At 39.1% G+C, this 144179-nt stretch overlaps 1 protein-coding gene across 1 annotated transcript; it reads right to left on the bottom strand.

Moving 5' to 3' along the window:
* Positions 1-26049: 26049 nt before the first annotated feature.
* On the bottom strand, positions 26050-82395 carry LOC119726993 (iduronate 2-sulfatase-like). Its single transcript, XM_038198855.1, has 3 exons — positions 82209-82395; positions 55958-56094; positions 26050-26483 (listed from the first exon to the last, which is right to left on the bottom strand). The coding sequence occupies exons 1-3, from the start codon at positions 82306-82308 to the stop codon at positions 26247-26249; spliced, it is 474 nt and encodes a 157-aa protein (XP_038054783.1). The 5' UTR covers positions 82309-82395; the 3' UTR covers positions 26050-26246.
* Between the last annotated feature and the right edge of the window lie 61784 nt (positions 82396-144179).

Consider the following 144179-nt stretch of genomic DNA (forward strand, 5'->3'; position numbering starts at 1 on the left):
ATCACATGACGTCACATGCCCTGCGATGACGTCATCTTGAAAACCCTTCTCAATGCACATTTTGTCATTGTGGTCTAGGTTTGAACCAAGTTTACAGTCAATCCGATGAAAGGAAGTGTGCAATTTTGGAAGCAGAATAAAATTATGAATATTAAAAAAATCATAAAAAATCAACCGATGACGTCATCGTGGCGTCACTTTTGTCTTTGCATACTAGTACTATTATCTACCTACCCACCAAGTTTCATGACGATTGGACCTTTCCTTATATGTATTTTGAAATATCGCAGTTTTGATGACGTCATAATGAAGTCATACACTTTTCAAAATTTTGTGCAAATACCTATTACCTTTTGCATGATGCATTCGTGAGATATGGCTAAAAGGTCCAAAAATTCAAATATTCATTTAAAATTGCATGATGACGTCATGATGACGTCACCTCATTTTTTACCTATAACACATCCCGGTCTACCCACATACCAAGTTTCAACCCAATCGGACTTACAGTTCTGTAGATATGGGACTTCAAAATATGCACATTTGTGATGACGTCACGTGACCCATGATGAGGTAATCATGACGTCACTCTTCGGGACACAACTTTGCATAAGCTTAATTTGAATGATGTACGACAAAGTTCAATGCCAAAAGTGGCGTGTACTAAAATCGTGTACAAAGTCTATGGGATTCTGCATGGAACAAAAAGAAGAAAGTATTAAAAAAAAAAAAAAATCAGAACAAAAACAAAGGCTTTTTTGCAAATTTGCGAAAAAGCCAAATAAAAAAACCTATAGCTGTATGTTTATTTGAAAACAGAACACAGCCCAGCTAACACATCACGTTGCCACAACGTTGTGCAAAGTTGTGAAAATGTTGTCATTTGGTAACGTGTCACGATGACATTCAAGCAACGTTGACACAACGTTTGACTGTATAATTATTGGTTGTAAAAATGTTGTATATCGGTAATTTGTACAAATTTGTACGAAAGTCATCATATGACATTGTATTTACGTTGTATGGTGGTCGTTTCACAATCGTTGTAATAAAGTAATAAATATGACTATTCATAAGATGGAATTTTGCATCGGGGTAATGTAAATTAAATTAGGTTTTGCCTTTCACTGACGTATAAACACTGTATACTTAGTTTGTTACCTAAGTGAAAGTTGAAAAAGTCACTCGGGTGGGACTCGAACCCACGACCTACTGCTAACGGAGCTAACGGTGAAGGGCAAAACCTAATTTCATTTACATCACCCCGACGCAAAATTCCATCTTATGAATAGTTAATGCGGTACCCGCTGCTATGTTCATCAGATTCGAACCAGCCAACCGATCCCGTTAGCTCGGTGGTCGAGTGGTAAGACATCTGCACTAGAAAGCAGGAGGTCGTGGGTTCGAGTCCCACCCGAGTGACTTTTTCCAACTTTCACTCGGGAGGTAACACACTGAGTATACAGTGTTTATACGTCGGTGAAGGGCAAACCCTAATTTCATTTAATAAATATTACGTTGTATGTAGGTGTTTTCATGACGTTGTTTTTAAGTTGTAAATGTTACGTTGTCAGGACGTTGTAATTTAGAATGTTTACAACATTGCTGTGAGGTTATAATCATGATGTTGAGATATCGTTCCATCTAGGTTATTTTATAACGTTGTTTTCAGTTGTGAAAATCACGTTGTCACGACATTGTAGTTTGGTATTTCAAAACGTTGCTGTGATGTAAAAATCATGACGTTGCTGTAAGATTGTATGTGGGTACTTTCACAACGTTGTTGGTATGTTGTTAATCTCATGTTGTCATAACGTTGTAGATGAGAATTTACACCACGTTGCTGTGATGTTCCATTCATGACGTTATGATGACGTTGCATAAAAGTCTCATCATAATGTTGTTGTTAAGTTGTAAATATCATGTTGTCGTGACATTGCAGTTTGGTATTTTCACAGCGTTGCTATTATGTTGTGAACCTCACGTTGCTGTAACGTTTTATACAGGTGTTTTGACACTGAATTTAAGTTGCAATTATGCTGTGCGTTACGATCCATGCTGTTGTGGTATTGACAAAAACATTGTGATTACGATGTACTGAATGTAAAGTGAACATAATGTTTTAATCAATGATGTTTTAAGCGATAATAATTAACATTTGGGTGCTGCCTTGCATTATTAATGTAACTCATGACATTTCGAACATCATCATGTTTGTTTTGTCGTAGTAGGAATATAATGTTTCCAGATATTTTTCTAATGGTCTAAGATGGATGAGATCGTGGTCAAAGCGTGACTGTTTCCCACTCATATTCATTGTTGTATATTCAATGTATACCTCAATGCACACACCAACGTAACTAGAAATATGATTCCCGTTCTCAAAGAAAATATTACCATGGCGCATGCGCATCAGCAGAAATTCCACGTCCAGACCACGCGATAGCTCATTTGAATTGCTCTGCTCAGTCGAGTCAGCGATCTAGCAGCAGCTAGCAGCTCACTATAACGGTCGCCGACTCGCCGTCCATTATGTGAATTAGTCATGGTCGCCAAGCAAGTTATTTTCACTACAGCATTTCTTAGAAGGCAGGAATGAAATTTTCTGTATCTTGACCTCATTCTTATGTCGAACACATTTTCTAAAAATCTGATGAAAGGATCAAATTAAAGTAAAACAACTTTTCGAACAAAGTCGCTGTCACAAAATGAAAATTTTCCTATGCCTATCTTCTTTGCTTTTTTATAAATGTTGAAAATGTTCTTCAGACTTGATCAGAATAAATGTAGATTAAGAGTGAAAATCTGTGTCTCAATTGAGATTGGAGGCTCGTCAATGCGAACAGTTTTGGAGGATCATACACTGAAACAAACGTTCAAGTCATTTGGTTTTTAATTTAATAATAAAATCTTGGTATTCTTTTCCAAGGAATTGATATACATGTGGATCAGATTTACTCAAATTCATGTGAGACATGTTAGACCTTTTTAACAATGTTATAGGTTGGAAAGTTATTTGTTCGATAGTTATAATTTTAGATATAACAGATATTGTTTTAGCAAATGGCAAAATGTTGGAAGTGTATACATTATATCGAGAAGACTTTTGATTTGTGTACTGTAGGCCAGTAGGCCTATGTTTTTTTTTTTTTTTTTCAATTTGATGAATTAATCAAAATGTTACAATATTGTATTGAAATACCCACGATACCAGAGCCAACAACCGTAAAATTGTTACCTGGGGTATCTCTTAATTTATAGATGCAAGTTGATTTTCTCTCAACTAAAACTAGCGCAAATTTGAGCATAAATAATTACTGCTTGATAATTACTGCTTGTCCGTTATAAAATTCCCGCTTAAAGTCACAGTGTACGGTTGTAATAGCAGCGTGCATTAGCATTTCAGTCTCAAGGGTCAGGCCTAAAGTTCACGTACCAGGACCGTACACATATAAACGGCCATCTGGCTTTCGTTGGCTTGTACATAACAAGTATACAATTTCAATCCGGGCTTTTCGGCTAGCTCCCAGGGTTTGGCGTGATTTATGGGAGTTTGACCAAAGTGTATGGAGTAGGTCAGCACTGTTACAAGATCAATGAAAAATACGCGAACTATAATAGCCTTTTCTAAAAAGAATCATTTGTAGACTAGTTTTTCGTGAAAATAAGACATACATATGTGGGTTGAAGAGCACGCGGGGACATCATATTTATACTGTGTTCAAACTCGATTAGTTTTACATATTTCTCATCCTTAAAAAACATCGTTAATTACTTTGCCCAGGTAGGCAGTACACAGGTATGCTATACCTGATTGCACTGGCTGCAGGATGTGGCATGTTTAAACTTTTAACTTCATCAGTCTTCGAGGGAAGAAGTTTCTAATTATTTTGAAAACCACCCCATACATCTCTTCAAGGTTGTTGCTGTAAGTAATTCAACATACACTGACTTTTTACACATGTATCTCTGTAAGATGGTGAAATTAACTTTTAAAATGTGTTAAAACTACACCTTGGTCGAAATGTGTTAAGTGATTACCCGACGTTCACCAGACACCTATATTCATTCAATTTATGTATTCATGAAATTTATGTATACTGTAAAATTCAAGACCCTGAACCCAATGCATGCATAGCCAAATCCATCCAACTCAAAATTTTATTTCACACTACCACGTCCGCCTTAACAAAGTAATTCTTGTCGAGTCATGGGCCAGAAAAGATGCGTGCCTAATGCTCTCTTAAAAAATAACCCCCAAAAAACCACAAATTTGTGTGAACCTCCCTGGCGAGAGCCGATTAATTTTCTAGCAGGTATTAACTTGAATGTTGTGAAGAAATAATTCAATGAAGTTTATAATTTTTATCGTTAGATGTCTCATTCAAAAATAAATAACTTGTATTTTGCAGGGAAATAGCAATTGAAAAAAGTAAAACTTTCGGGGTGAAACTCGAAAGTAGCGTGGGCAACGGATCTTTAATCAAAATAATTATGAATCAAATTAAGTTTTGCCCTTTACCGACGTATACACACTGTGTACCCAGTGTGTATTCGCATAAAATAATTATGCGAATATCAAAACTGCTACTGGACGGTTCTTCTTTACATTTAATGAAATTGTTTCGTGTGAAATTTAAGTTACTAAAAAAAATGCTTGAGCTCTTTGGTAATCAAATATTTTCTGTACTATATTCAGGTGCCTGCATGACATCGCATGAACTTTTAGAAATGACAGCCGATTGTGCTTGGTAATCCAGAAGGGCCAAGATTCAAGGTACGTGTATTAAGAAACTAACCATCGCAGTCACTAAATTGATTGGTCCAAAGGTATCAGCGACAAACACCTTAAATACACTTCTGAAACGAGCATCATAGACCTAATGCAATGCCGAATTCCAGGACCATAAACTTGCAGAAGAACCAACATTTTGTTCGTTACGTACATACATTTGAACATATGAAGTTGTTTAAACATAAAAATGCGTAAAACAGGCTGGCGCTTTAACTCTCTACCAGGGTTTTTGGTTACCCTTTAAATTTTAGAAATATTCTTGAATCCTTGACTTCTGGGTCAACTTGAAACAAGAGGTTCATTTATTTTATCCCTGTCTCTCATGGGTTAAAGGTTGTAGAAACACAGGCACAGCTCTGCTTGAAGTATTAATAAGAAGACAGACACTATCTGGATAGTTTTAAATTTCCCATCTGGTGAGCCAGCGGGACACGCAGTGAGTGTTTTAAGCGTAAGGCAGCAAACATTAAATAGTTCATAATGTTTAATTAATTGATACATTGTTTTTTTGTTTTCCTTATTTTCTTGTCAGATTCGTGTCATTGGAGAAGTGCCATATTGACAACCTTGCTGATCAAGGAATCCACTTACTTCTACGTCTGGATAATCTGCTGTTACAGGTTCCATTAGATGAATGTTACTCTAAAACATAGGCCAAGTTCGCGCAAGGACTATAGTTGACCAATGGTTAACTAACGTTTGCCCGAACTCTGTCTAGTCAACGATGGTTGACTACGCTAGTCGACTATTTGGAACCAGCCTACTGGGGTTGGTTGCTTCGCTGGTAACCAATAGCCGCGCGCATTCAAAAGGCTAGCAGAGAGCCAGGATCCAGAAGTTTTGCGATGACATTTTGACCAGCGTTTGACTAGAGACGTTCGCACGTTGCTACCAGTGCGCAGGTGTAAGGTACGTCACAAATCAACCACTAGTCGACTAATGGTCCTTGCCTGAACTTGGCCATTGATTGGGCAAATATCCAATCTGCATGGAGGTAATAAGAAAATCATGTTGTAATGTCAATATTTTAAAATGCAGGTTTTTTTTGCGAGTTCCCTGCATACAGATATATCTTCACGAAGAAACTCTATTCAAGTATCCCTTTCAAGTGTTATTCTTTTTCATAGACTTTGTAGCTACATAAAAAAAAAATTCCTTTGAGTTTTCTTTTGATATCCATGGGAGAGAAAGAAAATAAAGGATCTAGAGGACAGATTTAAAAAGCATGTGATTCAGTAGATTAAAAGTTGTCGGATCTATTTTATTTGTTCGATGTAAAAGTCGCCTTCCTATACTTTATATCTCATCACGGACAGTGGAAAATACTAATGTTCAAATACTGTTTGAAACCATATTTTTGCTTGAATGTACATTACGTATATCACTGTGTATTTTGTATGGAACGAATTTTGTCAACATACGTGCCGACTCTTCATGAATTGATCCAATACATTGAAATGGTATTCTCTAGTGTGGGTAACAGTGTGATATGGAGCCCTTTTAATTTCGAGTCAAATGGTTTCGCTGTCAACATTTCAAAATTTGCTTTCACTTGAAGTATGAACCAATCGTTAGAGCTCAGCCCAGTCACTAAGGCGTGAATTCCGTTCTTTAAATGTAAATTCAAGTAAAAGACTCTGATTTTATACCATTCACGAAATGGACACTGTAGTAATACACATGTATGTGCATATTGATGTGTCCAAATAATCGCAGTGAGCATTAATTACACTTACCGTTTTAGTGATTGCATTTTAGTAATGTTTGTACATGCTACTGTTTCTGCTGAACACTCTTTGCAATAAAATTAGAGAAAAATTAATTACATGTATGTTTAATTGTTTTTCAGAAACATTTCTCCATACATGCCCAGTAGGTTGCAGTAAGGTGACCACCATGTTGCAGCAACATGTCCATTAAGTTGTAGTAACGTGTCCACAAAGTTACACAGCAACGTGCCTTTAAAGTTGCAGAAATGTCCCATTAAGTTGCAATAACGTGCCCACAAAGTTGCAGTAACGTCCTCATAAAGTTGCAGTAACGTGCCCATAAAGTTGCTTAAATGTGTCCAATACGTTGCTTTAACGTATCCAATAAGTTGCATTAACGTGTCCAGTAAGTTGCATTGACGTTCCCATGAAGTTGCAGTGACGTGTCAACAAAGTTGCAATAAGGTTTGTAAAGGAGAAAGGTCCCCAATTAGGTGGCAGTAACGTGCTAATCAAGTTGTAATCATGTCGCCACAAGGTTGTAGAAACGTGCGTAGAGGTTGCTGTTATGTGTCAATTCGGTCGCAAACAATGTGGCGTCAAGGTGGTGATCATGTACAAATCACATCCAAAAAAAAGTTGTGATGTATGTTGCTTTTATGTTGTGGTAACGTCATTGTAACGTTCTGTGATACCGTTGTGGCAATGCGCACGCGAGCCGACATTTTTACGTTGCCGCAACGTCATTTCCTCACGTTGCAGCAACGAAAACCTGACCTTCTGGCAATGTTGTCACAACATGAATGTGTTAGCTGGGAGGGCTTTTTCGCATTTTATAAATGCTATGTTTGTCCTTTGCTGTCACTTTTTAGAGTGTTTAATACAGTTAAAGGTTGTTCACAATGCTTAGGATAATTCCAAAATTAAAGCTTTATCACATGACGTCACATGCCCTGCGATGACGTCATCTTGAAAACCCTTCTCAATGCACATTTTGTCATTGTGGTCTAGGTTTGAACCAAGTTTACAGTCAATCCGATGAAAGGAAGTGTGCAATTTTGGAAGCAGAATAAAATTATAAATATGAAAGAAATCATAAAAAATCTACCAATGACGTCATCAAGATGTCACTTCGGACTTTGCATACTAGTACCATTATCTACCTACCCACCAAGTTTCATGCCAATCAGACATTTCATTATGTGTTTTGAAAAACTGCATTTTTGATGACGTCATGATGACGTCATACACTTTTCAAAATCATGTGCAAATACCTATTACCTAACGAACCAAATACCAAAAGAATTTTGAATTTTGCATGTTGCATTCGTGAGATATGGCTTCAAGGTCCAAAAATTCAAATATTATAAATCGCATGATGACGTCATCACAACGTCACCTCATTTTTTTACCTATAACAGATCCCGGTCTACCCGCATACCAAGTTTCAACCCGATGAAAGGAAGTGTGCAATTTTTGAAGCAGAATAAAATTATAAATATTTAAAAAATCATAAAAAATCAAACGATTTTGCATACTAGTTCCATTATCTACCTAAACACCAAGTTTCATGACAAACAGACCTTGCCTTATAATATGTGTTTTGAAAAATCACATTTTTGATGACATCATGATGACGTCATACACTTTTCAAAATCATGTGCAAATACCTATTACCTAGTGAACCGAATGCAAGAAGAATTTTGAATTTTGCGTTCTTAAGATATGGTTAAAAGGTCCAAAAATTCAAACATTCATATAAAATCGCATGATGACGTCATCATGACGTCACCTTATTTTTTTACCTAGAACACATTCCGGTCTACCCACATACCAAGTTTCAACACAATTGGACTTGCAGTTCTGTAGATATAGGACTTCAAAATATGCACGTTTGTGATGACGGCACGTGACCCCTGATGACGTAATCATGACGTCACTCTTCGGGACACAACTTTGCTATAACGACAATGCATGCTTAATTTGAATGATGTACATGTATGACAAAGATAAATGCCAAAAGTGGCGTGTACTAAAATCGTGTACAGAGTCTATGAGATTTTGCATGGAACAAAAAGAAGAAAGTAGGGAGAAAAAAAAATCAGAAAAAAAAAAACTTTAACGAAAACAAAGGCTGTTTCGGCTGGTTGCCGAAACAGCCAAAAATACAGACAATAGAAAGGTTACTACTCATGCTAGAGGTTATGATATGAAAAGGTGTTAGGGAATTGTTTTGTGAAGACATGAAAGACAAATTGTTTTGTTTTAACGTGTCGGAAGCATCAGCAATCAGGGTTGCAGACCGACGTAAAAAAAATAGGGTTGGCCGGGTTACCGCAAGCACTCCCAAAGCAGAAGTATATATGTATGGCGTTATTGCTTGGCCTATATACAAGCTGCTTTTATGGGTTTTTTTTTTTGAAACTTAACTTTGAGAATGCAATTTTGTTATTAAAAATGTTTTTTCCACCTTTTTATTTCATTGCATTTCACCTCCTAATTTTCGAATTCGAAAATAAATATTCAAATATTCGATAATCGATCGAATATTCGGCACAGCCCTAATCTCCTCCAAATAACAAAGACGAGGATGGACTGGAATATAGGTGACAACAATTTGACTTTTTTTCTTAAGAAGCAAACTTGGAGGATTTTTGGCCCCCCTCAAACCCCTCCCCCACCCCCAAACTTGGGAGCAACTTAAGAGTTTGTAAGGTTTTAATTTTCATTTCTCTGAAAGATTTTTTTCCTAAGGAGAAAACTTGTAGATTTGTTGGCTATTCCTAATTTCAATTGGGAACAGCTTTTTGTTTTCGTTATTTTTTTCCTTTTTATTGGCTTCTTCGCAAATATGCTTTTGTTTTTGTTCTGATTTTTTATGCTTTTCCACTTAAAAGCAGAAAAGCTTTGTTTTTGTTCTGATTTTCTTTACTTTTCGGCTTAAAAAACGGAAAAGCATTGTTTTTGTTCAGGCTTTTTTTTTTCTTTCTTCTTCTTTTTGTTCCATGCAAAATCCAAAAGACTTTGTACACAATTTTTCTACATGCCACTTTGGCATTAATCTTTGTCATACATCATCACAAATGTGCATATTTTGAAGTCCTATATCTACAGAACTGTGAGTCCGATGGGGTTGAAACAGGGGCATAGCACGATCATTTTTATTGGGGGGGGGGGGTAAAATTTTTGAAAAAGTTAAAAGGCACTTGCATATCCATTGTTAAATGTAGACAGGTTTTTTCTCCGGACACTTGGCCTCCGTAAAATCTCAAAAAGATGGGGGCGCTGTTCAAAACCAACAATTATGCACACACACAAAGGGCAAATATATGGTGCTTTTCAGGGCGATACATGTGCGAAATTCTGAAAAAGCACCCAAAACGGCCGATGCCACAAAAAAGGGCACCACTTCTTTTTTGAAAAGGGCACTTGTTCAGAAAAAAAGGGCACTCTTTACAAATTATTTGGGGGGGTAAGCCCGTTGAAAGAAGGGCATTTGAATGGAAAAAGGCAGTCTTTACAAAATATTGGGGGGGGGGGGTAAATACCCCCCTTAACCCCCCGCTGGCTACGCCTATGTGAAACTCGGTATGTGGGTGAACGGGATGTGTTATGGGTGAAGATTGAGGTGATGTCATGATGACGTCATCGTGCAATTTTATATGAATTTTTTGAATTTTTGGACCTTTAATCCATATCTCACAGGTAACAGGTATATGCACACACAAAATTTAAAATGTGTGATATCATCAAAAATGTGATTTTGAAAACACATACAAGAGAAAGTCTGATAGTTATGAAACTACATGTATGTGGATAGCGAGATAATGGTACTAGTATGCAAAATCCGAAATGACATCACCATGACGTCATCAGTTGATTTTTTACGATTTTTTAAATATTTACAATTTCATTCCGCTTCCAAAATTTTACAATTCCTTTCATCGGATTGACTTCTAACTTGGTACAAACCAAGACCACAATGCAAAAATTTGCATGTGCATGTGACGTCATTATAAATATGCATTTTTCAAAATCTCATATTGAGAAAATGTTGTGTCTACATGCATTTGTGATATAGCGCCCTCCAAGGTTGGAAATGTAAAAGGTGGTTGCGTGGAACGTGAAGAATACAAGTTGTATGTTACTGCAAAGTTGTGTCGTTTTCTTACGATTATGTGATACAATTTACGGGGAATATACCACAGAAAACCATCAGTCCGAATGGGTATGAATCTAGTCCGATACATTTATCATTTAAATAAATGATCAAATGCATTATTTTCAGAATATCTCAGTTGGTGTTTTAATTTACTCATGTGTGAAACAATGCCTAAGAAATTGCCACAGACTCACACTTGTATATCACGCATCAAATTAATTGACTGCTGTGTACACAGTTCACAATAAGAGATTAGCTGTGGTACACACAATTTACTTAGGACTTTTTGCTATTGAATTCCCATTGTAGAATTCCACTACAGTGGAACGCCGCTATAGTGAACATCGCCGGAGCCACATAAATTGCTCGGTATAGCGGTCGTTCGTTATAGTGATTTTCAGCCGCCAGAACTTTGGTGGCCATTTTGTAAACAGCGCCCTCTTTTGTTTATTTACGTGTATATGATCTGTATTTCCCGTTTTTGACGTTGGACATGCCCTACTCTTTCCTTAACTTTAATTTGACTTCAAGTAAATGTATAAAGTTTATTTCAGTTAAAATTGCTTACTTTTAGGTTTTATTTAGAGTCATTTTGTATTAATTTTATTTTAAAGTAATTTTATACTGGAGTAATTTTGTGAAGAAATTGTTGTTAAGTTTATTTTAAAAGCTGTTAATATATTTTGTAAAAGAAATAAACTATTAAAAAACAAAAATAAAAGCAACACAATAAATGAAAACACCAATGAGAAGACGAGTCAGGAAGGGGAGAAGGTGGCTTGGACACAGGTATGTATTTTTTTTTCTTTCTTTTTTTGAGCATGTGGTGGTTCTGAAAAGAACTGTTGGGTTTTAAGTTGATGGGGTGGTTCTGAAAAGAACCGTTGGGTTTAAAGGGAATGTACATCATTGGCTTTTGCTTTAATTTTCAGAAATGAACTATTTGAGGGGTTAGTATAATAGATCAAATTATTGTTTACTTGAAAATGACTTCACACCAGGTGCCATAATTTTACAGGATGCTTTAGACTGTCATTTACCAACATCCTGTAAGGTATTTCGTAAAAACTTGGTCGTTTTATTTTTCGATGCTTGCAAATGTTGTAATTTCCCTTTAAGTTGATTGAACCAGCTCACACCTTGAAGAAGTCTGTCAGTTTTTTCTGCTTCATCGTCTCATCTCGTTTCCGTCAGATGACGTTCTTGATGTGCTGCACATTGATGATTTGTCATTGGATAAATGTTTTCCTGAGCTTCCAAGAAGCGCAGAATAACATCCGCACCTTTCAGGGCTTCAGCAGCAAGTGGGGGGGGGGGGGGGGGGGGCTCTGGTTCGTCGTCATCATCCTCAATGATGGGATCTGCCGCTGGAATGGGCTCTCCTGTCACGGCCTGCACAATCCCGTCGTCAGTCCACACCATCTCAATATCTGTTGGCAGGTTGTCATCGTAAGCCTCCCATGCCGCGATGACTGCTGGTTCACCCACTCCATCAACCCTCCGTCTTTCTCCAAGTTGCCGGGCAAGCTGTGCAAGGGGGGCCTTCTTCATCATCGGCATCCTCCGTCGTATTGTTGCCTTGAACTGTAGCGCCAGGCATCGTGGGTGGATTTGGGCTTGACTGCGTTCCATACATCCCAAATCATGTAGCAGACGTCCTTGAGAGTGACGGGCTTCAAAATTGAAGTCAGGTCAATGCCCACGTTCTCGTCATCCAAGACCCGGCGGAGGAGGAGCTTCCAGTAGACTTTCTTCATGGCCTGCATCACACCACAATCCATCAGTTGCATTTTCGATGTAGTGTTCGGAGGAAGGAATTTGCATTAAATTCCCCCACAGCGGCTCACAAGGGGATTCTTGGGCATGTGTCCAGAGCAGTTGTCAAGCAGTAAAACTGCTTTATGTGGCAGATTCTTCTTTGTCATGAAATGCTTCACTTGTGGCACAAAGTCTTGAAAGAACCACTCCTTGAAGAGTTCTGAGTCAATCCATGCATTTGCCTAGCTCTTGTAGCCTATGGGCAAGATCTTGTGGTTGACATAGTTGCCAACCATCGCGATTTCTAGCTTGTGGTCGCCGGTTTCATTTGCACAGCAAAGCAGCGTGACCCATTCCTTTGCCTGCTTGTGGCCCGGTGTGTGGCTCTCACTGCTATGGGCAAGAGTGTTGTTTGGTAGCAGTCTCCAGTACAGACCAGTCTCGTCAGCATTGTAGCACTGCTCCGGCAACAGTTCTTTTTCATGCCGGTGGTGATGGTACGAGTTACAGAACGCGGACATGGAATCCTCACTCGGTGCCAACAAGCACTTCCCGGACACGGTAAGCTCGCGTATCCCGTGCCTATCCTTATATCTCTTCAACCAGCCTGTTGAAGCTCCAAACGTGCTTTCGTCACCGCTGATTTGTTGTCGAACAGGACAGCTTTCTCAGCAAGGACGGGCCCTGAAATCATGGCTCCTTTACTGCGCTGAGCCCTAAACCAAGTGAAAACGGCATTCTCAACCGCCTCGCTGTCAGCCTTCCGCATTTTCTTCCCCATCATGCCAACAGGGCTGTCAATCTGGGTTCCCAGAAATTCCTTGATTTTTTTCCGCTGTAATTTGTAGATCTCATTGACTGTTGAGTGGCCAATCCCGTATTCTCGTGCGATGGCTGCTTGTGAGGCAACACCATCAATTTTCTTGACGATGTCCTGCTAATCAGAAAGGGTCACAATCTTTCTCTTTCACATGGCAAACTTGAAAAAGTCTTCCGGAAACATAGCTTAAAAACCGATGAACTTAGATGTGTACTCGAGCACTGTAACCAGCAGAGTGGGAAGATTGCAAGTTGTTACTCTTTAGTTTTCAAAATAAAAAGCTACCGCTAAATCGATATCCATTTAAAAAAAAAAAGGCACTACTGCGACTGCTGACTGCCTGCGGTTTTCACATATCAGCGGCGCCCTCTTTTGACTATTTTTAGTGTAGTGGTATTTCTCGCTCCCAGTACGTACCCGCACGTACGTAAAATGGTTGATACTCAAAGACGACTTTGAAGACATGCCGACTTGTTTACATGTACCCAGTTTCTCTGATCACAATTCTTTGTTCTCTCGTACTCAAGTTTTTGAGTTTGAAAGTGTACTTTCAAAATGCTCATATTTTACTATTTTAACCAGAGTTAATTTCCTGGGCTGAAATTCGGAATTAACATCCTTACATAAAATACTTCAATTTGCAACACATCAACACACCTTGGAAATTCCTAGCTTTTGAGTAAAATCCATTATCTACTTCGTGATAAACTTTCGTGGAGATGTATTCACTATAGAAATTGCTTTGTGGAGACGTATACAATCTTTTGTTCCCTATTGTGCACATGTCTCCATCAGAGGGTACCGTGTACCAGATCGGGAGGGGGCGATACACATGCTAAACATGCCACAATGCTTGATTATGTATAAGCGCCTCGGAAAATTCCCTAGTAAATAACCCCAATGGCCAGACTCGACACGAGTTATGAAAGTCTTTTCATCGTCTTTTCATTCTTAGATACGGCTGATGAGACTGGCGCAGTGGGCCAGAATGCAGTCAAAGTGTGCCAAAATTAAATACTCATTAAAAAAGCTTGATGAAGTTAAAATTAGACGTGCATAAGGGGTTTGCAGACTTCAAAGGGCAGTATTTTCAAATCAGTATGACATCATCAAAATACCGTTTTCTGATTGGATGAGGCAAATTATCTTTGTAACACCAAGACAGATTTATATTATATTGATTCTGTTAGTGTTATTCTAGAAGCGTTAAATTTTGGAAGCGGAATGAAACTGTAAATATTTTTAAAAATCATAAAAAAGTCATGCGATGACGTCATGGTGACATCAATTCAAATTTTGCATACTAGTACCAATCTACAACTTTGTTGTAGATAATGATCTAGCTATCCACCAAGTTTCATGACGATCGGACTTTCCCTTATATTTGTTATGTCACGCATTTTTGATGATGTCATGATGACGTCACACATTTTTCAAAATTTTGTATATATACCTATTACCTTAGAAACAAAATACAAAAAGAATTTGGAATTTTGCATGTTGTGTTCCTGAGATATGGCTTAAAGGTCCAAAAATTCAAAAAAATCATATAAAATCGCACAATGACGTCATCATGCGTCACCTAAATGTTCACCTATAACACATCCCGGTCTATCTACCGTAATTTTCAGAATATAAGCCGCGCGGCATATAAGCCGCAGCACGCAAAAATCTGCAAATTAAGATTTGAATTCGGCATATAAGCCGCACCGGCGTATAAGCCGCACCGACGGCAGAGGTTTCAATTTTGTAAGGCCTCCAAATTCTAGCCAAAATGCTCTGAACCAGTTCCATTTACACTACAGAAGCTATAAAAAGGGCCACAAAAGTTGTATCAAATCATTTACAATCGATACTCTCACAAACAAATGTGGAAATTGATGATGAGAAATAAACACCGGGAATTGCTGCCCGCTGCCCCGTCCGGTCCCCGGCCGTAAAAGTTAATACATCGCCGCGCCAGCCTATGACAACATTTTCCTGCAGCACGTGAGAGAGTATGCAAGTGATTTTCCCCCATTGCGTGTGTTGTCTGACTGGAGCGCTACGTACAATCTTGCTTTGTGGCAACAGATGCTGATTTGTTTTGTCCTAAAAATATACAGGTCCGTTTTTATCTCAAAACTTATCAAATTTTGGTGATTACTAACGAGCAGTATTCAAGTTTCGATCGTAACTTTCTTCGAAAATAGTCAAAACGATGCTGCCATTTTCATGGACGAGTCCATTAATTTTGTAAGGGGTGATGTAGTCCCTGTTTTGAGGTTTACATCGTTTCTTGAATACATTTCAAGTACAAAAATTATATTGTGACGTTGAACAACTGATTATCGAATAAAGAAATGTTTTTGACACCATAAAAAGTATTAGTCGTCTTTTTTCTTTTTTTAAACAGCGGAAATGTTTTTTCCAAGATAGTACACCCCTACGGTATATTACCTCAAATGGTGTGGTCCGCTGGGGAAAGCATGCTGCATGCAGCAGCACTAGAATTTGCAAGCGTCGATCGAAGACAGCTTTCACTGTACTTTTTACCACTCGGCACCTTCACGTGGCACGTGATTTCGGTTCGTTAATGACTTTCTTAATTGATAATTCATTTCAGCAACATATCTCTTCTTATACCAGTACATTAAATACACATGTGAATTTCATTTTTATTCTTCAAGGCTCGGCGTATAAGCCGCCCTGTGTATAAGCCGCAGTAAACATTTTCATGGGCAAAATCAACGTATAAGCCGCGGCTTATATTCCGAAAATTACGGTATATATCAAGTATCATCCCAATCGGACTAACAGTTCTGTAGATATAGGACTTCAAAATATGCACGTTTGTGATGACGTCACGTGACCCATAGTGACGTCATGATTTCGGGACACAACTTTGCTATAAGGACTATGACTATGCTTACTTTGAATGATGTATGACAAAGATTAATGCCAAAAGTGGCACTGAGAAAAAACGTGTACAAAATCTATGGGGTTTAGGCGACAAAAAGAAGGAAACTAGAGATCTATGTCTGTTTGAAAGGCTTTTTCGCAAATTTGCGAAAAAGCCCCCCCCCAAAAAAAAATGAGAACAAAAACAAAGGCTTTTCTGCAACTATGCGGAAAAGCCAAAAACCAGAAATGTGTTTGTGGACAAACACTGAGCTGTTTCGACCGTTTCAGCAATATACTACTGTAAAGGAGTTTCATCCAATTTGAATGAACATGTACATGAGTATTCTATACATAGTGGTCTAAGTATCGATCCGATGTAAAAAAAAAACATTTTTCATGACGTCATGGTGACGTCACATATTTTCTAATTTTTCTGTATCTATCTCTGACCTAACAAACCTTTTGCCAAGAGAATTTGGAATTTACCACGTTCCGTTGATGAGATATGAGTAAAAGGTCCAAAAATTGAATAATTCATACAAAATCACATGATGACGTCATTGTGACGTCACTGCAATTTTTGTCTATAACACGTCCCGGAATACTGGCATACAGAGTTTGAACCCGATCGGACCTCCAGTTCTGTAGATATAGGGACTTTAAACTATGCAATTTTAGGGTTGACATCATTTGACACGTGATGATGTCATGATGACGTCATGATTCGGCCTGAATCTTCCGATGGTAGTGGAAGTGTGTGCCAAGTTTGAAGTTGATCAAACCGTTTTTTTAATGTATTTTTTGCTAATTAGAAGAAAATATTAAAATTAAAAAAATTAATAGAAAATCAGATGACGTAATGATGAAGTCCCTTCAGATTTTGAATGCTTTTATCAATACCTACCTACCCACCAAGTTTCAAAACAATCGGACATACCCTTACATGTGAATAAAAAAAATCTCGTTTTTGATGACGTCATGATGACGTCACACATATTACGAAATTTTGTGCAACTATCTATGACATAACAAACCTTTTACAAAAAGAATTTTGAATTTACCACATTTCGTTCATGAGATATGACTAAAAGGTCCAAAAATTGATGATTTATATAAAGTCACATGATGACATCATCACGCTAATCGGACTTCTGGTTCTGTAGATATAGGGCCCTAAAATATGCACTTTTCAGATGAAGTCACGTGACATGTGATAACGTCACGATGACGTCATGATTCGGCCTGAATCTTCAGATGGTGGTCTAAGTGTGTGCCAGGTTGAAGTCGATCGGATGTGAAAAAAGTCCCAAAGTCCGGTGTAGAACGAAAACACGTGTTATCCTATGGGAAAAAAGTGGAAGAAAACAACAAAAAAAAGAGAAAAAAAAAGAAGAAAAAAAAAGAGCTGTTTTGGTGTGTTCACCGAAACAGCTAAATAAAACCTAGAAATGTGTTTGTGGACAAACACTGATCTGTTTCGACCATTTTAGCAACAACTGCACTAAGGAGTTTTATCCAAGTGGAATGTACATGTACTGGTAAATGAGTATTCTATAGATGGTGGTCGATCCGATGTAAAAAAAAAAGTCCCAAAGTGGGGTGTTGAACGAAAACATGTGATATCCTTTGAAAAATGAAGTCCATGTAGTGAAAATTAGCGCGACATATATGTAGCCTGGAAAGGAGACTAGCAGAATTTGGGGAATTTCCTTTGTGAGAAGTGATGTCACGTGACACGTGATGACGTCATGATTCGGCATGAATCTTCACTGAGTGCACTTTACTATGGTATATATTAAAGGGAATGTACATCATTGGCTTTTGCTGTAATTGTCAAAAATGAACTATTTGAAGGGGGAGTATAATAGATCAAATTTTGTTACACTGACATGTTTGAAGTTTTTTTGTTCGAAAATGCTGAAAAAAACAAGAAAAACAAAAATGTTCAAGTAGTCTGGTTCCCTGACTCCACTAAAGATAAAATGGATCAATTTCCAGATGCCGGAAAATTGTAAGGTAAGGGAACAAGACTAGCTGGCCTGCACCCGTTCATGAATATGTAACCAATAGCAAACAAAATTTGAACTGAATAAAAAATGGTAAATTTGGAGCAATACGTGTAGTTGCAAAATAGTTAGGTTTTTCCAACGGTGGTCGGTCGACCACCGCTGGAAACGTACATACAAAAATACCATTTTCTTGAAAATGACTTCACACCAGGTGCCATAACTTTACAGGATGCTTTTGACTGTCATTTACCAACATCCTAGTAAGGAATTTCGTAAAAACTTGGTAGTTTTATTTTTCGATGTTTGCAAATGTTGTATATTCCCTTTAATAATACCTACCTACCCACCTAGTTTCATAACAATCAGACATACCCTTATATGTGAATAAAAAAATCCTGTTTTTGACAGGGTTGGCTGATTTAAATCACGTTGATTTAAATCACTGATTTAAATCGTGATTTAAATCAAATGATTTTTTTTATAAAAATCACTGATTTAAATCACTTTTTGTAAAATCTGAATTTGGCCAAAACAATGTATTGTGGGTAATTTTTATCATTTAAATCAACTGATTCCACCTAATTACATAGTGTAAGATGTTGTTAACACATTCAAACCCCCACGTACTTTATCAGCATCGACTCAACTTACCATGCATACATGTAGGTTTTGCATAATTTTGCAAAATCATTGTATTGATTAAAGTCAAGATCTGAGTTTCAAGGTTTTGTTCAAAGTTTGAGTTTTAAAGACAGCATACTCACTCTAATCATTCCTTGATTTGTTTACAGCAATGTAGTGAATCAACTGTGCTGGTAAAGGCTTACCTGAACCATCTAAAGGTGTAGTCCCAATTGATCAATATTATTCCTAACGTTGATAAAAATTTACATTGAGATTTATATAATATCTTTTAAAGATCTATGCAAGGCCTGATTTCTATATTCGACCTTGTTTGAAGGACCATCAATCAAACACTATAAGTTACACAAGGATCAGTGCTACCAGTTTTGAAATTAGAAGCATTTTTATGAAATATACATGCCCATGGAGAACTGTACTTTTTTTGTACATGTCATACCATACATTGTACATGTAAATCACGTTTTTCATTCATACCCACACACAATGAACATGTATCTCAGCTGTATGCTATCACTTCTAAAGTGTCTTCAGTACATACCATTGAACCAATGAAGTAGACTACATGTACACATGTAGATGAAATCATGTGATTTTTTACCACTGATTCCATACATTTTCTCCAAAAATACTTATCAATTTATGGAGTTTTGTGGGTGATGGGTATTATAGGGACCTGTAAACTCATTAGTGATGGGTGTAAGGGTGCATTGGGAGATTTAGACACATTTTTAGACATATCAATATTTTGAAAGTTAAAAAAAACAAATAAAACTGACTTGACTAAAATAAAAAAAATCTGATTTAAATCAAATAAATCTGATTTTTTAAATATTTGTTTTTAAAAATCAAAAAAATTGCCAACCCTGGTTTTTGATGACTTCATGATGACGTCACACGTTTTACAAACTTTTGTACATGTATGTACATCTATCTATCTATCTATCTATACCCTAACAAACCATTTACAAAAACAGTTTCGAATTTACCACATTCCGCTGATAAATATGACTAAAAGGTCAAAAAATTCAATAATTCATACAAAATCACATAATGACGTCATCGTAAAGTCACTGCAATTTTTGTCTATAACACGTCCCGGAATACCTGCATACTGAGGTTGAACCCAATCGGACTTCTGGTTCTGTAGAAATAGGGCCTTAAAATATGCACTTTTAGGATGACGTCACGTGACACGTGATGACGTCATGATTATGTCATGATTCGGCCTGAAATCTTCAGATGGTGGTCTAAGTGTGTGCCAGGTTCCAAGTCAATCGGGTCGTATTTTATGTAATTTTCAGTAATTAGAAGAAAATACTAAAATTTAAAAAATTTAATTAAAACTAGAGCTTTGCATTTGTTGTTACAAACGCAGAGTGGTCGGGTAGACAACTATTTTATGAAACACTGTCCAGTTAAGTTATGCATTTTTCTTTTTATGTAAGAACATGTACAAAGGATAACGGAATTAAAACTGTCTGATAAAATTAATCATTTTGTTTAAAAATGTTTCTTTTAGGTAGTGATCAATGTCAGTATGTATTTATTTTTGTTTAAACGTAGAAAAAGTGAATATGGGTAGTGAATACTGATGTTATTCGGAGAGGATGCATGTTCATTGATTTGCACGTATTCAGGTGTCCGATCATAACTGGAGCCATTTTAAATGGTAAGCTGTTTTCAGCATGAACTCCCAATACCATTTGCCCGAAGAAAAAAAACCCCGAAATAATACTTACTATCCGAAGGTAAATTTATAAACAGAAACAAACATTTATATTCGCCAAATCGCCGCTCAGAGTTCGTACGAGGTTGCCTTTCCGGGCCACGCCACGAACAGCGTAAGTGCACACATTCTACTTTCCGAATCACAGTGTGCATGCAGTGTACAAGCTTAACCCCGGCTATGACACATTAACTGCGCATGCGAAGACGCGCGCAGTGATCTATTTTAGTTGTACACGCGTGACAACAGTACTTCTCCTCAGACTTTCTCAGGGTCTACGTACTAATAACTGGACATGCACATGTACATGTACGCCCACGAAAAGCAAACGAAAAGCCAGGCTACGTTCAGTGGGCGTGCGCGCCCTATGCCGTGGCCAAATGGCGACGCGCTATGCTTTCATTGAATTTTTGAGCGACGGACTACTATAAGGGTATTTTTGTCGGCGGCGGGTCACGTGTGTGAACAATTAGACAAGCCACGAACCTGGCACAATTGATGCCAATGTTTAAGCTGTCATTCAATGGACAATTCACGATTATATCCCTCAGGATTGATTTATTTTTGAAGAATAGAAGTCTGTTCGTTGTAACTTCCGGTCTGATGACGTCATCAACTTCAAACTTCACACATGTGTTGTTTGCATGAAGGTCATTATATATACCAGTTTTCAGGCGATTACAAAACACTTCGCCACAGACATCTATTCAAAATGCATTTTGGACATTCTTAAACCTGCCGCTAGAGGGCGGTCGAGAATTTCATGACGTCATCGGTACAAGTTTTGAAGAATATTGTCTGGCCAGAGACTAACACCGTTGAAAGCAAGTTCATATCTATTTCCAATTTTAAATAATAAGCCAATAATAAGCCACTTCCGGTTTCGACCGGAAGCAAGGGTCATGTGATTTTACGTACACGTTAAAAAATAAAGACCTTAATTTACTCTATCACTTGCCGCAAACAGCAAGACGACAGATCTCATTATTGATTTTCTATAGATTTTAAAGATAAAAAATATCAAAGTTTAATTGCTCGTCACGTGACACCTGATGACGTCATCGTGCCATCATTGTTCTGGCACAATCTTAGCATTAAGGTCTTTGCTTGGTGTTACTTTGATGAAGATGCCCCATTGAAAAGTGGCCAAAAAGGTCCCTTGAAAAAAAAGGGCACAAAGTGGAAAAACTGTGTAAAAAAGTCAATGGGCTTAAATAAATATTCAAAATTTCATAATAAATCACATGATGACGTCATCATTGCGTCCATCTTCGCCAACGACCTTTGCTATATGTTCTTTGACTATGTTAAGTTTCAATGTCATAATGAGTGTGCTTTATGACTAAAATGCTGACGAGAAAAATCGTGCACAAAGTCTATGGGATTTGTTATAGAAGACCAAGCGTCTCGAGCACAAGACTACGCGCCACGTGTTTGGCCCCATTCCAACAAGCATGACGATGAAGAAATAATGGATCTGCACTGAATGCATGTACAAGTACAATGTCCTGTACATGCAGTGTATTCACGCACACCCAGCTCTACGCTTTCATTGAATTTTTGAGCGACGGACTACCGTTAGGGTATTTTTGTCGGCGGCGGGTCACGTGTGTGAACAATTTGACAAGCCACGCGCCTGGCACAATTGACGCCAATGTTTAATCTATCATTTAATGGACAATTTAAGATTATATCTCTCACGTTTGATTTTTTAGCGATTTTTGAAGAATAAAAAGTCTTTTCGTTGTAAGGCCAAAAAGAAAAATAAGTCGGTCTCTGGTCAGCGCGCGCGTCGATTTTAATCATGCGCGTCAATCTTCTTTTTTCTAAAATGTTCCGCGGTAGCTCCAACAGCGCCCTCTATTGCCGCACCTCCTCAATTTTTTTTTACCAAAGAGCACCAAAGGAATGGGAAATTGCACCAAGGCAAATGATCGAGAGCACCAAGGCAAATTATGGCGGACACCAATGTACATGAGGACACCAAAAAAGCAAAATAGTACCCCACCTTGTATGTACAATCCAAGCTTGAAGAAGAAAAAAAAAGGCAAAAAAAAAAAAAATGCCGCGTCGCCGCGTCAATTCCGGAACTTTGGTCTGACCAGAGACCGAATATTTATTTTTTTTTGCCTAACTTCCGGTCTGATGACGTCATCGGCTTCAAACTTCACACGTGTTGTTTGCATGAAGGTCATCATATATACCAATTTTCAAAAGATTACAGCAAACTTCACCACAGACATCTATTCAAAATGCATTTTGGACATTTTTCAACCTGCCGCTAGAGGGCGCTCTAATATTTCATGACGTCATTGGTTACAGTTTTGAAAAGTCGTTGAAAGCACGTTCATATCTTTTACCATTTTTAAATTATAGGGCACTTCCGGGTTCGACTGGTTTCGACCAGAAGTAAGGGTCGTATGATTTGACACCAACGAAGTAAATTGAAGACCCAGTATTATTCTATTGACTGCCGTTAAAAACAAGTTCCGGTCTCTCACGGTTGATTTTATATCGATTTGTAATGATTAATAAATAGAAACACTAAATTGCTTGTAATTTGATACCTGATGACGTCATCATGACGTCAGGACAATATGCACTACTCGGGATCAGGGTCGATATGTGTTCGAAGTTACAAGTTTATATCTTCAACGGTTTAGGAGTAAACCCGCGGAGAAGTATTGTCCGGAAAAAAAAAAGAAAGAAAGAAAGAAAGAAAGATTAATCGGAACAATTCTAGACAGTGGTCAGATTGTGCCCGACCACTCAATCAGACTAGAAGTTCGCGTTTGTTGAGTTACAACGCAGAGTGGTCGGGCAGGCAATTTTTTATTAAACACTGCCAAGATAAGTAATGAATATGTTTATGTAAGAACAAAGGATCACGAAATTAAATCCTTTCCAGTACAATCAATTATTTTGTTTAAAAAATGCATCTTTAACAGTATGATAAATTTCAGTAAACATTTTATGTACACATACAAGTTATTTCTGGCTTGATAACGTCATTAGTCAAAAACGGGAAGTGAATACTGATTTAGTTCGGAGTGGATAAATGTTCATTGTGAAGTTAAATAACGTCACAGTATTTGGAAGCCAATGGTGAACATTATAATGGTATCGTTATTTGGGCTACAAAGATATAAATGACATGGAACAAATGAAAGAATTAAATTTAAAATATGATCTTTTTCAAATTCTCATAGAATAACTTCCGGTCTGATGTCGTCATGAATTTGAAACCTTGCCAAGTTATCTGTGGTTAATCAAAGAATATCAAGGGGCGATTTGATAAAATTTGAACAGATGGTTTTCAAAATAAAGAAAACAAACACTACTTTATGTGCCGCTAGGGGGCGCCCTTTCTGATGATGACGTCATCACACTGTTTTTTGTGTCTACCATTCCTCACTTAACACTTTCATAATATATGTCTGTAGTAAAATGCTTCCGCTTTTGAGTTATATTCGGTTTTTAATGTACTTCCGGTAACACCGGAAGTAAAGGTCAAGCCGTTTTGTGTCCGGGAACACAAACTGTTTCTTACGGCATAGTCTACAACCTCACAAAAAAACGAACACGATTTTGAAAATCACCAATATCGGTTAAAGACGAATTGACAGGATCAGTAGCTTTCCATCTGCAAGATCTATAAAAATGTCGAAGTCGGCTGTTGTAGATGGTCTCCGACTCTGTGCCGCAAATGTGGCAGCTTCTGCCGAAAGGCTCGCTGATTGGAACAATCGTTGGACATGTTCAGCACGTCAGGTGAAGATCCTGTGGTGCTGGGTGAATCATGTTCAAATTGGGTTGGACCAGGATGTCTGGACGCTGTGGTAGGATTAGTGAGCTGTGAACCAACAGCTTGATCAATCTGAGGAACCATGGCTGCCAGGGCCAGAATGGGGCCACAAGGAGGATTCTGCAGTGTTCCCGTTCTATCTTTGTGAGTACCCGTGCAATCAGGGATATTGGAGGAAAGGCGTATTGGGGGAAAGGCATTTTCATCGTAAACATTCCCGTCCATGGAATCAACAGAGCATCGGTGTGCCATGCTTGTGGATCGGGGTATCTTGAGCAAAAAAAAAGTCGCTGGTCGTTTGCTCTTGTTGCAAACAGATCTATGTGTAGGCGATCGATATTCAAGAAGATCTGATCGACGACTTGAGGCTGTAGCGTCCATTCCGTTGGCCGAATCCTTCCTCTGGAGAGGGCGTCGGCTACAGTGTTGTCCGTGCCTGGACGAAAATACGTACTTACGGAGATCGAAAATCAGACAAATGAAGATACACAAATTGAAGACAAACTCCACTTTATTAAATTCAAAGAAATAAACTCAAGCGGACGTAGGATGGTGAAGAAAACCACCAATATGATGGGTTTTGGACCAATAGCTAGTTGTAGTGGAGTACCGGTACTTTTTTTCCCGAGTACCGAGTACTTAGGTTGCCGAGTACAAACTGGTACGAGTACTTGTACTTTTGAGTATGAGTACGAGTACCCGGTACTTGTATACAGACATCATATTTCGTGATTTTCGTCACGAACAAGTTACAACTTGGGCACAAAAGTGCCACAAATTCTTCACAGACCGACAATTTTTGACAAGTGAATGTGGAACGTACAACGTGGCAGATTCGTGGTAACGTATGTGTACTACGCATACAGGCCTGTGTTTATGTCGGTTTAGGCCCAGTCAGACCGACATACAGACCCACTCATGGCTAGCTGTTAATTGTGTTTGTCCAGACGTGGGCACAGGAAAGTCAGGAAACTTCGACTTCTCTGCAAGCCAATCAACCATTTCAAACTGAAAGTATTGATAAAATTAACGGCCGTGGTAAGTCAAGCTACCGTATACCATTTTTTTTTTTCGAGTACTGCTATTCGAGTGCAAGTACTTTGATGATTGAGTACAATTTCGACATGTCGAGTACGAGAACTTGCTGCCCGAGTACGAGTACCGTCATTACGAGTACGAGTACTTTGACATTCGAGTACGAGTACTCTAAACAAAAAGTACTAGAGTACTAGAACACTGCCAATAGCTTATTATGAATTAAATGAGCTTTCTTCAAACATGTAGAAACAGATTTTTAAAAAGCTTATTTATGAATTAAATGAGCTTTCTTCAAACATGTAGAAACAGATTTTAGGCTGACACAGATATTAATGAAATTGATGAATTTGGGGGGGGGGGGGGTAGGATTTTATGGCAAATATTGTTACACTGACTTGTTTGAAGTTTTGTGTTCATTGATACTGGAAAAACCAAGAAAAACAATCAGGTGTTAGTAGTCTGGTTCCTTGACCCTACTTATAATCAAACAGAGCAATTTATAGATGTCGGAGAATTGTAAGGTCGGGGAACCAGTCTAGCTGGCTGGTACCCATTCATAGGTGTGTAATCAATTGCAAATAAAATGTTGACTGACTAAATATCGTAAATTGGGGGCAGAATTTGAAAAAAAACCAGTTTTTTCCAATGCTGGTCAGCCGACCTGTGTTGGAAATTGATACAGAAATACCACTTTCGTGAAAATGTCAGCACACCAGACGGTCATTCTTTAATAGTCCAGTAAAGTATTTCATAATAATTTGGTAGTTTTGTATTTTTTGACACAATTTGCAAATTATGTATATTCCTTTTAAGCTTTTGTTCTCAAACAGGTATTAAGCTTTAATTTTTTGTAATGTTTTATTATTATTATTGGAGCCTCATATGGTTTTGAATGTTCAAGTTAACTTGTGAGCTACGCATATTTCTTTATTAAATATCTTCATATACCTACCATGATGGAAAACTTTGCCAGCTGACAAAGTGTAATATCCACTTTCTTTGAAGTGTTGTGGTAATGTGGTGTAATTTCCAGCTGCCTGCCGCCAGTAGCTTGACGTGAAGTCCCACAGTAAGGTAGAATCTGGGCGTCTCCCAGTAAGGAAAGAGATACGGCTTGGAGCACACACAGCTTGCTAAAAGTGGACAGTGATTTAAAACAAAACACAAGAAAAGTAGTGTTAAAAACAAATGCCCCGCAACTGTGACTGTTCCAGTAGTGGGCCAGACTTGGGGGGGCAAGGAAATATTTTTAGGGGCAGTCAAAATAAAGTCTAAAGCCTGTGTATGCAACTTGGAAGTGTAGTCGTTTCTATGAATGAGAAATGTATCAAACTGCAGAATGGTGTATAACAAATGTACAACAAATGTACAAAGATGTTGGCTGCACACTATCTAAAGCTATATAAATGCATGTGTGGCGTGTTTTGTCTACCAAAGTACCAATGTTTATAATGCTTTAACTGGCCCAAAATGTGTCCACATTTTATGAATCTTAACAGCAAAGAAAACAAACATAATTAATCTATTTGTTGGTAAGTGTTGCGAAAAAACTGTTGGGGGAGGGGGAGGTGGGACAGGGAAAAACTTGGAGGGTGGGCAAATTCCCTCCCATGGCCCACCCCATAAGCCGCCACTTGACTGTTCCCATAGCATGACACCACCATTTTAACATCAACTTACATGGGTCACATGGAATGTTCATTTACATCATTATTGTTTTCTTTAGGTTATTTACGAACTGAATTGATGCCTATGATCCCTGAATAAAATTGTCTGTTGCTTTTCTGTTGGGAAGACATTGTATGTGATTTAAATGAGTGAGTGAACATGAATAGATACTGTACAAGAAAAAACATGTAAAAGTAGACATGTGTTTGTGGACAAACTCTGAGCTGTTTCGATTGTTTTAGCAACAACTGCCATGAAGGAGTTTCATCCATGGGTGGCTTGTGCATAAAGCGCTCGCCTCTAACCAAGGTGACCACGGTTCGAATCCTGGCCACGGATCCTGGCCTGGCCGTGGATCACTGGTGAGTAGAGTTGTGCGTTGGTTCTCTCCTGTGCCACGAGGGTTTTTCTCCGGGCCCTCCGGTTTTCCTCCCTCCGGAAAAAATCGAACACTTTCGATCTCAGGCTTTGCTCCGTGGTCATATATGGGTTGATGTGGCTGGCAGCCATAGGCGCCTTTACGTGCCAGCGGCCCGACCACGTTGTAGCCGCGTCCTTCGCAATTCAGCATACCCCCAAATTATTATGTACACTATGTACATGAGTATTCTACAGATGGTGATGTAAGTGTCGATTCGGTGTAAACAAAAAAAACAAAGTGGGGTGTTGTACGAAAACGTGTGTCATCCTATGAAAAGCAGAGTGCACGTAGTGAAATTTTGTGCAACATACATGTAGCCTGGTTAGGAGACTACCAGAATTTACAAAATGTAGGAAATTAATGACGTCATTCATTGAAAATGATGGCTCTTGGTCTGTGCCTACTTTGAAGTCAATCTGACCGTATTTTATGTAATTACAAGAAAATATTAAAATGTTAAATATTAATACAAAAAATCAGTTAATGACATCATCATAGTTATAGTGCACACATTCAAACAACAGAATAAAGGCTTGCTGGTCCCATTTGCACAATGTACATCATTTGAAAACGACCGCGTAACACCAGGGAATTTCCAAAACAGTTTGCACATCGGCAAACTCCAGCACAGCCGTTCGTGTGTGAACACGTCTCTTGATCAGTTTACGTGATATTATAATGTGTTCGTAAACGTAAGCACAAAATGTTTACCGCTGTTTTGTGTCTAGTACAGGACGTAAATAATGAATATTCATGTTGTCCCAGCACATCACGGATCTGGTTGAACTGGCCAAAAAATACTCATTCACAATAAAATTCGGGCTTCGTCTGCAGAATGGCTTAACGTGCATATACACTGGTGGTAGGTGCATGTTGCGTTAGGCCATAAAGAAAAATACTGCAGGTGAGACTTGCGCAATCCCCCTGACATGCTTGCATTTTTTTTTTAAGTCAGTGTCCCTAACCAAAATGGAACATTTCTATTGTTTTAGCAATTTCTATTGTTTTAGCAATTTCTATTGTTTTAGCAATTTTTATTGTTTTAGCAATTTCTATTGTTTTAGCAATTTCTATTGTTTTAGCAATTTCTATTGTTTTAGCAATTTCTATTGTTTTAGCAATTTCTATTGTTTTAGCAATTTCTATTGTTTTAGCAATTTCTATTGTTTTAGCAATTTCTATTGTTTTAGCAATTTCTATTGTTTTAGCAATTTCTATTGTTTAAGCAATAGTGACATTGACCTTAGACCTGTCGGTCCCAAAAGCAACAGGCTTCTTAAGACTATCAAGAGCAACCCACAAACCAAATTCTGAAGTTCCTTCGCTCATAATTCCAAACAACCACCGAAATCACCACAGAAATCAACAACAATTCAAGCTTAACTGTGCAATTCAATTATTCAATAGAGAAATCAACTTAATCAATCACAATCATCCCACTTCTGACACCATTTGTGGCGGGAACCCCTCGGGCCAAGCTAAGTCTGTTAGGATAAGTCTGACTCTTAGTGGAAAGAAGACAATCTTCCCAAACCAAGGCTCTTCCCTAGACGAGAGATCACTCAGAGCGACCTTCAAGGCTAAGGGTGCAGGTCCGTTTTGGTGGAAATCTACTGCCCGATTGTGAATGAGTGTTAATTATTTATCTCTGTTAATTAATTGCACAATAAACCTGTAAACATAAACACCTGAAGCAGAATTGTTGGTAATCTCAAACAACAATAATCATAATTTATTCAACAATAATCAGGTACATTAATTAGGATGTGATTCGGTGGGTTGTTTTTATTAACAGGGTCTTTTTTTAATTACTGGAGATAGCCCGCTGCTCGCCTTTGCAACAACGCACACAGCATTAAGCACTAGACAACAATGGCAGCAATGAGCAACTATGCACAGCGCCAGTAATGAATCGCTAAGTTAGCAATAACACAGCGTCACAAGCACACAACAGCCGCTTAGCAATGTATACAGTCCTATAGCAGGGTACCCGCTACACCATGTGCGTAAGCCAGAATTCAGCTACACACACCACCGCAACCCCAGTACAGCTACACAGACTTTGTACAAATCGCCTAAGCAATTACACATAAGCAGAGTACAAGTAATTCACCTACTTCTCTGCTCGCTGTCGCAGCTACACCCTAGCCCGCTATCTCCAGACACCCGGCACTCAACACCTGAAACAGCTGAGCCCCAAAACTAGACACTCAACCAGCTAGTATCTCACCTAACAACAATCACCTAAACCACAACTGTAACAATCAGTCCAAAACTTGATCCCAAACCAGAGCGCCTCTGCGCCGCCCAGGCACGCACTTATATACCAGGTACGTGTAGACGCTAAGTCATATTTACGAGCCATGTGCATGTACTAACCCTATGGCACGCTAAACCTATGGGAATTATCAACCAATCACATATGTCCAGCAACTCACGGACATGGGCGTCGTGAGGGGGGGCCCCTGGAAAAGCAAAAAAAAAACAAAACAATAAGAGGAAGAAAAAAAAAAGAGAAAAAAAGAAAAGAAAAAGAGGCGCGAGGTCATAGTGGTGTAAATTTAATGAGTTGGGGGGGGGGGCAAAATGTCCCTGCCCCCCTCTAAAACTGAAAAATCGAGAATTTGTTGAGAAATACAAGAATTTTGTGGTAAAAATATGTTTTGCCCCCTCTAACAAAATCCTAGCGACGCCCATGTTCACGGAGCTCGTAAGCTCTGCCCAGTCAATAACACACAGTGATTAAGCGTTAGTGCTATGGTATGACGTCACAAATAAACACTTTCTGCCACATTACTTTGAACTGCGATCATTTAATGACATGTTTACCGTATTTCAGTAAAGGGCTGAGATTTAAGTGGAAAACATTTGACTGTTTTTCATGAACATCATATTACGTGATATGTTTTGTACTTGATGTTTAAAAGGGAAAACAAACAAACAAAATGGGGGCGAATGTAGTTATTAGATAATAAACCATTCAAGCATGTCGTGCTGGTCTGGCACTTCCACAGGTGTGCCAGCCACGAGGCAGTCTTGTGAGTAACTTTAACCAGTCTACACGTGTCTCTTTATCAAGTCCTTGTACTGCGGTGCTGAGCTACCCACCCAAGACTCAACCTATCCAATACTAGGCGCCAATACTACAATACTCAAAACGAGCAATCATCTACGTGGCAGAAAATGAATTCCAATGACCACAAACAGAAGTGACCACTCTGAAGGGATCACAAGGTTTCCACCAGTTCCAGGTTGTTGCCAAGTATCAGCTTAAAATCAGACGTCTACTATGCTTTTGTCCAAGTGTCTAGATTGCAATGTGGAAATGTGGAAAAATACAGATTACACTGGGGATTTCAAGGTGAAGCATCTGATTCTGCAGGGGATGAAAAAGGAGAGCCAAAATTCAACTGGTGAGTGAGCCGGCATGATATAACTTTCAAAACTGATTCGATCATAATAATGCTCAGTAAATAAATTTTGCTACATTAACTTCTACCACATTTTTTGAAATGGTCAAAATTTTCTTCCACCTCCCCTGGCATACTTTTAACAAACCAATGGGTCACTTGACCAATACTGACCCAAGTAACAGCATGGCTCAGAGAATGCATGTTTCCATAGGAGGCTTTTAATTGACTTTTTTTGTGCAATTAGTTTTATCTGATGAACATGATAATCCAAAGAAAATTGAGCCCAGCGACTTCATCGCAGTGAAACATACTTCACAAGCTGCCAGCAACATGCGACTGGTTTTTGGCTAAGGTAAAACGTCACATATTATTAATGCTAGCGTCATTAAGTTATAGATTAGTTACATTTTACATGTTTTATTCATTGAACTCATGCCTGTTTTTATTGCAAGTGGTGACTGCTACAGATGAGTCAATCCGTATGTCATACCTTACCAAGTCAGGGTCGTACTGCGTATGCTCAGACAAAGACGAGGAGTCTTTTCAGAGCATATCCGACTATCTCTGTCATGTGAAGTCAGAGTGGGCTGTAACTGATAGTCGCGTCAAGAAAATCCAAGATTTCTCCAACGCTGGTCGGCCGACCAGCGTTGGAAAAATACAAAATTTTCTTGAAAATGTCAGGACACCAGGAGACACGATTTTACAGGACACTTTAGACTGTCATTCCCTAACAATCCAGTAAGGTTTATCGTGATAATTTGATCATTTCGTTTTTTGATGTTTGCAAATATTGTATTTTCCCTTTAAAGGCACTTTTAAAAAAAAATAATACTTTCCCCACTTTTCCAAATTTAGTTATTTTACATTTTGTTTGCAATCGGTTACACATCCATGAACAGAGATGCAAGCATTTTCTGAGCTGACAATTCGCCTGTTGTTTCGTCTTTGTGGGGTCAAAGTACCGTTCAAGACTACAAGAACCTTTCCCCAAGCATCCATTAAAACAAAACGTTAACCAGTTCGTGCCGGATGACTTGTATACACGCAAACGTTTTGCGTTATTCGCATACGGATGACGGACAAACCGGAAATATCTGTCGGCGACCCGCTCACAAAAAGCAAGGCCGGAAATATGAGTGTGCTGCCCGAGGGTCATGGCTTCAACCTGCCTGGCTTGAAGTCGAGTGGAAAGTATTCCCGTGCCTCGTTCTGTTCTTGTCAAAATAATCCCAGCGTGTACTGGTTAAAATAAGCCAGTGTAACAATAGACCTATTTAGTATAAAATCCTAATAGTCCGGTCAATTTAGAACAAAACAGGGCCTGACCTAGAACAAATCGCAATAGAGTTTATTCTAATGCTATCACACTCAGATAATATCACTATTTAACATACTAAAAATCTAATGTCATCAAAGGAGTTGAAAAGTGTTTTTATTCACTTTTTCGCTACTACTTTTTCATCGTACGTAAACAGCCGTGGAGAACGTCATGTTTTCTTTTGCGTCCGTTACTCGTCAGAAAATCTGTTCACATCACGTATGAGAATTCGCGAGACACGACTGATCACAGCAGACGATTTTTCCATGTCCATCAATTATTAAAATATATGGTACATGTAATACACTGCCGCACAATACTATAGGATATTTTCTTGAAAAAAATCAAGAAGTTTGAGATGTTTTTGCTGCCCGAAATATTTATGGGTTAAAACAAATCACCTTTTGTCCAATAAACCATTGTTATACGGAAAATCTTTGCATAAACAGGTCTACTTGAAAAAAAGGGCGGGAAATGATATGACAAAGAGATCCATTTGAATGTAAATTTCAGGTGTCTACACCAATAGGCCGGGAGTCCAATTTTAAATATGAGGGAAAATATCCGAAATCCGAGAATCATGTGTTCCTTTTGTGATGAATTTAGGTCATTGTATAACTGATAAATAACATAAATTGTCAAAAAAATGAACGTTTACTCAAAAAACCTTAATAAAGACAAATTAATGGGATTAGGCCTACAATCTTGCAGTGAAATTTTAGCTGAATTCTGGGCTTTACAAAAAAAGAAATACAGGCATATATATGTGACAAGTGTATAAGGGTGTTTACATAAATGTGGAGGCCAGTGTGTGACATTAGGGTCAAATTTTCAAAATAACCAAATTAAATTCAGCTTCACATGGTTTTGCAGTCTAGGGTCTATATTTTGTCAAAAACAAAACCATTTTTCTGTAACATGACCCTTTTTAGAGTAGCAACATGATAAACTAGCATATGGGACACAAATTTCACCTGTAACAGTGACACCAAATTGTTAATTAGCTGTTCCCGATTTCAATTGGGAACAGCTCTTGTTTTCGTTAAAGTTTTTTTTTTTCCTTTTTTTAGCTGTTCCCAATTTCAATTGGGAACAGCTATTGTTTTCGTTAAAGTTTTTTTTTTTTTTTTTTTTTTTAGCTGTTCCCAATTTCAATTGGGAACAGCTCTTGTTTTCGTTAAAGTTTTTTTTTTTTCATTTTTTTTTTCTTCTTTTTCTTTTTCCACTTTTCCCCATAGGTTTTGTACACGTTTTTATTCTACAAGCCACTTTGGCAATTATTTTAAATCCGAACAACTTTAAACTCAGCATAGTTATTAACCATCATCTGAGGATGTATGCCGAAACTTTTCGTCATGCTGACGTCATCACGTGATTTATTATAGAATTTTGAATATTTAATTTTTCCCATAGACTTTGTACACAGAATTTTTTTAAAATGTCGATTTTCAGAGAGCATTTTCAACTCTTTGCCAGTAATTCATTTACACCAACCTTTGTCCAAGCAAAGACCCTAATTCAAACAACATTGTGTAATGATGACGTCATGATGACGTCATCCGGTGTTTATTTATAGGCAATTAAATTGTTACACTTTTAATATTTAAAAATGTATAAGAAATCAACCGTACGCGTCCGCAGCATTCTGTTGCCGGCAAGTGGTAGAGTAGGTTGAGGTCTTTATTTCATTCAGTGTGCGTGAAATCACGTGACCCTTGCTTCCGGTCGAAAAAGGCCCAAACCGGAAGTGGCTTATTATTTGAAAGTGGTAATAGATATGAACTTGCTTTCAACGGTGTTAGTCTTTTGGCTGATAGTATTCTTCAAATCATTTACCGATGAAGTCATGCAATCTTCGAGCGCCCTCTAGCGACAGGTTGAAAATTTTCAAAAATGTATTTTGAATAGATGTCTGCGGCGAAGTTTGTCGGAATCGCCTTAATATTGGTGTACATGATGACCTTGACCCACTTAAGATGTGTGCGAAGTTTAAGGTGTATGACGTCATCAGACCGGAAGTTATAATGAAAAGACCCTTTTTCTTTAGAAAATTCCTGAAAAATTAATCCGTACAGATATAATCTTGAATTGCCCATTAAATGATAGCATAAACATTTGCCTCAACAGTGCCAAGTTCCCAGTTTGTCAAATTGTTCACACAGTTGACGTGACGTCGGCAAAAAATGCCCTTGCCCAAGTTGCGGTAGAGAGCTTTAAACCATGCACAGGACCTCACAATGTGTATAGCATGTATACGTGGCTTTGAAACGTCGTTCAATGTACATTACGTCCCTTCATTCTCGCCAAAAGAGGGCAGTACATTTTTGTACGGGCTGTGCCAGGCAGCGTAACGAGCGGCACAGTGCCTCATCTAATTAACACTTTTACGGGGTCAAAAGGATAGCGCGTTACAAAAAAAATATAACGGCACACCGTATAAAGTGAATGGCCCCCCATTCGCCAATCAGAAACTTTAACGGTTGTACGGGTGCACAGACTAAGCTATGCAAGGCAACGTAACGAGCGGCACAGGCCTGATCTGAACACTTTTACGGGATCAAAATAAGAACAGCTGCGCTCACCAAAAAAATATAACGGCACACCGTATAAAGTGAATGGCGCCCCCATTCGCCAATCAGTAGACTTGTGTCAGTGATTTTTGTTCTGCTTTAGGGGAAGTTGGACACTTATGCAATTGCAATAAAAATATAACACGTTTTTATTCTACAAGCCACTTTGGGAACTATTTTAAATCCGATCAACTTTAAACTCAGCATAGTCATTAACAATCATCTGAAGATGTATGCCGAAACTTTTTGTCATCGTGACGTCATCAGGGGTCACGTGACATCTATTTATAGATTCAGTTTTTACAGCCTTATAACTATAGAACTATTTGATCAATTGATCTCAAATTTGGTAGGTTATACAGACAGGGAAGTGTTATAGATGACAATTGATATGTCAAGGTCACGAGACCTTCACTTCTGGTTTTACCGGAAGTGGTAATTTTAGGCCCCGATATCATATTTCATGAATTATTAATCTGATCAGGTTGAAACTTCACATTAATACAAAGCTATGACAGATAATTATATTGCATTATTATTACTGTGCACATAAATATTGTCATGTTATGACGTCATGAATATTTAATGAGAAAATATTTACAGTCTTATAACTATGGAACTATTTGACCGATTGATCTCAAATTTAGTAGGTATACAGACAGGGATGTGTTATAGATGAACATTGATATTTCAAGGTCATGTGACCTTCACTTTTAGTTTTACCGGAAGTGGTAATTTTAGGCCCCTATATCATATTTCATGAATTATTAATCTGATTAGGTTGAAACTTCACATTAATACTAAGCTATATTGACAGATAATTTTCTTGCATTATTATTAATGTGCACATAATTATTGTCATGTCATGACGTCATGAATATTTAATGAGACAATCTTTACAGTCCTATAACTATAGAACTATTTGACCGATTGATCTCAAACCTGGCAGGTATACGGACAGGGAAGTGTTTTAGATAAAAATTGACATGTCAAGGTCATGTGACCTTCACTCCCGGTTTTACCGGAAGTGGTAATTGTAGACCCTTATATCATATTTCATGAATTATTAATCTGATCAGGTTGAAACTTCACATTAATACAAAGCAATATTGACAGATAATTATATTGAATTATTATTACTGTGCACATAATTATTGTTATGCTATGACTTCATGAATATTTAAAAGGTTGTACCGGAAGTGCAATCTTTAAAAGTAATAATTTCAATTTATTAATTTCATTTTTTGTTAATCATTAAATCATTTTGTTTACGGTCCAATAGAGAATCAAAACTGGGAACAGCTCTGTGGTTGTTCACAACCACAACCTCTAGTTAGCTGTTCCCAATTTCAATTGGGAACAGCTATTGTTTTCGTTAAAGTTTTTTTGTTTTCCTTTTTTTTTAGCTGTTCCCAATTTCAATTGGGAACAGCTATTGTTTTCGTTAAAGTTTTTTTTTTCCTTTTTTTTTTCTTTCTTTTTTTTTCTTTTTCCACTTTTCCCCATAGGTTTTGTACACGTTTTTATTCTACAAGCCACTTTGGCAATTATTTTAAATCCGATCAACTTTAAACTCAGCGTAGTTCTTAACCATCATCTGAGGATGTATGCCGAAACTTTTCGTCATGCTGACGTCATCACGTGATTTATTATAGGATTTTGAATATTTAATTTTTCCCATAGACTTTGTACACGGAAATTTACAAAAAAATGTCGATTTTCAGAGAGCATTTTCAACTCTTTGCCAGTAATTCATTTACACCAATCTTTGTCCAAGCAAAGACCCTAATTCAAACAACATTGTGTGATGATGACGTCATGATGACGTCATCCGGTGTTTATTTATAGGCAATTAAATTGTGACACTTTGAATATTTAAAAATGTATAAGAAATCAACCGTACGCGTCCGCAGCATTCTGTTGCCGGCAATTGGTAGAGTAGTTTGAGGTCTTATTTCATTCAGTGTGCGTGAAATCACGTGACCTTTGCTTCCGGTCGAAAAAGGCCAAAACCGGAAGTGGCTTATTATTTAAAAGTGGTAATAGATATGAACTTGCTTTCAACGGTGTTAGTCTCTTGACTGATAGTATTCTTCAAATCATCTACCGATGACGTCATGCAATCTTCGAGCGCCCTCTAGCGACAGGTTGAAAATTTTCAAAAATGTATTTTGAATAGATGTCTGTGGCGAAGTTTGTCAGAATCCCCTAAATATTGGTGTATATGATGACCTTGACCCACTTAAGACGTGTGCAAAGTTTTAGGCGTATGACGTCATCAGACCGGAAGTTATAATGAAAAGACCTTTTTTCCTTAGAAAATTCCTGAAAAATCAATCCGTACAGATATAATCTTGAATCGCCCATTAAATGATAGCATAAACATTTGCCTCAACAGTGCCAAGTTCCCAGCTTGTCAAATTGTTCACACAGTTGACGCGACGTCGGCAAAAAATACCCTTGCCCAAGTTGCGGTAGAGAGCTTTAAAACATGCGCAGGACTTCCACAATGTGTATAGCACGTACACGTGGCTTTGAAACGTCGTTCAATGTACATTACGTCCCTTCATTCTCGCCAAAAGAGGGCAGTACATAACTTTAACGGTTGAACTTAAGGCACAGAGCCTTAAGTTTTATGGGATCAAAATAAGGACAGCTGCGCGTCACCAAAAAAATATAACGGCACACCATATAAAGTGAATGGCGCCCCTTTCGCCTATCAGTAGACTTGTCTCAGTGATTTTTGTTCTGCTTTAGGGGAAGTTGGACACATGCATTTTCAAATATATATCACACGTTTTTATGCTACAAGCCACTTTGGGAACTATTTTAAATCTGATCAACTTTAAACTCAGCATAGTCATTAACCATCATCTGAAGATGTATGCCGAAACTTTTCGTCATCGTGACGTCATCAGGGGTCACGTGACATCTATTTATAGATTCAATTTTTACAGCCTTATAACTATAGAACTATTTGACCAATTGATCTCAAATTTGGTAGTTACACAGACAGGGAAGTGTTATAAATGAAAATTGATATGTCAAGGTCACGTGACCTTCACTTCCGGTTTTACCGGAAGTGGTTATTTTAGACCCCTATATCATATCTCATGAATTATTAATCTGATTGGGTTGAAACTTCACATTGATACAAAGCTATATTGACAGATAATTATATTGCATTATTATTTATACTCTGCACTTAATTATTGTCATGTTATGACGTCATGAATATTTAATGAGGCAATCTTTACAGTCCAATAACTATAGAACCATTTGACCGATTGATCTCAAACCTGGCAGGTATACAGACTGGGAAGTGTTACAGATAAATATTGGTATATCCGGGTCATGTGACCTCTACTTCCGGTGTTACCGGAAGTGTTAAATTAAGACCCTAATTATCATATCTAATGAATTAGAAATTTAATTGGGTTGACACCTTATATTAGTATTAAGCAACATTAAAGGATAAATATGTAGCATTATTATTAATGGGCAGTTTAATGTTTTCATGTTATGACGTCATGAATATTTAATGAGGCAATCTTTATAGTCCTTTAACTATAAAACTATTCGACCGATTGATCTCAAACTTGGTAAATATATAGACAGGGAAGAGTTATAAATGAAAATGTATATGTCAAGGTCTCGTGACCTTTACTTCCGGTTTTTACCGGAAGTGCAATTATGTAAGATAATAATTTCAATTTAAAAAGTTAGAGATTTTTGCAAAAATCATTACATTATTTTCTATTATCCAATAGACAATCAAAAACAAGTTGGGAACAGCTCTGTGGTTGTTCAGTTACAACCACATCTAGTTTTTTCTTTTTTTTCTTTTTTTTTCTTTTTCCACTTTTCCCTATAGGTTTTGTACACGTTTTTATTCTACAAGCCACTTTGGCAATTATTTTAAATCCGATCAACTTTAAACTCAGCATAGTTCTTAACCATCATCTGAGGATGTATGCCGAAACTTTTCGTCATGCTGACGTCATCACGTGATTTACTATAGAATTTTGAATATTTAATTTTTCCCATAGACTTTGTACACGGAAATTTAAAAAAAAATGTTGATTTTCAGAGGGCATTTTCAACTCTTTGCCAGTAATTCATTTACACCAATCTTTGTCCAAGCAAAGCCCCTTATTCAAACAACATTGTGTAATGATTACGTCATGATGACGTCATCCCGTGTTTATTTATAGGCAATTAAATTGTTACACTTTTAATATTTAAAAATGCATAAGAAATCAACCGTACGCGTCCGCAGCATTCTGTTGCCAGCAAGTGGTAGAGTAGGTTGAGGTCTTTATTTCATTCAGTGTGTGTGAAATCACGTGACCCTTGCTTCTGGTCGAAAAAGGCCAAAACCGGAAGTGGCTTATTATTTGAAAGTGGTAATAGATATGAACTTGCTTTCAATGGTGTTAGTCTCTTGGCTGATAGTATTATTCAAATCATCTACCGATGACGTCATGTTATCTTCGAGCGCCCTCTAGCGACAGGTTGAAAATTTTCAAAAATGTATTTTGAATAGATGTCTGTGGCGAAGTTTGTCGGAATCGCCTAAATATTGGTGTATATGATGACCTTGACCCACTTAAGACGTGTGCGAAGTTTAAGGTGTATGACGTCATCAGACCGGAAGTTATAATGAAAATACCTTTTTTCCTTAATAAATTCCTGAAAAATCAACCATGGCAGTTTTGATATTAGTTTTTACTTTAATTGTCTATTTAAGGGTAGGTCTAAAACATTTCAAAGCTTCGAGGCAATAAGCAAACTTGGACATGCCCTGCGCACGCTTAAAACTTCAGGTTGACAATACCTCTGCTTTAAAACATGCACAGGACGTCCACAATGTGCATGTATATGTACATGCACGTACATTGTACGTTGTACATATCGTATGTCAGTCAGCCCGCGTGCAGTGCACGTGTTGCCGAGGTCAAATCCTGTCCACAGTGACCGTTTTAGCCGATTTCCGGCTAACTTTGACAGATTTTATGTTCATGCATAGTGATAGTCAGGGACGTATTATTGATAAAAACAAATCATAATGCGGAAAGCCCTATCTTCTGTTGCAAACAGACATAGATCTCTACTTATGTCTATGGGTCCAACAGATAATCAATATTGGGAACAGCTCTGTGGTTGTTCACAACCACAATTTCTAGTTTTTTTTTTTTTTCTTTTTCCACTTTTCCCCATAGGTTTTGTACACGTTTTTATTCTACAAGCCACTTTGGCAATTTTTTTAAATCCGATCAACTTTAAACTCAGCTTAGTTATTAACCATCATCTGAGGATGTATGCCGAAACTTTTCGTCATGCTGACGTCATCACGTGATTTATTATAGAATTTTGAATATTTAATTTTTCCCATAGACTTTGTACACAGAAATTTAAAAAAAAATGTCGATTTTCAGAGGGCATTTTGGACTCTTTGCCAGTAATTCATTTACACCAATCTTTGTCCAAGCAAAGACCCTAATTTTAACAACATTGTGTAATGATGACGTCATGATGACGTCACCCGGTGTTTATTTATAGGCAATTAAATTGTCACACTTTTAATATTTAAAAATGTATAAGAAATCAACCGTACGCGTCCGCAGCATTCTGTTGCCGGCAAATGGTAGAGTAGGTTCAGGTCTTTATTTCATTCAGTGTGCCTGAAATCACGTGACCCTTGCTTCCGGTCGAAAAAGGCCCAAACCGGAAGTGGCTTATTATTTGAAAGTGGTAATAGATATGAACTTGCTTTCAACGGTGTTAGTCTCTTGGCCGATAGTATTTTTCAAATCATCTACCGATGACGTCATGCAATCTTCGAGCGCCCTCTAGCGACAGTTTGAACATTTTCAAAAATGTATTTTGAATAGATGTCTGTGGCGAAGTTTGTCGGAATCGCCTAAATATTGGTGTATATGATGACCTTGACCCACTTAAGACGTGTGCGAAGTTTAAGGTGTATGACGTCATCAGACCGGAAGTCATGAATATTTAATGAGACACTCTTTACAGTCTTATAACTATGGAACTATTTGACCGATTGATCTCAAATTTAGTAGGTATACAGACAGGGATGTGTTATAGATGAAAATTGATATGTCAAGGTCATGTGACCTTCACTTCTTGTTTTACCGGAAGTGGTAATTTTAGACCCCTAAATCATATTTCATGAATTATTAATCTGATTAGGTTGAAACTTCACATTAATACAAAGCTATATTGACAGATAATTTTCTTGCATTATTATTAATGTGCACATAATTATTGTCATGTCATGACGTCATGAATATTTAATGAGACAATCTTTACAGTCCTATAACTATAGAACTATTTGACCGATTGATCTCAAACCTGGCAGGTATACAGACAGGGAAGTGTTATAGATAAAAATTGACATGTCAAGGTCATGTGACCTTCACCTCCGGTTTTACCGGAAGTGGTAATTTTAGACCCTTATATCATATTTCATGAATTATTAATCTGATCAGGTTGAAATTTCACATTAATACAAAGCTATATTGACAGATAATTAAATTGAATTATTATTACTGTGCACATAATTATTGTTATGCTATGACGTCATGAATATTTAAAAGGTTGTACCGGAAGTGGAATCTTTAAAAGTAATAATTTCAATTGATTACTTTCATTTTTTTGTTAATCATTAAATCATTTTGTTTATGGTCCAATAGAGAATCAAAACTGGAACAGCTCTGTGGTTGTTCACAACCACAACCTCTAGTTTTTTTTTCTTTTTTTTTCTTTTTCCACTTTCCCCATAGGTTTTGTACACGTTTTTATTCTACAAGCCACTTTGGCAATTATTTTACATCCGATCAACTTTAAACTCAGCATAGTTATTAACCATCATCTGAGGATGTATGCCGAAACTTTTCGTCATGCTGACGTCATCACGTGATTTTTTATAGAATTTTGAATATTTAATTTTTCCCATAGACTTTGTACACAGAATTTTTTTTTAAAATGTTGATTTTCAGAGGGCATTTTCAACTCTTCACCAGTAGTTCATTTACACCAATCTTTGTCCAAGCAAAGACCCTAATTCAAACAACATTGTGTAATGATGACGTCATGATGACGTCATCCGGTGTTTATTAATAGGCAATTAAATTGTGACACTTTTAATATTTAAAAATGCATAAGAAATCAACCGTAAGCGTCCGCAGCATTCTGTTGCCGGCAAGTGGTAGAGTAGGTTCAGGTCTTTATTTCATTCAGTGTGCGTGAAATCACGTGACCCTTGCTTCTGGTCGAAAAAGGCCAAAACCGGAAGTGGCTTATTATTTAAAAGTGGTAATAGATATGAACTTGCTTTCAACGGTGATAGTCTCTTGGCCGATAGTATTCTTCAAATCATCTACCAATGACGTCATGCAATCTTCGAGCGCCCTCTAGCGACAGTTTGAAAATTTTCAAAAATGTATTTTGAATAGATGTCTGTGGCGAAGTTTGTCGGAATCGCCTAAATATTGGTGTATATGATGACCTTGACCCACTTAAGACGTGTGCGAAGTTTAAGGTGTATGACGTCATCAGACCGGAAGTTATGATGAAAAGACACTTTTTCCTTAGAAAATTCCTGAAAAATCAACCATGGCAGTTTTTATATTAGTTTTTACTTTAATTGTCTATTTAAGGGTAAGTCTTAAACATTTCAAAGCTGCGAGGCAATAAGCAAACTCGGACATGCCCTGCGCACGCTTAAAACTTCAGGTTGACAAAACCTCTGCTTTAAAACATGCACAGGACTTCCACAAAGTACATGTACATGATGTACATGCACGTACGTTGTACATATCGTATGTCAGTCAGCCCGCGCACAGCGCACGTGTTGCTGAGGTCAAATCCTGTCCACAGTGACCGTTTTAGCCGATTTCCGGCTAACTTTGACAGATTTTATGTTCATGCATAGTCAGGGACGTACATGTATTATTGATAAAAACAAATCATAATGCAGAAAAGCCCTATCTTCTGTTGCAAACAGACATAGATCTCTACTTTCTATGGGTCCAACAGATAATCAATATTGGAACAGCTCTGTGGTTGTTCACAACCACAATTTCTAGTTTCTTTTAGAGCTCTCACCAGGTTATTGTTCAGGTATGGTAAAGACATGTTGCTTTTTAAGCAATTATTTGCAACACATATAAGTTAAAAAAAACTTTAACACTATCCTTGTTCAACATTTGTTGTAAATCAAATATCAAGTTTTAGGAAATTTGACATATTATGAGGATTACAAAAATGTAGCTCTCACTTGACATAAAATTATATTATTTTAAGACAAACACTCACTTGTTCTCTAAAAGCAAGTTTGACAGCCAAAACTGCAACTATGAAGAGCAATGAAGATTTACAAACACCACTAGAAAGCATGTTATTGTAAGTAAAGCCTGGTGTTAACCAGCATTTCACCTGTAACGCTGACACCAAATAGTCACTGTTACAGAGTGACAATCCTACAACTAACTAATAATAATATTAATAAATGGTATCAAACCAATTAAACCTTTCTATTTAGTGATAAGCTTGATGGTTTCTACATCAGATACTTGTTTCTGAGACTGGAAGTTTAGTTTGTTATAATAATAATTTCACCTGTAACGCTGACACCAACACCAAAAACACTTTTATCACTTTTCTTCACTGTAGTTCTACTTTAACCTGTCCTATGCCAAAGTTTTCATTGTATTAATAAACTTAGTCATTATTTTAGCTAAAAACTCAATCATCAATCAAACAGGTGCTTTTGCTTCATGATTGTTTCAGCTGAAAAGAGGTATTTCACCCGTAACGGAGTCAGTGTTGACACCAAACCTTTATTGCCTCTTATTTCAAATTCTAAGAGAAGGATTCAAAATGTAATGACATCTATATTCCAAGCCAATCTCCAGGATATATTTTTAGTTAAACTTGTTGACAAATACAGTTTGACAAATTCAGAGTGCAACTGCAAAGTATCACACTGTAACGTTTTTTGATGACACCAAATTGATCTGCCAATATTTAAAATTGATATATTTCTTGTACTTCTTTGAATTTCACTTTTGGTCTTCTTTAGTCTCTTTATTTAATAAAAGACTTCAATAATCACTTAAAATTTAGAATAGTTGACAGTTTCTACAAATATTATAATCAATGGTAAAGTTCACTCTGTAACAGGATTTGCTGACACCAAATGTTACAGAGTGATGGTATTTTTAGCGGGCATGTCAAAATGATACAAAGTTGCCGATGCACGAACATTGTGTTTATTATTAAGTTTTGGGTTATCATCAATCATTTAGAATTAAAAAGGACCAAATTTATCAATTGAAAGAATGAAAACTGTGCACCATTGGACAAGCTGTAAAAATGTCACGCAATTTTACCAAAAAATGTCATAATTCTGGCTAATTTTTGATCAAAATTATACAAATGCATTGTGGTGATTTAATTTTTTTTATTTCAGTGGGTACATAGTGATATGGGCAATAAAGTAAAAACACAAATATTAGCAAGCTGGTTATTTTAACATGGAAATGCCCCATGAAAGGAAAGAACATGTGCATTATACCACTGGCCTCCACATTTATGTAAACACCCACAACCTCTACAAATAATGGGAGAGGGCGCTGCACAGTGGCGACCACTCGTGTTTTGCACTGTCCGCTCTAAGTTTTATCTTTTTATCATTTTATCACATTTTTTGGATTTCTTTGGTGTTTGTGGTTGAGCTGTGTGAAGCATTATGGCTTCAAGCTCAAGTTGTCTGTGGCAGTTATTCGTTTTGATGTTAGTCTGTGGTGTTTTTAAGGACATTTATGCACAACCATATGACTGGATTGGCAGTCTCACGTATACACGGACAGTACCCATTGTGTACAAGCGGGACACATTGTTAGAACTCAGAAGGTCACAGGTCACATCGCCATTTTGTGATCTTCCAGAGGACTGTAACTGCTTAAAACGGCGCAAACGAGGCAAGAAAGGAGGCTTAAGGGTGCGACTCAGATGTCGGAAATACAATCCACCATTACCATTGATTGTCACAGGTAACTGTCGGTTGCTAAGAAATAAAATTGATGAATTACAGGCATGTTCAAAATTCCAATTTGAGTATCGAGAAAGCAGTATGATGTGCTTTAGCGAAACGTGGTTCAGAGACACAGATACTCCAAATTCCACTGATATTGATGGGTTCACATGTGAGAGAATGGACAGAACTGCAGAATCGGGTAAATCATGCGGCGGTGGAGTGTACATTTACATAAACAATCGGTGGTGTAACAATGTAACAGTGAAACATCGTTATTGCTCGGAAGATATCGAACTTATATGTGTTAGTCTGCGCCCATACTATCTACCAAGGGAGTTCAACCAGCTTTTTGTTACCGTCGTGTATATTCAGCCCATGGCGAATGTGGCCAAGGCAACTGACAAAATCTATGAGATTACGCAACAACTTGAATCACAGTCACCCGACTCGGTAAAATTAATTACTAGAGATTTCAACAGATGTGATCTAAAAACAGTGCTTCCGCACTACTATCAATATATAGATATTCCAACAAGAGGAAATTGAACACTGGATAAATGCTATGGAAACATTAAAAACGCCTATAAAGCTCACTCAAAAGCTGGGCTTGGTGCATCAGATCACGATATGGTTCATTTAATTCCAGCCTACAAGCAGAAACTGAAGCAGGAGAAACCACAAGTTATGCAGGTTAGAGAGTGGTCGAATGATGGTGCAGAAACTCTACGTGCATGCTTCGAATGTACTGACTGGAACATCCTAACTGAATCGTCCACGATTGACATGGCTACGGAGGTCGTCACTGACTACATCAAGTTTTGCGTAGACATGATCATACCGCAAAAGGAAATCAAAATTGTCCCCAACAGTAAACCATGGGTAAATAGGGACATCCGTGAACTCCTAGAAAGGAAACAACGTGCTTTCAAGACCGGAGACTTTGTGGAAAAAAAGACAATCCAGAAGGAGCTTTCTCGTCATATTCGACAGAGGAAGTAAGGAATACGGCAAAAAGGTGGAGGGGAAATTTCGTCAGGGTGATCCTAAAAGTGCATGGCAGGGACTGAAAACAATCACGGGATGTGGGAAGCGAAACAACCTAGTGGTTCCTTGTGGAGACACTGCAACATTCCTGAATGATCTGAATACCTTTTATGCCAGATTTGACACTAATGACTTTACTAGTCTTCATCACGACCTAAGGGAAACTGTGAAAAAAGATGTTACTACTGATGAGAAAATAAATATTGATATTAACGTTGTTGAAAAATCACTGAAAGGATTGAAGACTGGCAAGTCTGCAGGCCCGGACAGACTCAGTGGCAAGGTTTTGAAATCTTGTTTTAAAGAACTTGCTCCAGTCTTCAAGGACCTTTTTCAGTGGTCTCTAGACACTTTTACAATTCCTCAGTTATGGAAAACTGCTGTTGTCATTCCTGTTGCAAAAAATTCCAAACCCACCGTGTTTAATGATTACAGGCCTGTGGCTCTAACTGCCATTGTCATGAAGTGTTTTGAACGAATTGTGAAAGATTTGATTGTAAATCAAACAAAACCTTTTAACGATCCCCTGCAGTTTGCCTACAGAACGGGACGTAGCGTCGGAGATGCCATCTTAACATTGTTGCATGGCATCTACAGCCACCTCAATCGGCCCAAGGCATATGTTAGGACCCTTTTTGTGGATTTCTCTTCGGCATTTAACTTGCTCCAGCCCCATGTTCTGTTAGGCAAGCTGAGGGGGATGAATGTAAACCCATACTTGATCTTATGGATTAACGAATTCTTGACAAATAGGCCACAGAGAGTAAGACTGATGCAGTCTGAGTCTGATACTGTCTATACCAATACCGGGGCCCCACAGGGCTGTGTTTTATCCCCAGTTCTTTTCACAATTTATACAAGTGATTTGAGATGTAGCAATGATATGTGCTCTATGGTTAAGTACGCTGATGATACGTCATTAACAGGATTCATTAGTCATGATAATGAGACTGGGTATAGAGATGAAGTTGCCAAGTTTGTGCAGTGGTGTAAGGAAAACTTCCTGGTTTTGAACTCACAGAAAACTAAGGAAATTGTGTTTGATTTCCGGAAAAACCGAAATGAGATCGTACCCGTCAACATAAATGGTGTTGATATTGAAATTGTCACCGAGCATAAGTACCTGGGAACGTATATTGATGATCACTTGAATTGGAATGTCAACACTCAAAAATTATGTTCTAAGGCTAATCAGCGAATTTATTTTCTGAGGAAATTGAGGTTATTTAATATCGACCAGGAGATAATCACTATGTTTTATCAAAGTGTCATCCAGTCTGTGATCATGTTTTGTTGTATTGCATGGGTAAACGGTCTGACAGTAGATAATTTGAATAAGCTTAATAGGATCACCAAATCAGCCAGTAAAATCATCGGTAATACTGTCCGAGACGTGAGATCTATCTACGAGTCAGCTGTGCCGGCAAAACTAAAAGCAATACTGCTTGACAATACCCATCCGCTGCATACTTTGTTAGTTTTTAACAAGTCTGGCAGACTACGACAACTTAAATCCAAGACAAACCGTCATCGCCTGTCCTTTGTACCAAGTGCAGTTTCTCGCTTCAATAACGATTTTAGCAGATAATTAGCCTTGACCAAGGCTATCAGTGTTCCCATATGAGCTTGTTCCCGCTACCGCACACCGCGCGCGCAGCGACACAATGTTGTACTCATTGATCTCCATATACACAGTCTGTGTATATGGAGATCAATGGTTGTACTATACCGTTAGCCCCAACGACCCTTGCGTGTGCTTTGTGTGCATGTACATGTTGTACTTACGCCCCACACACACTTCCGCAAACAGCCGTACAGTAAGTCGAGGCGGCTTGTTCCCATATGGGTACACACCGGTAAATCGATCCGCCAAGCTCATGAATAAAAGTTATACCCTCAAAATATTCTATATTAGAGAGTTCTGAGCGCCGTAAAATTGGGGAATTGAAGAGATATGGTAGTGAACCTCTGGCCCGGACTTGGGGCTTCCAATTCTGAGCATTTTGAATGCTATTGGGCTCGAAAGTGGCGCTATTTTGCCATGTTGTGGAGGGATCGTTTTTCAAGATGGCTACTTTTCCGCTTTGGGGAAAATAGGGGTCGTCTTCTTTGCGTGAAAATATCTCGAAAAGTCAATGGTCAACCCACCATAAATTGAAAAGAAATTGAAAGATGACACATTGATCATCATTTTTCTGTGCAGCTTGAATACCTGTGAGAGTTTTGAGTATTTTTAAAAGAATTTTGAAGTACGGGCATTTAGCACTAGTGTCTATGGGAGTTTATTTGCAGGTATGCACCCATATGAGCTTGTTCCCGCTACCGCACACCGCGCGCGCAGCGACACAATGTTGTACTATACCGTTAGCCCCAACGACCCTTGCGTGTGCTTTGTGTGCATGTACATGTTGTACTTACACCCCACACACACTTCCGCAAACAGCCGTACAGTAAGTCGAGGCGGAAGATAGCCTTGACGCAACCGTGTATGCCGAATATGATAATTAGTACGCGCTATGGTAAATAGTCTTCTCTTATTGGATAACGGCTGACAAAAAAATGAATATTTATTGCATTACATAATACGACCAAAGGTTTATAAACCAGACGGCCTGTGGTAACAATAATTATTGTAAACACCCCCTTAAAATCTTAAATAATAGTAGAATAATATTTATAAAGTTACACATAGTTTGGGTCGAAAATGAAATGAAAAAGGATGAAAAATTAGACCTTCCAAAAACGGCAAACGGTACAAAACCGCACGCCGGCAAAAACGATGTCACCATGCACAGAGGCCACGTTGGGGCCGTCCACTGTAGGCACCGGCCCGGCTGGCGCCATGCAGTAAGACACGCTGCGCTTTCACGTTCAGCGGCAAAAAAAGTGCTCACACTATTGAGTATTGTTGATGTACCCTAACGTGGCGCGGCCCCTAACGTGGCGCACTTTTATTTTTCGCCTGTAGCGCCTAGCTAGAGCAAAAGTTTTAACTGAAATTTCACAGAAAGTGAAATTTCATCAAGTTCTAAAACTCCCGTTCATAAATCGCGAGTTTATTTACCCGTTACAAAGTTAAAAGAAAAAATTATTTTGGCGTGATTTTCCGATTTTATTTTCAAGTGCAAAGTGAACCCTTTGAAAATGCCCCGAAAAATAAGAAAATAATTTTCTGACAAACATCTGGCTGGGTTTGTAAGTAAAGATAGTAATGATTTATCAGAATTTATCAAGTTTACAGAAATTCTTAAATGTTAATTTGGAATTTTCTGAGATTTATTCAAGTGCGCCACGTTAGGGAACACTCCGCTAATTTGTGCCCAATTTCCGGACGCGACCGTTTTTGCATTTCGGATCAAATTTTATGAAACCGAAATTGTTCACAGAGGTTAAATAGCAAGCATTGATAAGGTAAAAGTACCAGCATTTCACTGCATGAATTTGAGGTTTATCAACAAAGAGGTTTGGCGACACTACACGAGGAAAGTTGGGTAAGCTTCGAAGTGCGCCACGTTAGGGAACACGACTATATATCTACCGCTGACTTTTTGGGGGGGGGGTATTTCTTCTAAGCTGTCAAGGGGATATGGGAAAAAAATATCTCTCCTTCAGCAAACTTATTCTGTAAGACTGATTTTAACTTGTATGAACAACTTATAAGTTATATGTCGTATGTACGACTAATATATCGACAGGGTACGACATATTTCGACAGGGTACGACTAATATCATCGACAGGGTACGACATATATGTCGACAGAGTATGACATATCAAACATGTGACATAATGTCGACAGGTGCCGGTACAGCATATATGTCGTGCATAAGTCGAGTCAACAGGGTACGATATAATTTTGTTGCATACGACAAAGTCGTATATAAGTACGACTTAATATCTCGTGTGTACAAAATATGAATTGTAACTCGTATGTTTGACTTGTTTGTCGATTATGTCGTACATGCAACATATCTTGTGAGAACGACTTGTTTCTTGTGCGATTTACATCTACGACTTACATGTCGTACGTATGTCGTAGGTACGACATATACGATTCATATGTACGCGTTAAAATACATGTGTGTACGTATGAGATGTAATTTGCACATGGTACGTATTCAGGGAGAGTTTTGTTTTCACCATGTACCTGACAGTTTCGTATATTTCCATCCCAAAGTCAATAGCTCGTTTCTTGCAGTTAATTCATACGGGTGCTTATAGATACGAGTTAACCTGCATTCGATTAAATGGGTATGATTTGACCTGGGTCCGAGTTGACCTGTTCCCTACATTCGCTGTCAGAATAGCACGGGCAGGTAGCGGCGTGATAATGTACGCTGTTGCACCGACAAAACGTCGGCGGACTGTCTTGAACTGTCCAATTCGCAATACATTGGAAATAGTATCATTTTGAACAAATTGTTCACTCATATAGCGGCATGTTTCATTTGTTTGTAATAAAACTGGAGAAATGGTTTAAAATGGGATTGAAATACCTGGACATACCATGGTTTGAGCATGGAGGAAGGAATTCCTTCCTCCATGGTTTGAGTGAACATACATGTACATGTACATGTACGTGGTGTATACAGTAATTTGTGGGTCATGAATATGTATGTCGCAGGTCAAAGTTTACGGGCTTTGATTGGATATCGTGTAATATATGCGCATCAGAAATTTTCGGCCGATTTCGGTCGAAACTATAAAGAAACACATAAGGAATTCGCCACGGTTGCGTCAAGGCTATCTTGCGCTTCGACTTATTGTACGGCTGTTTGCGGAAGTGTGTGTGGGGCGTACGTACAGTACATGCACACAAAGCACACGCAAGGGTCGTTGAGGCTAACGGTATAGTACAACTAGTGATTGTGTCGCGGCGCGCGCGGTGTGCGGTAGCGGGAACCAGCTCGTATGAGAACAAGCTGATAGCCTTGGTCAAGGCTAGCAGATAATGTGTTTTTAAAGAACATGTACATGTATTATAGTTTTAAGCCTGTCATTACACAGTGTTTTCATTTCCAGTTGCCTTCCTTGCCATTCCCCCCCCCCCTTTATTTTCCTTTCCCTCTTATCTATCCATTCACTTCCACCCCCTCCTTACTCGTACCCTTCATTGTTCCTTCCGTTATCAACCCCTTCTTTCTCCATGTCCCTTTGTGTTCGTGTTTGCAAGTCTTTTTTTCTTTCCTCCTTGCTATTTATCCCTATTTTTCCTCCAGCATACCTTTCCTTGTCCCATAGGCAGCCTGTTCAATGTGGTCCATGTGTGTGTTTTTAGGGTTTTACAGTGTTTTTGAGAAACACGTATATTATTTAATTTATTGCCTTTTCATTAAATGTTTTAACGTGTATATTGTATGTTTATATATTTAATTTTCTGTATTGTAGGTATTTGAAATTTTATGTGCAAAGCGAGAAGGAAAGTTTCATGCTGGCATGACGAATAAATAAATTGAATTGAATTGAATAATAAACGTGGCCTCAGATAAAAGCCTTGGGGGGGGGGGAGGGGGCGTGCCAATGAGATAATTTTTTTAAAAGTAATTACAACGCGAGGTCTGTTCCATCCAAAGAATCATTTTGTCGGGACTCAAGTATGCTTTTCTGGAGTAGTTCATTTCACTCTTGACTGTACAAGCAGATGTCTCAATCAATGATTATACCGCGTTCAGGATCTTCTCAATTTAGCTGTTTAAAATTATGAAAAATGTGTGAGGTGCATGGAAAGCTCATGTACAGAACTACACAATGTACATCTGTTTCTCATCAACCTCGCCCATAAACATTTTTTTCTTTGTGATCCAAGTGTTTTGAGATGTTTTGTTTCATATTCACTGTAAGCATCACAAGGAGCCCAGTATTTCCTGAATTTTCGTAACCAATTCCAACACATCATTTTCAGGCGCTCAACTTCAATAATCTTTAAAGGGAATATACATCATTTGCTTTTGCTGTAATTTTCAGAAATGGATGGAATTGGGGGGTTGGAAATATAGAGCAAATATAGTTACACTGACTTTTTTGAGGTTTTGGGTTCAAAAATGCTATAAAAACCAAGAAAAACAATCATTTTCCTGTAGTCTGGTTCCCTGACTCCATTTAAGAAGAAACAGAGCAGTTTACATACATTGGGGAATTGTAAGGTCAGGGAACCAGTCTAGCTGGCTTGTACCCGTTCATAGGTGTGTAATCGATTGCAAACAAGTGCGATGGTCAATTGGGGCCAGTATTTGAAAAAAAGCCAGTTTTTTTCCAACGCTGGTCGGCCAATCAGCGTTGGAAATTGATACAAAAATACCACTTTTCTTGAAAATAACAGTATACCAGGTGCCATGATTTTACAGGATGCTTTACACTGTCATTGACTAACAGTCCAGCAAGGTATTTCAAAATGATTTGGTAGTTTTATTTTTTGATGTTTGCAAATGTTGTATTTTCCCTTTAATAAAGATTTTTCGCTTTACTTTCAAAACGGTCCATGCGTGCACTGTCCAACAGTTTTCCATCTGTGTATGACGAAAATGATGTTTAGACAAAAAAGACAGATCACGTTCTGTTAATCAAATTGCATAATTTTTTTCTCTGTCTATTTTCGTTTGGCAGCTGGGACCAAGTTCACTTTGGACCGAGTTGGTTTCGGACTGAGTTGACTCGAAACCATAGACGGGTTTCGAGTCTTTTTGGTCCCAAACCAACTCGGTCCCCAGTCAACGGTCCCAGGTCAACTGGGTCCCATGTCAACTCGGTCCCATGTCAACTCAGTCCCATGTCAACTCGATCCCAAGTTAACTTGGTCCTAAATCAACTTAATGGGGAGAAAATGCTCTAGCAAGGCACTATAGGGGCAAACATCAAATTGCGCCATGCTAGGGGCCATGCCATTTAGGGTACACCAACAATACGCGTTATTAGTGGTTATGTCATACACCGCTGATGTCACGCCTTGCCGAGGTCACACGTTCCACACAAACCTGGCCTTATGTAGCTATAGCACTGTGCCCACATTTTCATAATTTTTTTTATCCGTTGCAAAATTAAAAAAAAATTGGCATCCGTTATTTTGTGGGCACCGCTTCATATATAAAGCCAGGTTTGTGTGGAACGCGTGACCTCAGCAGTGTATGACGTACCCACTGTAACGCGTATTGTTGATGTACCCTTACATGGCACGGCCACTAACATGGCGCAGTTTGATTTTCGCTCCCAATACCTTGCTACAGCATTTTGTTCTCCAGCAAATTGATGTGGGACTGAGTTGACATGAGACAGAGTTAACCTGGTACCGATTTGACTTAGGACTAAGTTTGCTCAAACTGACTTGGTTTGGGACCGAGTTGACTCGAAACCAACTCAAACGGGGTCAACTCGGTCCCAAGTAATGCTGCAACTGATCCTCAAAGTTCAATTCGGTTCGGTGGTGGTTTGATTTTTTTCTCTCCAAACTTCGGCTCGGTTCGGCTTCGGAAGTGCATACATAATGTACATGTCCATGGTACAGTGTGTAGGGCTATGTATGAAAAGCATAGGCAGTTCCCCTGTTTGAACAAACACGTGTGTACCGCGCACGTCTGACGGAAATAGGCACCGCAATTTCCACATGCTATACAACACAAGTTGAAGGAGGAATCTCATTTTTGTTGTTTAAATAACAAATAATTGTAATAATGTGAGTTTATGATGTTGCGAAATGAAAATCGTAAATTGATAAATGTTACCTATCGCGACCCGCGGCCCTCAGGCTATCCCGGCCCGGTGATCTACATGTATGATCAAAATTTTCCCACACGTGCTGACTTGTTTTCCCGACGAGTTCCGTCTGAGCATGCCCTGAGCACTAAAAACTTGCTTCATGGCAATAATATGCTGATTAGTTTTGTTCTAAGAACAAACAGGTCCTGTTACTGTACTAAACTTATGAAATCATAATTATTTTTAGTAACAATTAAGCTGACAAATAGCTACCATAAAAAATATCAACTTTTCAATTCGTGACTTTCATCAAATTCTCATTCACGATTAAGAACTTATTCTGAACAAGGGAAAGGTTTCTGACTCCATAAAAAGTATTATTTGTAATTTTGACACGGTAAAAAAAACCCTGAAAATGCTGGTAAATTGTGCAGAGGAAAGCACACCCTTCACCGCAAATGGTTTGGTCCACACGAATTACGTCACGCTAGAACACGGCGAGATATCAGCCGCGCTGCCAAAGAGCACGCTTTTCATTGAGAGAATTGCAGGTGCGTACAAATTTTTCAAAGCGTATATACTATTGTTTGCCTGGCTAAAACATCGCAAGTAATGAAGATGAATGCGGTGACTTGTAAAAACGGTAAATTTAATCATCCGTGCTCTTTAATTTTTCCCTCTCATTGCAAGCTTTAGCATTCCTAGCACTATCAACAAAAAATTGCCGAACTCTTGCGAACCGGTTCGGTTCGGTTCGGCTTTATTCGGTTTGGTTCGGTTTAGCGGTTCGGCTGCAGCACTAGTCCCAAGTCAACTCGGTCCCTGGTGCCAAACAAAAATAGATGGAGAAAACGTCTGCAATTTGATTCACAAATCACAGAACGTGATCGTCTTTTTTGTGTATGTATTTTCAGTGGTTAACCTTTTGATGTACATATTTGGTTTAATCATTTTTTTCGACGTTGTACCGGATGTACCGGTTGTACCACTCTTTGAAGCAGCGTGTTTCACCGAAACTTCCTGCAGCAACAAGTGGCTCGTATCCCGCAATACACTGTTATTCCCATTAATACCTTTTTAACGAAATAAACAGTTAAAATGCTCCAATTTTGTGACTTTTCTTTTGGCGATATTTCCAGACTTCTTTATGTTCATGTTCATGGGCTATATTTTAGCTTATGCGTGGTACCCTGTCTCTTCAATATGCGTTCTTATATACCACCATAGACGGACCCAGGCTGCGTTAGACGACGTCTTCATCGTTTAAAACAACGTCCAGGCTATGAACTTCTGCTGCCGTAGATGGAGGAAGCTGAAATTTCGTTTACATATTCCTTGTGTCCAGAATTACCAGTACAGAGATGCTTGGTTTAGGAAAGGTAAATATGTCGGTGGGCGAAGTGTTTAAAGAAAATAAATTGCAGATCTACGCTTTCGTCGTAAACATCCTCAGTATACTGCTGTACAATGTCGTTTGAAAACTTCCTTACGCGCGCGCACCCATAGCAACTGTGTTGTGTACGCGCGCGTAAGTCTCACGCGAAGGTGGTTGAGCGCATGTGCAGTGCTGTATTGTTACAAGCTGCCGTAGGACTGTTGTAAATTTGGCCAATCATTGTCTTGCATGGGGCTGGATCAATGCTGGTTCAGCTAGGGGCCATTTTTTCGCTTGTTCTTTGAAGCTGGTCTTTATATCACCGTTAATACACCCCCACGTGATCAAGTCTCGACCAATCAGAAGCCACCGACTCTCCAAGGTATTTATTAATTTGAGCTAAACAGAGTTTCAAGATATCCGACTTTGAGGTAAGGTGAGTTTACTGTATGTAAGGCCATGTGTGTTTATGCATATGGTATAAATTGAGGACACACATGTGAAACATCCTTTCTAATAGAGGACAGGACGTCCTCGAACGGAAAAAGCGTACAAAACCAAAGGGAGTTGTTACAAAAAAGTTTACGTACGAATAATAGAACAAAAAAAGCAAGCCTGACCGCATACAGAGCTGCCAACTCTCCCTGATTCTGCAGAAAGTTCCCTAAATAAACCAGTCTTTTTATGTTCTGATGGAAAAAAAACCTTTTCCCTATTATGTTGAATGTAATTATAAAACTCTCCCTGATTATTGTACAAAATCTTCCTGATTTATGCAAATGTTGGCAGCTCTACATGCATGATCTTGTTATCCTTTACGACCGAGAACTTGGGACAACAGGGGATTTGCAATAACAATAACCCAGAGGACTTGAGCAAAGTCCTCTCCTGATTTTGATCTTCATTTGAGATGTTGTGTACAAACCTCATTTGAGATGTTGAGAAAAATTTAGAGTACAAAGAATAGGAACAAATGAAGGGAACAATACCGTAGGAAGTCCTCAGTCCTTAGCACAAATGTGCATCAAAGGCTCCATTTGCTTACCTGTGCACGCGCATCTGTGAACCTAATTGACTGGGCAGCTAGTTGGTCTAAATTAGGTGTCTTCACTTTCTCCCCATAACTTCCAAGGGCTGGTCGGAAATCATCAACTACCAGGAACAGAACATTTGGTTTAAAACCTGAGGACCAAAAAATATAAATAAATCTTAACACTGTACACATTATAAACTAATGTCCGAAGTTTCCCCGTTTTATAAAATCAAAAGTCTGTTTTCTTAAAATTGAAAAGTCCGTTTTCTTCAGGTTTCTTAAAAAACAAACACTACGATCACACACAACACTTGAAGTTTTGCTCTAGATGTCAACGCACACACGCACCGCGGGTCATACAGAAATTGTGCATAATACGTACATGTATACATGTCCATATCCATAGCATACAATGGAATGTCGTTCTGTGACGGCTTGCCCATGCACCAATCTGAGCACTGAGCACGCTGTGAGAGATGAGTAGGTTGCGTACAAATTGTAATATAATGCAGGCAATGTGGTAGTCTTGGTTTCAAGACGTTCTTTGCGGTTTTCAAGACGTTCTTTGCGGTCATTCTGCATGTTGAATTGCATGCTACCGTTCGTACACACGCTGCACGGACCGCACTGCAATTTGGAAGACTAGCAATCTGCATTTTGACACAAACTCAGCTGGTTCCCAATGAAATACAAATCCCTGCAGTACTGCCATATTACCAGTGATGCTGATGTCGCTGCACATTGTGCATATGCACATATATATGGTGGCATGGGTGGCTTGTGCGTAAAGCGCTCGCCTCTCACCAAGGTGACCACGGTTCGAATCCTGGCCGCGGATCGCATGTGAGTAGAGTTGTGCGTTGGTTCTCTCCTGTGCCACGTGGGTTTTTCTCCGGGCCCTCCGGTTTTCCTCCCTCTGGAAAAATCAAACACTTTCGATCTCAGGCTGTACTCCATGGTCATATATGGGTCGATGTGGCCGGCAGCCATAGGCGCCTTTACGTGCCAGCGGCCCGACCACGTTGTAGCCGTGTCCTTCGCAATTCAGCATACCAGCTGCGAGTAAGGATGATTAGCCTCCCAAATTATTATTATTATTATTATTATCTACTAGCGTGCGTTTGGCCAGCGATCGCTTCAGTACCAGTACGACGTGCATATTTGGTACCGGTATGATGTGCATATTTGTTTTCGTAGTGTTGTCTTCATTCTTTCTTAAAGAAAGAAATGAAGACAACTTATTTGGTTCTGTTCAAATTTTCATGCACTTTTTGGGCAGTTATAAGCGCGAGAGATACATGTAATTAAGATTTTTTATTCAAATAGCACAGTTAACTTAGTAGGCTTGGGCGAATCCAGCATTTTTGGAATTGATTCCGATTCTGTCTGGGAATCGCAATTCCACTCGGAATCGATTCCATAATTTTTTGCCCCCCCCCCCAAAAAAATTGGTTTATTATTTACAACTACATTTGCGATCGATTGCCAAGTACCAGCCACCTCATGCCATTCATAAAAACACAATTTTCTACTACGCAGTTCTAATTAACGTACGGACCCTGGAAACATTTGATGTTGATGCGACTCAACTTTGCCACTCTTGGACTTTTGGATGTAGCTTCAGAAGTTGGGACATTGCCAATGAATCTCTATACATGCATGTCCAGGTCCAGAAATTTACATGAATATTTTGAATTTTTGGCTTTTCCACAAAGTGGCGGAAAAGCCTTTGTTTTTGTTCTGATTTTTGGCTGTTTCGGCACTTTTGCCGAAACAGCCTTTGTTTTCGTTAAGATTTTTATTTTTGGCTGTTTCGGCACCTTGCCGAAACAGCCTTTGTTTTCGTTAAGATTTTTTTTTTTTTTTTTTTGGGCTGTTTCGGCACTTTTGCCGAAACAGCCTTTGTTTTCGTAAAGATTTTTTTGGGGGCTTTTTCGCAATTGTGCGAAAAAGCCTTTGTTTTTGTTCTCATTTTTTTTTTGGTTTTTCCGCAAAGTTGCGGAAAAGCCTTTGTTTTTGTTCTGGTTTTTTTTGGCTTTTCCGCAAAGTTGCGGAAAAGCCTTTCTTTTAGTTCTCATTTTTGGCTTTTCCGCAAAAAAGCGGAAAAGCCTTTCTTTTTTGTTCTCATTTTTGGCTTTTCCGCAAAAAAGCGGAAAAGCCTTTCTTTTTGTTCTCATTTTTGGCTTTTCTGCAAAAAAGCGGAAAAGCCTTTCTTTTTGTTTTCATTTTTGGCTTTTTCGCAATTTTGCGAAAAAGCCTTTGTTTTTGTTCTCATTTTTTTATTTGGCTTTTTCGCAATTTTGCGAAAAAGCCTTTCTTTCTGTTCTCATTTTTTTTTTTTTCATCTTCTTTCTTCTTTTTGTCGCCTAAACCCCATAGACTTTGTGCACGTTTTTTCTGGCCTCCACTTTTGGCATTAATCTTTGTCATACATCATTCTAAGTTTGCATAAGCATAGTCCCTATAGCAAAGATGTGTCCCGAAGATTGACGTCATGGTGACGTCATCGACTGATTTATTATAGATTTTTGAATATTTAATTTTTCCCATAGACTTTGTACACAGAAATTTAGAAAAAATTGTCGATTTTCAAAGGGCATTTTTGACTCTTTGCCAGTAATTCATTTGCACCAATCTTTGTCCAAGCAAAGACCCTATTTCAAACAACATTGTGTAATGATGACGTCATGATGACGTCATCCGGTGTGTATTTATAGGCAATTAAATTGTGACACTTTTAATATTTAAAAATGCATAAGAAATGAACCGTACGCGTCCGCAGCATTCTGTTACCGGCAAGTGGTAGAGTAGGTTAAGGTCTTTATTTCTTTCAGTGTGCGTGAAATCACGTGACCCTTGCTTCCAGTCGAAAAAGGCCAAAACCGGAAGTGGCTTATTATTTGAAAATGATAATAGATATGAACTTGCTTTCAATGGTGTTAGTCTCTTGGCTAAAAGTATTCTTCAAATCATCTACCAATGACGTCATGCAATCTTCGAGCGCCCTCTAGCGACAGGTTGAAAATTTGCAAAAATGTATTTTGAATAGATGTCTGTGGCGAAGTTTGTCGGAATCGCCTAAATATTGGTGTATATGATGACCTTGACCCACTTAAGACATGTGCGAAGTTTTAGGTAAATGACGTCATCAGACCGGAAGTTATAATAAAAAGACCCTTTTTCATTTGAAAATTCCTGAAAAATCAACCATGGCAGTTTTTATGTTAGTTTTTGCTTTAATTGTCGATTTAAGGGTAGGTCTAAAACATATCAAAGCTTCGAGGCAATAAGCGAACTCGGACATGCCCTGCGCACGCTTAAAACTTCAGGTTGACAATACCTCTGCTCTAAAACATGCACAGAACGTCTATATGTACATGTACATACATGTACGTTACGCACATACATCGTTTGTCAGTCAGCCTGCAGAGCACGTGTTGATGAGGTCAAATCCTGTCCACATCACAGTGACTGTTTTAGCCGATTTTCGGCTAACCTTGACAGATTTTATGTTTATGCATGCGCATAGTCAGGGGCGTATAATAAAAAAAATCATAATGCCGAAAAGCCCTATGTTACGTATTTAAAGGTGCAGTTTTTCTGCAGTGGGATTTTCCACAAGTCTTTTAGCCATATCTCAATACAACACTGATATCTTACTGAGTAGTTCTGAACTTCAGCCGAGAATTACTATGAGAAGGAAAGAGAAATCGTATTTTTTTTCGGTCTGTCATTCGATTGAACATATTCCTAAGGGTCAGAATATCAAGTAATATTTCATAAAAATGTTTCAGTTCAAAGGCAAATTACAAATTTAAAGGTGCAATTTTTCTGCAGTGGGATTTTGTTTAGCCCGTTAACTTTGTACACGTGTTAGCCCATTGACTTTGTACACGTTTTCAAGCCACCATTTCTATAACTTGGCGATCTGGAATCGTCATCAATGTTACAGCCAAGGAAGACCCTCATACAAAAATTATGCCAAGACTATGACGTCATGATGACGTCATCACCCAATTTTTTTTTATTGATTTTTGAAAATTTACGTGCATATTATGTTGTCCTATATCTACAGAACTGTAAGTCTGATTGGGTTGAAACTTGGTATGTGGCTAGACCGGGATGTGTTATAGGTAAAAAAACAAACAATTAGGTGACGCCATGATGACGTCATCCGGAGATTTTATATGAATATTTGAAGTTTTTGACCTTTTAGCCATATCTCATGAACGTAACATGCAAAATTCAAAATTCTTTGTGTATTTGGTCTGTTAGGTCAAAGGTATTTGTACAACATTTTGAACAAAATATCTGACATCATTATGACGTCATAAAAATGCGATTTTTCAAAACACATATAAGGAAAGGTCCGTCTGTCATGAAACTTAATGGGTAGGTAAATAATGTTACTAGTATACAAAGTTTAAAGTGACGTCACGATGACGTCATCGTTTGGTTTTTATAATTTTTAGATATTTTAAATTTTATTGTGCTTCCACAAATTGCACACTTTCTTTCATCGGATTGACATTAAACTTAATCGGTTCAAACCAAAATCACAATGACAAAATGTGCATTGAGAAGGGTCTTAAGGATGACGTCATTACAGGGCAAGTGACATCATTTGATGAAATTATACTTTAGGAATTATTCTATGCGTTTTGAACAACCTTTAACTGCATAAAGCATTCTGAAAAGTGACTGCAAAAGGACAAACGAAAAAAATATTTGTAAAATGCGAAAAAGCCCTGTGTTCTGTTTGCAAACAGACATACAGCTCTAGTTTTTATTTCTTTTTGTCGACAAAATCCCATAGACTTTGTGCACGTTTTTTCTTGCCACCACTTTTGGCATTAATCTTTGTCATACATCATTCAAAGTTAGCATAAGCATAGTCCCTATAGCAAAGATGTGTCCCGAAGATTGACGTCATGGTGACGTCATCGACTAATTTATTATGGATTTTTGAATATTTAATTTTTCCCATAGACTTTGTACACAGAAATTAAGAAAAAAATGTCGATTTTCAAAGGGCATTTTTGACTGTTTGCCAGTAATTCATTTGCACCACTATTTGTCCAAGCAAAGACCCTAATTCAAACAGCATTGTTTAATGATGACGTCATGATGACGTCATCAGGTGTTCATTTAGGCAATTAAATTGTGACACTTTTAATATTTAAAAATGCATAAGAAATCAACCGTACACGTCCGCAGCATTCTGTTGCCGGCAAGGGGTAGAGTAGGTTTAGGTCTTTATTTCATTCAGTGTGCGTGAAATCACGTGACCCTTGCTTCCGGTCGAAAAAGGCCAAAACTGGAAGTGGCTTATTATTTGAAAATGGTAATAGATATGAACTTGCTTTCAACGGTGTTAGTCTCTTGGCTAATAGTATTCTTCAAATCATCTACCAATGACGTCATGCAATCTTCGAGCGCCCTCTAGCGACAGGTTGAAAATTTGCAAAAATGTATTTTGAATAGATGTCTGTGGCGAAGTTTGTCGGAATCGCCTAAATATTGATGTATATGATGACCTTGACCCACTTAAGACGTGTGCGAAGTTTTAGGCGAATGACGTCATCAGACCGGAAGTTATAATAAAAAGACCCTTTTTCATTTGAAAATTCCTGAAAAATCAACCCTGGCAGTTTTTATGTTAGTTTTTACTTTAATTGTCGATTTAAGGGTAGGTCTAAAACATTTCAAAGCTTCGAGGCAATAAGCGAACTCGGACATGCCCTGCGCACGCTTAAAACTTCAGGTTGACAATACCTCTGCTCTAAAACATGCACAGAACGTCTATATGTACTGTACATACACGTACATTACGCACATACGTCGTATGTCAGTCAGCCTGCAGAGCACGTGTTGCCGAGGTCAAACCCTGTGCACATCACAGTGACCGTTTTAGCCGATTTTCGGCTAACTTTGACAGATTTTATGTTCATGCATGCGCATAGTCAGGGACGTATAATAAAAAAATCATAATGCCGAAGAGCCCTATGTTACGTATTTAAAGGTGCAGTTTTTCTGCAGTGGGATTTTCCACAAGTCTTTTCCTATACAACACTGATATCTTACTGAGTAGTTCTGAACTTCAGCCGAGAATTACTATGAGAAGGAAAGAGAAATCGTATTTTTTTCGCGCTGTCATTCGATTGAACATATTCCAAAGGGTTAGAATATCAAGTAATATTTCATAAAAATGTTTCAGTTCAAAGGCAAATTACAAATTTAAAGGTGCAATTTTTCTGCAGTGGGATTTTCTTTAGCCCGTTAACTTTTTACACGTGTTTAGCCCATTGACTTTGTACACGTTTTCAAGCCACCATTTCTATAACTTGGCGATCTGGAATCGTCATCAATGTTACAGCCAAGGAAGACCCTTATACAACAATTATGCCAAGACTATGACGTCATGATGACGTCATCACATATTTTTTTTTATTGATTTTTGAAAATTTATGTGCATATTATGAAGTCCTATATCTACAGAACTGTAAGTCTGATTGGGTTGAAACTTGGTATGTGGCTAGACTGGGATGTGTTATAGGTAAAAAAAAAATTAGGTGACGTCATGATGACGTCATCCGGAGATTTTATATGAATATTTGAAGTTTTTGACCCTTTAGCCATATCTCATGAACGTAACATGCAAAATTCAAAATTCTTTGTGTATTTGGTCTGTTAGGTAAAAGGTATTTACACAAAATTTTGAAAAAAATATCTGACATCATTATGATGTCATAAAAATGCGATTTTTCAAAATACATATAAGGAAAGGTCTGACTGTCATGAAACTTAGTGGGTAGGTAAATAGTGGTACTAGTATACAAAGTTTAAAGTGACGTCACGATGACGTCATCGTTTGGTTTTGATAAATTTGAGATATTTATAATTTTATTCTGCTTCCACAAATAGCACACTTTCTTTCATCGGATTGACATTAAACTTGGTTCAAACCAAAACCACAATGACAAAATGTGCATTGAGAAGGGTCTTAAGGATGACGTCATTGCAGGGCAAGTGACATCATTTGATAAAATTATACTTTAGGAATTATTCTAAGCGTTTTGAACAACCTTTAACTGCATGAAGCACTCTGAAAAGTGACTGCAAAAGGACAAACGAAACAAATATTTGTAAAATGCGAAAAAGCCCTGTGTTCTGTTTGCAAACAGACATACAGCTCTAGTTTTTCTTTCTTCTTCTTCTTCTTCTTTTTGTGGCCTAAATCCCAAAGACTTTGTACACGTTTTTTCTCAGTGCCACTTTTGGTATTAATCTTCGTCTTACATCATTCAAATTAAGCATAGTCATAGTCCTTACAGCAGAGATGTGCCCCGAAGAGTGACGTCATGGTGACGTCATTGACTAATTTATTATAGATTTTTGAATATTTAATTTTTCCCATAGACTTTGTACACAAAAATTAAGAAAAAATTGTCGATTTTCAAAGGGCATTTTCGACTGTTTGCCAGTAATTCATTTAGATCACTCTTTGTCCAAGCAAAGACCCTAATTCAAACAACAGTGTGTAATGATGACGTCATGATGACGTCATCAGGTGTTTATTTATAGGCAAATAAATTGTGACACTTTTAATATTTAAAAATGCATAAGAAATCAACCGTACGCGTCCGCAGCATTCTGTTGCCGGCAAGTGGTAGAGTAGGTTGAGGTCTTCATTTCATTCAGTGTGCATGAAATCACGTGACCCTTGCTTCCGGTCAAAAAAGGCCCAAACCGGAAGTGGCTTATTATTTGAAAGTGGTAATAGAAATGAACTTGCTTTTAACGGTGTTAGTCTCTTGGCCGATAGTATTCCTAAAATCATCTACCAATGACGTCATGCAATCTTCGAGCGCCCTCTAGCGACAGGTTGAAAATTTTCAAAAATGTATTTTGAATAGATGTCTGTGGCGAAGTTTGTCGGAATCGCCTAAATATTGGTGTATATGATGACCTTGACCCCCTTAAGACGTGTGAGAAATTTAAGGCGTATGACGTCATCAGACCGGAAGTTATAATGAAAAGACCCTTTTTCCTTTGAAAATTCCTGAAAAATCAACCATGGCAGTTTTTATATTTGTTTTTACTTTGTCGATTGAGGGGTAGGTCTAAAACATTTGAAAGCTTTGAGGCAATAAGCGAACTCGAACATACCCTGCGCACGCTTAAAACTTCACGTTGACAATACCTCTGCTTCAAAACATGCACAGGACAGGACGTCCACAATGTACATGTACTTGAACCAGTGATGTAGTGCCTTGATGCTGGGCCTTGGCCTTAAGGCTGCCTTAAGGCTGGATTTTGGGGCCTTGGCCTTGGCCTTGAGGCTTGAGGGCAAAAGCCTTGGCCTTGGCCTTGGCCTTGAGGGATCACAGCCTTGCAATTTTGAGTCAAGGCCCTTCAAGGCCCATAGATTTTTGCATTTTCCAGATAAATCTGTTCGAAATTTTGCTGTTACCATTTTAATCGTATTACCATGGAGGAGGGAAACCCCTTGTAGATTTGTGTGTTTGGCACACTTCCACTTTTATAGCATCACATGTTGTTACCATTGTAGTAGATTTGCTGCAAAAATATTCTGTACACTTGTGGGGCTAATGAGATGATCATTTAAATTGCGTACAATTATGGAATAGATTGGTCATTCCACCGGGTTGGGGAACAAAGTGTGACATATGACCATATTAAGAAAAGCATGAATGCCTTGCTAGCAGTTGCTCTACATAATATTTGTTGTTGGGTGTTTCACGACTGCAGAAAGTTTGAAATCATTTCAATGTATTTTGCCAAAAATATGAGCAAAAAATGTAATTTTGGATGTAACATTGACACCGTGTCAGTGTTACGTCCAAATATGACATTTGTTATCTTTTTTTTTTAATTTCTTCGAAATATTACCCAAATTTACTTCGCGTACTTCTTACTATAGATGCAACACAATAAGAGAAGCTTTTGTTATGGTAGTCAGACATCAAATGGAGCAGAAATGATAGCTTGTTTGTGTGGATGTAACATTTACACGGTGTAAACCCCAAATGTCACACTTCCATTGAGTGATTTTTACACCGTTACATCCACACTTGAGGTATTGTTTCTGCCATATTTGAACCCTGACTATACCAAAACAAAAGTTTGTCTTGGTGCTTAGGTGTCCAGTTGTAAATATGCAATGTCAGTTTGGGTAACATTTTACATACACGTGTAAAATATGGCAAAAAAAAGAATTTTTGGATGTAACATTGAAACAGTGTCAATTATGTTACATCCGAATTAATACATTTTTGCTCATATTTTTGTCAAAGTACTTTCAAATGATTTCAAACTTTCTCAAATATTGAAACACCCTAAGACAAATATTATGTTAAGCAATTGTTTAGAATGCATTGATATTTTTAATAGTATAACCAAATATATGGATGTAACATGCACTGCTTCCCAACCCGGTGGAATGACCCAGATCTGATTGGTTGTATGTCTCCCTGATAAGTGCTAAAGATTTGCATGTATCTGTTTTAGATAATGCTGATATTTCTGACCATGTTGGCACAGCAAATAAACATTTCCCAATCAGTTTCTTGGATCCCCCTTTTGTTACACTTGGGAGAATTGTGCGTCAATATAGAAGTAAATCTTTATTTTGTTTTAGTTAAACCACATTGAAGACCTGCACTTATACTTTAATAGATCTAATGCAGTCATAAAACGGTGTATGCGAGCATGTTGATTGCAATTTAAGACATGTTGTTCTTCTTAATGGGCGATTCGTGATGATGAGTCATGTGACTATAATTAGTTCTATATCAGTGGTCATTTTATAAAACAGGGCCTTGGCCTTGGCCTTGGCCTTGAGGGTTAAGCCTTGGCCTTGGCCTCGAGGCTTGAAGGTCTAAGCCTTGGCCTTGGCCTTGAGGGTCAAAGCCTTGGCCTTGGCCTTGGCCTTGGCGGTTTAAGCCTTTGCTCCAACACTGAAGTCTTGAACGTACGTTGTACATAGGCACATACATCGTATGTCAGTCAGCCTGCAGCGCACGTGTTGCTGAGGTCAAATCCTGTCCACAGTGACCGTTTTAGCCGATTTTCGGCTAACTTTGACAGATTTTATGTTCATGCATGCGCATAGACAGGGACGTATTATAGCACTCTTGGCATTAATCTTTTTCAGATATCATTGAAAGTTGCCATAAGCATAGTCCCTATAGCCAAGACGTGTCCCGAAGAGTGACGTCATGGTGACGTCATCAAGTGATTTATTATGGATTTATGAATAATTAATTTTTCTCATAGACTTTGTACACAGCTTTCTCCACAAGTCTTTTCCTATACAACACTGATATATCTTACTGAGTAGTTCTGAACTTCGGCTGAGAATTACTATGAGAAGGAAAAAGAAATCGTATTTTTTTACGCCTTTCATTTGATTGAAAATATTCCCAAGAGTTAGAATAGCAAGTAATATTTTATAAAAATGTTTAAGTTTAAAGGAAAATCACGCATTTAAAGGTGCAGTTTTTCTGCTGTGGGATTTTTAACCTATCGACTTTGTACACGTTTTCAAGCCACCATTTTCGTATTTTGGCGATCTGGAATCGTCATCAAAGTTACAGCCAAGAAAGACCCTCATACAAAAATTATGCCAAGACTATGACTCACGATGACGTCATCACCTAATTCTGTATTGATTTTTGAAAATTTACGTACATATTGTGAAGTCTTATATCTACAGAAATGTAAGTCCGATTGGGTTGAAACTTGGTATGTGGCTATACCAGGATGTGTTATAGATTAAAAATGAGGTGACGTCATGATGATTAAAAATGAGGTGACGTCATGATGACGTCATCCTGAGATTTTATATGAATATTTATTTTATATGAATATTTATTTGTTTGGACCTTTTAGCCATATCTCCCGAACGCAACATGCAAAATGCAAAATTCTTTTATGCATTTGGTCTGTTATGTAATAGCTATTTGCACAAAACTTGAAAAAAAATGTGTGACGTCATCATGACGTCATCAAAATGCGATTTTGCAAAACTCATATAAGGAAAGGTCCAATTGTCATGAAACTTGGTGGGTAGGTAGTTAATCATACTAGTATGCAAAGTTCGGAGTGACGTCACGATGACGTCATCAACAAATTAAAAAATATTTGTCGATTTTCAAAGTGTGTTTTCGACTCTTTGCCAGTAATTTATTTAGATCACTCTTTGTCCAAGCAAAGACCTTGTGCACACGCACATACATCGTATTGCCGAGGTCAAATCCTGTCCACAGTGACCGTTTTAGCCGATTTTCGGCTAACTTTGACAGATTTTATGTTCATGCATATTCAGGGGTATTATTGATTAAAAAAAATCATAATGCGGAAAAGCCCTATGTTCTGTTGCAAACAGACATAGACCTCTAGTTCTTTCTTCTTCTTCTTCTTCTTTTTGTCGCCTAAATCCCACAGACTTTGTACACGTTTTTTCTCAGTGCCACTTTTGACATTTATCTTTGTCATACGTCATTCAAAGTTAGCATAGTCATAGTCCTTATAGCAGAGATGTGCCCCGAAGAGTGACGTCATGGTGACGTCATCGACTAATTTATTACGGATTTTTGAATATTTAATTTTTCCCATAGACTTTGTACACAGAAATTAAAAAAAATTGTCGCTTTTCAAAGGGCATTTTCGACTCTTTGCCAGTTATTCATTTACACCACTCTTTGTCCAAGCAAAAACCCTAATTCAAACAACATTGTGGAATGATGACGTCATGATGACGTCATCCTGTGTTTATTTATAGGCAATTAAATTGTGACACTTTTAATATTTAAAAATGCATAAGAAATCAACCGTACGCGTCCGCAGCATTCTGTTGCCGGCAAGTGGTAGAGTAGGTTGAGGTTTTCATTTCATTCAGTGTGCGTGCAATCACGTGACCCTTGCTTCCGGTCAAAAAAGGCCCAAACCGGAAGTGGCTTATTATTTGAAAGTGGTAATAGAAATGAACTTGCTTTCAACGGTGTTAGTCTCTTGGCTAAAAGTATTCTTCAAATCATCTACCGATGACGTCATGCAATCTTCGAGCGCCCTCTAGCGACAGGTTAAAAATTAGCAAAAATGTATTTTTAATAGATGTCTGTGGCGAAGTTTGTCGGAATCACTTAAATATTGGTGTATATGATGACCTTGACCCACTTAAGACGTATGCGAAGTCTTAGGCGAATGACGTCATCAGACCGGAAGTTATAATAAAAAGACCCTTTTTCATTTGAAAATTCCTGAAAAATCAACCATGGCAGTTTTTCTATTTGTTTTTACTGTAATTGTCGATTGAAGGGTAGGTCTAAAACATTTCAAAGTTTCGAGGCGATAAGCGAACTCGAACATACCCTGCGCACGCTTAAAACTTCACGTTGACAATACCTCTGCTTCAAAACATGCACAGGACAGGACGTCCACTATGTACATGTACATGCACGTACGTTGTACATAGGCACATACATCGTATGTCAGTCAGCCTGCAGCGCACGTGTTGCTGAGGTCAAATCCTGTCCACAGTGACCGTTTTAGCCGATTTTCGGCTAACTTTGACAGATTTTATGTTCATGCATGCGCATAGACAGGGACGTATTATAGCACTTTTAGCATTAATCTTTGTCAGATATCATTGAAAGTTGGCATAAGCATAGTCCCTATAGCCAAGATGTGTCCCGAAGAGCGACGTCATGGTGACGTCATCAAGTGATTTATTATGGATTTATGAATAATTAATTTTTCTCATAGACTTTGTACACAGCTTTCTCCACAAGTCTTTTCCTATACAACACTGATATATCTTACTGAGTAGTTCTGAACTTCGGCTGAGAATTACTATGAGAAGGAAAAAGAAATCGTATTTTTTTTACGCCTGTCATTTGATTGAAAATATTCCCAAGAGTTAGAATAGCAAGTAATATTTTATAAAAATGTTTCAGTTTAAAGGAAAATCACGCATTTAAAGGTGCAGTTTCTCTGCCGTGGGATTTTTAACCCATTGACTTTGTATACGTTTTCAAGCCACCATTTTTATAACTTGGCGATCTGGAATCGTCATCAAAGTTACAGCCAAGGAAGACCCTCATACAAAAATTATGCCAAGACTATGACATTATGATGACGTCATCATCAAGTGATTTATTATGGATTCATGAATAATTAATTTTTCTCATAGACTTTGTACACAGCTTTCTCCACAAGTCTTTCCTATATAACACTGATATATCTTACTGAGTAGTTCTGAACTTCGGCCGAGAATTACTATGGTCACGTGACGTCATCATTAATATGCATATTACAAAGTCCTATATCTACAGAACTGTCAGTCCGATTGAGTTGAAACTTGGTATGTAGGTGGATCGGGATGTGTTATAGACGAAAATTGAGGTGACGTCATCATGACGTCATCGTGTGATTTTATATAGATTTTTGAAGTTTTGGACCTTTAAGCCATATCTCACTAACGCAATATGATAAATTCAAAATTCTTTTTGTATTAGGTTCGCTGGGCATTAGATAAATGCACAAAATTTGGAAAAATGTGTGACGTCATAATGAATCAGCAAAAATGCGATTTTTCGAAAAACATATAAGGGAATGTCCGATCGTCTTGAAACTTGGTGGGTGGGTAGATAATAACACTAGTACACAAAATCTTGAATGACGTCACGATGACATCATCGGTCGATTTTTAAAGATTTTTTTAATATTGCCAATTTTATTCTGCTTACAAAATTCAACACTTTTATTAATCTTATTTTTTCCAAACTTGGTACAGACTAAAACCACAATAAAATAATGAGCACTGCCAAGTATTGTTACGATGACGTCATCATTAGACATGTGACGTCATTGTTAACTTGTATATCTTAAGCCCCTATATCTCATGAACAGTACATCCGATTGGGTTGAAACTTGGTATGGGGGTAGGCCGGGATGTGTTACAAATAAATATTGAGGTGACGTCATCATGACGTCATCGTGTGATTTTATATAGATTTTTGAAGTTTTGAACCTTTAAGCCATATATCACGAACCCAATATGTTACATTTAAAATTCTTTTTGTATTAGGTTTGTTAGGCAATAGGTATATGTGCAAAATTTTGAAAAATGTGTGACGTCATGATGACGTCATCAAACATGCGCTTTTTTGAAACACATATAAGATAATGTCCGATCGACACGAAACTTGGTGGGTGGGTAGATAATAACACTAGTACACAATATCTTAAATGACGTCAAGATGACGTCATCAGTAGATTTGTTTACGATTTTTTAATATTGCCAATTTATTCTGCTTACAAAATTTAACACTTTCATTAATCCGATTGTTTTCAAACTTTGTACAGACTAAAACCGCAATAAAATAATTTTTATATATTTTATATATGACAAATGCAATATGCCAAAATCAAATTTCCATTTGAATGAGGTTTGTTAGACAAAACGTAAATGCACACAGTTTTGCACAAAACAGAAAAAAACATGACCTCAAAAAAAACATAATGCGGAAAAGCCCTGTGTTCTGTTGCAAACAGACATACACCTCTAGTTTTTTCTTCTTTCTTCTTTTTGTCGCCAAAACCCCACAGACTTTGTACACGTTTTTTCTCCGCGCCACTTTTGGCATTAATCTTTGTCATACGTCATTCAAAGTCAGCATAGGCATAGTCCCTATAGCAAAGATGTGTCCCCAAAATTGACGTCATGGTGACGTCATCGACTAATTTATTATAGATTTTTGAATATTTAATTTTTCCCATAGACTTTGTACACAGACATTTTTAAAAAATTGTCGATTTTCAAAGGGCATTTTTGACTCTATGCCAGTAATTCATTTACACCAATCTTTGTCCAAGCAAATACCCTACTTCAAACAACGTTGTGTAATGATGACGTCATGATAACGTCATCCGGTGTGTATTTATAGGCAATTAAATTGTGACACTTGTAATATTTTAAAATGCATAAGAAATCAACCGTACGCGTCCGCAGCATTCTGTTGCCGGCAAATGGTAGAGTAGGTTGAGGTCTTTCATTCAGTGTGCGTAAAATCACGTGACCCTTGCTTCCAGTCGAAAAAGGCCAAAACCGGAAGTGGCTTATTATTTGAAAATGGTAATAGATATGAACTTGCTTTCCACGGTGTTAGTCTCTTGGCTAAAAGTATTCTTCAAATAATTTACCAATGACGTCATGCAATCTTCGAGTGCCCTCTAGCGACAGGTTGAAAATTTGAAAAAATGTATTTTGAATAGATGTCTGTGGCGAAGTTTGCCGGAATCGCCTAAAATTGGTGTACATGATGACCTTGACCCACTTAAGACGTATGCGAAGTCTTAGGCGAATGACGTCATCAGACCGGAAGTTTATAATAAAAAGACCCTTTTTCATTTGAAAATTCCTGAAAAATCAACCATGGCAGTTTTTATGTTAGTTTTTACTTTAATTGTCGATTGAAGGGTAGGTCTAAAACATTCCCAGCAGGCACCGACCGTCAGACTGACGTTGTATTATGGTTGTATTATGGTCGCAACGTCGGATCAACCATACATAACCGAAAATTAACGTTGTTTTAGTCGACCAAAAGACGACGTTGTCATTATAACGTCTGCCGGACGTTGCTTTAGTGTCGACAATTTAACGTCAGAATTTTACATAACAACAACGTCGAAATGTAAGTTGGAATTTGGTCGGGAATATTACCAAACGTAATTTCAACCATGGTATGACGTTGTTTTGTCAATGTCTTTACAACGGCCTGAAAAACAACGTTGTATTATTGTTATTTTTGTGTTTCCTTTCGCGACGTCGCAATTCTGTCATATTTTCAACCAAGATATGACGTTTGCTTTCTAACGTCGTTTCAACAACTCAAAAAACGACGTTGAATTGTGGTTGGCAGTTGGTTATAATATCCGACGTCGTACTTATGTCATGCTTTTAACTAAAATACAACGTCCGTTTTTGACGTTTTTTCAACGACTCAAAATGTGACGTTGAATTATGGTCGGCTGCTGGTTATTTTACATGACGTCGTTATTATGTCATGCTTTTACCCAAAATATAACGTCCGTTTTTTACTTTTTTTTCAACGACTCAAAAAGTGACGTTGGATTATGGTCGGCCGCTGGTTATAATATTTGACGTCGTTATTAAGTCATGTTTTCAACCATGATATTACGTTCGTTTTCTAACGTCGTTCAAATGACTCAAAATCGACGTTGTATTGTGGTTGGCAGTTGGTTATAATAACTGACGTCGTACTTATGTCATGCTTTCATCCAAAACACAACGTCCATTATCTGACGTCATTTGAACATCTTAAAAAGCGACGTTGAATTGTGGTCGGCTGCTGGTTATAATATTTGACGTCGTTATTAGGTCATGTTTTCAACCATGATACAACGTCTGTTTTCTAACGTCATTTCAACGAATCAATTAACGACGTTGATTTCTGGTCAGTGGATGGTTACAATATCGTTATGTCATGGTTTTACCCAAAATATAACGTCCGTTTTCTGACGGTCTTTTCAGCAACTCAAAAATGACGTTGAATTGTGGTCGGCTGTTGGTTATTTACATTACGTCGATAGTGTGTTATGGTTTCGACCAAAATATAACGTCCGTTTTTCACTTAATAAAATAAAAAAAAGTCATTAACGAATTCATGTGCAACGTCGTAATTCCTAAACGAAATTATCGGACGCCTTATTAATTTGAACGACTAAAAAAAAAGGCTAAGTTGTGGTCAGCTAGCTGATGGTTATAAAATTGATGTCCTGTCGTTATCATCATTGTTTCAACCAAAATATATTGCCCGTTTTGACGACTTTTTCACTTAGCTGCGGCGCGCGCCAATTATAATTGTCTTGGCCCAGAGCCAAGTGCCGCGCGCGCGAAAACCGTATAGCCCAAACGTATTACACGTAAGCATATGTATGCCCTGTGTGTGACCTCTTGCATTCCAACGACCTCCACTGCTGTACGAGTCTGGCCAGTTTGAATATCCGTTAAAACAACAGTCACAACTGAAGCAGCTTTGGGAAGAGACATATTGGCCCAAAATGAACAAGTTTTGTGTACCTTTCAACAATATTGTCAAGATTTGGTTCTGCGATGGAGTACTGTTAACATTGGAGATGTTCCCACCCCTGATCTTAACTTCAAGTCAAGATACGACATCAAGATGTATAGGACAAGCACAAGTCAAGATTTCGATTGAACCGCAATCAAGATGATCTGATTTTGCAATGTCTGAAAATGGTAAGTTTCAAACGCGAATGTTTCCGAGTTAGAGATTTGCAATTCTTTGAAGGTCAATAGTTTGGAAATTGTATCTCTATTATATCTATATTATGTTCCCTATCATGCAGTCATGTCAGTTGAAACATTAAAATTCCATGGAAAGTACCTTAACTTCACTGTAGAAAGTTGTTAATGTAAGACTAGACATGTTGGATGCTATTGTCATTTCTTATTTTAAAAACAAAGTTTCACTAACGGTGCCCTTTATTTAAACATTGAAGAAGTAGAAAATCCTAACTAATCAGCAGTCATGCATGTTCTGCCCGCTTTCCATCATCATGTCCAATCTGTATTAAGGCCTAGGAAAAATGAGGTCATTTTAAAGTATATCTCAACATGAGACGAGTTTCCAGCACGTACTGTGTTGATTGAAGATTTAGAATGATCAATTTATTGTGAATTTAACTGCACCGCAACATATTCCGCATCCGGCCAAACTCAAACGATCGGAATGTCTCTTTTATTTTTTACAGATATTTTGATACAGATATGTTTTCAGTCTAGTTTTATAAGTGTTCAGAGTTCACGTATGACGATACATTATGCCACTTTTCTTTTGTTGTGTACTCTAGGCCTATGTCATGTTTTGTTAATACCACGGCGTATGAAGTGCTAAATAAATGTTAATTATTTTTTTATAATTATTAAGAAATTTACGGTGCTTGCAATTATAAAATTTCCATTAATTAATTTCAGTAATATTCGTTTCTTAGAATCGCATGAAATTGCCCATTAGACTTAAAATAGGCCTATGCTTCGACTTGTCTTCTTCATAAGAACTATTTTTAATACTTATTTCGGATTTCTGAAAATTAAACTTTTGTTTTAATTATTTACGAGTTATCATTATTTTAAAAATGTGTTGGTATTCAAGAAAATTGAAAATGTTGTTCATTTTTTCCCCCTTTTCCAGCTCTCTGCTTTGGTCAGTTGATGGAGACGAATACACTACCTAAGCCCTACTTTACGTGGCACCATGCACCATCAGGATCAACATCGACCGCCTGATGTCTTAATTCCATACCTGCACAAATATTCACAAAAGAGATTAGAGATCATGTCTGTGATGGTTGTGATTTAGTGTTTGATTTAAAGGCTCAGACCGACGTCTACTTTTTTTATTTCATGTCCAAATTAAGTTGAACTGTGGTAATGAAATCTGATGTCAAAATTGATCGGCCCATCAACATTGAACATTTGAAGCGTCTAATTGCCATTGTTTAAACCTGTCAGACTGACGCCACTATTTTGACTATTAACTAAAGTTAGAAAACTTAACACTGTTATTTCGGTTGTGTACTATGTGAACCTATCCACCAGTTATGTAAAAAACTGAACAAGTTGTGAAATATTTTTACACTGTTGTGTAAACAACAGTTTACACAACAGGTTGCTAGGTTCATATAGTACATAACCGTTTGATTTTTACACAACCTAAATAACAGTGTTCAACATCTACAAAAATTACATTTGCAACCATGTACTGACCCTAACTTCAACCATGAAATCCGAACGTTGAAAGGACGTTATTACGACGGTCAGATAGACGTCAATTTTGACCTCACTCAGACGTTATAATGTGGTCATTTTTTGACGTCTAAATAACTTCAACCGCGACGTCCTGTCGACGTCTATATAACCAGTCAAATCACGGTCAGACTGACGTCATAATTGGACTATATTCGGACGTTAGATTTCCGTCAGGTTTTCGACGTCTAAATAACTTTCACTTTCAACCATATTCTGACCTAAATTCAACTAACAATCTGACGTCCTGTCGACGTCCATGTAACCAGTTAATCATGGTCAGACTGACGTCATAATTTGACTATATACAGACGTTAGATTTCGGTCAGGATTAGCAGTTAATCATGGTCAGACTGACGTCATAATTTTGACTACATACCGACGTTAGAATTTGGTCAGGTTTTCAACGTCTAAAAAACTTACACTTACAACCACGACGGCAACCAAAAAACAACGTCGGAGTTGGTCGGAATCTGACGTCAGATAGACGTTAAACCGACCAAAAATGCCTGCTGGGATTTCAAAGCTTCGAGGCAGTAAGCGAACTCGGACATGCCCTGCGCACGCTTCAAACTTCAGGCTGACAATACCTCTGCTCTGCTCGAATCAGGATGCAGGAAGAAAGTTTCCTATCCAGGGTTTACTATTGGAAACTAGGTTGGAAATAAAGTAAGCACTGGGGACGAGGTTGAGGAAGACCCTCATACAAAAATTATGCCAAGACTATGACGTCATGAGACGTCATCACCTAATTTTTTTTATTGATTTTTGAACATTTACGTGCATATTATGAAGTCCTATATCTATAGAACTGTAAGTCTGATTGGGTTGAAACTTGGTATGTGGCTAGACTGGGATGTGTTATAGTTAAAAAAAAATTAGGTGATGCCATGATGATGTCATCCGGAGATTTTATAAGAATATTTGAAGTTTTTTACCTTTTAGCCATATCTCATGAACGTAACATGCAAAATTCAACATTCTTTGTGTATTTGGTCTGTTACGTAAAAGGTATTTGCACAAAATTTTGAAAAAAAATATCTGACATCATATGACACCAATTCAATAATATTGTTAATCCTTTTTCAAACACTTTTCACACGTCAATAAATCTCATGAACAGAAATGCTAAAGTCAATTTTGTTAATTATATTAATCGGATTTAAGGTCAAAGCTATATGACCATTTCAAATGACACAACGACTGCATGTAAGTTTGACTGCAAAAATTGAAGGAAAAAAACAGAAAAAAAGGCTTAGAAATTGACCACAAGCGTGTGGCATGTGGAGAAAATTAAACTTTTTCCAAATACGGTGGGTAATACTGCCAAAACATCCCCTTCCAGTGCATGCTTCAGACACATGTGATTGCATTGGTTTTAAATACTGATCTTTGGCATTTCGCCTTTTGTTGATCTCCGCCAATGCCATCTTAGATTGCTCTCAGTTTCCTTTATTTTGTAAACACCCCTATACACTTATAATTGAGCACATTAATACGAACTAAGCCCGCATCGCCGGCTTCGAGGGGTAATGAATAAAATAAATCACTACAAGGAAACTCTTTATAACTGGGGAGAAACCTTGAATGAAGACCTGCTACAATTGGAGTTTTACGTAACAATAAGTGGCCATTATTCTATCATATGGTCTGTCTGCAGCACAATACTATCCAATTTGGTTGTAGCTTGGTATGAACCTAAGCCGCCTTGTCGTATACATAAATCCAACTGACGTCATGATGACGTCTTGACATGACATCTCACTCACATTAAAGCTGCATTTTCTACAGCCTACAAATCTACATTTGTATTTTCTTTTTACTACACCTGCATTACCTATCAGTCCGTAACATAATGCCGAAACAGCCCTATGTTTGTCCACAAACATATGTCTAGTTTTTCTTTCTTCTTCTTCTTCTTCTTCTTCTTGTTCCACACCCAAAATCCCATAGACTTTGTACATGTCTTTTGGCATTAATCTTTGTCCTATATCATTCAAAGTAAGCATAGGCATAGTCCTTATAGCAAAGTTGTGTCTTGAAGAGTGACGTCATGGTGACGTCATCATGGGTCACGAGACGTCATCTTAAAAGTGCATATTTAAAAGTCCTGAGTCTAGCGAACTATAGATAATTTTTCGTCTTGATGAGTTTGTAGCTTCGTGGGCTGAGATATAGGGAGTTGTGTAGAAGGCTCCTGGAGGGTAACTGTAGGTGTTGGTGGTTGTGTCAAAGGTGATAAAATATCGTTCGTCGTTGGCTCTGGGGGTGTGACTGTAGGTGTTGGTATAGGTAATGGGGGTGTTGCGGTGTCATCGAAAGAGTCGTCCTGTTGAGGATGCGAGTTTAAATCTGGTATCAAACCAGTTTTCATACTCTGGGTGGCTATTTGGCTGTTTCGGCAACCAGCCGAAACAGCCTTTGTTTTCATTAAAGTTTTTATTTTTCTTTTTTTTGTGGCTTTTCCGCATAGTTGCGGAAAAGCCTTTCTTTTTGTTCTCATTTAAAATTTTTTTTTGACTTTTTCACAATTTGCAAAAAAGCCTTTAATACCCGTTGGCGCGTAATTGCGAATTTTCCAGATGTGCCATTGTGTTGGGTTTTTGCACGACAGCTAAAATGGAAATATTCATAAAACTGTAAGTAAAACTACTTCTTATTTAAGATATAATTGTTCCAAATTATTTTAAAAATAAATACTTCAGGATATAACAGATGGTATTGTGCAGTTTTTGTCGTCACAGATGAAGTATTTACACGGGAAATAAACGTCAAATTTCGAGGAGAACACCGTTTACCCAAATTTCGTTTTTAATTAGGCTTTTATTAAAAAGTTTTAGAGAGATAGGATGCCGAACCGATGAAACAAAAGCGACATTTCATTATTCATCTTAAAGCTAAAGATATTGTGCGTTACCTTGGTTATGTAGTTATCACATATCAGAATTCAATAATAAAGACCAAAAACGTAGACTCATGAATATTCAAAAATATAATTCGCTGGCTTGACAGACTTCGAGGCCAGATCGGGCGAAGAGCCTTGCAAATCTGAAAGCCACCGCGCGCAGTGGTCTTTGTTGAAAAGTATTCATGGTATTTGCCACCAGTACAGGCCGCTATCACGCGTCTAACCAGGAGTTGGGCCGAGTCGTTAATCCTTGTGTGTAGGATCCGTGGTTGCTCTAGGTACTAGTGATCATTCAGTCTCAGAATAGTTTTGCTTGACTGAACAACCCAGATTTTCTTAACAATTTTTGAGGCCTTCCATTTATAAATAGTAATGAAAATAATCCTTGTTTTACTGGCCGTGACATGTTATGTTCGTGAACAAGACAGTACCGCACCGGATTTACAAATGCGATACCGAAATTGAAATTCCTAGTTTCGGTGCACCGAATTTACAAATCCGTTGATTTCTAGTGATGCTGCAACATGGCCTTTATTTTCGTACGGAGGTAGGGCCTAGGTGCGCCTAGCTCTACTGAGTGGAGCGTTGAACTACGGTACCCTCCGTACAAACGCTCCACCGATTTGGCATACTTTGATGACGGCTTCACAGTAGCATGATAGTGTACATACCCACGCGAGGACAAAAAGACCCCCCAAAAAACGGTAAAGAGAATACAAATGAGAAAGACAGTAGCACTGGATAGATCCACACATTCATGACATTCCATAAGACCCCTTATATTGTTCCCAAACAGTGGACATTTTGAAGAAAAAAAAACAGCAAAATAGTCAGAAAACTTAGAGCTCAATGTGTTTGCCGTGAAGCTCAGACCTTGCTCCGACTTGCCGACTGTTTCATGCACTAATATGAGGTTTACCACTCGCATTACAGCTGCGGTACAGGAACCGCAACCGACAGCGCATGAAACAGTTATCGGGTGTTACGCTTCCGCGTGACGTCATGCGCCAACAGCCAGCGCAGCCGGCAAAAACGACTAGCGCTGTGCCTGGTAATCGACCGCCATTCATTGTACACAATTTTTTTTGTGCACAAACCAATTGCGGTCCTGGCCATGCCCGCAAGGTTGTCAGGTTAGCGGTTATTCCTCCTTTTTTCACTGCAATTGTAGGCTGAATCTTCATCGTGGATCGTTTTTTACTTCAAGGACCTGTGTAATGGTTATTCCGGGCAAGTTTGGGGTGAGTTGCAGTTGCAATTAGTGTGTAACGGGGACAAAATTGAACATTTTCCAATTTTTTTCGCAATTTTTTTTGGGACCTGCCTACGCTGCTGGGTTACATGAAAAACTAGCTCCAGCCTAGACCCGTGAACGTGGACGTTGTATACAACGCCACGTTGTTGTGTCATTTTGAACCTAGCGAAATCGATCCGACATACATAATTCCGTATGGGTGTTGAGTACTCACCTATAAATCTAACTTTGCCCGTCCGATTGTTTAGGCTGTGTAATTTCGATGAAATTTGCCCATCAGTAAAGACCCATACGAACGTGTAGAAATTTCATTTTAACCCGACAAGTGACCCTGACAAATGACCCCAGACGAGTTGCTTGGACAGATTGACGGCTGTTTCATGTCGCAACCCCGAAAAAAAAAAACCGCACCCGATTGGCTGCTCGGCTCATCTCGTGTACGTATGTGTGCACACGCACGTGGGCGCACGTACGCCCGCGCGCGTGTGGTGCGGTGAGAGAGGAAAGGACTTGAAACTTGTCTAAAACGATGTCTCTTTTAGCTGCGACAGTAAACAGCCGTCGAATTATACGAAGGACGGTACAATAAAACGCAATGCGCATGCGTTACTTGGGAGAAAATGGCAGCTAGCAGGACTTCATAAACCGGGGCCAGAATTTTCCTCAAATTTCGTCAAATGCAAGTTTTGATGTACAAACAGATTTCAAGACAGCTTCATATGTGAGTACTTATTACATTTGCAAAATAACGTCCAGTGTGTGTAATGGAGGGAGTGAGAGGGACAATTTCGCCAGGTTCAGAAATACACAACAGCGTGGCGTAGTTTACAAGCCACGTTCACGGGTCTAGCTCCAGCCCTAAATGACAACCCAATGAAAAAATTTAGGGCTGGGTAACTCCAGCTACAAACTCAAAACTTTAAGAGATGATCTTTTGCTGAAATTGGTTTTAGTGGTCAGAAATTGCCTCAGATCACACAACAGAAATTGCTTTTCTATAACTGCATGTCTCCTTAACTATAGGCCTATCCCCATTTACATTCAACTCCCCAAATTTTCATCCCCAACACCACGCCCTATCCGATCTATGATCGGGTAAATCAGCTTGTTTATAATATATATGAAAACTGCCCAATAGCCCTAGCCTTGTTGCCATTTGTAGTTCGTGGCTCCAGAGGATTTTTTTTAAAGGGAAGTAAAGTCCGACATTTCATTAGGTCTGATTCCCCGCCCCCTGAATACAACATTACAACGATATTCAGCATGTTCAGTGCGGCACCAGACTAGGCAACAAGGCTACGAATAACACCTCCTTTTTTATTATATAGTCGGACTCCCCATTATCGCGGCATCCCTATTATCGCGGCATGGGAAATTTCTCTTTTCACAATGTCAAAACTCCTTCAAGTGGCGATTTTTATCCAGTTCACCAGTCATCAAGGATTTTCTACCGAGTTGTATAAAAAGGGGTACAACTATAGAATGCAGGGCCACTTTACTCTACATCCGCGCCTCCGTACGGCTGCGTGGAGGCGTGGAACCGCAGTCGACCTACCTCTGAAAATCGATCGTGGAGTCGTGGAGCCGCAGAGAATTGCGCCCTCTATCGGTGTGCGTCTCTGCGACTCCGCGCCTCCACCACTGAGAGACAGTGCCCCGTCGCCCTCCCCCCCCCTTCCTAATTTGCGCGCCCAATTAAAGCGACTCTGCGACTCTGCGACTCCGCGCCTCCGCGACTCCAGACAGTGCCCCGTCGCCCTCCCCCCCTTCCTAATTGGCCCGCCCAATTAAAGTGACTCTGCGACTCCCCGACTCCGCGCCTCCGCGACTCCAGACAGTGCCCCGTCGCCCTCCCCCCCCCTTCCCAATTGGCCCGCCCAATTAAAGTGACTCTGCGACTCCCCGACTCCGCGCCTCCGCGACTCCAGACAGTGCCCCGTCGCCCTCCCCCCCCTTCCTAATTGGCCCGCCCAATTAAAGTGACTCTGCGACTCCCCGACTCCGCGCCTCTGCGACTCCAGACAGTGCCCCGTCGCCCTCCCCCCCTTCCTAATTGGCCCGCCCATTTAAAATGGATATGGATGCTTCGTTCTCAAAAAGATTCCGCCGAGAATTGCGCCCTCTATCGGTGCGACTCCGCGACTCCGCGCCTCCGCCACTGCGGCCACTCCAGTGCCCCGCGTCTCCGCGATTCTGCGACTCCAAGACTCCGCGCCTCCGCCGCTCCAGACAGTGCCCCCAACACATTTACAAGCACGTCCTCCCTTCCGATCCTTCATGAGAAGCTTTGAAGACAAGTGCAGTGCATTCCTTCGCTGTACTTAGCACTTTTTTGCAGGTTTGCATATCTATTACTCCTATTCCATCCACGCCTCCAGGCAAAATAACAAACCTTGCTTCGGCGTGGCCCTGCATTCTATAGTTGCTCCTAAAAAGGACGATTAAAAAATGTTGTGTCTCTCGGGACTTTTATTAACGATTTTAATAAATATTAACGGTTTCCAAAACTTGCAAAATTTTCCCTCACCGTGTCTGCTAAAAGGTACCGTTTATATTTAACATAAATCTTTAATTGCGCTCTGTCCATGAAAGTTCCATTGTCTGGTTCCCATTCTTCAGCTGCAAATGTAAAATGAAGTCAGACGACGATATTTGCAGCGCGAAATCATAACAACTATTACGGGATTAAAATAAGCACCGCGCGTTAGCGAAAATAAAACGACACACCGTGTAAAGTGAATGGCGCCCTCAATCGCCGATCAGTAGACTTGCCTCAGGGATTTGTGTTCTTCTTTCGGGGGAAGGGCAGGGTCTTAAGAAATCATCCTGCAGACATCTTGTCTTTAATCAACTTGAACATTACAGGGAAAATATCAGACTTTATTCAGGGGGTGTTTTGGTCAAACATAAACTATGAACACAAAACTTTTCAAAAGTTGGGATCATTATAAAAACCACTTCCCGCATACCGCGATAATAGGGAGTCCACCTCCGTTCGCACACGCCGCGCATGTCTATTTTCACAGGCATCGTACACGGAATAAACCACACCACCCGTCAGATTTTTTTATATTAATTTAAAAAAGAAGAGTTATACTACACATAAGACAGGACAATTCTGGAAGGTTAGTGGGCAATCTCTCTTCCCAACGAGAAACGTGATAAGTACCGCGATAATACGGCGTTCCATCCTACTTTATAGCTCGATTGTGTAAAAACTTACCAAGTCCAAGGTCAACACCGGTAACTCCGTCGACCTGCTTTTCCACAACCATGATAACTGACAGTATTGTCATCAGCCTGATCATGATTTTTTTAAACATCGTGACATAACAAACATCCGCCTAGCCCTGCCCTAAGTCTATGGTCCTGTAGCCGACACATACAAATTTCATGAACTTGGCCTATGCATAGCGCATCGTGCGGGAATTTGCACGCCTGCGCACTTGCAGTCATTTTTAGAAAAAATATGTCGGTGACTTGCTACGTCACAGACAACCCGAACGTTTGCGGGTCAATCCAGGTCAATTCCCGCGCGGACCATCTATTTTTGAACCGACCGATATTGCGGTCGGCCGATATGTAATCTGATACGTTCCCACGCCAAGGCAAGGCACTATGCATACATGCTGCATACAAATGCGTATACGTGTATGTACGTGTATTGGATGATCCAGGGATCGGCGAGCTAAAGTTCAAGTCAATTTGTTCAAATCGGAGTTCGACTCGAAGCTTGCTTCATTTTATTTTTGACCAAAATGCAACTTGGGGTTACATGTATATTCAAAGTTACATAATAATACAGCAAATATGAAAGATCGTTTAGATCCCTACATCATTTGTTGTGAATTAGCCACTGGAAAACACAGTACAAAATAACCTTATTTAAGTTAAATAACTTTTCAAAATCTGCACCTGTGGTTTTTAGTATTTTACGACGATGGAAAAAAAAAATCATTTTTAAAGTTCTTTATCCTTTTTTCCCTGGCATATTTTTAAAGTTATATTTCATTGTCATAGTGCTAGCCCGGGGCGGATAAGCATCGTGTCTTTTTGCTGTCAGTCTTTATGGGGTTATCATTTAAAAAAATTATTGTGTTTTACAGGCATATTTTATTCATAGGTTAATTTAAATGTAAGTTAAGCTATTGTCAGTTCTTGCATGCTGTTTTTACTGTTTTTACTCTTTGATTTTACACCAGGACAAGAATGTGTTTGTTTTTAACTTAGATGACTAATAAAAGTACGATAATGAATGTTCACCACTTGTCAATAATGTCGAGAAGTTATAACAACAAAGGCATGAAAATAAAAGGAAATACACTTGATGCCAACTTCACGAAAGGGGTAGATCATGGGGGCAATTCCGAAGAGTCGTCAAAAAACAGACGCAAAACAAACTAGAAATGTGTTTGTGGACAAACACAAGCTGTTTCGGATATTTAAAATACTCTGTGCACATGATAAACACTTGATGAAGTCACTTCGAATGTCATCTGCCAAGTGAAAAGTCAATCAGACATATAGTGCCAAAGTATGATTTGAAGAAAAACGTGTACAAAACCTACGGGGAAAAATGCATCTTTAATGTGAAGTAACCTTACACCTGATGATGTCACGATCACGAATTTCTTCTAGGACCATCTGTGGGTGGTAGTCTAAGTGTGTACCAAGTCTAACGTGGATCGGATTTACAAAAGTGCCAAAGTAGAATGTTTTAAAACGTGTACAAACCCTATGGGGAAAAATGCATCTTTAATGTGACGTAACCCAACACCTGATGACGTCACGATCACAAATTTCTTCTAGGACCATCTGTGGGTGGTGGTCTAAGTATGTATCAAGTCTGAGGTCGATCGGATTTACAAAAGTGCCAAAGTGGAGTGTTTTATAACGTGTACAAACCCTATGGGGAAAAATGCATCTTTAATGTGACGTAACCCAACACCTGATGACGTCACGATCACAAATTTCTTCTAGGACCATCTGTGGGTGGTGGTCTAAGTATGTATCAAGTCTGAGGTCGATCGGATTTACGAAGAGGCCAAAGTGGAGTGTTTTAAAACGTGTACAAAACATATGGGGAAAAATGCATCTTTAATGTTACGTAACCCGACACCTGATGACATCACGGTCACGAATTTCTTCTAGGACCATCTGTGGGTGGTGGTCTAAGTATGTATCAAGTCTGAAATCAATCGGATTTGAAAAAGTGGCAAAGTGGACTGGTGGAAGAAACGTGTGTTAAACCTATGGAGAAAAAGTCTGAAAAAGGAGAAAAAAAAAAAAAACTAGAAATGTGTTTGTGGACAAACACAAGCTGTTTCGGATATTTGAAATACTCTCTGCACGTGATGAAAACTTGATGAAGTCACTTCGAATGTCATCTGCCAAGTGAAAAGTCAATCAGACATACAGTGCCAAAGTATGATTTGAAGAAAAACGTGTACAAACCCTATGGAGAAAAATGCATCTTTAATGTGAAGTAACCTTACACCTGATGATGTCACGATCACGAATTTCTTCTAGGACCATCTGTAGGTGGTATTCTAAGTGTGTACCAAGTCTAACGTCGATCGGATTTACGAAAGTGCCAAAGTGGAGTGTTTTATAACGTGTACAAACCCTAGGGGGAAAAATGCATATTTAATGTGACATAACCCAACACCTGATGACGTCACGATCACAAATTTCTTCTGGGACCATCTGTGGGTGGTAGTCTAAATGTGTACCAAGTCTGACGTCGATCGGATTTACAAAAGTGCCAAAGTGGAGCGTTTTATAACGTGTACAAACCCTATGGGGAAAATGCATCTTTAATGTGACGTAACCCAACACCAGATGACGTCACGATCACAAATTTCTTCTAGAACCATCTGTGGGTGGTGGTCTAAGTATGTATCAAGTCTGAGGTCGATCGGATTTACGAAGAGGCCAAAGGGGAGTGTTTTAAAACGTGTACAAAACATATGGGGAAAAATGCATCTTTAATGTGACGTAACCCGACACCTGATGACGTCACGGTCACGAATTTCTTCTAGGACCATCCGTGGGTGGTGGTCTAAGTATGTACCAAGTCTGAAATCAATCGGATTTGAAAAAGTGGCAAAGTGGACTGGTGGAAGAAACGTGTGTTAAACCTATGGAGAAAAAGGCTGAAAAAGGAGAAAAAAAACAAAAAAACTAGAAATGTGTTTGTGGACAAACACAAGCTGTTTCGGATATTTGAAATACTCTGTGCACGTGATAAACACTTGATGAAGTCACTTCGAATGTCATCTGCCAAGTGAAAAGTCAATCAGACATATAGTGCCAAAGTATGATTTGAAGAAAAACGTGTACAAACCCTATGGGGAAAAATACATCTTTAATGTGAAGTAACCTTACACCTGATGATGTCACGATCACGAATTTCTTCTAGGACCATCTGTAGGTGGTAGTCTAAGTGTGTACCAAGTCTAACATCGATCGGATTTACGAAAGTGCCAAAGTAGAATGTTTTAAAACGTGTACAAACCCTATGGGGAAAAATGCATCTTTAATGTAACGTAACCCAACACCTGATGACGTCACGATCACAAATTTCTTCTAGGACCATCTACGGGTGGTAGTCTAAGTGTGTACCAAGTCTGACGTCGATTGGATTTACAAAAGTGCCAAAGTGGAGTGTTTTATAACGTGTACAAATCCTATGGGGAAAAATGCATCTTTAATGTGACGTAACCCAACACCAGATGACGTCACGATCACAAATTTCATCTAGGACCATCTGTGGGTGGTGGTCTAAGTATGAATCAAGTCTGAGGTCGATCGGATTTACGAAGAGGCCAAAGTGGATTGTTTTAAAACGTGTACAAAACATATGGGGAAAAATGCATCTTTAATGTGACGTAACCCGACACCTGATGACGTCACGGTCACAACTTTGTTCTAGGACCATCTGTGGGTAGTGGTCTAAGTATGTATCAAGTCTGAGGTCGATCGAATTTACGAAGAGGCCAAAGTGGAGTGTTTTAAAACGTGTACAAAACATATGGGGAAAAATGCATCTTTAATGTGACGTAACCCGACACCTGATGACGTCACGGTCACGAATTTCTTCTAGGACCATCTGTGGGTGGTGGTCTAAGTATGTATCAAGTCTGAAATCAATCGGATTTGAAAAAGTGGCAAAGTGGACTGGTGGAAGAAACGTGTGTTAAACCTGTGGAGAAAAAGTCTGAAAAAGGAGAAAAAAAAAAAAACTAGAAATGTGTTTGTGGACAAACACAAGCTGTTTCGGATATTTAAAATACTCTGTGCACATGATGAACACTTGATAAAGTCACTTCGAATGTCATCTGCCAAGTGAAAAGTCAATCAGACATATAGTGCCAAAGTATGATTTGAAGATAAACGTGTACAAAACCTACGGGGAAAAATGCATCTTTAATGTGAAGTAACCTTACACCTGATGATGTCACGATCACGAATTTCTTCTAGGACCATCTGTGGGTGGTAGTCTAAGTGTGTACCAAGTCTTACGTGGATCGGATTTACAAAAGTGACAAAGTAGAATGTTTTAAAACGTGTACAAACCCTATGGGAAAAAATGCATCTTTAATGTGACGTAACCCAACACCTGATGACGTCACGATCACAAATTTCCTCTAGGACCATCTGTGGGTGGTGGTCTAAGTATGTATCAAGTCTGAGGTCGATTGGATTTACAAAAGTGCCAAAGTGGAGTGTTTTAAAACGTGTACAAACTCTATGGGGAAAAATACATCTTTAATGTGACGTAACCCAACACCTGATGACGTCACGATCACAAATTTCTTCTAGGACCATCTGTCGGTGGTGGTCTAAGTATGTATCAAGTCTGAGGTCGATCGGATTTACGAAGAGGCCAAAGTGGAGTGTTTTAAAACGTGTACAAAACATATGGGGAAAATGCATCTTTAATGTTACGTAACCCGACACCTGATGACGTCACGGTCACGAATTTCTTCTAGGACCATCTGTGGGTGGTGGTCTAAGTATGTATCAAGTCTGAAATCAATCAGATTTGAAAAAGTGGCAAAGTGGACTGGTGGAAGAAACGTGTGTTAAACCTATGGAGAAAAAGTCTGAAAAAGGAGAAAAAAAAAAACTAGAAATGTGTTTGTGGACAAACACAAGCTGTTTCGGATATTTGAAATACTCTGTGCACGTGATGAACACTTGATGAAGTCACTTCGAATGTCATCTGCCAAGAGAAAAGTCGATCAGACATATAGTGCCAAAGTATGCATTGAAGAAAAACGTGTACAAAACCTATGGGGAAAAATGCATCTTTAATGTGAAGTAACCTTACACCTGACAATGTCACGATCACGAATTTCTTCTAGGACCATCTGTGGGTGGTAGTCTAAGTGTGTACGAAGTCTAACGTTGATCGGATTTACGAAAGTGCCAAAGTAGAATGTTTTAAAACGTGTACAAACCCTAAGAGGAAAAATGCATCTTTAATATGACGTAACCCAACACCTGATGACGTCTTGATCACAAATTTCTTCTAGGACCTGCTGTGGGTGATGGTCTAAGTGTGTGACAAGTCTAAAGTACATCGAATTTACGAAAGTGCCAAAGTGGAGTGTTTTAAAATGTGTACAAACCCTATGGGGGAAATGCATCTTTAATGTGACGTAACCTGACACCTAATGACGTCACGATCACGAATTTCTTCGAGGAACATCTGTGGGTGATCGTCTAAGTATGTATCAAGTCGGAGGTCGATCGGATTTACGAAGAGGCCAAAGTGGAGTGTTTTAAAACGTGTACAAAACATATGGGGAAAAATGCATTTTTAATGTGACGTAACCCGACACCTGATGATGTTACGGTCACGAATTTCTTCTAGGACCATCTGTGGGTGGTGGTCTAAGTATGTATCAAGTCTGAGGTCGATCGGATTTACGAAGAGGCCAGAATGGAGTGTTTTAAAACGTGTACAAAACATATGGGGAAAAATGCATCTTTAATGTGACGTAACCCGACACTTGATGACGTCACGATCACGAATTTCCTCTAGGACCATCTGTGGGTGGTGGTCTAAGTATGTACCAAGTCTGAAATCGATCGGATTTAAAAAAGTGGCAAAGTGGATTGGTGGAAGAAACGTGTGTTAAACCTATGGAGAAAAAGTCTGAAAAAGGAGAAGAAAAAAAAACTAGAAATGTGTTTGTGGACAAACACAAGCTGTTTCGGATATTTGAAATACTCTGTGCACGTGATGAACACTTGATGAAGTCACTTCGAATGTCATCTGCCAAGTGAAAAGTCAATCAGACATAGAGTGCCAAAGTATGATTTGAAGAAAAACGTGTACAAAACCTACGGGGAAAAATGCATCTTTAATGTGAAGTAACCTTACACCTGATGATGTCACGATCACGAATTTCTTCTAGGACCATCTGTGGGTGGTAGTCTAAGTGTGTACCAAGCCTAACGTGGATCGGATTTACAAAAGTGCCAAAGTAGAATGTTTTAAAACGTGTACAAACCCTATGGGGAAAATGAATCTTTAATGTGACGTAACCGAACACCTGATGACGTCACGATCACAAATTTCTTTTAGGACCATCTGTGGGTGGTGGTTTAAGTATTTATCAAGTCTGAGGTCGATCGGATTTACAAAAGTGCCAAAGTGGAGTGTTTTATAACGTGTACAAACCCTATGGGGAAAAATGCATCTTTAATGTGACGTAACCCAACACCTGATGACGTCACGATCACAAATTTCTTCTAGGACCATCTGTGGGTGGTGGTCTAAGTATGTATCAAGTCTGAGGTCGATCGGATTTACGAAGAGGCCAAAGTGGAGTGTTTTTAAACGTGTACAAAACATATGGGGAAAAATACATCTTTAATGTGACGTAACCCAACACCTGATGACGTCACGGTCACGAATTTCTTCTAGGACCATCTGTGGGTGGTGGTCTAAGTATGTATCAAGTCTGAAATCAATCGGATTTGAAAAAGTGGCAAAGTGGACTGGTGGAAGAAACGTGTGTTAAACCTATGGAGAAAAAGGCTGAAAAAGGAGAAAAAAAAAAACAACTAGAGATGTGTTTGTGGACAAACACAAGCTGTTTCGGATATTCGAAATACTCTGTGCATGTGATGAACAATCAGTGACGTCACTAAAAATGTCATCTATAACAGCACATTATACGTACATGTCAAGTTATAACCAAATCGAACATAAAGGTCTGTAAATATAGGCCAATGAAGAACAAAATGCCCCTTTAAGGGACGTCACATGACATTTGATGATGACATCACATTATTGTTCATCTATAACCCATCTTGGCATTGGTACGATCACGAATTTCTTCTAGGAACATCTGTGGGTGGTAGTCTAAGTGTGTACCAGGTCTAACGTCGATCGCATAATTTACAAAAGTGCCAAAGTAGAGTGTTTTAAAACGTGTACAAACCCTATGGGGAAAAATGCATCTTTAATGTGATGTAACCCAACACATGATGACGTCACGATCACGAATTTCTTCTAGGACCATCTGTGGGTGGTGGTCTAAGTATGTATTAAGTCTGAGGTCGATCGCATTTATGAAGGTGCCAAGGTGGAGTGTTTTAAAACTTGTACAAAGTATATACGGAAAATGTGCATCTTTAAGGTGAGATAGCGTGACAACTGATGACGTCACGATCACGAATTTCTTCTTGGACCATCTGTGGATGGTGGTCTAAGTATGTATTAAGTCTGAGGTCGATCGCATTTATGAAGGTGCCAAGGTGGAGTGTTTTAAAACGTGTACAAAGCATATAGGGAAAATGTGCATCTTTAATGTGAAGTAGCGTGACAACTGATGACGTCACGATCACGAATTTCTTCAAGGACCATCTGTGGGTGATGGTCTCAGTGTGTACCAAGTGAAACGTCGATCGTATTTACGAAAGTGCCGAAATGGAGCGTTTTAAAACATGTACAAACCCTATGGGGAAAAATACATCTTTAATGTGACGTAACCTGACACTTGATGACGTCACAATCACGAATTTCGTCTATAACCATCTGTGGGTGGTGGTCTAAGTATGAGTTAAGTTTTAAAGTCGATCGGATTTACGAAGATGCCAAACTGGAGTGTTTTAAAACGTGTACAAAACATATGGGGGAAAATGCATCTTTAATGTGACGTAACCAGACACTTGATGACGTCACGATCACGAATTTCGTCTAGAACCATCTGTGGGTGGTGGTCTAAGTATGAATTAAGTTTAAAGTCGATCGGATTTACGAAGATGCCAAACTGGAGTGTTTTAAAACGTGTACAAAACATATGGGGGAAAATGCATCTTTAATGTGACGTAACCAGACACTTGATGACGTCACGATCACGAATTTCGTCTAGAACCATCTGTGGGTGGTGGTCTAAGTATGAATTAAGTTTAAAGTCGATCGGATTTACGAAGATGCCAAACTGGAGTGTTTTAAAACGTGTACAAAACATATAGGGGAAAATGCATCTTTAATGTGACGTAACCAGACACTTGATGACGTCACGATCACGAATTTCGTCTAGAACCATCTGTGGGTGGAGTTCTAAGTATGAATTAAGTTTAAAGTCGATCGGATTTACGAAGATGCCAAACTGGAGTGTTTTAAAACGTGTACAAAACATATGGGGAAAAATGAATCTTTAATTTGATGTAACCTGACACCTGATGACGTCATGATCACAAATTTCTTCTAGGACCATCTGTGGGTGGTGGTCTAAGTAGGTACCAAGTCTGAAATCAATCGCATTTAAAAAAGTGGCAAAGTGGACTGGTAGAAGAAACGTGTGTTAAACCTATGGAGAAAAAGTCTGAAAAAGGAGAAAAAAAAAACTAGAAATGTGTTTGTGGACAAACACAAGCTGTTTCGGATATTTGAAATACTCTGTGCACGTGATGAATACTTGATGAAGTCACTTCGAATGTCATCTGCCAAGTGAAAAGTCAATCAGACATATAGTGCCAAAGTTTGATTTGAAGAAAAACGAGTACATAAAACCTATGGGGTAAAATGCGTCTTTAATGTGAAGTAACCTTACACATGATGATGTCACGATCACGAATTTCTTCTAGGACCATCCGTGGGTGGTAGTTTAAGTGTGTACGAAGTCTCACGTTAATCGGATTAACGAAAGTGCCAAAGTAGAATGTGTTAAAACGTGTACAAACCCTATGGGAAAAAATGCATCTTTAATGTGACGTAACCCAACACCTGATGACGTCTTGATAACAAATTTCTTCTAGGACCATCTGTGGGTGATGGTCTAAGTGTGTGCCAGGTCTAAAGTACATCGAATTAACGAAAGTGCCAAAGTGGAGTGTTTTAAAACGTGTACAAACCCTATGGGGAAAATACATCTTTAATGTGACGTAACCTGGCACCTAATGACGTCACGATCACGAATTTCTTCTAGGACCATCTGTGGGTGATGGTCTAAGCATGTATCAAGTCGGAGGTCGATCGGATTTACGAAGAGGCCAAAGTGGAGAGTTTTAAAACGTGTACAAAACATATGGGAAAAAATGCATCTTTAATGTGACGTAACCCGACACCTGATGACGTCACGGTCACGAATTTCTTCTGGGACCATCTGTTGGTGGTGGTCTAAGTATGTATCAAGTCTGAGGTCGATCGGATTTACGAAGAGGCCAAAGTGGAGTGTTTTAAAACGTGTACAAAACATATGGGGAAAAATGCATCTTTAATGTGACGTAACCCAACACCTGATGACGTCACGGTCACGAATTTCTTCTAGGACCATCTGTGGGTGGTGGTCTAAGTATGTACCAAGTCTGAAATCGACCGGATTTTAAAAAGTGGCAAAGTGGACTGGTAGAAGAAACGTGTTAAACCTATGGAGAAAAAGTGGAAAAAGGAGAAGAAAAATAAACTAGAGCTGTATGTCTGTTTGCAAACAGAACACAGGGCTTTTTCGCATTTTACAAATATTTGTTTCGTTTGTCCATTTGCAGTCACTTTTCAGAGTGCTTTATGCAGTTAAAGGTTGTTCAAAACGCTTAGAATAATTCCTAAAGTATAATTTTATCAAATGATGTCACTTGCCCTGCAATGACGTCATCCTTAAGACCCTTCTCAATGCACATTTTGTCATTGTGATTTTGGTTTGAACCAAGTTTAATGTCAATCCGGTGAAAGAAAGTGTGCAATTTGTGGAAGCACAATAAAATTTAAAATATCTTAAAATTATAAAAACCAAACGATGACGTCATCGTGACGTCACTTTAAACTTTGTATACTAGTACCATTATTTACCTACCCATTAAGTTTCATGACAGTCGGACCTTTCCTTATATGTGTATTTTGAAAATCGCATTTTTATGACGTCATAATGATGTCAGATATTTTGTTCAAAATGTTGTGCAAATACCTTTTACCTAACAGACCAAACACACAAAGAATTTTTAATTTTGCATGTTACGTTCATGAGATATGGCTAAAAGGTCAAAAACCTCAAATATTCATATAAAATCTCCGGATGACGTCATCATGGCGTCACCTAATTGGTTTTTTTACCTATAACACATCCCGGTCTAGCCACATACCAAGTTTCAACCCAATCAGGCTTACAGTTCTGTAGATATAGGACAACATAATATGCACGTAAATTTTCAAAAATCAATAAACAAAATTGGGTGATGACGTCATCATGACGTCATAGTCTTGGCATAATTTTTGTATGAGGGTCTTCCTTGGCTGTTACATTGATGACGATTCCAGATCGCCAAGTTATAGAAATGGTGGCTTGAAAACGTGTACAAAGTCAATGGGCTAATACGTGTACAAAGTTAACGGGCTAAACAAAATCCCACTGCAGAAAAATTGCACCTTTAATTTGTAATTTGCCTTTGAACTGAAACATTTTTATGAAATATTACTTGATATTCTGACCCTTAGGAATATGTTCAATCGAATGACAGACCGAAAAAAAAACGATTTCTCTTTCCTTCTCATAGTAATTCTCGGCTGAGGTTCAGAACTACTCAGTAAGATATCAGTGTTGTATAGGAAAAGACTTGTGGAAAATCCCACTGCAGAAAAACTGCACCTTTAAATACGTAACATAGGGCTTTTCGGCATTATGATTTTTTATTATACGCCCCTGACTATGCGTATGCATGAACATAAAATCTGTCAAGGTTAGCCGAAAATCGGCTAAAACGGTCACTGTGATGTGGACAGGATTTGACCTCGTCAACACGTGCTCTGCAGGCTGACTGACATACGATGTACAGTATGTGCGTAACGTGCGTGTATGTACATGTACATATAGACGTTCTGTGCATGTTTTAGAGCAGAGGTATTGTCAACCTGAAGTTTTAAGCGTGCGCAGGGCATGTCCGAGTTCGCTTATTGCCTCGAAGCTTCGATATGTTTTAGACCTACCCTTAAATCGACAATTAAAGTAAAAACTAACATAAAAACTGCCATGGTTGATTCTTCAGGAATTTTCAAATGAAAAAGGGTCTTTTTATTATAACTTCCGGTCTGATGACGTCATTTGCCTAAAACTTCGCACACGTCTTAAGTGGGTCAAGGTCATTATATACACCAATATTTAGGCGATTCCGACAAACTTCGCCACAGACATCTATTCAAAATACATTTTTGCTAATTTTCAACCTGTCGCTAGAGGGCGCTCGAAGATTGCATGACGTCATTGGTAGATGATTTGAAGAATACTTTTAGCCAAGAGACTAACACCGTTAAAAGCAAGTTCATTTCTATTACCACTTTTAAATAATTAGCCACTTGCGGTTTGGGCCTTTTTCGACCGGAAGCAAGGGTCACGTGATTGCACGCACACTGAATGAAATAAAGACCTCAACCTACTCTACCACTTGCCGGCAACAGAATGCTGCGGACGCGGACGGTTGATTTCTTATGCATTTTTAAATATTAAAAGTGTCACAATTTAATTGCCTATAAATAAACACTGGATGACGTCATCATGACGTCATCATTCCACAATGTTGTTTGAATTAGGGTCTTTGCTTGGACAAAGATTGGTGTAAATGAATTACTGGCAAAGAGTCGAAAATGTCCTTTGAAAATCGACAATTTTATCTTAATTTTTGTGTACAAAGTCTATGGGAAAAATTAAATATTCAAAAATCTATAATAAATTAGTCAATGACGTCACCATGACGTCACTCTTCGGGGCACATCTCTGCTATAAGGACTATGACTATGCTTAATTTGAATGATGTAAGACGAAGATTAATACCAAAAGTGGCACTGAGAAAAAACGTGTACAAAGTCTATGGGATTTAGGCGACAAAAAGAAGAAGAAGAAGAAGAAGAAGAAGAAGATACAAAACTAGAAATTGTGGTTGTGAACAACCACAGAGCTGTTCCCAATATTGATTATCTGTTGGACCCATAGACATTCAAGTAGAGATCTATGTCTGTTTGCAACAGAACATAGGGCTTTTCCGCATTATGATTTGTTTTTATCAAAAATACGTCCCTGTCTATGAACATAAAATTTGTCAAAGTTAGCCGAAAATCGGCTAAAACGGTCACTGTGGACAGGATTTGACCTCAGCAACACGTGCGCTGCGGGCTGACTGACATACGACATGTACAACGTACGTGCATGTACATGTACATTGTGGACACACTGTGCATGTTTTAAAGCAGAGGTATTGTCAACCTGAAGTTATAAGCGTGCGTAGGGCATGTCCGAGTTTGTTTATTGCCTCAAAGCTTTTAAATGTTTTAGACCTACCCTTAAATCGACAATTAAAGTAAAAACTAATATAAAAACTGCCATGGTTGATTTTTCAGGAATTTTCTAAGGAAAAAGGGTCTTTTCATTATAACTTCCGGTTTGATGACGTCATACACCTTAAACTTCGCACACGTCTTAAGTGGGTCACGGTCATCATATACACCAATATTTATGCGATTCCGACTGACTTCGCCACAGACATCTATTCAAAATACATTTTTGAAAATTTTCAACCTGTCGCTAGAGGGCGCTAGAAGATTGCATGACGTCATCGGTATATGATTTGAAGAATACTATCAGCCAAGAGACTAACACCGTTAAAAGCAAGTTCATATCTATTACCACTTTTAAATAATAAGCCACTTCCGGTTTTGGCCTTTTTCGACCGGAAGCAAGGGTCACGTGATTTCACGCACACTGAATGAAATAAAGACCTCAACCTACTCTACCACTTGCCGGCAACAGAATGCTGCGGACGCGTACGGTTGATTTCTTATACATTTTTAATTATTAAAAGTGTCACAATTTAATTGCCTATAAATATACACCGGATGACGTCATTATGACGTCATCATTACACAATGTTGTTTGAATAAGGGTCTTTGCTTGGACAAGGATTGGTGTAAATGAATAACTGGCAAAGAGTCGAAAATACCCCCTGAAAATTGACATTTTATTTAAAATTTCTGTGTACAAAGTCTATGGGGAAAATTAAATATTCAAAATTCTATAATAAATCACGTGATGACGTCAGCATGACGAAACGTTTCGGGACACATCCTTAGATGATGGTTAATAACTATGCTGAGTTTAAAGTTGATCGGATTTAAAATAATTGCCAAAGTGGCTTGTAGAATAAAAACGTGTACAAAACCTATGGGGAAAAGTGGAAAAAGAAAAAGAAGAAAAAAAAAAAGGAAAAAAAAAACTTTAACGAAAACAATAGCTGTTCCCAATTGAAATTGGGAACAGCTAAAAAATGAGAACAGAAAGAAAGGCTTTTTCGCAAAATTGCGAAAAAGCCAAAAAAGAAGAAAAAAAATCTTAACGAAAACAAGAGCTGTTTCGGTGTGTACACCGAAACAGCTAAAAAACTAGAAATGTGTTTGTGGACAAACACAAGCTGTTTCGACTGTTACATTATTTGACAAGGACATGAGATTATGACGACTATTAGTGCATGCAAAGTTTCAACCGAATCGGACGAATAGTTGCGGAGATAAAGGGCTTTAAAAGATGCAAGGTTAGGGCGCCCTCACATGACGACCACAGAAGTGATACTGTCGCCACCGATATTTTCACATTAACACTTCCCAATATGAGGGCATTCAAAGTTTCAACGCAATGGGACCCATGCTTACAAAGATATAGGGCTGCAAATGATGCTATGTTAGGGCGCCCTCACATGACGACCGAAGACGTCACCTTGACTTAACCTATATTCTGATGTATAACGGATTCAAGTTTGTGTGAATGCAAAGCTTCAACCAAATCGGATGCATACTCGTGAGGATATGGAAATTATGCAACGTTAGGGCGCCCTCACATGACAGCTAATGACGTTGCGATGATGTCACCTATATTGCTACGTACATGAAACACACCCCAATGTGAGGGCATGCAAAGTTTCAACGAAATCGGACCCATACTTGCAAAGTTACAGGGCTGCAACAAATGCAAAGTTAGGGCGCCCTCACATGACACCTGATGACGTCAACATGACGAAAACCTTATAGGACCATCTGCGCTTGGTGATATGCGTGTCTGCCAAGTCTGAAGTCAATCAGATCTATGAAAGTGCCAAAATGTACTGATTGAAGGAAAACGTGTACAAAACCTATGGAGTAAAAATGCACCTTTAATGTTACGTAACCCGACACTTGATGACGTCACGATGGCGAATTTCTTCTAGGACCATTTGTGGGTAGTGATCTAATTATGTACCAAGTCTGAAGTCGATCGGATTTACGAAAATGCCCAAAGTGGAGTGTTTCAAAACGTGTACAAAACATATGGGGAAAAATGCATCTTTAATGTGACGTAACCCGACACCTTATGACGTCACGATCAGGAATTTCATCTAGGACCATCTGTGGGTGGTGGTCTGAGTGTGTGCCAAGTCAGAAGTTGATCAGATTTACGAAAGTGCCAAAGTGTATGGGTAGAAGAAACGTGTGCAAAACCTATGGAGAAAAAGTCTGAAAAAGGAGAAGCAAAAAAAAAAGAAAAAAAAAGAAAAAAAAAAATCTTAACGAAAACAAGAGCTGTTTCGGTGTGTCACCGAAACAGCTAATAATATACCCCTTTAATGAACGTCACACGACATATGGTGACGTCACTTCAACTTTCATCTGTAACACATCCTTGTGTATGTGCATACAAAGTTTCCACCCAATCGGACATGTACTTCAGAAGTTATAGCAATTTGAAAAATGCACGTTTAATATGATGTCACGTGACACATGATGACGTCATCGTTACGAAAATCATCAGGACCATCTTTGGCTGCTGGTCTAAGTGTCTGCCAAGTGTAAAGTCAATCAGACATATGAAAGTGCCTAAGTGTGTGGTTTGAAGAAACACGTGTACATGTACAAAACCTTTGTTGAAAATGCATCTTTGATGTGACGTAACCGGACACCTGATGACTTTACGATCACAAATTTCTTTTAGTTCCATCTGTGGATAGTGGTCTAAGTATATGTACCAAGTCTGAAGTCAATCAGATTTACGAAAGTGCCCAAAGTGGAGTATTTTGAAATGTGTACAAAACAAATGGGGAAAAATGCATCTTTAATGTGATGTAACTTGACACCTGATGACTGTACGATCACGAATTTCTTTTAGAGGCATCTGTTGGTGTTGATTTTAGTATGTACCAAGTCTGAGGTTGATCAGATTGACAAAAGTGCCCAAAGTGGAGTGGTTTAGAATGTGTACAAAACATATGGGGAAAAATGCATCTTTAATGTGACGTAACCCGACACCTGATGACGTCATGATCACAATTTTCGTCTAGGACCATCTGAGGGTGGTGGTCTAAGTATGTACTAAGTCTCATGTCGATCGGGTTTACGAAAGTGCCAAAGTGCCCTGGTAGAAGAAAAACGTGTACAAAACATATGGAGAAAGGTGGAAAAATAAGAAAAAAAAAAAAAGAAAAAAAAAAAAGAAACTAGAGGTCTATGTCTGTTTGCAACAGAACATAGGGCTTTTCCGCATTATGTTTTTTTTTAAATTAAGGTCATGTTTTTCTGTTTTGTGCAAAACTGTGTGCATTTACGTTTTGTTTAACAAACCTCATTCAAATGGAAATTTGATTTTGGCATATTGCATTTGTCATATATAAAATATATATATAATCACAAGATGACGTCATTATGACGTCACCTCAATATTTATTGGTAACACATCCCGGCATGCCCCTATACCAAGTTTTAACCCAATCTAAATTACTGTTGATGAGATAGGGGCTTAAAATATACAAACGATGACGTCACATGTCTAATGATGACGTCATTGTAACAATACTTGGCAGTGCTCATTATTTTATTGCGGTTTTAGTCTGTACCAAGTTTGAAAACAATCGGATTAATGAAAGTGTTAAATTTTGTAAGCAGAATAAAATTGGCAATATTAAAAAAATCGTAAAAAAATCTACTGATAACGTCATCGTGACGTATTTCAGATGTTGTGTACTAGTGTTATTATCTACCCACCCACCAAGTTTCATGACGATCGGACATTATCTTATATGTGTTTCAAAAAAGCGCATATTTGATGACATCATCATGACGTCACACATTTTTCAAAATTTTGTACATATACCTATTGCCTTACAAACCTAATACAAAAAGAATTTTAAATTTAACATATTGGGTTCGTGATATATGGTTTAAAGGTCCAAAACTTCAAAAATCTATATAAAATCACACGATGACGTCATGATGACGTCACCTCAATATTTATTTGTAACACATCCCGGCCTACCCCCATACCAAGTTTCAACCCAACCTGACGTACTGTTCATGAGATATAGGGGCTTAAAATATACAAGTTAACGATGACGTCACATGTCTAATGATGACGTCATCGTAACAATACTTGGCAGTGCTCATTATTTTATGGTGGTTTTAGTCCGTACCAAGTTTAAAAAAAATCGGATTGATAAAAGTGTTAAATTTTCTAAGCAGAATAAAATTGGCAATATTAAAAAAATCTTTAAAAATCGACCGATGACGTCATCGTGACGTCATTCAAGATTGTGTGTACTAGTGTTATTATCTACCCACCCACCAAGTTTCAAGACGATCGGACATTCCCTTATATGTTTTTAAAAAAATCGCATTTTTGCTGACGTCATTATGACGTCACACATTTTTCCAAATTTTGTGCATTTATCTATTGCCCAGCGAACCTAATACAAAAAGAATTTTGAATTTATCATATTGCGTTAGTGAGATATGGCTTAAAGGTCCAAATCTTCAAAAATCTATATAAAATCACACGATGACGTCATGATGACGTCACCTCAATTTTCGTCTATACCACATCCCGATCTACCTACATACCGAGTTTCAACTCAATCGGACTAACAGTTCTGTAGATATAGGACTTTGTAATATGCACATGAATGATGACGTCACGTGACCCATGATGACGTCATCATGACGTCTATCTTCGCGAACGACCTTTGCTATATGTTCTGTGACTATGTTAAGTTTTGATGTCATATGACTTTGTTTTATGCCAAAAGTGTTTGCTAGAAAAAACGTGCACAAAGTCTATGGCATTTTGGTTGGAAGTCCCAAGAGGAAAAAAAAAAATAAAAAAGAAAAAAAATTCGTAGAGAAACAAAGGCTTTTCCGCAACTTTGCGGAAAAGCCAAAAAAAAAATCTTAACGAAAACAAGAGCTGTTTCGGTGTGTACACCGAAACAGCTAAAAAAAGAAAAAGAAAAAAAAAAATCTTAACGAAAACAAGAGCTGTTTCGGTGTGTTACCGAAACAGCTAAAAAAAAAAAAAAAAAAAAAAAAAAAATCTTAACGAAAACAAGAGCTGTTTCGGTGTGTCACCGAAACAGCTAAAAAGAAAAAAGAAAAAAAAAAATCTTAACGAAAACAAGAGCTGTTTCGGTGTGTCACCGAAACAGCTAAAAAAAAAAAAAAAAAAAAAAAGAAAAAAAAAAAATCTTAACGAAAACAAGAGCTGTTTCGGTGTGTAACCGAAACAGCTAAAAAAAAAAAAAAGAAAAAAAAAATCTTAACGAAAACAAGAGCTGTTTCGGTGTGTCACCGAAACAGCTAAAAAAGAAAAAAAAAATCTTAACGAAAACAAAAGCTGTTTCGGTGTGTCACCGAAACAGCTAAAAAAAACTAGAAATGTGTTTGTGGACAAACACAAGCTGTTTCGGATATTTGAAATACTTTCAGCACGGGATGAACAATCAGTGACGTCACTATAAATGTCATCTATAACAGCACATTATAATTATGTACATCTCAAGTTTCAACCAAATCGAACATTTTAGTTCTGTAGATCTATAAAAGAATAAAATGCGCCTTTAAGGGACTTCACATGACATTTGATGATGATGTCACTTCAATTTCTATCTATAACACATCCATGTGAATATGCATACCAAGTTTTAACCCAATCAGACTTGTATTTCCGAAGTTTCTTTAAAGAAAAACGTATACAAATCCAATAGGGAAACAATGCATCTTTAATGTGATGTAACCTGACACCTCATGACGCCACGATGACGAATTTCTTCTAGGACCATCTATGGGTAGTGGTCTAAGTGTGTACTAAATTTACGATCAAATTTACGAAAGTGCCAAAGTGGAGCGTTTTAAAACGTGTACAAAACCTATGGGGAAAATGTGAATCTTTAATGTAAAGTAACGTGACACCTGATGACGTCACGATCACAAATTTCTTCAAGGACCACTTGTGGGTGATGGTCTAAGTGTGTACCAAGTGTAACGTCGATCGGATTTACGAAAGTGCCGAAATGGAGCGTTTTAAAACATGTACAAACCCTATGGGGAAAAATGCATCTTTAATGTGACGTAACCTGACACTTGATGACGTCACGATCACGAATTTCGTCTAGGACCATCTGTGGGTGGTGGTCTAACTATGAATCAAGTTTAAAGTTGATCAGATTTACGAAGATGCCAAACTGGAGTGTTTTAAAAACGTGTACAAAACATATGGGGAAAAATGCATCTTTAATGTGACGTAACCTGACACCTGATGACGTCACGATCAAACATTTCTTCTAGGAACATCTGTGGGTGTTGGTCTAAGTATGTACCAAGTCTGAAATTAATCGGATATAAAAAAGTGGCAAAGTGGACTGTCAAAAGAAACGTGTGTTAAACCTATGGAGAAAAAGTCTGAAAAAGGAGAAGAAAAAAAAAAGAAACTAGAGATGTGTTTGTGGACAAACACAAGCTGTTTCAGATATTCGAAATACTCTGTGCATGTGATGAACAATCAGTGACGTCACTAAAAATGTCATCTATAACAGCACATCATACGTACATGTCAAGTTATAACCAAATCGAACATAAAGGTCTGTAAATATAGGCCAATGAAGAACAAAATGCCCCTTTAAGGGACGTCACATGACATTTGATGATGACATCACATTATTGTTCATCTATAACCCATCTTGGCATTGGTACGATCACGAATTTCTTCTAGGAACATCTGTGGGTGGTAGTCTAAGTGTGTACCAGGTCTAACGTCGATCGCATAATTTACAAAAGTGCCAAAGTAGAGTGTTTTAAAACGTGTACAAACCCTATGGGGAAAAATGCATCTTTAATGTGATGTAACCCAACACATGATGACGTCACGATCACGAATTTCTTCTAGGACCATCTGTGGGTGGTGGTCTAAGTATGTATTAAGTCTAAGGTCGATCGCATTTATGAAGGTGCCAAGGTGGAGTGTTTTAAAACGTGTACAAAGCATATACGGAAAATGTGCATCTTTAATGTGAGATAGCGTGACAACTGATGACGTCACGATCACGAATTTCTTCTTGGACCATCTGTGGATGGTGGTCTAAGTATGTATTAAGTCTGAGGTCGATCGCATTTATGAAGGTGCCAAGGTGGAGTGTTTTAAAACGTGTACAAAGCATATTGGGAAAATGTGCATCTTTAATGTGAAGTAGCGTAACAACTGATGACGTCACGATCACGAATTTCTTCAAGGACCATCTGTGGGTGATGGTCTCAGTGTGTACCAAGTGTTACGTCGATCGTATTTACGAAAGTGCCGAAATGGAGCGTTTTAAAACATGTACAAACCCTATGGGGAAAAATACATCTTTAATGTGACGTAACCTGACACTTGATGACGTCACAATCACGAATTTCGTCTATAACCATCTGTGGGTGGTGGTCTAATTATGAATTAAGTTTAAAGTCGATCGGATTTACGAAGATGCCAAACTGGAGTGTTTTAAAACGTGTACAAAACATATGGGGGAAAATGCATCTTTAATGTGACGTAACCAGACACTTGATGACGTCACGATCACGAATTTCGTCTAGAACCATCTGTGGGTGGTGGTCTAAGTATGAATTAAGTTTAAAGTCGATCGGATTTACGATCTGAAAAAAAAAAAGTCTGAAAAAGGAGAAAAAAAAAAAAAACTAGAAATGTGTTTGTGGACAAACACAAGCTGTTTCGGATATATTTTAAATACTCTGTGCACATGACGAACAATCAGTTACGTCACTGTAAATGTCATCTTTAACAGCACATTATAATACGTACATGTCAAGTTACAACCAAATCGAAAACATTATAGTTCTGTAGATATAGGCCTACAAAAGAATAAAATGCCCCTTTTAGGGACGTCACATGACATTTGATGATGACGTCACTTCAGTTTGCATCTATAACACGTCCCTGTGAATGTGCATACCAAGTTTTAATCCAATCAGACTTGTACCTGTACTTCCGAAGTTATAGCGATTCGAAGAAATGCTCATTTAATGTCACGTCACGTGACACGTGATGACGTCATCATTACGAACTCACTGAGGACCATCTTAGGCTGCTGCTTTTACTATCGCATTTATGAAGGTGCCAAGGTGGAGTGTTTTAAAACGTGTACAAAGCATATACGGAAAATGTGCATCTTTAATGTGAGATAGCGTGACAACTGATGACGTCACGATCACGAATTTCTTCTTGGACCATCTGTGGATGGTGGTCTAAGTATGTATTAAGTCTGAGGTCGATCGCATTTATGAAGGTGCCAAGGTGGAGTGTTTTAAAACGTGTACAAAGCATATTGGGAAAATGTGCATCTTTAATGTGAAGTAGCGTAACAACTGATGACGTCACGATCACGAATTTCTTCAAGGACCATCTGTGGGTGATGGTCTCAGTGTGTACCAAGTGTTACGTCGATCGTATTTACGAAAGTGCCGAAATGGAGCGTTTTAAAACATGTACAAACCCTATGGGGAAAAATACATCTTTAATGTGACGTAACCTGACACTTGATGACGTCACAATCACGAATTTCGTCTATAACCATCTGTGGGTGGTGGTCTAATTATGAATTAAGTTTAAAGTCGATCGGATTTACGAAGATGCCAAACTGGAGTGTTTTAAAACGTGTACAAAACATATGGGGGAAAATGCATCTTTAATGTGACGTAACCAGACACTTGATGACGTCACGATCACGAATTTCGTCTAGAACCATCTGTGGGTGGTGGTCTAAGTATGAATTAAGTTTAAAGTCGATCAGATTTACGAAGATGCCAAACTGGAGTGTTTTAAAACGTGTACAAAACATATGGGGGAAAATGCATCTTTAATGTGACGTAACCAGACACTTGATGACGTCACGATCACGAATTTCGTCAAGAACCATCTGTGGGTGGTGGTCTAAGTATGAATTAAGTTTAAAGTCGATCGGATTTACGAAGATGCCAAACTGGAGTGTTTTAAAACGTGTACAAAACATATAGGAGAAAATGCATCTTTAATGTGACGTAACCAGACACTTGATGACGTCACGATCACGAATTTCGTCTAGAACCATCTGTGGGTGGAGTTCTAAGTATGAATTAAGTTTAAAGTCGATCGGATTTACGAAGATGCCAAACTGGAGTGTTTTAAAACGTGTACAAAACATATGGGGAAAAATGAATCTTTAATTTGATGTTACCTGACACCTGATGACGTCATGATCACAAATTTCTTCTAGGACCATCTGTGGGTGGTGGTCTAAGTAGGTACCAAGTCTGAAATCAATCGGATTTAAAAAAGTGGCAAAGTGGACTGGTAGAAGAAACGTGTGTTAAACCTATGGAGAAAAAGTCTGAAAAAGGAGAAAAAAAAAAAAAACTAGAAATGTGTTTGTGGACAAACACAAGCTGTTTCGGATATATTTTAAATACTCTGTGCACATGACGAACAATCAGTTACGTCACTGTAAATGTCATCTTTAACAGCACATTATAATACGTACATGTCAAGTTACAACCAAATCGAAAACATTATAGTTCTGTAGATATAGGCCTACAAAAGAATAAAATGCCCCTTTAAGGGACGTCACATGACATTTGATGATGACGTCACTTCAGTTTGCATCTATAACACGTCCCTGTGAATGTGCATACCAAGTTTTAATCCAATCAGACTTGTACCTGTACTTCCGAAGTTATAGCGATTCGAAGAAATGCTCATTTAATGTCACGTCACGTGACACGTGATGACGTCATCATTACGAACTCACTGAGGACCATCTTAGGCTGCTGCTTTTACTAGTGTCTGACAAGTGTAAAGTCAATCAGGCATATAGAAGTGGAAAAGTGTATGGTTTGAAGAAAAACGTGTACAAAACCAATAGGGAAAATGTGCATCTTTAATGTGAAGTAATATGACACCTGATGACGTCACAATCACGAATTTCTTCATGGACCATCTGTGATTGGTGATCTAAGTGTGTACCAAGTGTAACGTCGATCAGATTAACGAAAGTGCCGAAATGGAGCGTTTTTAAAACGTGTACAAACCCTATGGGAAAAATGCATCTTTAATGTGACGTAACCTGACACCTGATGATGTCACGATCACGAATTTCGTCTAGGACCATCGGTGGGTAGTGGTCTAAATATTAATTAAGTCTAAAGTCGATCAGATTTACGAAGATGCCAAAGTGGAGTGTTTTAAAACGTGTTCAAAACATATGGGAAAAATGCATCTTTAATGTAACGTAACCCGACACCTGATGACGTCAAGGTCACGGATTTCTTCTAGGACCATCTGTGGGTGGTGGTCTAAGTATGAATCAAGTCTGAGGTCGATCGGATTTACGAGGAGGCCAAAGTGGAGTGTTTTAAAACATGTACAAAACATATGGGGAAAAATGCATCTTTAATGTGACGTAACCCGACACCTGATGATGTCACGGTCACGAATTTCTTCTAGGACCATCTGTGGGTGGTGGTCTAAATATGTACCAAGTCTGAAATCGATTGGATTTTAAAAAGTGGCAAAGTGGACTGGTAGAAGAAACGTGTGTTAAACCTATGGAGAAAAAGTCTGAAAAAGGAGAAAAAAAACTAGAGCTCAATGTCTGTTTGCAACAGAACATAGGGCTTTTCCGCATTATGATTTTTTTAATCAATAATATGCCCTGAATATTCATGAACATAAAATCTGTCAAAAGAATTTTGCATTTTGCATGTTGCGTTCGGGAGATATGGCTAAAAGGTCCAAACAAATAAATATTCATATAAAATCTCAGGATAACGACATCATGACGTCACCTCATTTTTAATCTATAACACATCCTGGTATAGCCACATACCAAGTTTCAACCCAATCGGACTTACATTTCTGTAGATATAAGACTTCACAATATGTACGTAAATTTTCAAAAATCAATAAAAAAAATTAGGTGATGACGTCATCGTGATGTCATAGTATAGGCAGAATTTTTGTATGAGGGTCTTCCTTGGCTGTAACTTTGATGACGATTCCAGATCGCCAAGTTATAAAAATGGTGGCTTGAAAACGTGTACACATAAAAGTCAATGGGTTAAAAATCCAACAGCAGAAAAACTGCACCTTTATATACGTGATTTGCCTTTAAACTGAAACTTTTTTATCAAATATTACTTGATATTCTGACTCTTGGGAATATTTTCAATCAAATGACAGGCGAAAAAAATACGATTTCTTTTTCCTTCTCATAGTAATTCTCAGCCGAAGTTCAGAACTACTCAGTAAGATATATCAGTGTTGTATAGGGAAAGACTTGTGGAGAAAGCTGTGTACAAAGTCTATGAGAAAAATTAATTATTCATGAATCCATAATAAATCATTTGATGATGACGTCATCATGATGTCTTAGTCTTGGCATAATTTTTGTATGAGGGTCTTTCTTGGCTGTAACTTTGATGACGATTCCAGATCGCCAAGTTATGAAAATGGTGGCTTGAAAACGTTAATAGGTTAAAAATCCCACAGCAGAAAAACTGCACCTTTAAATTAGTGATTTTCCTTTAAACTGAAACATTCTTATAAAATATTACTTGCTATTCTAACTCTTGGGATATTGTCAATCAAATGACAGGCGTAAAAAAATACGATTTCTTTTTCCTTCTCATAGTAATTCTCAGCCGAAGTTCAGAAAATCTGTCAAAGTTAGCCGAAAATCGGCTAAAACGGTCACTGTGGACAGGATTTGACCTCAGCAACACGTGCGCTGCAGGCTGACTGACATACGATGTATGTGCCTATGTACAACGTACGTGCATGTACATGTACATGTACATTGTGGACGTCCTGTCCTGTGCATCTTTTGAAGCAGAGGTATTGTCAACGTGAAGTTTTAGGCGTGCGCAGGGTATGTTTGAGTTCGCTTATCGCCTCGAAACTTTGAAATGTTTTAGACCTACCCTTCAATCGACAATTAAAGTAAAAACAAATATAAAAACTGCCATGGTTGATTTTTCAGGAATTTTCAAATGAAAAGGGTCTTTTTATTATAACTTCTGGTCTGATGACGTCATTTGCCTAAAACTTCCCACACGTCTTAAGTGGGTCAAGGTCATTATATACACCAATATTTAGGCGATTCCGACAAACTTCGCCACAGACATCTATTGAAAATACATTTTTGCTAATTTTCAACCTGTCGGTAGAGGGCGCTCGAAGATTGCATGACGTCATCGGTAGATGATTTGAAGAATTCTATCGGCCAAGAGACTAACACTGTTAAAAGCAAGTTCATATCTATTACCACTTTCAAATAATAAGCCACTTCCGGTTTGGGCCTTTTTCGACCGGAAGCAAGGGTCACGCTATTGCACGCACACTGAATGAAATGAAGACCTTAACCTGCTCTACCACTTGCCGGCAACAGAATGCTGCGGACGCGTACGGTTGATTTCTTATGCATTTTTAAATATTAAAAGTGTCACAATTTAATTGCCTATAAATAAACACAGGATGACGTCATCATGACGTCATCATTCCACACTGTTGTTTGAATTAGGGTCTTTGCTTGGACAAAGATTGGTGTTAATGAATTACTGGCAAAGAGTCAAAAATGCCCTTTGAAAATCGACAATTATTTTTTTAATTTCTGTGTACAAAGTCTATGGGAAAAATTAAATATTCAAAAATCTATAATAAATTAGTCGATGACGTCACCATGACGTCAATCTTCGGGACACATCTTTGCTATAGGGGCTATGCTTATGCTAACTTTGAATGATGTATGACAAACATTAATGCCAAAAGTGGCGTGTAGAATAAACGTGTACAAAGTCTATGGGGTTTTGGGAAAAAAGAAGAAGAGGAAGAAGAAGAAGAAGAAGAAGAAGAAGAAGAAGAAAGAAAAAAAATCAGAACAAAAAGAAAGACTTTTCCGCAACAATGCGGAAAAGCCAACTAGAGCTGTATGTCTGTTTGCAAACAGAACACAGGGCTTTTTCGCATTTTACAAATATTTGTTTCGTTTGTCCTTTTGCTGTCACTTTTCTGAGTGCTTTATGCAGTTAAAGGTTGTTCAAAACGCTTAGAATAATTCCTAAAGTATAATTTTATCAAATGATGTCACTTGCCCTGCAATGACGTCATCCTTAAGACCCTTCTCGATGCACATTTTGTCATTGTGATTTTGGTTTGAACCAAGTTTAATGTCAATCCGGTGAAAGAAAGTGTGCAATTTGTGGAAGCACAATACAATTTAAAATATCTTAAAATTATAAAAACCAAACGATGACGTCATCGTGACGTCACTTTAAACTTTGTATACTAGTACCATTATTTACCTACCCATTAAGTTTCATGACAGTCGGACCTTTCCTTATATGTGTATTTTGAAAATCGCATTTTTATGACGTCATAATGATGTCAGATATTTTGTTCAAAATGTTGTGCAAATACCTTTTACCTAACAGACCAAATACACAAAGAATTTTTAATTTTGCATGTTACGTTCATGAGATATGGCCAAAAGGTCAAAAACCTCAAATATGCATATAAAATCTCCGCATGACGTCATCATGGCGTCACCTAATTGTTTTTTTTTACCTATAACACATCCCGGTCTAGCCACATACCAAGTTTCAACCCAATCAGGCTTACAGTTCTGTAGATATAGGACAACATAATATGCACGTAAATTTTCAAAAATCAATAAACAAAATTGGGTGATGACGTCATCATGACGTCATAGTCTTGGCATAATTTTTGTATGAGGGTCTTCCTTGGCTGTTACATTGATGACGATTCCAGATCGCCAAGTTATAGAAATGGTGGCTTGAAAACGTGTACAAAGTCAATGGGCTAACACGTGTACAAAGTTAACGGGCTAAACAAAATCCCACTGCAGAAAAATTGCACCTTTAATTTGTAATTTGCCTTTGAACTGAAACATTTTTATGAAATATTACTTGATATTCTGACCCTTAGGAATATGTTCAATCGAATGACAGACCGAAACAAATACGATTTCTCTTTCCTTCTCATAGTAATTCTCGGCTGAGGTTCAGAACTACTCAGTAAGATATCAGTGTTGTATAGGAAAAGACTTGTGGAAAATCCACTGCAGAAAAACTGCACCTTTAAATACGTAACATAGGGCTTTTCGGCATTATGATTTTTTATTATACGCCCCTGACTATGCGTATGCATGAACATAAAATCTGTCAAGGTTAGCCGAAAATCGGCTAAAACGGTCACTGTGATGTGGACAGGATTTGACCTCGTCAACACGTGCTCTGCAGGCTGACTGACATACGATGTACAGTATGTGCGTAACGTACGTGTATGTACATGTACATATAGACGTTCTGTGCATGTTTTAGAGCAGAGGTATTGTCAACGTGAAGTTTTAAGCGTGCGCAGGGCATGTCCGAGTTCGCTTATTGCCTCGAAGCTTTGATATGTTTTAGACCTACCCTTAAATCGACAATTAAAGTAAAAACTAACATAAAAACTGCCATGGTTGATTTTTCAGGAATTTTCAAATGAAAAAGGGTCTTTTTATTATAACTTCCGGTCTGATGACGTCATTTGCCTAAAACTTCGCACACGTCTTAAGTGGGTCAAGGTCATTATATACACCAATATTTAGGCGATTCCGACAAACTTCGCCACAGACATCTATTCAAAATACATTTTTGCTAATTTTCAACCTGTCGCTAGAGGGCGCTCGAAGATTGCATGACGTCATTGGTAGATGATTTGAAGAATACTTTTAGCCAAGAGACTAACACCGTTGAAAGCAAGTTCATTTCTATTACCACTTTTAAATAATAAGCCACTTCCGGTTTGGGCTTTTTCGACCGGAAGCAAGGGTGACGTGATTGCACGCACACTGAATGAAATAAAGACCTCAACCTACTCTACCACTTGCCGGCAACAGAATGCTGCGGACGCGGACGGTTGATTTCTTATGCATTTTTAAATATTAAAAGTGTCACAATTTAATTGCCTATAAATAAACACTGGATGACGTCATCATGACGTCATCATTCCACAATGTTGTTTGAATTAGGGTCTTTGCTTGGACAAAGATTGGTGTAAATGAATTACTGGCAAAGAGTCAAAAATGCCCTTTGAAAATCGACAATTTTTTCTTAATTTTTGTGTACAAAGTCTATGGGAAAAATTAAATATTCAAAAATCTATAATAAATTAGTCAATGACGTCACCATGACGTCACTCTTCGGGGCACATCTCTGCTATAAGGACTATGACTATGCTTAATTTGAATGATGTAAGACGAAGATTAATACCAAAAGTGGCACTGAGAAAAAACGTATACAAAGTCTATGGGATTTAGGCGACAAAAAGAAGAAGAAGAAGAAGAAGAAGAAGATACAACTAGAGCTGTATGTCTGTTTGCAACAGAACACAGGGCTTTTCCGCATTATGATTTTGTTTTTATCAATAATACATCCCTGACTATGCGCATGAATGAACATAAAATATATTTCAAAGTTAGCCGAAAATCGGCTAAAACGGTCACTGTGGACAGGATTTGACCTCAGCCACACGTTTGCTGCCGGCTGACTGACTTACGATGTATGTGCCTATGTACAACGTACATGTACATGTACATTGTGGACGTCCTGTGCATGTTTTAAAGCAGAGGTATTGTCAACCTGAAGTTTTAAACGTGCGCAGGGTAAGTCCGAGTTCGCTTATTGCCTCAAAACTTTGAAATGTTTTAGACCTACCCTTAAATCGACAACTAAAATAAAAACAAATATAAAAACTGCCATGGTTGATTTTTCAGGAATTTTTAAAAGAAAAAGGGTATTTTCATTATAACTTCCGGTCTGATGACGTCATTTGCCTAAAACTTCGCACACGTCTTAAGTGGGTCCAGGTCATCATATGCACTAATATTTAGGCGATTCCGACAAACTTCGCCACAGACATCTATTCAAAATACATTTTTGCTAATTTTCAACCTGTCGCTAGAGGGCGCTCGAAGATTGCATGACGTCATCGGTAGATGATTTGAAGAATACTATTGGCCAAGAGACTAACACCGTTAAAAGCAAGTTTATATCTATTACCACTTTCAAATGATAAGCCACTTCCGGTTTGGGCCTTTTTCGACCGGAAGCAAGGGTCTCGTGATTTCACGCACACTGAATGAAATAAAGACCTCAACCTATTCTACCACTTGCCGGCAACAAAATGCTGCGGACGCGTACGGTTGATTTCTTATGCATTTTTAAATATTAAAAGTGTCACAATTTAATTGCCTATCAATACACACCTGATGACGTCATCATGACGTCATCATTACACAATGTTGTTTAAATTAGGGTCTTTGCTTAGACAAAGATTGGTGTAAATGAATTACTGGCAAAGAGTCAAACATGCCCTTTGCAAATCGACAATTTTTTTTAAATTTCTGTGTACAAGTCTATGGGAAAAATTAAATATTCAAAATCTATAATAAATTAGTCGATGACGTCACCATTACGTCAATCTTCGGGACACATCTTTGCTATAGGGACTATGCTTATGCTAACTTTGAATGATGTATGACAAAGATTAATGCCAAAAGTGGCGTTGAGAAAAAACGTGCACAAAGTCTATGGGATTTAGGCGACAAAAAGAAGAAGCCAAAAAAAAAAAAAAAAATCAGAACAAAAACAAAGGCTTTTCCGCAACTTTGCGGAAAAGCCAAAAAAAATGAGAACAGAAAGAAAGGCTTTTTCGCAAAATTGCGAAAAAGCCAAAAGAACTAGAAATGTGTTTGTGGACAAACACAAGCTGTTTCGGGTATTTGAAATACTCTGTGCACGTGGTGAACACTTGATGAAGTCACTTCGAATGTCATCTGCCAAGAGAAAAGTCAATCAGACATATAGTGCCAAAGTAGGAATTGAAGAAAAACGTGTACAAAACCTATGAGGAAAAATGCATCTTTAATGTAAAGTAACCTTACACCAGATGATGTCACGATCACGAATTTCTTCTAGGACCATCTGTGGGTGATGGTCTAAGTGTGTACAAAGGCTAACGTTGATCGGATTTACAAAAGTGCCAAAGTAGAATGTTTTAAAACATGTACAAACCCTATGGGGAAAAATGCATCTTTAATGTGACGTAACCCAACACCTGATGACGTCTTGATCACAAATTTATTCTAGGACCATCTGTGGGTGATGGTCTAAGTGTGTGCCAAGTCTAAACTACATCAAATTTACGAAGGTGCCAAAGTGGAGTGTTTTAAAACGTGTACAAACCCTATGGGGAAAATACATCTTTAATGTGACGTAACCTGACACCTAATGACGTCACGGTCACGAATTTCTTCTAGGACCATCTGTGGGTGGTGGTCTAAGTATGTATCAAGTTGGAGGTCGATCGGATTTATGAAGAGGCCAAAGTGGAGTGTTTTAAAACGTGTACAAAACATATGGGGAAAATGTGCATCTTTAATGTGAAGTAACGCGACACCTGATGACGTCACGATCACAAATATCTTCAAGGACCATTTGTGGGTGATGGTCTAAGTGTGTACCAAGTATAAAGTCGATCACATTTACGAAAGTGCCGAAATGGAGCGTTTTAAAACATGTACAAACCCTATGGGGAAAAATGCATCTTTAATGTGACGTAACCTGACTCTTGATGACGTCACTATCACGAATTTCATCTAGGACCATCTGTGGGTGGTGGTCTAAGTATGAATTCAGTTTAAAGTCGATCGGATTTACGAAGATGCCAAACTGGAGTGTTTTAAAACGTGTACAAAACATATGGGCAAAAATGCATCTTTAATGTGACGTAACCTGACACCTAATGACGTCACAATCACAAATTTCTTCTAGGACCATCTGTGGGTGGTGGTCTAAGTATGTACCAAGTCTGAAATCAATCAGATTTTAAAAAGTGGCAAAGTGGATTGGTAGAAGAAACGTGTGTTAAACCTATGGAGAAAAAGTCTGAAAAAGGAGAAGAAAAAAAAACTAGAGCTGTATGTCTGTTTGCAAACAGAACACAGGGCTTTTTCGCATTTTACAAATATTTGTTTCGTTTGTCCTTTTGCAGTCACTTTTCAGAGTGCTTTATGCAGTTAAAGGTTGTTCAAAACGCTTAGAATAATTCCTAAAGTATAATTTTATCAAATGATGTCACTTGCCCTGCAATGACGTCATCCTTAAGACCCTTCTCAATGCACATTTTGTCATTGTGATTTTGGTTTGAACCAAGTTTAATGTCAATCCGGTGAAAGAAAGTGTGCAATTTGTGGAAGCACAATAAAATTTAAAATATCTTAAAATTATAAAAACCAAACGATGACGTCATCGTGACGTCACTTTAAACTTTGTATACTAGTACCATTATTTACCTACCCATTAAGTTCTATGACAGTCGGACCTTTCCTTATATGTGTATTTTGAAAATCGCATTTTTATGACGTCATAATGATGTGAGATATTTTGTTCAAAATGTTGTGCAAATACCTTTTACCTAACAGACCAAATACACAAAGAATTTTTAATTTTGCATGTTACGTTCATGAGATATGGCTAAAAGGTCAAAAACCTCAAATATTCATATAAAATCTCCGGATGACGTCATCATGGCGTCACCTAATTGGTTTTTTTTTACCTATAACACATCCCGGTCTAGCCACATACCAAGTTTCAACCCAATCAGGCTTACAGTTCTGTAGATATAGGACAACATAATATGCACGTAAATTTTCAAAAATCAATAAAAAAAAATTGGGTGATGACGTCATCATGACGTCATAGTCTTGGCATAATTTTTGTATGAGGGTCTTCCTTGGCTGTTACATTGATGACGATTCCAGATCGCCAAGTTATAGAAATGGTGGCTTGAAAACGTGTACAAAGTCAATGGGCTAACACGTGTACAAAGTTAACGGGCTAAACAAAATCCCACTGCAGAAAAATTGCACCTTTAATTTGTAATTTGCCTTTGAACTGAAACATTTTTATGAAATATTACTTGATATTCTGACCCTTAGGAATATGTTCAATCGAATGACAGACCGAAAAAAAATACGATTTCTCTTTCCTTCTCATAGTAATTCTCGGCTGAGGTTCAGAACTACTCAGTAAGATATCAGTGTTGTATAGGAAAAGACTTGTGGAAAATCCCACTGCAGAAAAACTGCACCTTTAAATACGTAACATAGGGCTTTTCGGCATTATGATTTTTATTATACGTCCCTGACTATGCGTATGCATGAACATAAAATCTGTCAAGGTTAGCCGAAAATCGGCTAAAACGGTCACTGTGATGTGGACAGGATTTGACCTCGTCAACACGTGCTCTGCAGGCTGACTGACATACGATGTACAGTATCTGCGTAACGTACGTGTATGTACATGTACATATAGACGTTCTGTGCATGTTTTAGAGCAGAGGTATTGTCAACCTGAAGTTTTAAGCGTGCGCAGGGCATGTCCGAGTTCGCTTATTGCCTCGAAGCTTTGATATGTTTTAGACCTACCCTTAAATCGACAATTAAAGTAAAAACTAACATAAAAACTGCCATGGTTGATTTTTCAGGAATTTTCAAATGAAAAAGGGTCTTTTTATTATAACTTCCGGTCTGATGACGTCATTTGCCTAAAACTTCGCACACGTCTTAAGTGGGTCAAGGTCATTATATACACCAATATTTAGGCGATTCCGACAAACTTCGCCACAGACATCTATTCAAAATACATTTTTGCTAATTTTCAACCTGTCGCTAGAGGGCGCTCGAAGATTGCATGACGTCATTGGTAGATGATTTGAAGAATACTTTTAGCCAAGAGACTAACACCGTTAAAAGCAAGTTCATTTCTATTACCACTTTTAAATAATAAGCCACTTCCGGTTTGGGCCTTTTTCGACCGGAAGCAAGGGTCACGTGATTGCACGCACATTGAATGAAATAAAGACCTCAACCTACTCTACCACTTGCCGGCAACAGAATGCTGCGGACGCGGACGGTTGATTTCTTATGCATTTTTAAATATTAAAAGTGTCACAATTTAATTGCCTATAAATAAACACTGGATGACGTCATCATGACGTCATCATTCCACAATGTTGTTTGAGTAAGGGTCTTTGCTTGGACAAAGATTGGTGTAAATGAATTACTGGCAAAGAGTCGAAAATGCCCTTTGAAAATCGACAATTTTTTCTTAATTTTTGTGTACAAAGTCTATGGGAAAAATTAAATATTCAAAAATCTAGAATAAATTAGTCAATGACGTCACCATGACGTCACTCTTCGGGGCACATCTCTGCTATAAGGACTATGACTATGCTTAATTTGAATGATGTAAGACGAAGATTAATACCAAAAGTGGCACTGAGAAAAAACGTGTACAAAGTCTATGGGATTTAGGCGACAAAAAGAAGAAGAAGAAGAAGAAGAAGAAGAAGAAAGAAAAAAAATGAGAACAGAAAGAAAGGCTTTTTCGCAAAATTGCGAAAAAGCCAAAAAAAGAAGAAAAAGAAAAAAAAAAATCTTAACGAAAACAAGAGCTGTTTCGGTGTGTCACCGAAACAGCTAACTAGAGATGTGTTTGTGGACAAACACAAGCTGTTTCGGATATTCGAAATACTCTGTGCACGTGATGAACAATCAGTGACGTCACTAAAAATGTCATCTATAACAGCACATTATACGTACATGTCAAGTTATAACCAAATCGAACATAAAGGTCTGTAAATATAGGCCAATGAAGAACAAAATGCCCCTTTAAGGGACGTCACATGACATTTGATGATGACATCACATGAATGTTCATCTATAACCCATCTTGGCATTGGTACGATCACGAATTTCTTCTAGGACCATCTGTGGGTGGTAGTCTAAGTGTGTACCAGGTCTAACGTCGATCGCATAATTTACAAAAGTGCCAAAGTAGAGTGTTTTAAAACGTGTACAAACCCTATGGGGAAAAATGCATCTTTAATGTGATGTAACCCAACACCTGATGACGTCACGATCGCGCATTTCTTCTAGGACCATCTTTGGGTGGTGGTCTAAAAATGTATCAAGACTGAGGTCGATCGGATTTACGAAGGTGCCAAAGTGGAGTGTTTTAAAACGTGTACAAAACATATGGGGAAAAACGCATCTTTAATGTGACGTAACCGAACACCTGATGACGCCACGATCACAAATTTTCTTCTTGGACCATCTGTGGGTGGTGGTCTAAGTGTGTACCAAGTGTAACGTCGATCGGATTTACGAAAGTGCCGAAATGGAGCGTTTTAATACATGTACAAACCCTATGGGGAAAAATGCATCTTTAATGTGACGTAACCTGACACTTGATGACGTCACGATCACGAATTTCGTCTAGAACCATCTGTGGGTGGTGGTCTAAGTATGAATTAAGTTTAAAGTCGATCGGATTTATGAAGATGCCAAACTGGTGTGTTTTAAAACGTGTACAAAACATATGGGGAAAAATGCATCTTTAATTTGATGTAACCTGACACCTGATGACGTCATGATCACAAATTTCTTCTAGGACCATCTGTGGGTGGTGGTCTAAGTATGTACCAAGTCTGAAATCAATCGGATTTTAAAAAGTGGCAAAGTGGAGTGGTAGAAGAAACGTGTGTTAAACCTATGGAGAAAAAGTCTGAAAAAGGAGAAAAAAAAAAAAACTAGAAATGTGTTTGTGGACAAACACAAGCTGTTTCGGATATTCGAATTACTCTGTGCACGTCATGAACAATCAGTGACGTCACTAAAAATGTCATCTATAACAGCACATTATACGTACATGTCAAGTTATAACCAAATCGAACATATAGGTCTGTAAATATAGGCCTATGAAGAACAAAATGCCCCTTTAAGGGACGTCACATGACATTTGATGATGACATCACATGAATTTTCATCTATAACCCATCTCGGCATTGGTACGATCACGAATTTCCTCTAGGATTATCTGTGGGTGGTAGTCTAAGTGTGTACCAGGTCTAACGTCGATCGCATAATTTACAAAAGTGCCAAAGTAGAGTGTTTTAAAACATGTACAAACCCTATGGGGAAAAATGCATCTTTAATGTGACGTAACCTGACTCTTGATGACGTCACTATCACGAATTTCATCTAGGACCATCTGTGGGTGGTGGTCTAAGTATGAATTAAGTTTAAAGTCGATCGGATTTACGAAGATGCCAAACTGGAGTGTTTTAAAACGTGTACAAAACATATGGGCAAAAATGCATCTTTAATGTGACGTAACCTGACACCTAATGACGTCACAATCACAAATTTCTTCTAGGACCATCTGTGGGTGGTGGTCTAAGTATGTACCAAGTCTGAAATCAATCAGATTTTAAAAAGTGGCAAAGTGGATTGGTAGAAGAAACGTGTGTTAAACCTATGGAGAAAAAGTCTGAAAAAGGAGAAGAAAAAAAAAAAAAAGAAGAAAAAAGAAAAAAAAAATCTTAACGAAAACAAGAGCTGTTTCGGTGTGTCACCGAAACAGCTAACTAGAGATGTGTTTGTGGACAAACACAAGCTGTTTCGGATATTCGAAATACTCTGTGCACGTGATGAACAATCAGTGACGTCACTAAAAATGTCATCTATAACAGCACATTATACGTACATGTCAAGTTATAACCAAATCGAACATAAAGGTCTGTAAATATAGGCCAATGAAGAACAAAATGCCCCTTTAAGGGACGTCACATGACATTTGATGATGACATCACATGAATGTTCATCTATAACCCATCTTGGCATTGGTACGATCACGAATTTCTTCTAGGACCATCTGTGGGTGGTAGTCTAAGTGTGTACCAGGTCTAACGTCGATCGCATAATTTACAAAAGTGCCAAAGTAGAGTGTTTTAAAACGTGTACAAACCCTATGGGGAAAATGCATCTTTAATGTGATGTAACCCAACACATGATGACGTCACGATCACGAATTTCTTCTAGGACCATCTGTGGGTGGTTGTCTAAGTATGTATTAAGTCTGAGGTCGATCGCATTTATGAAGGTGCCAAGGTGGAGTGTTTTAAAACGTGTACAAAGCATATAGGGAAAATGTGCATCTTTAATGTGAGATAGCATGACAACTGATGACGTCACGATCACGAATTTCTTCTTGGACCATCTGTGGATGGTTGTCTAAGTATGTATTAAGTCTGAGGTCGATCGCATTTATGAAGGTGCCAAGGTGGAGTGTTTTAAAACGTGTACAAAGCATATAGGGAAAATGTGCATCTTTAATGTGAAGTAGCGTGACAACTGATGACGTCACGATCACGAATTTCTTCAAGGACCATCTGTGGGTGATGGTCTCAGTGTGTACCAAGTGTAACGTCGATCGTATTTACGAAAGTGCCGAAATGGAGCGTTTTAATACATGTACAAACCCTATGGGGAAAAATGCATCTTTAATGTGACGTAACCTGACACTTGATGACGTCACAATCACGAATTTCGTCTAGAACCATCTGTGGGTGGTGGTCTAAGTATGAATTAAGTTTAAAGTCGATCGGATTTACGAAGATGCCAAACTGGAGTGTTTTAAAACGTGTACAAAACATATGGGGGAAAATGCATCTTTAATGTGACGTAACCACACACTTGATGACGTCACGATCACGAATTTCGTCTAGAACCATCTGTGGGTGGTGGTCTAAGTATGAATTAAGTTGAAAGTCGATCGGATTTACGAAGATGCCAAACTGGAGTGTTTTAAAGCGTGTACAAAACATATGGGGGAAAATACATCTTTAATGTGACGTAACCAGACACCTGATGACGTCACGATCACGAATTTCGTCTAGAACCATCTGTGGGTGGTGGTCTAAGTATGAATTAAGTTTAAAGTCGATCGGATTTACGAAGATGCCAAACTGGAGTGTTTTAAAACGTGTGCAAAACATGTGGGGGAAAATGCATCTTTAATGTGACGTAACCAGACACTTGATGACGTCACGATTACGAATTTCGTCTAGAACCATCTGTGGGTGGTGGTCTAAGTATGAATTAAGTTTAAAGTCGATCGGATTTACGAAGATGCCAAATTGGAGTGTTTTAAAACGTGTACAAAACATATGGGGAAAAATGAATCTTTAATTTGATGTAACCTGACACCTGATGACGTCATGATCACAAATTTCTTCTAGGACCATCTGTGGGTGGTGGTCTAAGTAGGTACCAAGTCTGAAATCAATCGGATTTAAAAAAGTGGCAAAGTGGACTGGTAGAAGAAACGTGTGTTAAACCTATGGAGAAAAAGTCTGAAAAAGGAGAAAAAAAAAAACTAGAGATGTGTTTGTGGACAAACACAAGCTGTTTCGGATATTCAAAATACTCTGTGCACGTGATGAACAATCATTGATTTTACAAAAGTGCCAAAGTAGAATGTTTTAAAACGTGTACAAACCCTATGGGAAAAATGCATCTTTAATGTGACGTAACCCAACACCTGATGACGTCACGATCACACATTTCTTCTAGGACCATCTTTGGGTGGTGGTCTAAGTATGTATTAAGTCTGAGGTCGATCGCATTTATGAAGGTGCCAAGGTGGAGTGTTTTAAAACGTGAACAAAACATATGGGGAAAATGTGCATCTTTAATGTGAAGTAACGTGACACCTGATGACGTCACGATCACGAATTTCTTCAAGGACCATTTGTGGGTAATGGTCTAAGTGTGTACCAAGTGTTACGTCGATCGGATTTACAATAGTGCCGAAATGAAGCGTTTTAACACATGTACAAACCCTATGGGGAAAAATGCATCTTTAATGTGACGTAACCTGACACTCGATGACGTCACGATCACGAATTTCGTCTAGAACCATCTGTGGGTGGTGTTCTAAGTATGAATCAAGTTTAAAGTCGATCGGATTTACGAAGATGCCAAACTGGAGTGTTTTAAAACGTGTACAAAACATATGGGGAAAAATGCATCTTTAATGTGACGTAACCCGACACCTGATGACGTCACCGTCACAAATTTCTTCTAGGACCATCTGTGGGTGATGGTCTAAGTATGTATCAAGTCTCGAATCAATCGGATTTGAAAAAGTGGCAAATTGGACTGGTGGAAGAAACGTGTGTTAAACCTATGGAGAAAAAGTCTGAAAAAGGAGAAAAAAAAAGAAAAAGAAAAAAAAGAAAAACTAGAGATGAGTTTGTGGACAAACACAAGCTGTTTCGGATATTCGAAATACTCTGTGCACGTCATGAACAATCAGTGACGTCACTAAAATGTCATCTATAACAGCACATTATATGTACATGTCAAGTTATAACCAAATCGAACATGTAGGTCTGTAAATATAGGCCTATAAAGAACAAAATGCCCCTTTAAGGGACGTCACATGACATTTGATGATGACATCACATGAATTTGTCTATAACCCATCTTGGCATTGGTACGATCACGAATTTCTTCTAGGACCATCTGTGGGTGGTAGTCTAAGTGTGTACCAGGTCTAACGTCGATCGCATAATTTACAAAAGTGCCAAAGTAGAGTGTTTTAAAACGTGTACAAACCCTATGGGGAAAAATGCATCTTTAATGTGATGTAACCAAACACCTGATGACGTCACGATCACGAATTTCTTCTAGGACCATCTGTGGGTGGTGGTCTAAGTATGTATCAAGACTGAGGTCGATCGGATTTACGAAGGTGCCAAAGTGGAGTGTTTTAAAATGTGTACAAAACATATGGGGAAAAACGCATCTTTAATGTGACGTAACCCAACACCTGATGACGCCATGATCACAATGGACCATCTGTGGGTGGTGGTCTAAGTATGTATTAAGTCTGAGGTCGATCGCATTTATGAAGGTGCCAAGGTGGAGTGTTTTAAAACGTGTACAAAACATATAGGGAAAATGTGCATCTTTAATGTGAAGTAACGTGACACCTGATGACGTCACGATCACGAATTTCTTCAAGAACCATCTGTGGGTGATGGTCTAAGTGTGTACCAAGTGTAACGTCGATCAGATTTACGAAAGTGCCGAAATGGAGCGTTTTAATACATGTACAAACCCTATGGGGAAAAATGCATCTTTAATGTGACGTAACCTGACACTTGATGACGTCATGATCACGAATTTCGTCTAGAACCATCTGTGGGTGGTGGTCTAAGTATGAATTAAGTTTAAAGTCGATCGGATTGACGAAGATGCCAAACTGGAGTGTTTTAAAACGTGTACAAAACATATGGGGAAAAATGCATCTTTAATGTGATGTAACCTGACACCTGATGACGTCACGATCACAAATTTCTTCTAGGACCATCTGTGGGTGGTGGTCTAAGTATGCACCAAGTTTGAAATCAATCGGATTTCAAAAAGTGGCAAAGTGGAGTGGTAGAAGAAACGTGTGTTAAACCTATGGAGAAAAAGTCTGAAAAAGGAGAAGAAAAAAAAAAAAAAACTAGAGGTCTATGTCTGTTTGCAACAGAACATAGGGCTTTTCCGCATTATGATTTTTTTTAATCAATAATATGCCCTGAATATGCATGAACATAAAATCTGTCAAAGTTAGCCGAAAAATCGGCTAAAACGGTCACTGTGGACAGGATTTGACCTCGGCAATACGATGTATGTACGTGTGTACAAGGTCTTTTCTTGGACAAAGAGTGATCTAAATAAATTACTGGCAAATAGTCGAAAACGCACTTTGAAAATCGACAATTATTTTTAAATTTTTGATGACGTCATCGTGACGTCATTTCAAACTTTGCATACTAGTATGATTAACAACCTACCCACCAAGTTTCATGACAATTGGACCTTTCCTTATATGAGTTTTGAAAAATCGCATTTTGATGACGTCATGATTACGTCACACATTTTTCAAGTTTTGTGCACATAGCTATTACATAACAGACCAAATGCAAAGAAGAATTTTGCATTTTGCATGTTGCGTTCGGGAGGTATGGCTAAAAGGTCCAAAAAATTAAAATTCATATAAAATCTCAGGATGACGTCATCATGACGTCACCTCATTTTTAATCTATAACACTTCCTGGTATAGCCACATACCAAGTTTCAACCCAATCGGACTTACATTTCTGCAGATATAAGACTTCACAATATGTACGTACATTTTCAAAAATCAATAAAAAAAATAGGTGATGACGTCATCGTGACGTCATAGTCTTGGTATTATTTTTGCATGAAGGTCTTCCTTGGCTGTAACTTAGATGACGATTCTAGATCGCCAAGTTATAAAAATGGTGGCTTGAAAACGTGTACAAAGTCAATGGAATAAAAATCCCACAGCAGAAAAACTGCACCTTTAAATACGTGATTTGCCTTTAAACTGAAACGTTTTTATAAAATATTACTTGATATTCTGACTCTTGGGAATATTATCAATCAAATGGCAGGCGTAAAAAAAATATGATTTCTTTTTCCTTCTCATAGTAATTCTCAGCCGAAGTTCAGAACTACTCAGTAAGATAAATCAGTGTTGTATAGGGAAAGACTTGTGGAGAAAGCTGTGTACAAAGTCTATGAGAAAAATTAATTATTCATAAATCCATAATAAATCACTTGATGACGTCACCATGACGTCACTCTTCGGGACACATCTTGGCTATAGGGACTATGCTTATGCCAACTTTCAATGATATCTGACAAAGATTAATGCCAAAAGTGCTATAATACGTCACTGTCTATGCGCATGCATGAACATAAAATCTGTCAAAGTTAGCCGAAAATCGGCTAAAACGGTCACTGTGGACAGGATTTGACCTCAGCAACACGTAAGCTGCAGGCTGACTGACATACGATGTATGTGCCTATGTACAACGTACGTGCATGTACATGTACATGTTCATTGTGGACGTCCTGTCCTGTGCATGTTTTGAAGCAGAGGTATTGTCAACGTGAAGTTTAAAGCGTGCGCAGGGTATTTTTGAGTTCGCTTATCGCCTCGAAACTTTGAAATGTTTTAGACCTACCCTTCAATAAACAATTAAAGAAAAAACAAATATAAAAACTGCCATGGTTGATTTTTCAGGAATTTTCAAATGAAAAAGGGTCTTTTCATTATAACTTCCGGTCTGATGACGTCATTCGCCTAAAACTTCGCACATGTCTTAAGGTGGTCAAAGTCATTATATACACCAATATTTAGGCGATTCCGACAAACTTCGCCACAGACATCTATTCAAAATACATATTTGCTAATTTTCAACCTGTCGCTAGAGGGCGCTCGAAGATTGCATGACGTCATCGGTAGATGATTTGAAGAATACTATTGGCCAAGAGACTAACACCGTTGAAAGCTAGTTCATTTCTGTTACCACTTTCAAATAATAAGCCACTTCCGGCTTTGGCCTTTTTCGACCGGAAGCAAGGGTCACGTGATTGCACGCACACTGAATGAAATGAAGACCTTAACCTACTCTACCACTTGCTGGCAACAGAATGTTGCGGACGCGTACGGTTGATTTCTTATGCATTTTTAAATATTAAAAGTGTCACAATTTAATTGCCTATAAGTTAGCACAGGATGACGTCATCATGACGTCATCATTCCACAATGTTGTTTGAATTAGGGTCTTTGCTTGGACAAAGAGTGGTGTAAATGTATTACTAGCAAAGAGTCGAAAATGCCCTTTGAAAATCGACAATTTTGTTTAAATGTTTGTGTACAAAGTCTATAGGAAAAATTAAATATTCAAAAATCTATAATAAATTAGTCGATGACGTCATGATGACGTCACTCTTCGGGGCACATCTCTGCTATAGGGACTATGACTATGCTAACTTTGAATGATGTATGACAAAGATAAATGTCAAAAGTGGCACTGAGAAAAAACGTGTACAAAGTCTATGGGATTTAGGCGACAAAAAGAAGAAGAAGAAGAAGAAGAAGAAGAAGAAAGAAAAAAAATGAGAACAAAAAGAAAGGCTTTTCCGCTTTTTTGCGGAAAAGCCAACTAGAGATCTATGTCTGTTTGCAACAGAACATAGGGCTTTTCCGCATGATGATTTTTTTTTAATCGATAATACGTCTCTGACTATGCATGAACATAAAATCTGTCAAAGTTAGCCGAAAATCGGCTAAAACAGTCACTGTGGTCAGGATTTGAACTCAGTAACACGTGCCCTGCGGGCTTACTGACATACGATGTATGTGCGTATGTATGGTGGCCCTGAAGGGACATCGCATATCGCAAACGTGTGCGCATACGTATGCGATGTCGGGAAATTTATCGCAAATGTGTGCGCACACGTATGCAATGTCGTGAAACAATTCGCGAATATATGCGCACACGTATGCGTTGTTGAGAAATTTATCGCGAATATGTGCTCACACGTATGCGATGTCGCAAAATTTATCGCGAATATGTGCGCACACGTATGCGATGTCGTGAAACAATTCACGAATATGTGCGCACACGTATGCGAATTTGTTTGCAATGTCGTGAATTTTGTTGCATACCTTGTCGCATACCTTTCAGTAAAAATCCTAATGAACTGGGGAGTTGTAGCAGCTAGTCTGGAATCTAGACGTACTGTTAGATATAAATAGGGTCTGACTAATAAACCTTCGCGCGCACGCTGTTCCTCGTGCAATCGTTACTACAAGTACTGTCGAGCACAAACTTGCTACTTGCGCAAGTTTGAAACTTGCGCGCGCAAATTTCAAAGTTGCGCAAGTAGCAAGTTTGCACCTCCTCAATTTTGTTTACCAAAGAGCACCAAGGAATGGGAAATTGTACCAAGGCAAATGATCGAAAGCACCAAGGCAAATAATGGAGGACACCAATGTACATGAGGACACCAAAAAAGCATAATAGTTCCCCACCTTGTCTGTACAATCCAAGCTTGAAGAAAAAAAAAAAAAAAAAAAAAAGGCCGCGTGGCCGCGTCAATTCCGGAACTTTGGTCTGACCAGAGACCGAATATTTTTTTTTTTTGGCCTAAGATATATCAGTTTTGTATAGGGAAAGACTTGTGGAGAAAGCTGTGTACAAAGTCTATGAGAAAAATTAATAATTCATAAATCCATAATAAATCACTTGATGACGTCACCATGACCTCACTCTTCGGGACACATCTTGGCTATAGGGACTATGCTTATGCCAACTTTCAATGATATCTGACAAAGATTAATGCCAAAAGTGCTTTAATACGTCACTGTCTATGCGCATGCATGAACATAAAATCTGACAAAGTTAGCCGAAAATCGGCTAAAACGGTCACTGTGGACAGGATTTGACCTCAGCAACACGTGCGCTGCAGGCTGACTGACATACGATGTATGTGCCTATGTACATGTACAACGTACGTGCATGTACATGTACATGTACATTGTGGACGTCCTGTCCTGTGCATGTTTTGAAGCAGAGGTATTGTCAACGTGAAGTTTTAAGCGTGTGCAGGGTATGTTCGAGTTCGCTTATCGCCTCGAAACTTTCAAATGTTTTAGACCTACCCTTAAATCTACAATTAAAGTAAAAACTAATATAAAAACTAACATGGTTGATTTTTCAGGAATTTTCTAAGGAAAAAGGGTCTTTTCATTATAACTTCCGGTCTGATGACGTCATTCGCCTAAAACTTCGCACACGTCTTAAGGTGGTCAAAGTCATTATATACACCAATATTTAGGCGATTCTGACAAACTTCGCCACAGACATCTATTCAAAATACATTTTTGCTAATTTTCAACCTGTCGCTAGAGGGCGCTCGAAGATTGCATGACGTCATCGGTAGATGATTTGAAGAATACTATCAGCCAAGAGACTAACACCGTTAAAAGCAAGTTCATATCTATTACCACTTTTAAATAATAAGCCACTTCCGGTTTGGGCCTTTTTCGACCGGAAGCAAGGGTCACGTGATTGCACGCACACTAAATGAAATGAAGACCTCAACCTACTCTACCACTTGCCGGCAACAGAATGCTGCGGACGCGTACGGTTGATTTCTTATGCATTTTTAAATATTAAAAGTGTCACAATTTAATTGCCTATAAATAAACACAGGATGACGTCATCATGACGTCATCATTCCACAATGTTGTTTGAATTAGGGTCTTTGCTTGGACAAAGAGTGGTGTAAATGAATAACTGGCAAAGAGTCGAAAATGCCCTTTGAAAAGCGACAATTTTTTTTAAATTTCTGTGAACAAAGTCTATGGGAAAAATTAATTATTCAAAAATCCATAATAAATCACTTGATGACGTCACCATGACGTCACTCTTCGGGGCACATCTATGCTATAAGGACTAAGCCTATGCTGACTTTGAACGATGTATGACAAAGATGAATGGCAAAAGTGAGGGGCAGAAGAAACGTGTACAATGTCTATGGGATATGCCGGGGAATAAAAAGAAGAAGAAGCAAGAAAAAAAATGAGAACAAAAAGAAAGGCTTTTCCGCAACTATGCGGAAAAGCCAATGAGAACAAAAAGAAAGGCTTTTCCGCAACTATGCGGAAAAGCCAAAAATCTTAACGAAAACAAGAGCTGTTTCGGTGTGTCACCGAAACAGCTAAAAAGAAAAAAAAAAATCTGAACGAAAACAAGAGCTGTTTCGGTGTGTCACCGAAACAGCTAACAATCCAGATTATCATCTCCCCCAGGCAATACATAGTCAAAAACTCGTTCTTTTAAAATCGAATCAAAGTAAGTAAGCAGTAAGCATGACAAGTCTTCTAAAAAATAGTTTTGAAATTTTTGAATCAAATTGCAAAAGTTTTTCAGCGTTTTTACGGAGGGACTAAATTATCAGTCCAAAAATCATACCTTTTTTTCAAAATTCTTGTTTCGGCTGAAATTGGTAAATGCACGCAACGAAGATTTTTTGGAAAGAAGTCTGGGTCAAAATCAGATAAAATCAACGAAATCATAACAATCAATGTTGAGAAAACTTCACCTGAATGTCTTTTGATTTTTTACGAAGAGACAAATTCGTGCAAAGGGTGGGGAATGGGTATCGGCAATTTGCCAAAACAACAAGTGTGTGGGATTTAGTTTTCACGACCAGACAAACATCTATGGGGATTAGTTACGATACCGGTACCTCGCAATTGTTGTTCAATTATTCTGTAATTGGTACATCTTTGAAGTTTCATCTGTGTTTCAAAAGTTAGTCAGTAGTAGGCGAAATGTTTATTCCAAATCGTGACCAACTTAAAACCTCTTTTCTGACAACCACTGCAAGTTCAACGGGTGCATTATGTTATACCTGTTCCCCAAACCTAAACCCCAACCATTAAACCCCAACACCTATTGCGGCAAATTCACCCCTTCGTGAAAACGCTGACAAATTGGAATAAGCGAAATCTGGATAAAGTCAACACTGATAACTCAAAACCTGAAAGTCAAACCATCCCTCCATGGTCAAAGAAAACTGCATAGTACTACGAAATAAAACAATATATATACCCTGATTAACCAAATTTCGAGTTGTTCCGTAGCTGCATGGGAGGCTATACTATCAAGGTTGGGGCCTTAGGCCTATATATCGCAAGTCCGACTCCTCCGATGATAAACCTGGACCCCCGCCACGCCTCGAAGTCCGAAATTTCCAAATTATTAGGCGTCGGACTGATGCAGGTGTCGGACCTAGGCGTCGGAATTTTATAAGTTATGGGCCTTATATTAGATTTTGCCGGACTTGGGGCCTATATGCGTCTGACATATATGAGGCTTAGCGGAGCCCTTAAGATTTCCCTTTAAGTCCAATGTTATTGAAAGGTCAGAAACGATGGAAAATGATGAATACTCCGAATACAAAATACTCTAAATAATTATGGAGAACTAGTGATCAAAGGCATCTTGTGAGCGAATAGTTCGCCAGTACTGATTGTTATTCTCCTCTGATGTCATTGTGTATCGTCTAAACATGAGAATGCAGTTTCTATTTTGTTGGTTTCTGACAAAGGAAGGCATTTCAAATACATGTAGTTTGCTCCAATTTTTAGAGAAAATATTCTGAACTTGCGGAAAAAGGACCCACCAAGTCAGAACGTCGGCCAAAGAGGCGAAAAAAGATATGTTTTTTTTGCATGCCTATAGAATGTATAAGGGAGGTGTTTGGTACGCCCACGGGGGTACGGACGTGCGGATCCAGATAATCCACCCTAAGAATTTCTGTGTAATAAGCCATGCTAGAGTAAACTTTTAAATAATAAAACATGAATCAATGAAGTTGGAGGCTCACTCGGATGACAGGTAAGGGAGCCGCTGGTACGTTCAAGTTTGACACCACCGAGGAGAAAGAGAAGGCTGCCGGCCAAGGCTAATGCAGCTAAGGAGAAGGAGAGAATCAAGGCCAAGAAGGAACGGGAAATGAAAGCCAAGATTGCAGAAAAGCCAAGAAAGCCAAAATGGTGAATAAAGTCAAGAAACCCGCGCCGAAGAAGTCACCCAAGAAAGCTGCCAAGAAAACGCCATCCAAGTCAAATATACATCTGTCAAGAAATCCTCCACCAAGCCATGCAAGCCAAGTCAACCAAGCTCAAGCCAGCCAAGAAGCCAGCCAGCAAGAACACATCGAGCAAGCAGAAGAAAGTGTCGGCCAAGCCTTCGAAGAAATCATCGAATCAACAAACTAAAACCAAAACGGCTCTTTTCAGAGCCACAACATTTTCACAAAATAGATTTGAGATATTCGTTTCTGCAATTTGCCTTTTTTTTTAATTTTATATTTTTCATGATTACTGTTTTTAAGTTTTCGTATAAAGCCCCCACCCCCCCCCCCCCCCAAAAAAAAACCCAAAAACATCATTGCATGAAAATAAGATATTTTCACCCCATAGTATATTCCATTCCGCGCCAGGGGACAGCGCAAAGGGTGAATAAAAAAAAAACATGATATTCCAACCTCCTGATTCGGAGTACTCTAACCCCCCCCCCCCCCCACACACACACACACACAGAGACACCCACACACACGCTTAATTGCACAGGCGTAGAAGTGGGGACGCGGCCCCCATCCCCCATTTTCCCCCATCCCCCATTCGCCCCTCCCCCCGCCCCTAACGCCCCCTTCCCCGGGGTCTGGATAATGGTGCACGGAAAAAAGGAAAAATTAGGAACAAAGGAAATTTTATCCCCGCCCCGCCCCAAGGGGTCGGGATAATGGGCAAGGCCAAAAGGGTCAATAAAAAATGTGCATGGAGTGTTCCCGGTGCACCGCCCCCTATCTCCCCACCCTTCCAACCTGCACTCCAACCCGCGGGCCTCCCTCACCCCACCCACTCAACCCCGTCCCGTCGCTTTGGGATAGAAAGGGACGAAAGAAAAGGCCATCAACAAACGGAATCCTTGATTTGTAACGCTTCTTCCATAGCTCCTGCACGGGTGCATGTCTATGTTCCCCAATTCCGATGTTCCCCAATACCGATGTTCCTCGAAATCCTTACCAATATAACCCTAACCCTAACCCTAACCCTAATCCTATGGATTTGGGGGAACATCGGTATTGGGGAACATCGGGTAGATCCCCTGCTCTGCTGCACGTACGTACGTGTATACTGTATACTGATCATTCGCAATTTTTGGCTTTTCCTTCGAAAAATGCCAATGCATATTGCTCGCGACCATCGCACAATCAAACCGACCACCCACATGTGGCACACCATTCGACAGCTAAAATCCTCAACTATTCGAAATAAATTCATTTGAATTTGAACCAAATACTGGAAAGAAGACAAACGGGATTGAAGAGATGGACTCCTACTCCTAGCGAGAGTGGCCGAAATTGATCGACGACGATGTCATGCGCGTATTAATTTTAAAGCAAGAATTTGACGATTGCGTCATAAAATTCGGCGCTGTTCACCTAATTTGCATACGAAGGTTTCTGTGAATAGTTTGTCGTGGCCCCCACCCTCTGCCCCAAGGGTCGGGATTATAATGCAATGACCAAATCAAAAGAAGATTGAGAAATTCCAGGCCCTCCCCATCTGCGGCTCTCCCGGGGATATTCAACCCTCCTGGTTCGGAGTACTATAACCCCTCCACCTCTCTCTCCCCCTCTCTCTCCCAGGAATGATATTCCATCCTCTTTGTTTTGGGAAATCCAACCCGTCTCCCCCCCCTCCACCCACGGGCATGCAGGTCTGAATAAAATCACTTGAAGAATATGCAATCCTTTGTTTGGTAAATCCACCAGCCCTGCCCACTCCCACACCCACCCACTGGGCATGCAGATCTGGAACTGAGAATCACTGGAAGAAAATCCCCCGACCCCCAACAACCCCTACCCGGCCTCAACCCCCCCCCCCCCAACCCCACCCCAGTCCCATCTCGCAGTAAAAAAGAAAGTCTGGTCGGGAACGTAATTGCACCACCACCGTAAAAAGACAAAAATCACTGTTGGAAAACAAAATAATTTCAGCTTTCTTGGCATGGCTTGAACCGCACACCCCGCCCCCGCCCCACCCCGGGGGTCTGAATATGATATCCAGGACCGGGGAAATGAAAAATGAAAGGGGTAGGCCTACTCCCAATAATGTAATACAGGTGCATCATTCATCACAAAACATCTTGCTTTTTAGATTAATCTTGTTTTTTTTTTATTAGAACGCAAGCGGTGATGGCGTGATCAATTATTGAAAATCATTTGCAATTTTTGGCTGTTCCATCGAAAAATGCCAATGCATATTGCTCGCGACCATCGCACTATCAAACCGACCACCCACATGTGGCACACCATTCGACAGCTGAAAACCTCAACTATTCGGAATAAATTCATTTGAATTCGAACCAAATGTTGGAAAGAAGAAAAATAGGATTGAAGAGATGGACTCCCAGTGAGATTGGCCGAAGACGATGTCATGCGCGTAATGAAGCAAGAACTTGACAATGACGTCATCATGAGCGGAGCTGTTCGCCTAGTTGCATACGAAGGTTTCTGTGAATAGTTTGTCGGGCCCCCCACCCTCTGTCTCCAAGGGTCGGGATATAATGCAATGACCAAACTCCGCTGGATCGACGGCCTCACCAGATGGAGCGGTCTCAGCGTGGATAAACTAACTGCGGCGACCCTTCAGCGAAGGAAATCACCCCTTCACCAGTCACACAACCCAGAAGAAGTGGACGGTTGTTGCGTCAACGGGCAGTAGCCTACGACGTCTGATGATGATGATGATGATGATGATGATGAAAACAAAAGAAGATTGGGAACTTCCAGGCCCTCCCCTTCTGATGCTCCCCGGGATATTCAACCCTCCTGGTTTGGAGTACTCTAACCCCCCACCCCCACCCCCCGACTCATGCGGCCCCACCACCTCTCTCTCCCCCCCCCCCCCCCCCCCAGAGCAGCACGTCTTAAGATTAATAACTAAAAGAACATAATGGACATTCCACCCTCTTTGTTTTGGGAAATCCCCCCCCAACCCCTACCCTGCCTCAACGGGGTCCGCTCATAAGTCCGACGCCTCATAGGTCCGACGCCTCATAAGTCCGACAAAATCACATCCCCTAACCAAATAAAGGCCCATAAGTCCGACGCCTCATAGGTCCGACGCCTCATAAATCCGACGCCTCATAGGTCGACGCCTCATAGCTCCGATGCCTCGTAAGTCCGACACTCGTTTTTCCGTTGTCGGACTTTTGAGGCGTCGGACTTATGAGGCGTCGGATCTATGAGGCGGAATAAATAAAGTCCGACGCCTCATAAGTCCGAAATTTCGGACTTATGAGGCGTCGGACCTATGAGGCGTCGGACTTATGATACGGTCCCGCCTCAACCCCGGCCCGGTCCATGATATCGCAGTAAAATAAAGTTTGGTCGGGAACGTCATTGCACCAAATTAAAAGACAAACTTCACTTCACCTCCCCCTCCCCCTCCCCCACCCCACCTGCAGGCCTCCCCCACCCCACCCGCGGGCCATCCCCACCCCAACCCACCGCCCAACCCCGTCGCATCGGGATACAGGGTAAAAGGGACAGAACAAAAGAGACACACACACATTTCATCAAACGGGATCCCTTTAATCAAACGGGATCCCTTTAATCTTCGTAACCGTCTTCCACTGAGCTATATATATCTCCTGCACGTTGCACGTGTTTATATCACGTGATTACTTCACTATCATTCGCAATTTTGGGCAGTTCTAGCGAGCAATTTTTATGCATATTGCTTGCGACCATCGCCGTATCAGACCGACCACCCACATGTGTCACACCATTTGAAAGCTGAAAACCTGTTCTATATGGAACTAATTCAGGTTTTCCCGAACCAAATTCGAGAAGAAAGAAATTTAGGATTAAAAAGATGGACTCCCTCGAAAAATAAGAAGTTTTGGTTCCTAAAAAAAAACACGCTAAAAAATGTTTGAACTGTCAAAACTCAAGCAATAGTTCATTGATTTTGACGCTTTTTTCGGCAAAAGAAAGCAGATATCATTAGCTTTTCTACTGTAAATTTCTGGCATGTTCACTCTCCGATGCATAATGATTTCATTCATAAAACTGAAGCGAGTCGGGCTGAAATTGATGGCATGAGCGCAAGCACGAACTCAACGTTGACGTCATAATGAGGGGCGTGTTGACCCCAATTTGCATAGGTGAATTTTCGCGATAAGTTTGTATGTGGCCGAGATAATTATGACTGAGTGTAGTGAGTCAGCGCGCGTGCGTCAATATTTTGGCAAAGCGTACCGCGGCTGTTGCCTGTCATTCCAAAATCTTTGGCGCTCTGTGAAGTGCCCGGATGCAATACGCGACTGCGGATGAAGAGCGCACACAAGAGGGCGCGCGCTTCACTGCAGAGGGCTTCATTCGCTCGTACCCCCCGCCCTACAAACAGGGCCCAATTTCACGGCGCTGCTAAGCACACGATTTTATGCTAGCAGTGAGTAACAGAGCCGGCGTCTATTTCATGGAGACCGTAAGCATAAGCACAGCAAAAGGCACGCTTACTTCAGAAGAAAAATTTGCTTAACTTAGTGACGTAACAATACAAATCTCCATGCACGCGCGACCGTTAGCACACACACGCCGTGCCAGTGCTTAAGGTTAGCAATTTTTTTCTGCTATGCTAAACACAACCTTTCTGCTAACTGTTAAGCAGCGCTTAAAAAAAAAAAATTGGAGGAAAAAAGGTTCGAATCAATGAATGAAGTAGCCTATTAATCAAATCACGAGAAGGTTTTGGTGTATAAGAAAGTCTTCAAATTCAACTTGCAGTAGATGATTAAAGCTCTTGTTTGGTTCCCTGACCCCTTTGGCCTCTTGACTATTATTAGGGTGAATATTTTATTTACACAATAGTAAAGGGTAACCATTTTTCAGGCGACTTGAATCAAGTTTATAGGATTGTACAATCCTGTAGCTAAACCTAAAAAAAAAACAGTGCTAGTAAAAAGCAAAACATCACAGTTATCCCGATTTACACGTCAACAATAAAATGCTAAGAAAGAAAAAAGTCAGGCTGTCAAATAAATGCCTTGTCATTCCTCAAAGATTTGCAAAGAAGTCCCACAACAGTGCATGTAACCTAACCAAAAACCACACCAAATAGTTACACATGATGATTACTAAAAGTGTAGCTACATGTATAAACTGCTATCATATCACAAACCGTCCCCTCAGAACTGATTAAAAACCGGATTAATTTAAAATATGTTGTTTGAGGTTGAGTTTAAAAAGTGAGGCTGAGGTAGACTCTCTTAAGCTTAAAGGAAGGTTATTCCAGATTTGGCCACCAGAGAATGTAAACATACGTTTGCCAAAGTTGGAGTTGACAGAGTTAAAGGCAATGTTATTGTTGGCATTAGAGCGTGTATTGTAGGAATGAACATTTTAACTGAGAATGGATCTTTGAGGACAAGTACAGAGGAGCTAATCGATTGATACAATTGTACATCAAAGTGGCATTAAAGTACGTTACGTTGGTTGATCTTCATCCATCCAAGTTTGTTAAACAGATCATTGACATGAAGGTCTCCTACTTGGCAACCCAAAACTAATCTAGCAGCACGGTTTGAAGAACCTGAATCTTTTTGAGATATTTTTCACAGGTGTTAAACCAAACTGGGAGGCAATAATCTATATGAGGAAGAACAAGCGAGTTGTAGAGTATATGAAGCGTAGATTGATTGACAAAATAACGTAATCGTTTGAGCACTCCAAGTTTTGGGGCTAGTTTGTTACACACGGCCTCTATGTGTTTGTTCCACTTGAGATTACAATCATACCACAAACCAAGGTATTTAAATTCAGAGACAGTCTCTAAAAATTCATCGTTAAGTCTAATATTGAAACCGTGAGAGGAGTTGGATTTGGTTTGGGATGATCCAAAGAGCATGGTCTAAGATTTTGCGATATTCAGGGTTAACTTAGCCTATGTAGATACATCAGTCAGAGATTGTTATGAGTTCATGGTTGAGGATGCTTTCAATATCAGAAATGTGTCAGAACCATATAGAATAACCGTGTCATCAGCGTATAACACAATCTTACACTGAGAAACAGAATCCGGTAAATCATTAATAAAAATGATGAAACACAAAGGGCCTAGAATTGAACCCTGGCCCGGGACTCCATGAGTTATGCTATTACTTTTAGATTGCACCGAGTCAATAACAACAATTTGTTCACGATCAGCCAGATAATTATTAAACCATGCTAATTAATTCCCTTGGATACCATACTGAGATAATTTGGCTAGTAGGACATGGTGATTTACGGTATCGAAGGCCTTAGTAAGGTCTAAAAAAAACCAGCGCCAATTGAGTAACCCTTATCCAAGTTGGACAAAATGAAATCACATACATCAACATTGGTGGTCACTAGAATGCTGAGGTCTAAATCCGGATTGAACATGTGAGAGAAGGTCATTACTATGCAAATGATCATAAACCTGAGTGTATATCTCTCAAGAATTTTGGATATGAATGGCAAAACTGAGATGGGGCGATAATTATTACAGTCAGTCTTACAACCATTCTTGTATACAGGATGAACAATCACTTTTTTCCATTCTTGGGGTATGCTAGCATGATCTATCGTAAGATTGATAATGTAAGTCAGGGGAAAAGAGATTTGTTTAGCACCAACCTTTAACAGTCTATCACTAAGTTTATCAATACAAGTTGACCCAGGTTGCAAGCCAATGTGGGGCCCATATGTGAAATACCTGGGCAACCTGGGCATGGGTTAACCTATGTATCCCATTATGGGACCACATGGGTTATACCATGTGGGGGTCTACCTGGGCTTTCCCACATGGGTGTCATATGGAAACAACCTGGGCAAGCCCATATGGTCAGAATACGGGCTGGCCCACATGGGTGCCATATGGGTAAAAACGGGGCAAGCCCATGTGGGCAGAATACGGGCTGGCCCATAGGGGTCTCATTAGGGAAAAACCTGGGCAAACCCATGTGGGCAGAATACGGCTGGCCCATATGGGTGTCATTAGGGAAAAACCTGGGCAAACCCATGTGGGCAGAATACCGGCTGGCCCATATGGGTATCATATGGGGAAAAACTGGGCAAGCCCATATGGGCAGAATACCGGCTGGCCCATATGGGTGTCATATGGGTAAAATCTGGGCAAGCCCATGTGGGCAGAATACGGGCTGGATTATGGGTGTCGTATGGGTAAAACTGGGCAAAGCCCATGTGGGCAGAATACTGGCTGGCCCATATGGGTGTCATAATACCGGGCAACTCCATGTGGGCAGAATACAGACTGACCCATTTGGGTGTATATGGGTAAAAACCGGGTGTGTGGGCAGAATACGGGCTGGCCCATGGGTGTCATTAGGGAAAATACTGGCTGACCTACAAGGGTATCACATGGGCAAACTGTGGGCAAAACCAAGTGGGCAGAACACCGCCTGGCCCATTATGGGAGTCATACGGGGAAAAGTGGCAATCCAATGTGGGTGTAATACGGACGGGCTCATGTGGGTGTCACGTGGGAAAAACCTGGGCAAATTCATGTGGGAAAAATATGGGCCGGCCCATATGGGTGTCATATGGGGAAAAGTTGATCGAAGTTTGAACTTCCGGTCGAGCTGGAAGTAAATGTCGAAGGAGGTCATGTACAGTTCGCAAATGTTGATCTATGAATGTAGCATCGAATTGCAAAGTATGAACACGATTGGTGATATTGTTGAACAGTTATAAGAGAAATAATTGATCATATTTCGAACATCCGGTAGAGCCGGAAGTTAAGGTCAAACGAGGTTGTGTACACTGCCAAGTTGTTGTACAATGAATTGTCTATGGAATGGGAAAGTATTCACAAGATCGACGGTGTTGGTCAAGAGTTATAAGCTAAAGAAGTTGTGTAGAAAATGTCTTGTTGAACATTTAGAGTTGGTATGCAAATAGTCATGAATATTTATTACGTAACTGAGCATGCTCACTTGTGAAACAAAGCTATGGGTGGAGCTTGAAAATTGCTAACTGTGATTTAGAAAATGGAAATTATTGGGCATATAATTTAGGAAGTGTGCACACGAAAGATGTAGGCCTAAGTAAGGACAGAGAGAGGGATGATTATGGGGATGTGATTACGGGTATGGGGGATGTGATTACGGGGTATATTATAGTTGTAGATGTTATTTAGAAGGATTAAAGGATTAATTAGGGGTAGGGAATTAAGTAGAGTTGGAAAGTGGGAGGGATTATGGGGATGTATTAGCAGGGAATTTAAAGGGAGTATAACTTGGGTATGGAAGTGATATAATGGAAATGGACACATGGTGGAAGGGAATGTAATTAGGTAAGATTGAGGATTAAGATAAGGATTAATATACTTTGGACAACCCACATTTTACCCAGATGGGCCCCACAGCTAACCCATATGGGTCCCATATGGGTCCGCCCATATGGGACCCATATCTTGGCCCAGATGGGACCCATTAGGGCTTCCCCCATATTTTACCCAGATGTTTGCCCAGGTGGGCCCCAGACATAACCCATAATGGGTTTATCTGGCCCGGCCTATGTGGGTCCCATAAGAATCTTCGGTGCAAAATTATCTGGGGCCCATATGGGTCCTCCCATATGGGACCCATATCTTGGCCCCGATGGGGCCCATATGCCACCCATATGGGCTTGCTAACTGGGTTGATTTGCCCAGTTTTAACCTGGCGAGCTCGTCAGTCACAAAACTAACATCAATATGGTCAAAACATAACTTGTCGCCAAGAAACTGGGTAGATGTGAAACAAGAACCAGCATAGTTCAATAGTTGTTCCCCCCCCCCCACGGCGCGCTCCGAGCGAACCGAAAATCATCGCTCGATCATAATTATGCATGCACGTTTCAAGTGTCGGGTTGGCTTAGTGCGGAAAGGGCATATTTTTCATCATTTTGGCCCAAAAAACGACAGAATCCAGCGATGTTTGTTCTGCGCATATTACGTGAGTAGGTCATGAGGTACAGTACGGAGTTTAGGGGCTAACTTTGCAGCGGTTCTGTGGGAAATGTCTGTGTTTTGATGGACGTTTTTGTACTTAATTAGTGTTTTGTGCTGCAAACAATTTTGCGGGGTTCTTTATCTATGAGGCTCCACTACCTCATAGTTCTAGGAGTAGCTCTGTGACTGATATACGGAGGTAGTCCAGTATTTCAGTCACATTTATGGGACTAAGTGTAGTATAGCCACTGTTGAGACCCTAAATCCCCTAACTTGCTGTATATATAATGAGCTGCACATGGTTTCTTAGAAGACACCATACCTTAGTGCAGGGAGGCAGGAAGTCTGCCACATGTGTTAATTGCCCTGTAGAGATTTCTTTTGTCCAGTGTTTATTGGAGCGTGTGAATTAAGATACCAGCAGTGTCTTGTTAAACTGGCACACTAGTCCTTAATTTAGTTTGTGATGCAGCATATTACTTGTATTTCTCTTTTTATAATTAATTAAGCGTGCCATCTACATGTACATATTTGTTTAGCATATTATTTAGTTATGTTGTTTCTACATAATCCTATTCTTTATGATATTAATTCATTTTTCCTAAGTAATTTTCTTTATGGATCCTTAGGTTATAATGATGAGTGGACTGATTTGAGTCTATAGTTTGCCGAGTCAATAGTGATATGTGTAGAGATCATTTTATAAGTACCTCACCCCCAGATTCTGTGTCTTTATTGGCCGAGAGCGAGTCACATGACACTTTCTATTTTTGCTTTATTTCTGTGCACGGCCAAAAGTACTACACCCGTAGCAACCAAAGTTCTATACCATTAGCAACCAAAGTACTATCTCCACGGCGCAGTATTTGTGTGCAAAATAATGCATGCTGGTGTGCGCTTAGCGCGTACCGCGTTCCAAAGAGAGCGCGCCACAGAGTTGGGTTCAAACATTTCGCGAAGGGGTAGTTTGGAAGAGAGAAATATATTTTCCACCAATTTTGTATTGAAATTGAAGTTTATTGCAACTGTGTTCAGATTTAAATAATTTAAAATATTAAAACCAAGCAGAATCTGTGAGTGAAGTGTTATAAAACAAATATTGAATGCTTTATCTCGTGGTGAAGTAAAACTAGCCTCCCTCGGTGATCCATGGAGCATTCTATTTTCCCTCGGCTTCGCCTCGGGAAAATAGAATGTCCATGGATCACCTCGGGAGGCTAGTTTTACTACACCACTCGAAGCATTCAATATTTGTATAATATTATTGCACACTTGCTTTATTTCCTTTTGTCTTTGCACAAAAGTGTTCAACATATAATGAAGGATACTGAACAACTAACCTGATGAAGTTTCAGCTCAGCTTCAGCTGTATATTCCGAGAAAAACAGCATTCTAGGATCTCAATTTCAAATCAAAAGTTGCTGAATCATGTTTTGAATTGTTTTGAATTGCAGCTATACGCGATGTCGCGCACTGATCTGACGAATTACAGCAACCGCGCGCGCCTGTGCGTCGTGCCAATGCTTGTGCGCGCTGCGCCGAATATAACGGTGCGTTTTAAGACGCACCGTTGGAAAGGCCTTCTTTCGTTGATTACTTCAAAATGATAGCTTGCCAGAAAGATTAATTTCACAGGGAGTTTAGTCCACGTATTATCTTTCAACCAAGTATGTTTTTCAACAATAATACGCCAATTACTTTTTCGGATGGCTGCAAATGATGGACTATTATCTTTAAAGCCAGAGTCCATCATTGCAGCTATCCCAAAAGTAACTGGCGTAATTATTGTTGAAAAACATACTTGGTTGAAAGATAGTAAGGGGACTAAACTCCCTGTGAAATTATTCTTTCTGGCAAGCTGTCATTTTGAAGAAATCAACGAAAGAAGGCCTTTCCAATGGGTGCGTCTTAAGAAGCACCGTTGGAAATTTCCGTTAGTACCGGTAGTTCTTTTTTTTTTTAATCGGCGAAGCACGCGCAAGCGTTGACACGACGCACACGCGTGCGCGGTTGCTATATTTCGTCGGATCAGTGCGCGACATCGCGTAGCTGCAATCGGCTCAGTGAGAACGTGTCTCGGATGCTGAATTCAGGCCCAATTCAAAACATGATTCAGCAACTTTTGATTTGAAATCGAGATCCTAGAATGTTGTTTTTCTCGAAATATAGGGGCCTACAGCTGAAGCTGAGCTGAAACTTCATCAGGTTAGTTGTTCAGCACCCTTCTTTAGATTTTGAGCTCTTTTGTTGCTTCAAACGAACAAAATGCACAAATTACAAATGATGGACTATACCTTTAAATAAAGCATTCACATGCCTTGTATTAATTCATTTTGGAGTTTAACTTGACTTTACTGTTAGAAGCAAATTGTGTTATGGAGTTCGATTTATCTCTACTGATTGCATTAGATTCTTTGAGGATTATTATTGTTTCTTTTTATAATTTACTTTGCTGGATTGGTATTTCCTAAAGCATTGTATTGATATGGAAATTAAATTCTGTATCTTTTCAGGGTTTTAGTTTTGCTTCACTTTTAAGATGCAGTCACCAATAAAGAACTAGACACAGTATTAAATGTACACCATCCTTGTCGTGTCACATTTTCCGGTGTCACATTCCATCTACAAAAAATCTCGTGAACGTGATGTCGTTTTATGTCGTTTTGATATTTAAGAATTCGATGTACAATATAATGTTTCCAACAACTTCCATTTTTCACAACGCGAAAAGATCGTCGCCATTGTAAAGCATATAATAATAATAATAATAATAATAATAATTTGGGAGGCTAATCATCCTTACTCGCAGCTGGTATGCTGAATTGCGAAGGACGCGGCTACAACGTGGTCGGGCCGCTGGCACGTAAAGGCGCCTATGGCTGCCGGCCACATCGACCCATATATGACCACGGAGCACAGCCTAAGATCGAAAGTTTTTGATTTTTCCGGAGGGAGGAAAACCGGAGGGCCCGGAGAAAAACCCTCGTGGCACAGGAGAGAACCAACGCACAACTCTACTCACATGCGATCCGCGGCCAGGATTCGAACCGTGGTCACCTTGGTGAGAACCGTGGTCACCTTGGTGAGAGGCGAGCGCTTTACGCACAAGCCACCCATGCCACCCATGCCACTCCCCGTGCACCCCCCAGAACTATAGTTGAGTATGTATGGGGGACTCCCCGTGCACCCCCCAGAACTAACTTTCACCAAATTTGGGGGGTGCCTTTAAGGGTCCTAAAACACATTTTGGATGTTAACAGGAAAAAAAATCCGATGCGAAGATTGGAAGATGGAAGATCCAAGATGGCGGCCAATATGGCCGCCAAAAATGGTAAAAACTGGGGAAAAAAGGCATAAATCAGCCAAATTATGTGATAAAAGCATAAATAAATTGGTTAGTTATATGTTTTAGACCCTCAACAACTCATTTCTGGTATCCGTTTTTGCTATTATGCTTCAAATTCAAGATGGCGGCCAATTTGGTGGCCAATATGGCCGCTATATTGGTAAAAAATGGAAAAAGTCACATATCAGCCTAATAGTATGATAAAATCATAAATAAAATTGTAAAATATGATTTTGACCCTCTCAAATGTATTTCAGGTATCTCTTTTTTGCTATCATGCTTCAAATTCATAATGATATTCAGGATGGTGGCCAATATGGCCGCCAAAATGGTAAACAAAATCGAAAAAGGCATACATCAACCATAAAATATATCAATAAAATTGTTAGTTATATGTTTTTTTTACCCCTGCAAATTCATTTCTGGTACCTCTTTCGTGCTATCATACTTCAAATTCAAAATGGCGGCCAAAATGAAACTGAGCAGATTGACGGTTCCCGAACGCAACATTGCCACTCTAGTACCCACCAAAAAGTGGATGGTTCCAAGTGACTCCGCCTCTGTCGTTCGATCTGCTTTTCTGGTAGCAGAAAAGCAGATGTCCACTTTTGAACCGTCAGTGAAAAGCAAAAAGTAAAACCTGCTTTTCTGATAGCAGAAAAGCAGACAAGTAGAAAAATGCATTTTAGCAAAACGTTCAATCTGCTTGTCTGGTAGCAGAAAAGTAGAAAAAAATGTATTTTAACAACCCGTTCAATCTGCTTTTCTATTATTCTTTTAGCAGAAAAGCAGATGTCCACTTTTGAACCTCCATACCCCAATGGTAAATGCTCCCACTTCAAAAATTCGGGAAAAATACTCAGAACTCTCCAAGGTGTTCGAGACACACATCAAATTAAAGCTTATTTCATCATCTTTCATTTTCTTTTCAATTTTCGGGGGTCAACTCATGACTTTTAGGAGAAATTTCCATCTGAAGATGATCACCCCTGAAAATAGTCCTGACGCTGTCCCCCCCCCCCCAGGTTCCGCCCCCTGAAAAAAAACACTCCGCAAACATTTGACAACAAACGGTGGAAGGCGCCATTTTGAAACTATAAAGAAGCGAGGTTTTGAAAAATTTCTCCAAACCACTTGTACGGCACGAGGAAGGATGGATGACTCATATTTCATCAAAAAATTGCGAGATAAAAAATCTCTGACTGCGATTTCTGGCCTGAAAACAAGCCCTCTGTTTGCGGCTACCTTACTGTAGGGCGCCCCCAACGAGCGTTAATTGAGTTTTTGCTTCTTCCGACCCCAAATTACCACCCCCCCCCCCTTGTTCGCTCGAAATTGCTGTGATCGGAGGACGGTCTATCGGCCCTATTCCGATTTTGGGCGCATTTGTTGCGGAACCGCCATTGGTGACCCCTTTTGAAACGCTGCCCCCCCCCCAGGTTCCGCCCCCTGAAAAAAAAACACTCGGCAAACATTTGACAACAAACGGTGGAAGGCGCCATTTTGAAACTATAAAGAAGCGAGGTTTTGAAAAATTTCTCCAAACCACTTGTACGGCACGAGGAAGGATGGATGACTCATATTTCATCAAAAAATTGCGAGAAAAAAATCTCTGACTGCGATTTCTGGCCTAAAAACAAGCCCTCTGTTTGCGGCTACCTTACTGTAGGGCGCCCCCAACGAGCGTTAATTGAGTTTTTGCTTCTTCCGACCCCAAATTACCCCCCCCCCCCCTTGTTCGCTCGAAATTGCTGTGATCGGAGGACGGTCTATCGGCCCTATTCCGATTTTGGGCGCATTTGTTGCGGAACCGCCATTGGTGACCCCTTTTGAAACGCTGCCCCCCCCCCCAGGTTCCGCCCCCTGAAAAAAAACACTCCGCAAACATTTGACAACAAACGGTGGAAGGCGCCATTTTGAAACTATAAAGAAGCGAGGTTTTGAAAAATTTCTCCAAACCACTTGTACGGCACGAGGAAGGATGGATGACTCATATTTCATCAAAAAATTGCGAGAAAAAAAATCTCTGACTGCGATTTCTGGCCTGAAAACAAGCCCTCTGTTTGCGGCTACCTCACTGTAGGGCGCCCCCAACGAGCGTTAATTGAGTTTTTGCTTCTTCCGACCCCAAATTACCCCCCCCCCCTTGTTCGCTCGAAATTGCTGTGATCGGAGGACGGTCTATCGGCCCTATTCCGATTTTGGGCGCATTTGTTGCGGAACCGCCATTGGTGACCCCTTTTGAAACGCTGCCCCCCCCCCCCAGGTTCCGCCCCCTGAAAAAAAACACTCCGCAAACATTTGACAACAAACGGTGGAAGGCGCCATTTTGAAACTATAAAGAAGCGAGGTTTTGAAAAATTTCTCCAAACCACTTGTACGGCACGAGGAAGGATGGATGACTCATATTTCATCAAAAAAATGCGAGAAAAAAAATCTCTGACTGCGATTTCTGGCCTGAAAACAAGCCCTCTGTTTGCGGCTACCTTACTGTAGGGCGCCCCCAACGAGCGTTAATTGAGTTTTTGCTTCTTCCGACCCCAAATTACCACCCCGCCCCCCTTGTTCGCTCGAAATTGCTGTGATCGGAGGACGGTCTATCGGCCCTATTCCGATTTTGGGCGCATTTGTTGCGGAACCGCCATTGGTGACCCCTTTTGAAACGCTGCCCCCCCCCCCCCCAGGTTCCGCCCCCTGAAAAAAAAACACTCGGCAAACATTTGACAACAAACGGTGGAAGGCGCCATTTTGAAACTATAAAGAAGCGAGGTTTTGAAAAATTTCTCCAAACCACTTTTACGGCACGAGGAAGGATGGATGACTCATATTTCATCAAAAAATTGCGAGAAAAAAATCTCTGACTGCGATTTCTGGCCTAAAAACAAGCCCTCTGTTTGCGGCTACCTTACTGTAGGGCGCCCCCAACAAGCGTTAATTGAGTTTTTGCTTCTTCCGACCCCAAATTACCCCCCCCCCCTTGTTCGCTCGAAATTGCTGTGATCGGAGGACGGTCTATCGGCCCTATTCCGATTTTGGGCGCATTTGTTGCGGAACCGCCATTGGTGACCCCTTTTGAAACGCTGCCCCCCCCCCCAAATTACCCCCCCCCCCCTTGTTCGCTCGAAATTGCTGTGATCGGAGGACGGTCTATCGGCCCTATTCCGATTTTGGGCGCATTTGTTGCGGAACCGCCATTGGTGACCCCTTTTGAAACGCTGCCCCCCCCCCCCCAGGTTCCGTCCCCTGAAAAAAAACACTCGGCAAACATTTGACAACAAACGGTGGAAGGCGCCATTTTGAAACTATAAAGAAGCGAGGTTTTGAAAAATTTCTCCAAACCACTTGTACGGCACGAGGAAGGATGGATGACTCATATTTCATCAAAAAAATGCGAGAAAAAAAATCTCTGACTGCGATTTCTGGCCTGAAAACAAGCCCTCTGTTTGCGGCTACCTTACTGTAGGGCGCCCCCAACGAGCGTTAATTGAGTTTTTGCTTCTTCCGACCCCAAATTACCACCCCCCCCCCTTGTTCGCTCGAAATTGCTGTGATCGGAGGACGGTCTATCGGCCCTATTCCGATTTTGGGCGCATTTGTTGCGGAACCGCCATTGGTGACCCCTTTTGAAACGCTGCCCCCCCCCCAGGTTCCGCCCCCTGAAAAAAAAACACTCGGCAAACATTTGA

Source organism: Patiria miniata, unplaced genomic scaffold (genome assembly GCF_015706575.1).
Source record: "Patiria miniata isolate m_02_andy unplaced genomic scaffold, ASM1570657v1 HiC_scaffold_2, whole genome shotgun sequence".
NCBI classification, from domain to species: Eukaryota; Metazoa; Echinodermata; class Asteroidea; order Valvatida; family Asterinidae; genus Patiria; species Patiria miniata.

What these genes read in the sequence shown, in the direction of transcription:
- LOC119726993 (XM_038198855.1), bottom strand. Translation starts at nt 82,308, where the DNA reads ATGTTTAAAAAAATCATGATCAGGCTGATGACAATACTGTCAGTTATC. An exon ending in CGGTGTTGACCTTGGACTTG is followed by an intron (nt 56,095 to 82,208) that starts GTAAGTTTTTAC and finishes TTTGGTCCTCAG; the next exon opens with GTTTTAAACCAAATGTTCTG. An exon ending in TCACAGATGCGCGTGCACAG is followed by an intron (nt 26,484 to 55,957) that starts GTAAGCAAATGG and finishes GTCCACTTTTAG; the next exon opens with CAAGCTGTGTGTGCTCCAAG.